The sequence below is a fragment of the Pelodiscus sinensis genome, chromosome 7 (genome assembly GCF_049634645.1).
Source record: "Pelodiscus sinensis isolate JC-2024 chromosome 7, ASM4963464v1, whole genome shotgun sequence".
NCBI classification, from domain to species: Eukaryota; Metazoa; Chordata; order Testudines; family Trionychidae; genus Pelodiscus; species Pelodiscus sinensis.
The window spans coordinates 863,825-1,001,511 of NC_134717.1; the positions used below are offsets into that span (position 1 = coordinate 863,825).

Genomic DNA, 137,687 nt, shown 5'->3' on the forward strand with positions numbered 1-137,687 from the left:
GCAGCGCCGGACAAGAGAGCATCAGCAGCGGAAGAAGACTCTGAGAGCACAGGCGATGAATCGCTAGAGGAGGAGAGCGCCTGTGAGGCAGAATCCAAAGGAGATGGGAACGCGGCGTCTAAGAAAGCAAAGGCGCCTCGGGCCCAGCCGTTCAAAGGTGGAGTCCCTCATTCCCTGCTCCGAGCGCTGGCACTCACACCGGGCGGTGGCCCCACGCACCGGAGCTGGGTGACACAGGCATGGCAGTTGGCCACGTGGGACTGTGGGGCAGAGGACGAGGGATCGTGGGCAGGCTTTCTGGGAGAGCAGAGAAGCCGGAGGAGATGTTTTGGGGATTGCCAAGGGCATGAACTGAGTGGCCCTTCCTTTTCTGCTGCCCGTGGTGGGTCCCAAGGTCCCGATGGCACTAGGAACAAGGCGTGTACAGGGAAATGTAGCGTAGCCCCATACCAGTCAGTGTGCCTCAAGCCAAGGGGACGCGAGGGTGGATCATTTTGTTAGCAACAGCACTTGGCTACGTGCGCTCAGATAGGTCCAGGCCGTCTTGGAGAAGCCCCGGAAGGGTTTTCCCTTGTCAACTGCATGAAGTCCTGCCAAGAGCACAATGTTGGGCTTCTCTTTGCCATGAAGTATTGGCCACTCGCTTCTGCAGTAGGTAAGAGCTTGGGTTGATGGGCTACGTAGGCCGCTCGAGGCTGCCAGCCCTGTGCCCAAAGAGAGGGGCTGTTCCAGGGGGAGAGCTGGGCTGAGCCAACAAAGAAATCCCAGCGCCAGGAAGTGTGCTGTCTGCAAGCAGGACCGCGACAGCCCCCAAGGCTGACCAGGGTTCTCTGCAGAGAAGGGAGCATGTTGGCTCCCCTGCTAACCATACCCGGGACTGGTCTGGCTCTGGAAGTGAAATCAGAGCCAGGCCTGGGTGGGGCCTGTTTGTGGAGCCCCTGGCGGCAGTGGTGGCCGGGCGCCGCCCCATGGGACGTTAGGCACAAATGGTTCCCGGCGAAGGCGCGTAGCCCCCAGAACAAACTCCCGGGGAGCGCTGGGTTCACCGGTTCCTGGTGGCCCTCGAGCTGCCTGGCTGCCTTTTTGGAAGCGGCTTTAGCTACACGTGTCACTGGGCTCTGCACGGGGTTCTGGGGGAAACGTAATGGCCCGTGATACGCAGGACTCAGACCAGACGAGCTAATGGCCTCTTCTGGGCTGAAATCCGCTGATCCTTACCTGGCAAAAAGACGCAGAGAGCAAGTGAAGCCTGGTACTAGCTCCCCGTTTTGGCTGTGCAGCCAGTAGCTGCGAGATGCAGGCCCCAGCCTGCTGGAGGCAGACACTAGCGACGGCCCAACACCAAAACATGCTAATGCTGCACCGCTGCTTCCCAGTTCACGGGTGGCAGGGGCCTGGCTGGCAGGTGGCTGCTCCATATGTGGCTCCTGGTGTCAGGTCAGCACAGGCAGCGTCAGAGAGTGTGAGAGAGGGAGGAGGGGAAGTTGCCTGGGCACTGAGATCCGTCCAGCCGGTAAGGCAGGGGTCCACAGGCAGCGGCTGGCTCTGAGCTCAGGGTTTGCAGTTGAGGTGCATGTGAGATGGTGGCTACCTCACCGGCTGTGATCAGCCATGGTTCTCGGCTCCATTTATTGTCCAGCCGAGAGCAGACTCGGGGAAGAAAGGCAACTCTTCCGACCGGGCTTCCTACCCAGCCCCGCTTGGCATCTCCCATCCTTGGGGACCTCTTCCTGTCTCTGCCTCTGACTGGGATGGTTTCCTTTGCAGGGCATGTCACGGAGGGCTCAGAGTACCTCTTCAAAACCCACATGTGCCCGGAGTGCAAGCGGTGCTTCAAGAAGCGGACGCACCTGGTGGAGCACCTGCACCTGCACTTCCCCGACCCCAGCCTGCAGTGCCCCAACTGCCAGAAGTACTTCACCAGCAAGAGCAAGCTGAAAATCCACCTGCTGCGCGAGACCGGGGAGAAAGCTCACCACTGCCCGCTCTGCCGCTACAGCTCCGTGGAGAAGAACGCCCTGAACCGCCACATGGCCAGCATGCACGAGGACATCTCCAACTTCTACTCCGACGTCTACTCCTGCCCCGTCTGCCAGGAGACCTTCCGGCTCAGCCAGGCGCTCAAGGAGCACCTGAAGACCCACAAGGCCGAGACCAAGGGGCTGAGCTGCTTCCAGGGAGACTGTGGCTACTGCACCGACGACCGCAAGGACTTCGTCCGCCACCTCAAGGAGGCCCACGGCATCAAGGCGGTGGAGTGCAAGTACCACGCCTGCTCCCTGCTCTTCGCCACGCCTGAGGCCATGGAAACCCACCGCAAAGCCCACTACGCCTTCCACTGCCAGCAGTGCGACTTCGTCTGCTCCAACAAGCACGTCTTCCGCAAGCACAAGAAGCAGGGGCACCCAGGCAGCGAGCAGCTCCAGTGCGGCTTCTGCCCCTACGCCACCTTCAACCCCGTGGAGTTCCACGACCACGTGGGCAAGATGCACGCCAACGAGAAGATCCACAAGTGCTCCGAGTGCAGCTTCGCCACGGCGCACAAGAGAGTGCTCATCCGCCACATGCTGCTGCACACGGGTGAGTCGCCCGCCTGCCGCTCGGCTTCCCCATCGCACCGCTCGTCGGTCACTGGTCATGGAGGGCTGGGAATCAGGACTTCTGGGTTTGATTCCGGGTTCTGGGAGGGGCTGGGATCCAGTGGTCATGGGGGGCTGGGAATCAGGACTCCTCGATTCGGTTCCCTGCTCTGTAGCCTTGGGTAAGTCCTGTAAGCGGCAGATGGCCCTGCCGGAGGGGCAGCAAGCCAAGGCAAAGCTGCCATGTTGTGCCTCTCCCTGACTTGTCAGACCAGTCAGCAGTGCGGCGTGGCACGGTGGGCCCTGTACCACGGGGGGAGCAGCCCTGCAGCAGAGGGCAGTGCCAGACCTGAGGAACCTGAGCTTGGAGGAGAGGTGATGGGATTTGGGCTGGTTCCTGCTGGAGCCAAGGCGACAGCAGATCACACAAAGGAGAGGACCTGGTGCCTTTCCACTCGTTCTTTGCTAGGATAACGAGTCTTGTGGCTAAGGGAGAAGCGGTGGACGTGGGATACCTAGACTTGAGTAAGGCATTTGACACGGTCTCGCATGATCTTCTTATCAATAAACTAGGCAAATACAACCTAGATGGGGCTACTATAAGGTGGGTGCAGAACTGGCTGGAGAACCGTTCTCAGAGAGTAGTTATTAATGGCTCCCAATCCTGCTGGAAAGGTATAACAAGTGGGGTTCCGCAGGGGTCTGTTTTGGGACCGGCTCTGTTCAATATCTTCATCAATGATTTAGATATTGGCATAGAGAGGACGCTTATTAAGTTCACAGGTGATCCCAAGCTGGGAGGGGTTGCAAGTGCTTTGGATGGTAGGGTCCTAATTCAAAATGATCTCGACAAACTAGAGAAATGCTCTGAGGTCGATAGGATGAAGTTTAATAAGGACGAATGCAAAGTGCTCCACTTAGGAAGGAACAATCAGTTTCACACACACAGAACGGGAAGCGACTGTCTGGGAAGGAGCATGGCAGAAAGGGATCTAGGGGCTATAGTGGACCAGAAGCTGAATATGAGTCAGCAGTGTGATGCTGTTGCAAAAAAGCAAACATGATTCTGGGATGTATTAACAGGTGTGTTGTGAGCAAGTCACATAAGTTATTCTTCTGCTCTGCTCTGCGCTGATTAGGCCTCAGTTGGAGTATTGTGTCCAGTGCTGGGCACCACATTTCAAGAAAGATGTGGAGAAATGGGAGAGGGTCCAGAAAGAGCAACAACAATGATGAAAGGTCTAGAGAACATGAGCTAGGAGGGAAGACTGAAGGAATTGGGCTTGTTTAGTCTGGAAAGGAGAAGACTGAGGGGGGACATGAGAGCAGTTTTCAGGTATCTAAAAGGGTGTCACAGGTAGGAGGGAAAAAAAATTGTTCTCCTTGGTCTCTGAGGACGGGACAAGCAGCAATGGGCTGAAACTGCAGCAAGGGAGGTTTAGGTTGGACATTGGGAAAAACTTCCTGCCTGTCCGGGGGTTAAACACTGGAATCAATTGTCCAGGGAGGTTGTGGAATCCCCATCCCTGGAGATATTTAGGAACAGGTTAGATAGATGTTGATCAGGGATGGTCTAGATCAGTGGTCCCCAACCTTTTGGGGCTGCCGGGTGCCTGGGGGTGGAGCCATGCATGTGCCACACGCCTGGGGGTGGGGGCTGTGCATGTACCGCACGCCTGGGGGTGGGGGCTGCGCATGCGCCGGGCACCCAGGGCTCAAGAATGGCTCGGGCTGGCCCTGGTCACTAGGCGGGTGCGCACAAATGCCCCGGTGGGCACCATGGCGCCCGTTGGCTCCGCATTGGGGAGCACTGGTCTAGAATGGTACTGGGTCCTGCCATGGGGGCGGGGGACTGGTCGCAATGAGCTCGCGAGGTCCCTGCCAGGTCTAGTGTCCCGTGATTCTATAACGCACATCTCCCGTGCGAGGGGCTGGCCAGTGGGAGCGGTGCTGGTGGGATACATCCGCCCTGTATCAGTCACAGGGTGCCTGGGAAGGGCTGCGTGGGCTTCAAGTGGTTCCTCTTGGTCTGCAAAGCTTTTCCCACATTGCCTCTATCTCGCTAGATCCACAGCCGCCTCCCTGCAGCACCCCCTGCCGCCTCCTCATTCCCCCCGCTGCCTGGCTGGCTGCAGGGCCTGCCCTGCCTCCCTCCGAGCTGCACCCTTGTGGGGCCGGCGGGGAAATGAGCGCCGCCCTCACCCTGGTGAAAGGTTCTCTCTCTCCTCTGGCTAGGGGAAAAGCCCCACAAGTGTGAGCTCTGCGACTTCACCTGCCGGGACGTGAGCTACCTGTCCAAGCACATGCTCACCCACTCCAACGACAAGAACTACATGTGCACCGAGTGCGGCTACGTCACCAAGTGGAAGCACTACCTGAACGTGCACATGAGGAAGCACACCGGAGACCTCAGGTACCTGCCTCCGGCTCACCCTTCCGGGGACGGCCAGGCTGCTCCCAGCCCTCGCCTCCCCCACCCCCCCGTGTACTGAACCTTCATTTTTGGCCCCACCCAGAGCCCCATAGAGTCTACTAGCCCCAGGCCCCATAGGCTCTGGGCTGGAGCTTGAACGTAGTGGGGTGAATATCTTTGTTTTTTCTTCTTCTCGGTTCTTTCCCCTCACTCGGGCCGGGTCAGCGAGAGAGGGTTTTTTTTTGGTTTTTCGGCTTCTCACTTGTGTATGGCCCCCGACTGATTTTCCTGTGGGCCATGGCCCCCAGCCCAAAAGGGTTCATCACCCCTGGCTTAGGGGCTAGTGTTCTGCATCCTCGCCCACTGCGCTGGGTGCGCTTCCCACTCTTGGCCAGCTGGGCACTTGGAGGCGCTGCCAGCATGGCACGTCCCGCTGTCGGAGGGGACCAACCCTTGGGCAGGCGGCTTGGAAGCAGGGCACACGCCCCATGTTGGCTGTGAGTCCGGGGCTGAGATGTCACCACCCAGGTATCAGTCCCTTGGGTTCCTGGTCTGTCTCGCCACAGGTGAGCGTGTCCTTGTGACACCACGAATCACAGCAATATGCAGGTTCCTCCCCATCCCAAAGGAGCGGGCGGTTCCTCTGGGTCAGTAGCACCTGAGCTTTTGCGCCAAACAGAACTCCTCGCAGCCGAGCCTGGTAGACGCTAGGTACAGCTTTATTCCATGCCACAAGGAGGCTAGGCCAAAGCAGGCGAATGCACACACGCAAACGAGTAACAATCTCGCGTTTCAAGAAGTAAGAAAAGCATCTGTCGTCAGCAAGCGCTATGTGATGTGTAGGGCACCCAGGATAAGCCGCTGGGGATCTCTTGGCTAGAGCTGGACCCCTTCCACCCCCAGTTCCAAGCAGCATAGAGATCCCTAGTTCCTTTTGCGTGAGGTTTTTACCCCCCTCCTCGCCTGATGGGAGGAGCCCACTTGTCTGACTCCCCTTCCCAGGCAGGAGAGCAGAACAGCAACTGGCTTCTGTCCTCGCTAATGTCCCAGACTCGCCAGGCGGGTGTCCAAGGGCCTTTCCGGCTAGGAAGGACACACACGCTTTCTCTTGGAGACCAGCCGTTCACGTTGCTTCTGCCTGGGGATGGACACAGACACGGGTTCACAGCACACCCGCTGTGGCCCAGCTGTTATAACTCACAGGCATTGGAGCAGGCAGAGGGAAACCGTGGGGCAGTGCCCAGGAGGGCAGGCCCCCGGCTAGGTTGAAGTGAAGGGCGGCCAAAGGGCCTGATCCTGGGAGGTGGTCGATGCCTGCACTGCCCAAGCCCTTCGCACTTTTTGGGGAGGGAGCTGGCCCTGCAGCAAGCCCCAGCTTTGCTCCGGCCGAGGGGTGGCCAGGCCCCTGACCGTCTCCGGTGTCTCCGGCAGGTACCAGTGCAACCAGTGCTCGTACCGCTGCCACCGGGCCGACCAGCTGAGCAGCCACAAACTACGGCACCAGGGCAAGAGCCTGATCTGCGAGGTGTGCGGCTTCGCCTGCAAGCGCAAGTACGAGCTGCAGAAGCACATGCAGGTGAAGCACTCGCAGAACTACCAGGTGCCCGTCTTCCAGTGCCAGTTCTGCACCTACCAGACCAAGTACAAGCAGGCCCTGCTCAACCACGAGAACTGCAAGCACACCAAGCAGAGGGAGTTCCGCTGCGCCCTCTGCTCCCACTGCACCTTCAGCAACACCAGCCTCTTCTTCCACAAGCGCAAGGTGCATGGCTACGTGCCAGGCGACAAGGGCTGGCTGGAGCACTACGCCAGCAAGGAACTGCAGAGCAGCTCGCCCGACATGTTGCTCAGCTACGAGCTCGGCGCCGCCCTGCGCTCCGACTCCCTGCCCGGGAAGGAGCTCTGGCCGAAAAGCAAGCCCCCGCAAGAGCCTCCTCAGCAGGCTTTCGGCGTGGCCCCCTCTGGCTGTGCCCCTGGGGCTGAGGACGAGGGGGGTCTTTCCGCCGAGGTGGGCCCCCGGGGAGATTCCGCGGTGGCGGGGGACTCGGGGATTGTGGATGCCACCGGCGACGCGGTTGAAGGCTGCACGTTGCACTTGGAGCCGCTGGACGTCACGGCAGCCTGTCCGCTGGGACACGTGGGCAGCGAGCCTCCCACAGCTCAGTCAGAGAGTGCAGACCCCCTGAGCTGCAGGGCCCCAGCCTACGAGGTGCTGAGCTCGCGGGATGCGCTGGTCCTGGAGGACAACGACAATGGGCTTGAAGACGTCCCTGACTTCGAGGAGGAGCCGGAGGGCCAAGAGCAGGAGAGGCTGGGGGGCAGCGCTGGCGACCTGGCCAGTGCCGTGCAGCTGGAAGAGAGCCCTGAAACGGACACGCAGCCGGGGCCTGAGGATGGAGGGGACGGGCATTGCTCTGACTTGCCCAGCGCGGCCGCCGACAGCGACGCAGCGCCAGACGCCAGAGAGCCCAGCATGCAAGAGGCCTGGTTTAGCGTCATAAAGCCAGCGGAGCAGAGCCATTTTCCTGCCCCGGCCTCCCCGTGTGCAGAGGCCAAGGCGGGGCCGCAGTCGGAGTCGGTGCTGAAAGCTCTTCGGAGGCAGGACAAGGAGCAAGCCGAAACCCTGGTCTTGGAGGGGAGGGTGCAGATGCTGGTGGTGCAGTCGGAGAGCCAGATCTTCAAGTGCGAGACGTGCGCGTACATCACGCGGAAGGAGAAGTCCATGGCCCTGCACGTCAAAGCCGGGTGCCAGAGCCGCAGGGCCCCGCTGCTGTGCCGGGAGTGCGGCGCCAGCTTTAAGCAGCAGCGGGGCCTCAACACCCACCGGCTGAAGAAGTGCCCCGTGCTCCTGCGAAAGAACAAGCCTTCCAAGGCGGCTGCTCCGGAGCAGCCTGGCGGGGCCGGCGTGGGGGAGGGCGAAGCGAGCAACGTTCCGGAGCCCCCGATGGAGATGGAGCTGGGGCCTGTGAACGCTTCCTCCACGAGCCAGCCCTTCCTTTCCGCGCCGGCCGCAGGCAGCCCAGCCCCCAGCCAGGAACGGGAGGGTGCTGCTGAGCCCAAGGTGGCTAAGCCGTCTGTGCCAGGAGCCCACGCCCAAGTGGGGGAAGCCAAGCGCCCCTCCCCGCCTGAGAAGTACCGGCTGGAGCAGGGAAAGCTGCACTGCAACTCCTGCTCTTTCGTCTGCTCCCGGGTCTCCACCATCAGCTCCCACGTGGAGGCCGGGTGCCGGAGCCTGGAGCGGTTCCGCTGCTCCCTGTGCCCGGAGGCCTTCCGCTCCAGGCGGGCCCTGAAAAGCCACCACTTGGCAAAGCACGTCGAGCCGGAGGCCCCCCGGCCTGCAGGAGAGCAGGGCTGCACGCGAGCCGGGCCCCCCGAGGAACGAGCGGCTCAGGGTGGCTGCCAGGAGGCCAGCCCTGCCGGCAGCGAGAAGGGCCAGCCCAGCAAGGCCGTGGGCGTGACGGCTGCCCCGAAAGCTGCCCGGGGCAAGAGGCGACGCTTCGCCTGCCCCACCTGCCCCTTCACCTGCCACCAGGAGCGGGCCATGAAGACCCACAAGAAGCGGGGCTGCGTCCCCCTGGCCGAGTTCCGCTGCCCTGCGTGCCCCTTCGCCTCCAAGGCGGCCAGCGCCCTGCGGCTGCACCGCAAGCTGCACCGCAAGTACAGCAAGCGGCCGCAGCTGCAGTGCCGGCAGTGCGAGTTCACCTGCAAGCAGGCCCGCTGCCTCCGCCAGCACGTCCGCATCAAGCACGAGGGCGTGAAGCCGCACAAGTGCCTCTACTGCGACTTCAGCACCACGCGGCGCTACCGGCTGGAGGCCCACGAGTCGCTGCACACGGGCGTGGGCCGCATCGCCTGCGGCGTCTGCAGCCAGACCTTCGGCACCAACTCCAAGCTGCGCATCCACCGCCTGCGCGTGCACGAGAAGAAGCCCACCCACTTCTGCCCCCTGTGCGACTACAGCGGCTACCTGCAGAACGACATCACCCGCCACGTCAACAGCTGCCACTGCGGGGAGCTGCGCAGCTGCTGCTCCCGCTGCGAGGCCCGCTTCAGCTCCGAGACGGCCCTCAAGCAGCACGTGCTGCGCCGGCACGAGGAGAAGGCCTCCCACCGCTGCCCGCACTGCGGCTTCGTGTGCCGCAGCGAGGCCACGCTCCGGTGCCACGCCCAGAAGCAGCACCCCCACCTGGAGTGCGGCACCTGCAAGGAGACCTTCGCCACCCGCGAGGCGCTGGAGGAGCACAAGCCGCTGCACTTCAGCCACCGCTGCCAGCACTGCAGTTTCGCCGCCAAGGAGCGGCAGCAGCTGGTGCGCCACTATGTGGAGAGCCACGAGCCCGCCGCCCCGCAGGACAGGCCGCTCCGGTGCCCCTTCTGCGACTTCGCCTGCCACCACCAGCTGGTCTTCGACCACCACGTGAAGGGCCACGGCGGCACCCGCGTCTACAAGTGCTCCGACTGCGACTACACCACCAAGAACAAGCAGAAAATCACCTGGCACATCAGGATCCACACCGGGGAGAAGCCCTACAAGTGTCACCTGTGCAAGTACGCCTGTGCGGACCCCTCGCGCCTCAAGGTGAGAGCCCGCCGGCCCCTGCTCCCAGGGGCCTTTCCTGGGCAGCGCCCGGCCCTGCCACCGCCCAGGGGACGAGGAGGAGGTAGAGTCCCTGAGGCCGCGCCCAGCCCCCTGCCACCGCCCTGGGGACGAGGAGGAGGGAGAGTCCCTGAGGCCGCGCCCGGCCCCCTGCCACCGCCCTGGGGACGAGGAGAAGGAAGAGTCCCTGAGGCCGCGCCCAGCCCCCTGCCACTGCCCCTTGGGACGAGGAGGAGGGAGAGTCCCTGAGGCCGCGCCCGGCCCCTGCCACCGCCCTGGGGACGAGGAGGAGGGAGAGTCCCTGAGGCCGTGCCCGGCCCCCTGCCACCGCCCTGGGGACGAGGAGGAGGGAGAGTCCCTGAGGCCGCGCCCAGCCCCCTGCCACCGCCCTGGGGACGAGGAGAAGGGAGAGTCCCTGAGGCCGCGCCCGGCCCCCTGCCACCGCCCTGGGGACGAGGAGGAGGGAGAGTCCCTGAGGCCGCGCCCGGCCCCCTGCCACCGCCCTGGGGACGAGGAGAAGGAAGAGTCCCTGAGGCCGCGCCCGGCCCCCTGCCACCGCCCTGGGGACGAGGAGAAGGAAGAGTCCCTGAGGCCGTGCCCGGCCCCCTGCCACTGCCCCTTGGGACGAGGAGGAGGGAGAGTCCCTGAGGCCGCGCCCAGCCCCCTGCCACCGCCCTGGGGACGAGGAGGAGGGAGAGTCCCTGAGGCCGTGCCCGGCCCCTGCCACCGCCCTGGGGACGAGGAGGAGGGAGAGTCCCTGAGGCCGTGCCCGGCCCCCTGCCACCGCCCTGGGGACGAGGAGGAGGGAGAGTCCCTGAGGCCGCGCCCGGCCCCTGCCACCGCCCTGGGGACGAGGAGGAGGGAGAGTCCCTGAGGCCGCGCCCGGCCCCTGCCACCGCCCTGGGGACGAGGAGGAGGGAGAGTCCCTGAGGCCGTGCCCGGCCCCCTGCCACCGCCCTGGGTACAGGGAGGGAGAGTCCCTGAGGCCGTGCCCGGCCCCCTGCCACCGCCCTGGGTACGGGGAGGGAGAGTCCCTGAGGCCGTGCCCGGCCCCCTGCCACCGCCCCTGGGGAAACCCAGCAGGGCTGGCGTGTCTGGGCCGTGGGAAGCGTCCTGTCCCTGCACAAGGGCCAGCACAGCCCTGTGCAGGCGGGACGGTCCCGGGGGAGGAGATGATGCTCCATGTGCTTAAGGAGGCAGCCCACCCTAGAGGGCTCAGCTGAGTGCTGGGTGTCGGGATGTCCCAAGTTCAAATCCGGATTCGGCCAGGGATTCCCCGTGCCCGTAGGCATTGGTGCCGATCGTCCCTAGCTCTGACCTCGGGACTGTGTCTGTAGCTCTGACAGCACCTTGCCAAAGAGGGGGATCGATGCCCCCATGGTACACCTGGGGAAACCGAGGCACGGAGCCATGACTTACCCATGGTCACCCAGTGGCAGAGATTGGAATAGAACCCAAGCTTCATTCCTCTCAGTCCAGTGCTCCAGCCAGTAGGCAATGCTGCCTCCGCCTTGCCACGCAAGGGAGGCTCAGCCCGGGGAGTAGGCCAGTGGGGCTGGCTGCAGTGACCTCTGTGTGCTCCCTCCCCAGTACCACATGCGGATCCATAAGGAGGAGCGGAAATACCTTTGCCCGGACTGCGGCTACAAGTGCAAGTGGGTGAATCAGCTGAAGTACCACATGACCAAACACACGGGTGAGTGCCGGGGGTGGGGAGGGAGGCCTAGCGGCCCCACAACTGGGCTGGCGCCAGGCGCTGAGCCCTGCGGGGGCAGGGCTGTTCCAAGGGGCTCGTCTCCCACTTGGCGCCTCTGCAGCCAGCAAGTAGCGCACGAGGTGCTGAATCCCCACGGGGAGAGGCCTCTGCATCCTCGCCCGCTGCTTTCCCAGGGCCCGTGCGCCTGTTGTGCCCGGGGCCTGACAGCCCGTCATGGCACGCTGCCCGCGGGCTCGGGACAGGCGGCGTGTCTCCATGGGGCTGCTCTCTGGGTGAGGGCTGCTCGTGGCTGGCCCAGGGCAGCGAGCTCCCTGGAGGAGGCAGAGACTTAGCTGGGGCTCCCAGGCAGGGGTGGCCTGAAAGTTTTCCAAATGCTACTTGCGGTGGTGAGCACATGCCAGCAGGGGGCCCCAGACCCCTAACTTCCTGGGCGACAGGGGGCCCAAGTCTGGGGGGGGGGGGGGGGGCGCAGGCCCCGGCCTCTAGGGGCCTGTTGCGGCTGTGGGGAGAGCAGGACCCAGCGCCCTCGCTGCCCCCATGTGTGGGGTGGGATGGCAATGGTGGGAGCGTGGCCCGTGTGCAGGGCCCCTTACTGGCTGGGCGCCCCCCTCCTTTGGACAGAGCTCCCTTCTCGGGGAGGGCGCCAGGGCCCTGCGAGTCTGGCCAGCCTGTGTCCAGCCCCTCTCCCCGGCCCGGGGAGCTGAGGCCCCCGCCTGAGCGGCTGTCTCCCGCCCGCAGGCCTCAAGCCCTACCAGTGCGACGAGTGTGAGTACTGCACTAACCGGGCCGACGCGCTGCGCATCCACAAGGAGACGCGGCACCGCGACGCCCGGGCCTTCATCTGCGAGCAGTGCGGCAAGGCCTTCAAGACCCGCTTCCTCCTCAAGACCCACCTGAAGAAGCACAGCGAGGAGAAGCCCTACGTCTGCAACGTGTGCTACCGCGGGTTCCGCTGGGCCGCCGGCCTGCGCCACCACTACCTCACCCACACCAACGAGCACCCCTTCTTCTGCCGCTACTGCAGCTACAAGGCCAAGCAGAAGTTCCAGGTCATCAAGCACATCCAGCGGCACCACCCCGACTGCGGCCCGGGCGACCTCAGCCAGGGGGTCGGCAAGGACGCCAGCACCCCCACGCTGCACCTGCACGACGTCCAGCTGGAGCCCCCCAAGCCGGAGGGCGAGGAGGGGGCCCTCCCGGTGGCACAGGCCTAGCCGGGCTGGAGAGAGCCAGGGCTGCTCTGGGTCCCTGGTGGCTGGCTGCGGGCACAGGCCCTGTCTAAACGTGTATAGGCAAATGTGAATATGGGATGTAAGATATGCAGCTGTATAAATGGACTCTCGTTTCCATTTCCGTGGGGCTCCGTTGCTTTGCGGGGCCTTCTTTGTGCTGCCCCGATGCTGGGCTGGGCTCAGTCCGCTGCCTGGGTACCTCGGGGCCACGCAGCCTCGGCAGCTGCTGCTGGATGCCCCAGTGCCCCGGAGAGCCGGGCTCCGCAGCCTTCAGTGTCCACCCAAGGGTGGTCGCCGCATGAGCGATTGCTCAGCCCCTCCCCCCGTGCGCAGCGGCGCTCGCTCCTTTGATCTGACCCTGGCGCGTGAGAGGAGCCGTTGCCTGCGACGGAGAATTTCAGCGCCCAGGGGACCTCCGAGATGGGCGGCCAAGTTCCTGAGCGGTCCAGCGGGCCTGCAGGCGATCCCGTGTCCAGCAGAGACCCAGGCAGGCTTTGAAGTTACTGGTTTGTCCCAGTGTTAACCGGGAGCGTCGGATTAAAGCGGCGAGAGGCTGAAAGTGAAAGGGCTTTTAGCTGAATACAGGGTTGGTATCTTTCAGCTCCACAGAGCCTGACTCCCCTTTCCAGCCAGCTCAAACTCTGGCCCAGCCCGGGAGAGATCTCTGTCACACCTCCCACTCTAGAGGGTATCACAGGTCACACGTGGCTCCTCACAGCGAGACAGCAAAGTGGGGAAACTGAGGCCCCAGGAGACTGTTACTTGGCCACACCCACACAGTGAGTTTGTAGCACAGCTGAGGCAGACACTGAGCGGAGGAGAGGGGGCATCTCCGATTTCATGCCACTGTGCCCAGATGCGCTTGCGCCCCTCTTCTAAAGAGACTGAGCGTTGACCCCCTGGCCAGCCTCCTGTTGGTGCCCCGCCCTCCCCGCAGTCTGACTTGGACCTCTGGGTTCCTCTCCCTGTCGAGCTGCTGGTGCCACACAAGGGGCAGCCGCAGGGGCAGGGCAGAAGGGTCCGGTGTGCACACCCTTGTCAGTCCCTCTGCAGTATGGCTTTGGGAGGCTGCGGGAAGGGGCTGGACCACGTTGCCCTTACTCGGACTGGGCGACGGGCTGGCCTGGCTGTCTGCATGGGGGGTTAGCCGCCCCTCCCGTCCTATTCACTTCGTACCCTTTCTGGCTCTGGGCGCAGGGGGCTTGAAAGCAGGGTGAGCTGCAGCGCTGACCTGCGGGCACCAGCTGGCTCCCCCGCTGGTAACTAGACTCCAGAAGATGTTTACCAAACCTTGCCCTGGAATCCCCCCAGCACCCCAAGGATGTTAAATTTAGTGACATGGTCGCTCGTGCCAGGCTGCTCAGCTACATTCACTTCTTGGACCACGGCCTGAGCACCGGCAGGACTCAATCAAGAATTGCCTCCCCCTCCCCCCGAGAGGCCCAGGACTAGCTGCTCCAAGGCACAGTGAGTGAGTGTCTAGACGTTCTCTCGTTTCCCATTGACGGGACAGGTGCCCAGTCACTGCGGGGAGAGCTGAGATCTCCCCTTACTGGGTTCTCTCCTTTTCTAGCCTCTAATTTCCCCGAGCCCTTCAGCCACCTTGGCCATCCTGGTCGAGGGGTCGTATCTCCCTGCTGCTCTGCTCTGACTGTTCACGCATGGAGTTTCTATCCCTAGCGATTCTGCAGGTCAGTTTGCGTCACTGCAGACTGGTAGGGTACGTCTCCACAGCACGCGTAGTTCAAAATAAGCTATTTTGGAATTTTTTCCCCAAAACAGCTTATTTTGAAAAAGCGCGTCTACACTACAGGGAAGCCTCAAAATTAGCGTGAGGCAGGCTTCCCTAAGGTGGATGCACTCCCTCCATTTGGAGGCACTGGGGAGTAATTGCTCTCAGTGGTCCCGGGGGGGCTACTACTACTGTCCACACTACTGCTATTCTGAAATAGTGATTTCGGAAGAAGCGTGACTCCTCGTGGAATGAGGGTTACCGATTTGGAAAGAAGCCGTCTGTTATTTCCAAATTATTTCAAACTAGCGGAATTGCTGTGTAGACGCTCGCGTTGTTGTTTTGAAATAACTGTGCTGGGTAGACGCATCCTTACTGTATTGACTCTGGGCTTTCTTTCTCAGCACCACCTGGTGGGAATGGATGGGATCAGTGAATGATTCTCTCTGGGGCACCTGGCATAGGACGCTGGGCTAGATGGACCTTTGGTCTGACCCAGCATGGCCAGTCGGTCATTCCTGTGTATTTTATACCCTGGTATTACTGTGTCCCACTGGCTATCATTATTTCACGATGCCTGTTGTGTCAAAATTCCCACATCAGCCCGGACACTCCAGTTCACCCATCTTAATACTTAGACTTCTAGCATTTGTGTAGAAGCACAAAAAGCCACCACCCCACCAGGCTTTGGCTTTGTAACCAATCTCTTCTTTTATTAAGCCTCCTTCATATAAAGGGATTGTACAAGGCATTAGATCAGCTACCCCCCCCCCCCCCGTCTGTACAGCCGCATGTTCTAAGCGCGGCATCTAAACCTACATTACATACAAAAGTACCTGAGCGAAGGGGGGGCTGGGGAAAGGCAGCACGGGGGCCTGGGACATGGTCACGAAGTCTGAGGGGTTTGCAGCTTCCACCATGGTGGCCCCCAGGTACTTTCTGGGTGTCTTCACTTTTGGCCTTTAGAACTCTGAGCTGGGGGCCTGTCTCAGCTAGTTCTGCGGGCATTGGGCTCTACCCATGCCTGCCCTCCTCTGCTTGTATCTCACAAGTTATCCTCTTACCCTCTGCTGCACCAGCTGCAGCCCATCTTGTGTGCTCAGGAGGGGGATGGACTTGCCTCACGGGGCACCCTGCTGTCCTGTCGCTAGGTACAGGCGCTCAGCAGTCCCAGCAAGGGGTGGGTACGTTACTAGATGGGAACCACCAGCCCACAGAATTGGCATGGGCTGCATAGAATTCCCCTCCAGGGACCCCTGCGAGGATCCATTCTGCACTGGTTCCCTGCTAGGTGCTCTTGCTTGGCTCTTTGCTTGTCAGGGCGTGAGAGCAGCAGCACCGTGGGAAGCGGTTTTGGTCAGAGCCTCGGCTGAGTCTGCCAGCAGTACTCTGGAGGGAGGGATGTGGACGAGCCTTTGTCCATGTGGCGAGAGCATTGGGCAGCGGGGAGCTCTCTGGGTGTCCCACACCGCAGGGATGGAACTGACCGGGCCAGATGCAAGAGGCTACGTCACTGGGGCAACACCAGGGTGCATGCAGCATGCCAGGCGCATGACTAGACACAGCAGGATAGTCTGTGGCTGCTGCTCCAGTCGGGCTGTGATAGGCTCTGTCAGGCTGGGTCAGAGCCCAAACCATCCAGCCTGCTACCCTACTTCAGCGGCCTGGGCAGTTCGGGGACACCCGGCCTTCAGGGCGGTCTCTGAGCCCCCGGATTAGCAGTCGGCTCGTGCCGAGCTGAGAGCGAGTTTTCCTGGTGCAATTGTTCAAGCTGCAGCTGTCGGGAAAGCTCCTTGGCCATTGATCGTCATGCAGAGGAGCAAGGGCGCCGCGGCAGAGTGCAGGGCTGGGGGAGAACACGCATCCTGCGCTATTGCTGACGTCCGCTCGGCCGCACAGTGAGGACTGCAGGGCCAAGGCGTCCTGCGCCCTGGCCTGAGGAGCACTGCAGCACCGGCCAGGCTGCTTGGGTGCCCATGTAGCGGGCTGGCCAGGAGGCTGTGCAGACGCAGACCCTCCCCACGGGGAGCTCCGTGAGCACGTGCGAGGGGCAGCTCCGTAGCCTGCCAGCTCTTGTGTCTGTGTTCCCCAGTGCACCACCCTCCAAGCAGCTACCCAGCGTGAACCTCACAGGGGAGACCTCTGTTCCTGCTGCCCCAGCGGGGGAAGAGATGAGAGGCATCCCAGCTCCTGTGAGGTGCCCCAGTAACTCCAGCTGCCATCCAGATCTGTGGGGCGGGGAGCCTAGTTGGGCACCAGGAGCTAGACCCAGCTGATGCAAGCCGTGGAGACATCGTCCCGGTGTGGGAGACCTCTCGCAGGCTGGAGGCTGCGTGAGGTGCGGTGCCTGAAGCGCCGGCTCCCTGCATGAGACGAAGCCTTCCCAGAACTAGCTAGACGGACGCAGCGGCGTTAGGAGGCAGCAGAGAACCCGCCCCTTGGCTAACCCCCCCTCGTTGGCCACCGGCCGCAGGGGCTGTGTTTGGAGGGGGGCCGGGGCTGGACGCCTTGCTAGGGAGCTGTGTGTGTTTGTAACGAGGCGGAACAATTAAAGCAATGCCAGGCTGGGACGGCCTGTAGGTCGGCCTGTGGGCGCCGGCGACCCTTGACCTCGGAATCCATGCTGGATCTCCTCAGGCACTGGCGGCTCGGACCGGTCGGAACCGGATCTTCCCGCCTCGCGCTCGCCAGGGTTCCGCTCTCCTCAGGCTTTATAAGGGCGGCGGCGCCTCTGACAAGGGACATCCCCAGCCGCGCCTGCAGGGGGCTCACCCCCCTCGCGCCCGCACACCCCGCTTGTACCCGCCTGCGACTGCGCCTCACCCCCCAGTCCGCCCCTAGCGCCCTACATCGGCCTGAGGGGGCAGGTCCTGGGGGCTCCCCCAGTGCCACGGCCCGGAGGGCTGGTACTTAGGGGCTATTCTTGCCCTCTAATCACTGAGCCAGAGGGGTTGGGTTAGTGGCTGTGGGCTGCAAGCCCCGGTTTGTGCTGCCGCTGGCACCACCTTTGTTCAATGCTGCATCTGCCTCCGATTCACTGGCCCGTTTCTCCCTTTTGTAATCCATCCCTGAAGAACCTGCTACCTTGTTTGCACCCGAACCCCACCTCCTCCCTCTTTAATGCACCCACCCCAGCACTTCATTCATTTGCAGGTGATGGGGGCTGACCCTGTACTTGTGACACGCAGCACTTTAACCACGTTTGCCCTTGGGGTAACAGAGTGGAGCCCGCAGCAGGGCCCCTCTGGAATTCATTTCTCAGGGTAGGTCCTGCTAGGATTGTTTGTGACTAGCGCCAGATTGGCCCAATGGCGTGAGGGGGGCCATCGAGGCGCAGCACCGCGCCCTTTCGAAGTAGCAGCTTCCCAGCCCAAAGGCCGAGAGGCAAGAGCTGTGAGCGTTTGCAGCGGTGCTCTGTGTGCTTTCCTTCCCGCCCTTCCGGTGAGGTGCCGGGAAAACCCTACCACCAGCAGACAGAAGTAGCTGGATTTCTCTAGCGAGCGTCTCGCTGGGAAGTAGCTGGCGGTGACGGAGCTGACTTGAGGGAGTTCAGCATGGAGTGGTTACCAAATTGGGCTCTGCCGGGTGCCGCGTTTTCCTGACCGTATAGTAATTTGGACAGTAGGAGGAGAGCTCTCCTATCATTCTGACGCTATTCCAGCAGCAAGACTGTACCCATTGACTCTGAGCCGAGGCAGGGACCGCATAAGAGCTGCGCGGTGTTCTGCGTTTGCAGCACTGTGTCCTTTTTGGAAGCAGCCACTTCTAAAGCAGCATCCTTTCCTAGGAAGACCCGTGGAAGCAGTCTTTGCCTGGACATAGTGTACCTTTCATAGAGAACGGAGGTAAGCTGTTCTTAGGAGAGCAGCGTGGACTGCGTGTTCAGTGGGAGAGGCAGAGAAATAAAAGCTCAGTTGACTCCGGTCTCGAATCTTGCGGGAAGGGGAAGAATCCCTGGAAGGGTGGACTCTGAAAAGCTTCAGGGCGTAGCCGAGTTAGTCTACAGGAAAAACTTAAAAAACAACCAATAGTCTGGTAGCCCTTTAAAGACTAACCAAACATGTGGATGGTATCAGGAGCTTTCGTGGGCACAGCCCACTTCTTCAGATGACCAGGTTTACTGAGTTATGGGAGCGGTATTCCATCGGTAAACCCCACCCAAAGAAAGCGGAGCAGTGAAGTTCCCTCCTGTATGGTTTAGCCACTGTACGCCAGGAACTAGATCACCAGGTAACCCTGCTGCAAAAGCAGGTGGCTCAGACCTCCGAGTCCAAAAAACAAAGGGCCCAATCGAGTCAGGAGCAAGCCGCTGACCTGACGGCCTAAAAGGTCAAAGTGCCATTGCTGACTTTGCAGGTCTCCCACCTGGAGGCTCAGTTAAGAGGGTTGATCCAGCGAGTGGCCGTAGCACAGCGAGCTGATGAAATAAAAGCTGCAGAGGTGTGGGAGTCTCAAGCCGCTGTGCGGCAGCTGTTAAAGGAGGCTTGTAATAAGATGGTGGGGCCTAGCAGCCATGCGGAGTGCAGGCAGCAGCAACCCATTGGCTGCATTCAATGGGGACTGTGAGGGGACAGATGCTGACTCTGAAAACGAGAGTCCTCTTCCAAAATACTCAGAGAAGCGTCCTTCAGGGGCGATACCATCTTCCCCTACTGAGGAGATGGGCCTGAAAGAACTGAGGGAGGGTTTTCTGTTGGCACCAGTAATCAACTCAATATCCACGTGTGATGGCAACAGACAGCCCCCCTGCACTAAGCAGGAAACCAAGGCCGACACACCAGAGCAAGCCTGAGCCAGAGGCAAACATCTGGGGCCTTGTAATAAGAGTATTGGCACGAGTAGCAATGAGCCCCAATTTAACACCTGAAGATTTCGTAACTCTGGTGAGGGAATGCAGGACATCTGAGGAAGTGACTGTCTTACCTTCTGAAGCCATGGTGAATGATAACGTAAATCACGTTAATGTAGGCGTGCGGTTAAGGGACATTTTCCCCACGATAATACTGTGGGAAGAGAATATGCAGAAAAGCAGGACCCTAAAACGAGCGAGTGCCCTGAAAGATATTTCTTACGGAATAAATTACTGTCCTGGTTAGTGGGTATGGAACATGATGGAGGGGGAATTGTAACCTGTGATGTCCCTGAATTGAGGACTTTGCATGTGCAGGGATTGAGTCCCCAGTATTAGACTGGCCTGAGGCCCTGTAAACACCAGGCATATGAGCTGAAGGGAACTTGAAATCTGTGCTCGAGAAAGTCATGATCTGCAACAACATACTTGTCCAGCCACCAGCCCTAGCATCGCAGGCCAAGCTCCTAATGCCAAGTCAGCAGCAAAGAAACGAGTAGCTGCTTTCAGTAAGAACAGAAATGCCAAGGAGAACCAGCCTCATCCAGAGCAGGCAGCCTCTGACCGGGAGCAAGAGCTAAGGTTCAGAGGCACAGGGGAGGAGTGAAAAGCAAGGAAAAGGTCGCTAAGAAGGAGGTGAACTAAATATGTGCCATGGAAACAGCCATCAAAACAGAAGCTGACGGCTGAGGACGTTTAGGAAGCTGGCAGCCTATGAAACTGGGCAACGACAGAATAGTTCTGCCGAGACAGCAGCATCTACTAGCCATGAGGCTGTCTCTGCGGGAAACAGACTTTGAAGGGGTCGATGTTCCCAAGACCCCCAAGTGCTGGCACCCATTGCAAATGATTGCAGGGATCGTCCCACTGGGAATCTAATTGTTAAAGGGAACGTTGGCACTATTAAGCAAAAAGCTTTGGTGGATACGGGTCCTCCACCAGCTTACTATGGACCAGAGACAATTCGATATTAAGGGACATTCCCATCAAAGAAATCAGACCCTTACCATCTTGCAGGGGGAAAGAGCTTAACATCATTTACCCAAGAACTCACGTGTGTACTGGGCCCTTGGTCCATCCGAGGGTCCAAGAGATTACAGGATCTTGAGGGATGCAGCATTCTGGGTATCAAAATGTGATGTTGTAATAGACTTGCCAAGTAGGGTAATAAGCAGGGCTGAAGATGGAGAAGCAGGGGGCGTAAGCAGGAGTTGCAGCCTTAAAGGCGCCAGAGAATCTTAACAATTCCTACATGGGAAAAAGATACAGAGCTAACTACCAATCAACACAGGGCTGCCTTTGCTACAGCTAAGTTAAGCTGTGGAAGGAGCAATGCTGCCATTAAAATCAAGGGGCCTGATCCTAAACCCATACAGCAGAACAGGTTCTCAGAGGGAGGGAAGGAAGGAACACGGCTGACCATTGAGGCTCTCGTTGAACAAGGAGTTCTAGTAGCATGTAATAGTATCTGCAATTCAAAGAAGGCAGATGGCAAGTCATGGAGACGAACAGTAAACTACCAAGCTTTACATCAGGTAACACCTAGATTAGCGCCGGTAGTAGCAAAACTCCCAGAAATGATGTCTCTTAAGTCTGGCGCATGCTGGTTCACAGTGCCTGATACAGCAAATGCCTTCTTCTCTATTCCACTGCATCCGTCATGCTACTACAAGTTTGCCTTCATACCCTTCACCCGAGTAGCACAAGGCCTGCATAACGCTCCAAGGATATGTCATATGGACGGGCCCGTCCCATGCATCACACATCATCAGCTACATTGATGATATTCTGATAACCACTAAGACCAGGGAAGAAAACCTAGAAGCCCTGGATGAAGTGCTGGAAAAGGTGAAACCAACTGGCTTTCTTGTGACTCCAAGTAAAGCTCAGACGGTCAAGCAGCAAGTATCCTACTTGGGGAACAGTGAGAGCCTCCTGGCAGAAGACCGGGTGCTAGCAGAATTGAGCTTATCTCCGAGGCACCAGTCCCAAGCTGCTCAAGAAGAACCAATCGTGGCAGTGGGGCTCGGACGACAGCACACACAGCGAATCGGCGAAGAGTAACGGCCGGGGACAGTGGGATCCCACAAAGAGCGGTTGGAGGCACAGTCTGCCCCTCTCAGCTGCCCCTTGGCTGCGCATGAAGCATGGCCAGGAACCTCTCTGCAGTGCTGGAAAAGCGCTGGGGAGAGACGCGAGCCAATTCTGTGGCTAACTGGCCATGCAGCGGGGGTCAGCGAGGAAACGGGCTCGCGGTTTGCTTACGTTCTTTGCGCTCGCAGTGCCAGGCAGAAAGACGAGACCCTGCCTGCACAGGGCCCTGTCTCCAGGCATGTCAGGCCAAGGGACCCTGCCCTTTCCTCTGTCACAGGGAGGTAGCCGTTGCTGTCTATCCACTCCTGCAGTGATGCTCTTCGGACAGGACAGGGAGCAGAGGCTGAAGAGCCGTGAGAAGGGCAGGGTGCTGGGATTGTCACCGCCAAAGGGGCTGGGAAACTCCACCATTGCAGAGCCCTGGAGAGCAGCCGGCCCGTCTCTAGGAGCTTGGTGCTGCATAGGACACACCCTTGGGAAGGGGGCTCGCCCAGAGCAGGGGAGCTTTCTGGCACCAGGCTTCCCTGTAATCCAAACGCTAGGAAATGAGGAGCAGAGCGCGCCCATGGGCAGAGGCAGCCTGCACGAGGAGCAGCAGCTGGGAGCCGTGCCAAAGGGAGATGAGGAAAGCAAAGCGGAGAGGAGCAGCAGAACCAGGCGAGGTTTCTGGAGCAGAACTTGGAGCGAGGGGAAGAGAACAGAAGGGTGGGGCAGAGGGGGTGCTGGAAGGGCTGCAGTGTACAGCCATCGGGGCCTACAGCTCTCCTGCTGACCGGTGCAACAGCTCCAGACGGGGGATTTTGGCCCGAGCTTTCTCCTCTAGAATATAGCCTCCAGCTCTGGTGCTATCCCAGCCATTCTACTTCCCTGGGAGCTCCTCGGCTGCTGCTTTGGGGCCAGGACATCACTGTGTGTCCAGAACACAAGACCAGCCAGACCTGCTCAGACCAATGGTCCATCCTGCTCAGCTGACCGTGGCCAGGACCGGGTGCTTCAGCGGGAATGAACAGAACAAGGCAACTATTGAGTAACCCAGCCCGTCAGCCAGTCTCAGCTTCTGGCAGAGCGAGGCTAGAGCCACCTAGCGCAGGGGGCTGTGTCCCTGCCCCTCCTGGCTAATAGCCACCGATGGACCTGTCCTCCAGGAACTTCCTTCACATCATCCCCTGGCAGGGAGTTCCACAGGTTGCCTGTGCACTGGATGAAGAAATACTTCCTTTGGTTTGTTTTAACCCTGCTGTCTGTGAATTTCCTCAGGGACCCCTGATTCTTGTGTGATGTGCAGGGTAAACACCACTTCTCTGTTCCTTTTCTCCACACCAGTCAGGGTTTAGAGACCCCCCTCAGATCCTATTCCAGGGTACACAGCCCCAGGCTTTGCAACCTCTCCTCAGCTGGCAGCCATTGCATCCCTGGGAGCATTTCTGTTGCCCTTCTCTGATCTTTCCCAATGATATCTGGGGGGGTTAATGATGGGGTGACCAGAACTACAGACCGTATTCCAGGTGTGGGCGTACCACGGATGTATGCAGGGGCAATAGGATATTTTCAGCATTCTTAGCAGTCTTTTTCCTAACAATTCTCACCACACTGTTCACTTTTTTGACAGCTGCTGCACACTGAGGCTACGTTGACACTGCAGGCTTTTGCCGGCAGAGAGTATGCTAATGAAGCGCTCATTAGCATTTGTCACACTGTCATTTGCATATCGCAAGAGGTTTTTGTGCAAAAACAAGCCGTGTCCATGGGTCCGTTTGGCGCAAAAAAACCCTTTTGCACAAGATCCCTTATGCCTCAAAAAAGGAGGGCTACAGGATTTTGCACAAAAGGGGTTTTTGCGCAAAATGGACCCGTCTACGCTGCTTGTTTTTGCGCAAAATGGCAGCGTGTCAAACGCTAACGAGCGCTGCACTAGCGTCCTCTCTGCAGCCAAAAGCCTGCAGTGTCAACGCAGCCTGAGGGGACACTTTCGGGGAACTCTCCTCTGGCTCCCAGCCCTTTCCTGAACAGGAGCGGATAGCGTAGACCTGCCCCTCCCCTTCGTTTTCTGTCTTTTAACGAGCTGCTAACGCGGAAACCCTCCCTCCGATCCCATGGCAGCTTGCTTCACCTCAGAGCCCGTCAAAGGCTTTCTGAAGGGCTGAGTACGCGCTATCCCCTGGATCGCCCTTGTCCACATGCTGGTGGACTTCTTGTCACCCCCACATCCTGCCGGGGCTGGTTCTTGCAGGCATGGTGGGGAGGAACAAGACTGGAGCTGCAGGCCTGGCAGAGGGCTCCCTGGATACATATTGCTGGTGGTGTGCAGGGCTTAATGTGTGTCATGAGTGAGCCCCGGGCACGTGCCTCTGGGCAGGGCAGGTTGGTGCCCCCAGCAACACTGGGCCTGGCACCTCAGGGCCTCTGCACGTTATGAATTTCAAAAATGCCCTGAGCCCTGCCGCTGTTCCCTTCCACACGCAGCCCGGGATGTGTGCGGAGATGGGGGGAGGGTGGCTGTGGCCGTAGGGCTCTGCATGCGGCGGGAGGCACGTTGCGTCTCCCTGGGGCACCGGGCAGCAGCAAGGGAAGAGAACAGGACAAGCGCCAAAAGGGACAGAAAAGAGCCCCCCCCAGCCGGCTCAGCGCCAGCCCTGCAGGCGGGGGCCGTTCGTAGAGCGGTGGGGCGGGTGCAGCCCCGTCCCCAACCCCAGCTTCAAGCATGAGGGAGAATTGGACCACAGGGGACCTCAGGACGTCCCCAGCTGATGGACACGGAGGCTATTCCCTGCTGGCCAGGCCCTGCTCTGCCGCTTCCCCAGAGAAGGCTACACACACCTGGTGCACTGAGTACCCCCCCCAAAAACTGAGATCAGCTGCCCATGCCCCGGGGGGGTGGCTGCCAGCTCCGCCCTTGCTCTACCGGGGACAATCAATGGCTGGCATCTGGGGCCCTGACCCCACCCATCCGGCCAAGCACCTGCTTTCCTTGAGCTCTTCCCCCCCACCCATCTGCCCCAGGTGGCTCGTGTCCTTTCCTCCCATTGGACGCTCTCTGGGGCAGGGGCCTTTTCGGGTCTAGGCAGCGCCTGGCAGAGAGGCCCCGATCCCTGTGTGAGGATATTGCAAGCCAAGGAACACGGACAGGGCCGCTGGAGGTGGGAGGGGGAGGTGCTGGAAACCAGAGCTGGCCTGATCCTAGCTGCGGAGCTGGGGCTGGGCTTCTTCTAGTGCCGGGTGCTACTGCGTGGGACGTGCAAACTCCCCTGAGCCTCCCTCCCGGTGGCCAGGCCCCACGGCCACCCGCAGCCTCGCGCAGAGCGGGGCAGAGGTCAGGTGGGAGCCGCTTGACAAGGAACAGGCTCCTGCCTCCCAGCCGGCTCAAGTCAGGGCCGAAATAGCGGCAGCCCCAAGGCTACAGACGGGGCAAAAAGAAAAGAAGCGTCGTGCGAAGCAGCTGCTTCTCCAGCCGCCTCCTGGCAGGGGGCGGGCAGGGCCGGGCGGCTTCTCTCCAGCAGCTGTCGGGACAGGGCCCGTCCCAGGCGGGGCAGAGGGCAGGAGGCTAGCGCGACCCACTCGGCTGCTACTCGGGCTCGGGAAGCTCCGTGATCTTGATGTGAACAAAGAGCGAGGAGGGCGGCATGGCCGTGCCGTCCCTGGAGAGGAGGTGGATGTGCCGGTACCCTGCCGAGGAGACACCGGCGAGATGGGGTTGAGCTGCAGGGCTGCGGTGGAGACAAGGTGAGGGGGTCCTGGCCTGGCCATGCGATGCTCCCCGCGGATCTACTCTGCCGGGCTTCCCCAGCCTGATTTCAACTGCCCCCAGCACCGGGTTTCCTGCTCCTCCCCAGCATTCAGGCCGTGCCCTTCTCTAGCGCAGCATCAGCAGCGCCCGACGTCCCCCTGTGGGTCCCCGTCAGCCCCTCCACAGTCCCATCTCCCTCCCTGCATCCCAGACTGGCTGGAGGTCTCCTTCCCTCTGCCCTTCACAATCCCTCCGTGATCCGCCTGCTCCCCCACGCTGCCTGCTCCACCTCCCTCTCTCCGTGGGGGTGATCAGAGGCATATACCTCTTGCTCCAGCTTGCTCCTCTGATGAGCTACTGCCCAGCTTTGGCAGCTGGCACCCCCTGGCAATGCCACGGCGAGGCTGAGCTCTGCCCCCTGCCCCCGCCGAGCCCCCGGCGCTGGGCAGAGTGAGCCGTGAGCCGTGGGTCTGGCGCTCACCTGCTCTGATGCTCGTGAACGGCAGGGTGAACTGGCCCATGAAGTCGTTCCTGGACATCCTGTCATAATCCTCCACCACGAAGCGCACGAGGGCCAGTTCGGGGACGCGCACTGTGAACTGCAGCGTCTCCTCCCAGCTGGGGTTGAAGCCTGGAGGGGGAGGCAGTGATGGGCCGGGGCTGGGAGCCTGGGGGCTGGCGGCGGGAGGGCTGCCCTGAAGGAAGACAGGCTCACGGGCCGAGGCCGGTGCCTTGCCCCAGCCGGCTGGGCCAGACTCACCGTTGTTACTGACGTACTTGGTCTCCTCCTTGGCCTGGTCGGCAGGGACGCCATGGATCTCCACGCGCACCAGCGGGTCCATGATGGACCTGGCCGTGCTGTTGGCCGCTTTGGGGAGCTGCTGCCCGCTGATAACCTGTGGGACACCGCGCAGTGGAGCGAGGGCCCGGGAGCTCTGGGAGGGCCCGGCTGCTCGCCACATGCTGCCTGGGACGCTGCACCCAGGCCCGGCAGCTGGGCCCAGACCCATGTCTCCGGGCGTCTCTCCCGCAGGCCACGGCTGCCCCAAGAGGGTGATGAGACACCTGCCTCCCTCCCCCACTCCCTCCCACCAGGCACCACCTGCCCCATTTCCCCTCCTCGTGCTGGCGAAAGGCCCTTGGGCAGCACGGTTCTGCCCTCCGGAGGCTGGGGTACCTGAATCTCCAGGCTCCAGGGGCCGCCCCCGGCCCAGCTCCGGGAATCGGCAGGGTCGAAGGTGGTTCCTTCATCCCTCAGGAACGCCGGCTTCAGCACGTAGCCGCAGCGGCCGTTCTGCCGGAAGAGCCCGTCGCTCAGATCCATCTCCGCCCCGGCCGTCTGCACGTTCAAGGCCACTGCGGGGGAAGGCGGAAGGCGCCGGTGGGGGTCGGACGCCGCTTCCTGCCAGGGCTCCCCACGAGCTCTAGGAACATCCTGACCTGCCTTGAGCCTCAAGCTCCCTCCGCCCCCAGCCGGAGCCCCCGGCTCAACCAGCACCCAGCAGCTTAGGACAGGAAGGGAAGAGGGCGGCTGCGGCCAGGGCGGGGGCGGTAGCAGCACTTGCCCAGCCCGGGGGGCCCCGTCCACGTGCCCAGCAGCCACCCAAGCGTTGCTGGCGGATCCCGGGGGGTCCTGGGCCCCAGCCCGGCCACGGCTGGGTCGGATTGGCCAGCACCTGGTTCTCGCGCTGGGCCCCGGGGCCCCAGACCTGGTCTCTTGCACTCGGGACCAGGCTCCTGCCCTTCGCCACCGGCCCTACCGAGCTGGCAGCCCACGTTCCACATCTCCTGCGGGTCGTAGTTGGAGGAGTCCGCCCGCAGCCCTCGGGGGTAGATGCGCGTCAGCTGCCGGGCGTTGTGGCAGACAAACTCGTTCCCTAGGGGCAGAGAGAGACGGTCACTCCTAGGCTCACCGACCCCTCCCACACAGGCATCCTTCCCCCCTCCCCCCCACGGCCTCACTGACTCCCCCCCCAGGGCCCCCTCCCGGGTACCCCGCACCTACCCCTCTGACTAACTCCAAGGCCTCCCCACCCCAGCCTGCAGAGCCCACCCCCGCATCCGCCTGGGCACGGAGCTGACTGGCCAGGGCTGCCCCGTGGGCGAGGGGCTTCACGCTGGGCATGCAGGTCAGAGCCCCAGCCACTGGCTGGACCCCCCTACTGGCTGCACCAGGGCTGGCCAGACCCCACTGAGCCGGAGCTGCCCCGGGCAGAGGGGCTGAGCAGAGCTGGGACGCTGTATGCCAGGCCCAGTGAGCCCAAGAGGGGATGAGGATCCAGCTGCAAGGGGGTGGATCTGGCCAGGCTGCAAGGGACTGACGGCCTCGGAGCTGCCCCCCGCAGCAGGGCACTTTCCAGCCCGGACTGTGACCCAGACACCTGGGGTCTGGCACAGGCCAGGCACCCTCCCCACAGGGCCTTGGTTAACGCAGCTTCCCCTCGGGCCCCAGGATGCTCCCCTGCCGGGATCTCAGCATTATCAGCCTCATTGGTTGGCAGGGGACACTGAGGCACGGGGTGGGGGAGGCCTGGCCGCAGCTCCCAGAGGGGCACTGGCAGAACCTGCGACAGAATGCAGAAGTTCCAGCACCCACTGCTCTAACCACTACACCCCACTCCCCTCCCAGAGCTGGGCTAGAACCCAGGGACCCTGCCCCTGTTGCCAATGGATTTCAGGCCATCGGTGCCTCAGGAACAGGGCCTGACAGCCCATCACTCGGCCGGGGGGCTGCTGCAGGCCAGGAGGCTAGCTCTGCCCTGCCCCCCAGCCAGAGCTCTGGGGTTCCAGCAGGGGAGCCCTGGCCTGGCCCCTGAGTGTTTGGGCTTGCCTCTGAGCACCACCCTGCCAGGGACACTCCCCCCTTACCAGCCTCCTTGATCAGTTTCCTGGCTCTGGGCTCGGACAGAGAGGCCATCTCGTAGGGCTGGCGGCAGGCGCGGGCCTGCCGGAAGCTGCGGAAGGGGACGCTGCGGCAGTACACGACCCAGTCGGACAGCGCGTTGACCTGGGACATGTGCCAAGTGGGTCAGAGCCCGGGGCAAGGCCCGTGGCGCCGGCACCTGCAGCACCGGCTGAGCCAGCGGGGCCCTGGGCAGAGCCAGCGCCCCGGGAAAGCCATGGCTGCTGTGTGCGTGCACACCGACCTGTGGGCTCTGCTGGCTGCTCGCGCCACCGTGGGCCAAGCCCCTGGGCTGCCAATCTCAGGGTCACCAGGATAAGTCCTGGCAAAAGCCCAACCCCCTGGGTGGCTTATGGAGGCTTGGAGCCGGGCTGGGACAGCTCCTGGCCTGGCGTTCCCCAGTGTCTGGGGGCGTTCTGGGGCCCGGGTGGCACACCATGGGCCCCACAGAAGCCCAGGGCAGGGTGCAAGAAGATGTTAGCGCTCTATGGGACGATGCCACCAGCTGGCCAGTGCCCACGGAGAGCAGCCTTCCATTGAGAGCCCACGCCCCGGGGAGGTGCTCCCAGCTGGGGGGGGGGCGCGTCTGTACCTTGGCCTCGTGACTCTGTCTCTCTCCCTCCGCCTCCAGCCCTTCCTCCTCCTCCTCCTCCAACACGTCCCCCTCCGTGGCCTCGTCCGGCTGCCCACTGAGCGAGTGTGCGGGGCTCTCTGCCCGCTTCCCCTTCAGCAGGATCTTTCCTCTCAGCGCCTGCCGGACACGGGGAGACGGAGGCAGGGTCCAGGCCATGTGACATGCCTGCAGCACACGGTGCACCACGCGGGCCGAGCGAGATGCGTGTGCAAAGCGCCTGGCTTGCGGGTCTGGGGGCGTGATTGCGGGCGGGTATCAGCGTGGGGTCACCGGCTGGGTCTGCCTTTCAGATCCCACCGCGCCCCAGCCAGCGTGTCGGGCAGGGCTAGTCCGGCTGCTTGGCCCAGCAAGGGGCAATGAACAGGAAGCACAGGCGGCACCAGCAGCACGGAATGGACTTTCCTGCAAACCTCCACGTGGAACGTGGGCCCTGGCGTCTGCCTAGAACGGCCTGAGCCAGGGGCCCGTGACAAACTCCATCTTGGAGCTGTGTGTTCCCGCAGGGAGCAATGGGAGACCCGCCATGGCCCAGCACGTAGAAAGGGCCCTGGGGGCTCCTCCAGCGTCGTCAGCCCAAAACTTCTCAGGGTCTTTGCCATGAACCAAGGCTTGGAACAAAGGACGGAGGGATGGCCCCTCCCAGCAGCGCCTGTGCTCCAGAGACGGGGCTTAACCCAGCACTTTCTCCCACCTTGTCCACAAGCCGGCACCAAGCGCTAACTCGCTCCCTCCCTCCCTCCCTCCCTCTCTCCCTCCCTCCCTCCCTCCCTTCCTCTCTCCCTCCCTCCCTTCCTCCCTCCCTCCCGACTGTGGATTCTAACGGACGGGCCCAGCGAGCTCTTTGGGGTAAGATCCGAGCTGTAACTTGCCCCGGGACTGTGGCGGGTCCTTTGGGACTGGGAGAACCTGTTGGGAGTTGGGAGATGGGTTTTCAGGACCCCTCCCCGGTGTCAGGAGCGGTGCTGGTCGTGGTGCAGGAGAACTGGGCTGTTGCGGGCTGACTCCTTGCTGGCCCACGTGGCAAACAGAAGTTCTCGGGGTGGCTGGTTTGGAGGACGCCCTGTCCTGGGCTGTGAGCAGCCCTGGCTCTAAGCAATCTGCCCTGAGCTGACCCCTCAGCAGTGCCCCCAGACGCCCCTGGATTACACCCCTCAATCGGTGGTGGATGCCTGCTGCTGTGTCTCTCCCAGGCTGAAGGGAAGAATACAAGCACAGAGCCCCTGCTCGTAACGTCACACTCCAAAACCCATACGAGTAGCACAAACAGAACCAGCACGGCCTCAGCTTTCATCAGACGCCTCACCTGGCCACTCTGCACCGAATGCGGGGCAGACACACACCAGTGGGTGCAACAGTGATCTGCCTGCCCCCATGGGAATCCAGTAACGGACAGGGGAGGCCACAGCGGGAGGGATGGAGGGGGAGAGATGGAGAGGAGGGATGGAGGGGGAGCGGATGCAGGGGAGGGATGGAGGGGGAGCGGATGCAGGGGAGTGGATAGAGGGGGAGCGGATGCAGGGGAGGAATGGAGGGGGAGCGGATAGAGGGAGAGGGATGCAGGGGAGGGATGGAGGGGAGCGGATGCAGGGGAGGGATGGAGGGGAGCGGATACAGGGGGAGTGGATAGAGGGAGAGGGATGCAGGGGAGGGATGGAGGGGAGCGGATGCAGGGGGAGTGGATAGAGGGGGAAGGATGCAGAGGGAGTGGATGGGGGGAGGGATGGAGGGGAGGGATGGAGGGGGAGGGATGCAGGGGAGTGGATAGAGGGGGAGGGATGCAGGGGAGTGGATAGAGGGGGAGGGATGCAGGGGGAGAGATGGAGGGGGAGCGGATGCAGGGGAAGAATGGAGGGGAGGGATGCAGGGGGAGTGGTTAGGGGGGAGGGATGCAGGGGGAGAGATGGAGGGGAGGGATGCAGGGGGAGTGGATAGAGGGGGAGGGATGCAGGGGGAGTGGATAGAGGGGGAGGGATGCAGGGGGAGAGATGGAGGGGAGGGATGCAGGGGGAGTGGATAGAGGGGGAGGGATGCAGGGGGAGAGATGGAGGGGAGGGATGCAGGGGGAGTGGATAGAGGGGGAGGGATGCAGGGGGAGTGGATAGAGGGGGAGGGATGCAGGGGGAGAGATGGAGGGGAGGGATGCAGGGGGAGTGGATGTGGGGAGGGATGCAGGGGGAGTGGATAGAGGGGGAGGGATGCAGGGGGAGTGGATAGGGGGGAGGGATGCAGGGGGAGAGATGGAGGGGAGGGATGCAGGGGGAGTGGATAGAGGGGGAGGGATGCAGGGGGAGAGATGGAGGGGAGGGATGCAGGGGGAGTGGATAGAGGGGGAGGGATGCAGGGGGAGAGATGGAGGGGAGGGATGCAGGGGGAGAGATGGAGGGGAGGGATGCAGGGGGAGTGGATAGAGGGGGAGGGATGCAGGGGGAGAGATGGAGGGGAGGGATGCAGGGGGAGTGGATAGAGGGGGAGGGATGCAGGGGGAGTGGATAGAGGGGGAGGGATGCAGGGGGAGAGATGGAGGGGAGGGATGCAGGGGGAGTGGATAGAGGGGGAGGGATGCAGGGGGAGAGATGGAGGGAAGGGATGCAGGGGAGAGATGGAGGGGAGGGATGCAGGGGAGAGATGGAGGGGAGGGATGCAGGGGGAGTGGATAGAGGGGGAGGGATGCAGGACATGGCATAGGGGATGGACCCTGCATGGGCAGGGATGGCAGATGGATTCAGGAGAGCGCCCCCATTGGAGAAGGGAGGAAATGCAACTCCACCTCCCCCAGCGTGCCCCACAGCCTGCCCCCCCCCCCAAAGAAGAGCTCCCCCAGGGCCCTGCTGGCAATGGCTGGCTGCGCTCTCGGTGCGCTCAGGGCAGACTTGCTGGTGTGGGGGGCGGGGGCAGCTGTCACCAGCGGGGTGGAGGGGCTGAGACGAGGGGCCAGGCGAGCTCAGCGCCCTGGGGAAGCCACCCAGCCACAGCCCCTCAGGCTCTGCCCTACCTCTGGCGAAGGCAGCCGGGCGGGGTCCCAGCCCTCGAGGGGGGCCGTGAGCAGCCGCTCTCCCAGGATGCCCGTGAGGTGCTGCGCCAGGGCGTGCTGCTGCTCCGGGCCACAGTGGTTCTCCAGGGACAGGATGACGGGGTAGTCGGACGCCTGCAAAGCAAAACACCCGCAGCTCCTGGTCCCTGGGGCGGGGCAGGGCCTCTGGTTCCCCTCCGCCTGCTGCCACGGCCTCCCGCAGGAACCAGCCAGGGCTGCCATGTGCCAGGGAAGAAACCACCTGGCTTCCTAGGGAAGGCAAGGCCTAAAAATGTCCCTCCCGGCCCAGGAGGGCAGCAGAGCCCCGCCCTGCTCCCTGCAGCCCAGAGCCCCCCTGCTGAGCCCCCACCCTGCTCCCTGCAGCCAAGAGCCCCCCTGCTGAGCCCCCACCCAGCTCCCTGCAGCCAGAGCCCCCCTGCTGAGCCCCCACCCTGCTCCCTGCAGCCAGAGCCCCCCTGCTGAGCCCCCGCCCTGCTCCCTGCAGCCAGAGCCCCCCTGCCGAGCCCCCGCCCAGCTCCCTGCAGCCAGAGCCCCCCTGCCGAGCCCCCGCCCTGCTCCCTGCAGCCCAGAGCCCCCCTGCTGAGCCCCCACCCTGCTCCCTGCAGCCAGAGCCCCCCTGCCGAGCCCCCACCCTGCTCCCTGCAGCCCGGAGCCCCCCTGCTGAGCCCCCACCCTGCTCCCTGCAGCCCAGAGCCCCCCTGCTGAGCCCCCACCCTGCTCCCTGCAGCCCAGAGCCCCCCTGCCGAGCCCCCACCCTGCTCCCTGCAGCCAGAGCCCCCCTGCCGAGCCCCCGCCCTGCTCCCTGCAGCCAGAGCCCCCCTGCCGAGCCCCCGCCCTGCTCCCTGCAGCCCAGAGCCCCCCTGCCGAGCCCCCGCCCTGCTCCCTGCAGCCCAGAGCCCCCCTGCCGAGCCCCCGCCCAGCTCCCTGCAGCCAGAGCCCCCCTGCCGAGCCCCCGCCCTGCTCCCTGCAGCCAGAGCCCCCCTGCCGAGCCCCCACCCTGCTCCCTGCAGCCAGAGCCCCCCTGCCGAGCCCCCGCCCAGCTCCCTGCAGCCAGAGCCCCCCTGCCGAGCCCCCACCCTGCTCCCTGCAGCCAGAGCCCCCCTGCCGAGCCCCCGCCCAGCTCCCTGCAGCCAGAGCCCCCCTGCCGAGCCCCCACCCTGCTCCCTGCAGCCAGAGCCCCCCTGCCGAGCCCCCGCCCTGCTCCCTGCAGCCAGAGCCCCCCTGCCGAGCCCCCGCCCTGCTCCCTGCAGCCAGAGCCCCCCTGCCGAGCCCCCGCCCTGCTCCCTGCAGCCAGAGCCCCCCTGCCGAGCCCCCGCCCTGCTCCCTGCAGCCAGAGCCCCCCTGCCGAGCCCCCGCCCTGCTCCCTGCAGCCAGAGCCCCCCTGCCGAGCCCCCACCCTGCTCCCTGCAGCCCGGAGCCCCCCTGCCGAGCCCCCACCCTGCTCCCTGCAGCCCAGAGCCCCCCTGCCGAGCCCCCGCCCTGCTCCCTGCAGCCAGAGCCCCCCTGCCGAGCCCCCGCCCTGCTCCCTGCAGCCCAGAGCCCCCCTGCCGAGCCCCCACTCTGCTCTCTGCAGCCAGAGCCCCCCTGCCGAGCCCCCACCCAGCTCCCTGCAGCCAGAGCCCCCCTGCCGAGCCCCCGCCCAGCTCCCTGCAGCCAGAGCCCCCCTGCCGAGCCCCCACCCAGCTCCCTGCAGCCAGAGCCCCCCTGCGGAGCCCGCGCCCAGCTCCCTGCAGCCAGAGCCCCCCTGCCGAGCCCCCGCCCAGCTCCCTGCAGCCCAGAGCCCCCCTGCCGAGCCCCCACCCAGCTCCCTGCAGCCCAGAGCCCCCCTGCCGAGCCCCCACCCAGCTCCCTGCAGCCAGAGCCCCCCTGCCGAGCCCCCACCCAGCTCCCTGCAGCCAAGAGCCCCCCTGCTGAGCCCCCACCCAGCTCCCTGCAGCCAGAGCCCCCCTGCTGAGCCCCCACCCTGCTCCCTGCAGCCAGAGCCCCCCTGCTGAGCCCCCGCCCTGCTCCCTGCAGCCAGAGCCCCCCTGCCGAGCCCCCGCCCAGCTCCCTGCAGCCAGAGCCCCCCTGCCGAGCCCCCGCCCTGCTCCCTGCAGCCCAGAGCCCCCCTGCTGAGCCCCCACCCTGCTCCCTGCAGCCAGAGCCCCCCTGCCGAGCCCCCACCCTGCTCCCTGCAGCCCGGAGCCCCCCTGCTGAGCCCCCACCCTGCTCCCTGCAGCCCAGAGCCCCCCTGCTGAGCCCCCACCCTGCTCCCTGCAGCCCAGAGCCCCCCTGCCGAGCCCCCACCCTGCTCCCTGCAGCCAGAGCCCCCCTGCCGAGCCCCCGCCCTGCTCCCTGCAGCCAGAGCCCCCCTGCCGAGCCCCCGCCCTGCTCCCTGCAGCCCAGAGCCCCCCTGCCGAGCCCCCGCCCTGCTCCCTGCAGCCCAGAGCCCCCCTGCCGAGCCCCCGCCCAGCTCCCTGCAGCCAGAGCCCCCCTGCCGAGCCCCCGCCCTGCTCCCTGCAGCCAGAGCCCCCCTGCCGAGCCCCCACCCTGCTCCCTGCAGCCAGAGCCCCCCTGCCGAGCCCCCGCCCAGCTCCCTGCAGCCAGAGCCCCCCTGCCGAGCCCCCACCCTGCTCCCTGCAGCCAGAGCCCCCCTGCCGAGCCCCCGCCCAGCTCCCTGCAGCCAGAGCCCCCCTGCCGAGCCCCCACCCTGCTCCCTGCAGCCAGAGCCCCCCTGCCGAGCCCCCGCCCTGCTCCCTGCAGCCAGAGCCCCCCTGCCGAGCCCCCGCCCTGCTCCCTGCAGCCAGAGCCCCCCTGCCGAGCCCCCGCCCTGCTCCCTGCAGCCAGAGCCCCCCTGCCGAGCCCCCGCCCTGCTCCCTGCAGCCAGAGCCCCCCTGCCGAGCCCCCGCCCTGCTCCCTGCAGCCAGAGCCCCCCTGCCGAGCCCCCACCCTGCTCCCTGCAGCCCGGAGCCCCCCTGCCGAGCCCCCACCCTGCTCCCTGCAGCCCAGAGCCCCCCTGCCGAGCCCCCGCCCTGCTCCCTGCAGCCAGAGCCCCCCTGCCGAGCCCCCGCCCTGCTCCCTGCAGCCCAGAGCCCCCCTGCCGAGCCCCCACTCTGCTCTCTGCAGCCAGAGCCCCCCTGCCGAGCCCCCACCCAGCTCCCTGCAGCCAGAGCCCCCCTGCCGAGCCCCCGCCCAGCTCCCTGCAGCCAGAGCCCCCCTGCGGAGCCCGCGCCCAGCTCCCTGCAGCCAGAGCCCCCCTGCCGAGCCCCCGCCCAGCTCCCTGCAGCCCAGAGCCCCCCTGCCGAGCCCCCACCCAGCTCCCTGCAGCCCAGAGCCCCCCTGCCGAGCCCCCACCCAGCTCCCTGCAGCCAGAGCCCCCCTGCCGAGCCCCCGCCCAGCTCCCTGCAGCCAGAGCCCCCCTGCCGAGCCCCCGCCCTGCTCCCTGCAGCCAGAGCCCCCCTGCCGAGCCCCCACCCTGCTCCCTGCAGCCAGAGCCCCCCTGCCGAGCCCCCGCCCAGCTCCCTGCAGCCAGAGCCCCCCTGCCGAGCCCCCACCCTGCTCCCTGCAGCCAGAGCCCCCCTGCCGAGCCCCCGCCCAGCTCCCTGCAGCCAGAGCCCCCCTGCCGAGCCCCCACCCTGCTCCCTGCAGCCAGAGCCCCCCTGCCGAGCCCCCGCCCTGCTCCCTGCAGCCAGAGCCCCCCTGCCGAGCCCCCGCCCTGCTCCCTGCAGCCAGAGCCCCCCTGCCGAGCCCCCGCCCTGCTCCCTGCAGCCAGAGCCCCCCTGCCGAGCCCCCGCCCTGCTCCCTGCAGCCAGAGCCCCCCTGCCGAGCCCCCGCCCTGCTCCCTGCAGCCAGAGCCCCCCTGCCGAGCCCCCACCCTGCTCCCTGCAGCCCGGAGCCCCCCTGCCGAGCCCCCACCCTGCTCCCTGCAGCCCAGAGCCCCCCTGCCGAGCCCCCGCCCTGCTCCCTGCAGCCAGAGCCCCCCTGCCGAGCCCCCGCCCTGCTCCCTGCAGCCCAGAGCCCCCCTGCCGAGCCCCCACTCTGCTCTCTGCAGCCAGAGCCCCCCTGCCGAGCCCCCACCCAGCTCCCTGCAGCCAGAGCCCCCCTGCCGAGCCCCCGCCCAGCTCCCTGCAGCCAGAGCCCCCCTGCGGAGCCCGCGCCCAGCTCCCTGCAGCCAGAGCCCCCCTGCCGAGCCCCCGCCCAGCTCCCTGCAGCCCAGAGCCCCCCTGCCGAGCCCCCACCCAGCTCCCTGCAGCCCAGAGCCCCCCTGCCGAGCCCCCACCCAGCTCCCTGCAGCCAGAGCCCCCCTGCCGAGCCCCCACCCTGCTCCCTGCAGCCCGGAGCCCCCCTGCCGAGCCCCCACCCTGCTCCCTGCAGCCCAGAGCCCCCCTGCTGAGCCCCCACCCTGCTCCCTGCAGCCAGAGCCCCCCTGCCGAGCCCCCACCCTGCTCCCTGCAGCCAGAGCCCCCCTGCCGAGCCCCCGCCCTGCTCCCTGCAGCCCAGAGCCCCCCTGCCGAGCCCCCGCCCAGCTCCCTGCAGCCAGAGCCCCCCTGCCGAGCCCCCACCCTGCTCCCTGCAGCCAGAGCCCCCCTGCCGAGCCCCCGCCCAGCTCCCTGCAGCCAGAGCCCCCCTGCCGAGCCCCCACCCTGCTCCCTGCAGCCAGAGCCCCCCTGCCGAGCCCCCGCCCAGCTCCCTGCAGCCAGAGCCCCCCTGCCGAGCCCCCACCCTGCTCCCTGCAGCCAGAGCCCCCCTGCCGAGCCCCCGCCCAGCTCCCTGCAGCCAGAGCCCCCCTGCCGAGCCCCCACCCTGCTCCCTGCAGCCAGAGCCCCCCTGCCGAGCCCCCGCCCTGCTCCCTGCAGCCAGAGCCCCCCTGCCGAGCCCCCGCCCTGCTCCCTGCAGCCCAGAGCCCCCCTGCCGAGCCCCCACTCTGCTCTCTGCAGCCAGAGCCCCCCTGCTGAGCCCCCACCCAGCTCCCTGCAGCCAGAGCCCCCCTGCTGAGCCCCCGCCCAGCTCCCTGCAGCCAGAGCCCCCCTGCCGAGCCCCCGCCCAGCTCCCTGCAGCCAGAGCCCCCCTGCCGAGCCCCCACCCAGCTCCCTGCAGCCAGAGCCCCCCTGCTGAGCCCCCACCCAGCTCCCTGCAGCCAGAGCCCCCCTGCTGAGCCCGCGCCCAGCTCCCTGCAGCCAGAGCCCCCCTGCCGAGCCCCCACCCAGCTCCCTGCAGCCCAGAGCCCCCCTGCCGAGCCCCCACCCAGCTCCCTGCAGCCCAGAGCCCCCCTGCCGAGCCCCCACCCAGCTCCCTGCAGCCAGAGCCCCCCTGCCGAGCCCCCACCCTGCTCCCTGCAGCCCAGAGCCCCCCTGCCGAGCCCCCACCCAGCTCCCTGCAGCCAGAGCCCCCCTGCCGAGCCCCCACCCTGCTCCCTGCAGCCCAGAGCCCCCCTGCCGAGCCCCCACTCTGCTCCCTGCAGCCAGAGCCCCCCTGCCGAGCCCCCGCCCTGCTCCCTGCAGCCAGAGCCCCCTGCTGAGCCCCCGCCCTGCTCCCTGCAGCCCAGAGCCCCCCTGCTGAGCCCCCACCCAGCTCCCTGCAGCCAGAGCCCCCTGCTGAGCCCTCGCCCAGCTCCCTGCAGCCAGAGCCCCCCTGCTGAGCCCCCGCCCTGCTCCCTGCAGCCAGAGCCCCCCTGCTGAGCCCCCGCCCAGCTCCCTGCAGCCAGAGCCCCCTGCTGAGCCCCCTGCAGAACCTGGGGACACTGATCTGCAGCACCTGCAGCCACAACCCCCGTGTCCTCCCCAGTCCCAAGGAGGGAGCGGGAAGCTGAAGGAACCCTGGGGCCTGAGTCAATTGCAGCACTTCAGCTTTGGCCGGTGACGCTCCACCCTGGCACCCGCTAATACGGCTCTAGGGCCTTTCCTCGGCACGACGGCCTCGCCCGCCACAGTGATGCAGCCACCTCTGAGCGGAACGTGGCAGCTGCTTCACAGTCAGCTCCCCTGGGGCGAGTGGCTGCCCCCACCAGGGGCCCTGCAAACACCCCTGTAGGCAGGGCTAGCCTGGGCTTTCCCTATATCCCCGACCCATGTAGCAAGAGGCGAAAAGGATGCTCAGGGCCTCCGGAGCCCTGTTGCGACCCACCCCCGGGCCATAGCAGGGCTGGCGGGGGCAGTCCTACCTGGAAGGCGTATTGCCCCAGGGCGGCCACCACGTCCTGGAAGGAGATCTGGGAGGTGAGCGTGTGGCCGTGGCACACAACGGGCTCCCCGCCGCGCCCGTCCCAGCAGTCCACCTCCACGCAGCGGCAGCCCCGCTTCAGAGCCCTGCCGAAGGGAGATGCCCGTGAGCCACCGCCTTGTCCTCTGCAGCAGCTCTCCACGAGGCGGGACACGGCGGGACTATCCATCCAGGCGGGGCATGGGGGAGAACCAAGTTTCCCACGTGAGCTGGGCCGGGGCCGATGGGCTCTGCAGAAAGGGGCTGGGGGAGCTGATGCTCAGGGCAATGGGTTCCCAGCTCGCTGGAAAGGCACCACAATCATGTGAACTTAGAGACCCTCCGCAGTCCTGCATACCCAGCGCTGGGCCCCCCGGAGACCATGCGACGCCCCAGGGCCCTTCTCCCCCCCACCTGATGTAGCCCTCGATGCTGCTTTGACCCTGGAGCTGGTCCGCCAGGAGGTAGGTGTTGTGCGAGGAGGAGATGAAGTAGTGGCAGAGGGGCTGGGTCATGTCCTGGCAAAGCGACTCGTGAGCAGGGTCGAAGATGTCGCCGTCTGGCGAGAGCAGGTAGAGGAGGAAGCCGTCGATGGTCAGCATGTGGCGCACCTTGGCTGGGGACGAAGGAGGCGTCAAGGAACCGGGAAGCTCAGTCCGGCCACCCCGCCTGCCCAGGGACCCGTCTCCAGCAGGGCCGTGAGCCCAGGCAAAGAGAGTGCTCCTAGCTGCTTGGAGGCAAGCGTGGGGCCAGCCTTCCCCAAAGGGGAGAGGAGAGATCCTGGCGATGACTAGAGCTCACGAAACACCAGGCTGAGAGGCAGAGAGAAAAACTCCCTAAGCTGTCCCGTGGGTCAGGGGAACGGGCAACGGCCAACTGGAATAAACCCAGCTGGAATCCCAGCCCCTGGCAGCAGGTCGGCCCGACAGCGCCACATGCAAACCCGTCCTCGCCGCCCATTCACATTCCCTGCCTTTGGCTCTGCCCTGGAGCCTGGGCCAGCTGCCGTCAGGAGGCTCCGCTGGTGCCCAGGGGTCTAATTTCCTAGCAGCACCGGTTTGGAGCAGCGTTTCCTGGGCAGCAAGAGACAATCGGGGGGAGCCTGAGATGCAGTTTTATTACAATCTAATACCAAGACAATCCCCCACTCCCCATGTGCCCGGACCCTGCAGGGTCTCCGTCCGCCCCCAGAGACACCCGCAGAGCAGGCTCACTGATGGCCGTACACTTCCCACTCTGACAGCAGCTGCAAGGGGATCACGAAAAGGCTGGCACTGCAAAGAAGGGGGTGCCGCTCTGGAAGGGGTGAGCCTCATTGCGCCCAGGCCCTGAGAGCAATTCAGCCGGAGGGTTCCCGGGGAGGCCGACAGCCCGTTTCTGCCCATGAAACAGACCAGGCCCTGTAGGCACTGGCCCCTGCCCTCTCTCTGACCCTCACCGGTCTCCGATGGCTCATATCTGTCTATCAGCTGCATGGCCAGCTCCTTGGAGTTCTCCGGCTCCTGCTGCTCCTGCTGCAGGAAATCCGCAAACTCCAGCAGGGTCAACTTCTTCCCCGCCTCCGAGAACTCCTGGAAGATGCGCAGCACCTCGCCTCGCTGCGTCAGCGCCGTGTAGAACAGCACGAACTCCTCGTCCTCCAGCGTCTCCGACTCCGACCGGTCGGCCTCCTGCAGCGAGAGCAGGGCCCGGCCAGGCCTCAGGACTGACCCTGCAAGCCCCTGGCACTGACCAGCCCCCGGCACTAACCACCCCCCGCCCCCCTCACCGACCATCCTGTCAGTCGGGCGTGAGGCCCCTACCAAAATTGTCTCTGCCAGCCAGTGAGATCTGGCCTCCACTCACCACCCTTCACTATGCCATGATGGGCGTTATAGGCAGCCAGGCAGTACAACATGGCAGCAGGGGTGGGTGCAGGATGCTGGATGGATGGTGGGTACAGATGGATGGCTGGATGCTGGACAGACGCATGTTGGGTATGGATGGACCGGTGCAGGACAGATGGATGGATGTATAATGGGTACAGATGGATGGACAGGCAGATGGGCGGACAGGTGCAGGACAGACAGATGGATGGTGGCTATACATGGACGAATGTATTATGGGTACAGTTGGATGAATGGATGGACGGATGGGTACAGGACAGACACAGATGGTGGGGGTGGGTGGATGGATGTATAAAGGGTACAGATGGATGGATGTATAATGGGTACAGATGGATGGACAGGCAGATGGGTGGATAGGTGCAGGACAGACAGATGGATGGTGGCTATACATGGACAAATGTATTATAGGTACAGTTGGATGAATGGATGGACGGATGGGTACAGATGGTGGGGGTGGGTGGATGGATGTATAAAGGGTACAGATGGGTGGATGGAGAGATGGGCAGGAGGCTGGATGCTGAGAACTGATGAATGGGTGGACGGGCAGATGGGTGGATGATGAGTCCGGGGGGACGGATAGGGAACAGACAGGGTTGGGAAAATGTCTTTTCCTCTATTTTTCTAAACCTCAACTTGGGCTCCCAAACTCATAGGCTGTGTCCCCCTTAAACGTCCCTGGGGCTGTGTCTAGACTGCACCCCCGTGTCGGCAGAGGGACGCAGAGCAGGCCTGTCGACATTGCTAATGAAGTGGGGATTGAAATACCCCGCGCGTTGTGGGAGAAAAATCCAATAACTCCAATTGTGTCTAAAGGGGGGACTGTGCAGGAAATCAAAACTCTCTAAAGAAAACTGCTGGAAGGGTTAAAAGTTTTCCAGGCCTCTCTCCCTGTAACAGAGAGAAATCAAATTAACTCTAATCAAAGACCCTTACAACGCCTCCTATCTCAAGTTCATGGATACTCCTAGTCTGTCACAATTTGTCATGTAAACCCTTATCTTTGTCACAGTTTGCCTTGTAGACTCCTCCACTCCACATTCTCATATGGCTTTGTTCTGTAAAACTTACTTCTAGCACTCCTGGGGTGAACAGAAGTCTCAGAGTGCTCCTGCTGAGACTTTGATATGTTAAAGAAAAACAATCCACAACTGAGCTGTCTGAACTTACTGTATAAAGATTCCCTGAATCTGTCTGTCAGGGCTGCTGCTTTCACTCTTGGTGTGACAGCCTGCATGCATGCATCATAAAGTTTTCTCTTCTAGGTTTCTCTCCTGCCTCTGATTTGACCTCCAGCCTCGAACCCTTCTGGGGGCTCTGTACCCCAGGGGAGCGAGAGACTGCACCCCCGTGTCGGCAGAGGGACGCAGAGCAGGCCTGTCGACATTGCTAATGAAGCGGGGATTGAAATACCCCGCGCGTCCTTAGCATAAACACGGCCGCCGCATTTTTTCGAAACGGAGCTTTTTCGAAAAAAAGCAGCAGTCTAGCCACGGAGCTTTCGAAAAATAAACCCTTTTCCGAAAGACCCTTTAAACCTCATGTTTTGAGGCATCCAGGATCTTTCAGAAAAGGGTTTATTTTTCGAAAGATCCACGGCTAGACTGCCGCTTTTTTTTTTTTTCGAAAAAGCTCCGTTTCGCAAAAAAAGCGGCGGCCGTGTTTATGCTAAGGACGCGCGGGGTATTTCAATCCCCGCTTCATTAGCAGTGTCGACGGGCCTGCTCTGCGTCCCTCTGCCGACACGGGGGTGCAGTCTAGACGCAGCCAAGGGGGAGGCTGCTAGCTCCCAGGAGGCAGGCAGAGGGGCCAACGGCATGCCCAGTCTGCATCCGACTCTTAGCCACTAGGCTGGGTCCGAGAGCAGCAGGGCTTGGAGAGAGGGGAGTGTACGTGCGAGACACTCGCACGAGTGATTCTCCTGGACTTGAGAGACACGCCAGGGCTCAGGGAATCTCTGGAGCCGATTTCAATCCAGAGGCTCTTGAGTGCACCTCGGCAGCTGGCCCCTGTGGGCTCCAGCCGAGACACAAAGGCCCCCACAGCGGCAGCCCTTCCGCCAGCCCCTTGTGGCCCTCTGCCCTGTCTTTGGGGGCAAGGCAGGCGGTGGTGCCCTTCCTGCCCCAGCTCTGCCCTCCAGGCCCGGCGCTCACCTGGAAGATCCGGCGCGCGTGGTCCTCATTCATGTCTATGTTCATCAGCCTGAGGAGCTGCCGTGCCTCCGGGAAGCTCATGCGCCCGTCCCTGTTCTTATCGGCCTTCTGGAACCAGTCCCGGATCCACCTGCTGAGGGCTAAGGAAAGCGACCGGGAGGGGCACCCTGCACTGAGGGGGGAAGGGAACAGGCAGGCGGGTGCTGTCCATAGCTAGTGGTGGTAGCCCCCCCGCCACTGACCTGCCCACGCACAGCCAGGCCGGGTGCAGAGCCACACACCCATCGGGGCCCAGTGCCCCCCGTACGTGAGCCCTGCCCTAGGGGCCCTTCCCCACTGGCGGGGAAAGAGACACCCCGGGGACACTGAGGCAGCCAGCGCCTCCCCCCAAGGCAGCTGGGTCCCCTGGCCCGCGAGGGCAGGGGGCAGGGCGTGGCCAGGCCGGCAGAAGGATATTGATCCGTTTTCTCCTGCTGGTCCATGCTGGTGACGAAGTCGAGCAGGCGCCGGAGGCCCCGGACCCAGCACTGCGCCTCCTGCGGGGAGCCGGCGACCAGGTCCAGGTGCCCGCGGCGCCCGTGGAAGACGACAGTGAAGCAGCACTCGGGCGGGAACTCCTCTGCCAGGCCCTGCAGCACCTCCGACTGGTGCCCCTCCCGCACCGCCTCCACCTCGCTCAGAGAGACTGGAGGGGGGGGGGGCGAGTCAGGCGCCCACGGGGGCGGGGCCTGTGCCAGATGCCCCCCCATCCCTCCGTCCGTCTGGCTCTGGGCTCTGTCCCGGGGTATCTAAGCGCTGGGAGGCCTTATGCGATGGGGAGGCCGTGCTGGAGACCCGTTCAGCGCCCTCGGGCCCGGGCTGGAGAAGGGAGGGTCTGACAGTCTGGGGCACACGCCCTGGGGGCACGTTTGCTGTGTGACCAGACTCGCCCTTTCGCTCTGTAGTCCCAGATTTGCCTGCAAGCCCTTGGGCGGGGAGCGCGCCGTTAGCAGCAGGCTGCTGCGTGGCCCGGCTCGTCAGGCGGCGGGTTGATCATTTCGGTGAGCGTCCGACCGGAGGGACCACACGCTGCAGGGACCCGGGCTCTCAGTGACTCCTCCATACCAGGACTTTGCTGCGGGCGGGCTCGCTCCCAACGGGCAAGGGGCACCCCAAGCAGCACACAACGAAGCAGGGGAAATCTCAAGGCTCCAGCCAGAGGGGACATGGGCGATACCTTCCTGCACGGACATGTATGCGCACACACCTGCACAGACACATACACACGTGTGCATCCAACCACACAATCACACGCGTACTCATGGTCATGTTTGTACGCTTAACACGCACACACCTTGGTGTGCATACACTGATGGGGTTTGGGGTGCAGCCACACCGTTCACTCTGAACCCTACTGAGGGCTGGCTCCCAGCCGCGGCTGTACTCACAGGTATACTTGGCCTCACAAGTGCAAGAAGACTGGTGCCAGACAGTCATGCAGTCGTCCTGCAGCTTGAAGTACCGCGGCTTCTTCCAGCTCTTGGACTTCACCTTCCGCATCGTCGTCCCCTGCTGCATCTGCCTCAGGGTCTCGTCCAGCTGGAGGCCTGCGAGGGGCCAGGGGAGCGGGGCTCAGGCTGCGCTGCTGGGAGTGGCCTGCCATGGGAGCGCATGGCTACCACCCCCTGAGCCAGCGACGTGGGGTGTCCTAAGGCTCCCTTGGGCCATTGCTTTCCTCTGCAGGGGCCAGAGCAGCCTGCACCGGCCTGTCCTAAAGAGGCTGCTCCTTGCGGGGCCTCAGCTGGGGACAGGGACGTGTGGGGCAGCCCCAGCCCCGCCTCCTCCTGCTGGGCTGTGGGGCGTCTTCTCTGGAGCCCGCTGACCCCCGCGGGAACGTCTGTCCCCTGGGAAACTCCAGCCTGGAGACAGAGTCCCAAATATCCCAACTTCCCACGTGCCGGAACGTCCCCAGGAGCCGTCCGGGGTCGACCTGCGTCTGCTGGGCTGCGTGAGGCGCCGCTTTGCCTCCTGGGCGTTCTCTGCTCCAGCCCCGTTCCGGCTTGCTGGTCCTCCAGGGATCAGGACGAGGCAGGGCCACCCGACGGGCTCCTGGCTGGACTCCCCCCTCCGTGGCCCTTCCCTCCCCCCAGCCAGGCCATGCCCTCGCCCCTGCCCACTCGCCATTCGGCTCCGGGGACACTCACGGGGGATGGGCGACGCCATGGTGCTGTCAGCAGGAATCTAGCGAGAGAAAACACCAGAGTCATTGAACCACGTCACGTCTGCCTGTCTCAGCCCACCAGCGCCTGTTCTGCGGGACCATGGTGTGACGGTTCCCCCGACTCCTGCACCCCCGGAGTGGCACAGACAGACTCCACCAGCCAGTAGAACAGAGGGAGTTTATGGCTTCTCCAGGATACAGCCCAGCACAGGTGTCATCTGGTTACAGGAACTGGGGCCAGGAGGCCTTGGCCCCCCCCCTTGAGATGGGGGTGGCTGGACCCTGCAATCCCAGCCCCCTCCCTAGCCCCTTCTCCCCAGACGGAAACTGCCTCTCCTGGAGCCCTGCCCCCCAGACCGGGGTTGGTCTCCACCTGCCTCCCTTTGTCTCCCTTCCTGGGAGGCGACCCGTCGGACAGGTTGGGAGCCCCTTGCCTAGTGACTCACCCGCTGTCCTGTTGGGCCGTGCTACAAACAGCCGCCAGTGGAGTCACCCACGGCCCAAGCCCAGCAACCAGCAAGGCCCCCCCATAGCACACTGGGTTACAGAGCAGACAGCCCCCCCTGCGTCACACACGGCACTCAGCAGCCCTGGGGGCGGGGGGCTGAAATGGCAGGTGTCCCATGCTGTGGACACAGAAACCCCCTTGGGACTGTCTCCAGGGGTGTGTCAAGCCAGCCACAGACAGAGACTGGGGGCTTTGCAGCTTCCTTTTGGGTGGGAACCCTTCGTTCTCTTCATGGAAGAGCGCTGGTTCCACTGGCAGGCCGGTACAAGCTGGGTCGCTCACGTGTCTTTCCAGGCGAAGCCCTGCTCAGAGACATTCAGGTGTCAGCGTTGGAAACACCTGCCAAGGGAAGGTGCCCTCACAGTTCGCTGAAACCCCCCTGCCCAGGCCCCCTCTGGGACAGGGACTCCCCCTCCTCTGCCCCAGGACCAATCCCCCCTCCCCCTGCAGCCTGGTATCCCGCCTGCCCCTGGCTGGGTGCGCCAGCCTGCTCCCCCCACAGTACCATGGCCAGCCTGGGTCAGACCAGTGGCCCATACAGGTCAGGGTCCTGCCTGCCACCAGCAGCTGGTGCCAAGCACCCAAGGGGCTGAGCAGGGCAGGCAGCACCCCACGACGCAGCCCGTGGGACAGTGCCCAGGCCCGGGCGTGTCGCCGACGCTGCCGAGAGACTGGGCCGGGCACGTGGGTCCCTGGCGTGGGGCAATCTCACCAGTGCTGGAGGCATCTGCCTGGCGTTCAGCGCTCACAGGCCCATGCGAGACTGGAGGCAGCCCCCCAGGGCGTGGGCACCTTCCTGATGGGGTCCCCCGGCCCGGCCGCCTCTGCGGACGCTGCTTTAGCCAGACCCCAGTGAGTCAGCTCAGCCCGGCGCAACGGGCGAACGGCCCCGACTTCTCTGCGCCCTGCTTTGCTCCCCGCCCTTCTGGCATTAGCCTCGCAGACTCCACTGCGGTGGGGGGGTCCCGGCTGGACTCTATGGGGGGAAAGCCAGCGGGAAGAGAGAAGCCCCCTCTTGCCCCCCACCTGGCTGCACGGTGGCCTCCTCAGCAGAGCGCCCAAAGCTGGAAGCAACCCGGGCCCCAGTCGTCCAGCCAGACTCCAGGTGCAGCCTTTGCCCTCCCCCAGGTGTCCCAGGCTGGAGCCAGCAGCTGCGCTTTGGGGCAGGCCTCCTCCTGGCATGGCTCAGCCCCAGGCAAGAGCAGCTGCCCCAGCTGCTCATGGAAAGGGCACAGCTGGGGGTGGGAGAACACAGGGGAAGCGTCCAACAGGCCAGCTGGGAGGGGATGGAGCCCTCAGCTGGTGGGAACCAGCACAGCCCCATGGACTCAGTGCACAGGCAGAGCCAGGCGATTTCCTGCCCCCGCGGGGTCTGGAGGAGGAGGATGGGGCAGAGCGTAGGGTCCCCAGAGCGCTTCACTGGTGGCAGGCAGGCGGTGCCAGGGTGCAGGGACGTGCTGGGTGTTGGCAGGGAGGGGGCCGGATCTCTTCCCCCAGGGCACCAAGCGATGGAGACACTGTCCAGCAGCCATCCCTGGGAGCAGGGCGAGGCATCTGTGGGGCATGAGGGCTGCCACAGATTCATACTGGGACCTCGCCAAGCCTTGGCCTCCCCGTGCCTCAGTTTCCCCCCATTTGCAGCAGGCTGCGTGATGCTGAGCGCATCAGTGTGCTTTGGGACCCTCAGGTGGAAGGGGGCAACCATCTGGCCCCAGGGATTTGGAGCAAGCCCTGCCTCCCCCATCCCTGCCACGCTGGGGAACATGCCAGGCAGTGGTAAAAGGCCCATCACCATGGCGTCTAGGCAGCAGCTGAACATTAGGAAGCCCAGGCTCTCGGCTGGCAGCGAAGGCTCCGCGAAGCAGCAGCTCCTGCCCAAGAAGCTGCCAAGGGGGACAGGGAAGCAGGGCCGGATCGCTCGGGGTGCAGGCGGGCGCTCCTGGAGCCGGAAGGCGATGGGAACTGGGACAGCCCTGGGAGCTGCCAAGGGGCTGCAGCACTGAGCGGCCTGGGCTACCTAAGGCTGCGGGAGGCCAGCTGGGAAACCGTCCAAACCCACCACTGCCGCCCTGCGAGAGCCGTAAACGCGGCGGGAGCTCCGCACGGGCACGTACCCTGCATGCCCCTGCCCTGCAGACACCTCCCAGCTCTGCCAGGGCTGTGCCCCGTGAACCCCAGCACCCCCGCTCCCCCAGAAATGGTGCTGCCAGGGCTGTGCCCCGTGAACCCCAGCAGCCCCGCTCCCCCAGAAATGGTGCTGCCAGGGCTGTGCCCCGTGAACCCCAACACCCCCGCTCCCCCAGAAGTGGTGCTGCCAGGGCTGTGCCCCGTGAACCCCAACACCCCCGCTCCCCAGAAGTGGTGCTGCCAGGGCTGTGCCCCGTGAACCCCAACACCCCCGCTCCCCAGAAGTGGTGCTGCCAGGGCTGTGCCCCATGAACCCCAACACCCCCGCTCCCCCAGAAATGGTGCTGCCAGGGCTGTGCCCCGTGAACCCCAACACCCCCGCTCCCCCAGAAATGGTGCTGCCAGGGCTGTGCCCCATGAACCCCAACACCCCCGCTCCCCAGAAGTGGTGCTGCCAGGGCTGTGCCCCGTGAACCCCAACACCCCCGCTCCCCAGAAGTGGTGCTGCCAGGGCTGTGCCCCATGAACCCCAACACCCCCGCTCCCCCAGAAATGGTGCTGCCAGGGCTGTGCCCCGTGAACCCCAACACCCCCGCTCCCCCAGAAATGGTGCTGCCAGGGCTGTGCCCCATGAACCCCAACACCCCCGCTCCCCCAGAAATGGTGCTGCCAGGGCTGTGCCCCGTGAACCCCAACACCCCCGTTCCCCCAGAAATGGTGCTGCCAGGGCCGTGCCCCGTGAACCCCAACACCCCCGCTCCCCCAGAAGTGGTGCTGCCAGGGCCGTGCCCCGTGAACCCCAGCACCCCCGCTCCCCCAGAAGTGGTGCTGCCAGGGCTGTGCCCAGTGAACCCCAACACCCCCGCTCCCCCAGAAGTGGTGCTGCCAGGGCCGTGCCCCGTGAACCCCAACACCCCCGCTCCCCCAGAAGTGGTGCTGCCAGGGCTGTGCCCCGTGAACCCCAGCACCCCCGCTCCCCCAGAAGTGGTGCTGCCAGGGCTGTGCCCCGTGAACCCCAACACCCCCGCTCCCCCAGAAGTGGTGCTGCCAGGGCCGTGCCCCGTGAACCCCAGCACCCCCGCTCCCCCAGAAGTGGTGCTGCCAGGGCTGTGCCCCGTGAACCCCAGCACCCCCGCTCCCCCAGAAGTGGTGCTGCCAGGGCTGTGCCCCGTGAACCCCAGCACCCCCGCTCCCCCAGAAGTGGTGCTGCCAGGGCCGTGCCCCGTGAACCCCAGCACCCCCGCTCCCCCAGAAGTGGTGCTGCGGCCGCTGGGGCGCCCTTACCAGTGGCTGGTGCCTCTTGCTGTTGCCTGGCCAGGGCTGGCTCCCGTCTGGGCTCCCTCGCTCCGGGGGGCCTGTGCCATGCTGCAGGCGCTCCGGGCAGCTACTGAGCCAGCAGCTGAGCTTGCAAGGAGAAATAATCTCCCAGCAGCTCAGCCCAGCCCGGCGGCTCCTTCTCCCCTTAAAGGCACAGAGCCAGGGCCTCCTTGTCACCTTGCCACTTGGCAGCCTGCCTGGAGTGACGGTGCAGGCAGCTGCTCGCTGGCTGCGTGTGGCGAGAAGCCCCCGGCTCACAGGAGCCCCCAGTCTGGGACTCTGGGACTCACTTTCCTCCCCCCAGGGCTCGCCAGGGCCTGGATTGTTTGCAAGACTCACCTGGCCCCAGCTGCTGTTGGCCTGTTGCGCTTGGCGCTCTGCACTACCGGCCGGGACCCTCCTCCCTGGGCTCCGATCCCGTCGGCCGCTGCACGGGGACACTGGCACAGAGCACCCCTGCGTGGGGGCACCAAGACCAGCCTGAGAGACGAGCCTTCTTCCCCTAAAAGCAAGGGTGGAAGGGGGGCTCCGAGCTCGCCGGGGCCAACGGCAGACCCGGGCCACGCAGGGGCTCAGCCGCTGTCCCACCTCCCAGGCTGCCCCACACCGACCGGCCCGGCCTTCCAGCCTGTTCCCAGGGCAAGTGCGAAGCTGGGTCCCGCCCCCGTTCTAGCTGGACCAGGAACAGCCTGGGATGAGCTGTGGAGCCATCTGCCCCTGCAGCCTCAGCTGGGAATGGGGTCACAGCTGCAGCCCACGTGAGCCTCAGCTCAGCCAGCGACGAGCCAGGGTTTCATTTCCAAATGGAGTCGCTGGCGTCTCCCCAGCCCGGGCACCGCAGGGTCCCACCCTTCCCTGCAGGAGGGGCCTGGGCACAGGTTAGGCAGAAGGACGGTTGTTGGGAGGGGAGGGGGGGTTAAGGAAATGAAGAGAAATAAAATGAGCAATAAAGGAAGGAAGGAGACGTAAGGGAACTCGGTGACCCGAACCAGAATGGAGCTACTGGAAATTTACGACCTGGGTTTCACACACGACCCCGGGTGGGGGGCCGGGTATCTGTGGTGCCCTCCCGAGCCCCTAGCTGTGCCCCCTGGCAGCGACAGCCACAGCGTACCCCAGGGGGTCTGCTTCCTTGCCAGGAGCTGGAAACGCAGCCATGCCCAGAATTCCCACCCCACAGAGACGGGACTGGGGGGATGCAGGGTGGGCAGCAGGATATGTAACACAATGGAGACTTGTTCACAGCCCTGCGTTGCTATGGTCCTAGAAAACATCTGGCTCAGGGGAGTTTTGAGCAGGGCAAGGAACCAGGCCCCGCCTGGAGGGAAGCCCTCTCCTGCCAGCAGCGTAGGCTAGTGGTGAGAGCGCACTGCCTCGGCCCTAGATTGGAGAGGCGGTACCTCCCAGCAAGTGGGAGGAAGGTGCCCCAGGCCAGTGGCCCCGTGAGGGAGATGCACTGGCCCCATCTCCTGCACCCCCCAGTTGGGAGCAACTGAAGGAGGGACGGAGACAGGTTAAAACAGACCCGGAACCTTAGCAAGGCCCTGCTGGCGCCAGCCCAGGCCTGGAGAGCAGGAGCCGGGAAAGGGAACAAAGAGCAGCGAGGCGGGTGCTGGAGGGGGATGATCAGGCTGGAGGAGATGGCACCATTTGTAGGACCCTCAGGGTCTGCAGCCCCAGGCCAGCCCATGGCACAAGCCAGGCCAAGCAGAACCTGGCCCCTGGTTAATCTCACCCCCACAGGAGGAAGAGAAATGTCATTTCCCCCTTGCAGGCAGCACCTGACGACAGCTTTTCAGGACCTGAAAGGGTGTCACGAGTGTTCTCCCAGGCCAGGCCAGGCCAGGCCAAGCAGCAACGGGCTGAAACTGCAGCAGGGGAGGTTGAGGTTGGACATTAGGAAAAACGTCCTGCCTGTCAGGGGGTGAAGCCCTGGAATCCATTGCCGGGGGGGCTGTGGAATCCCCATCGCTGGAGACATTGAGGAGCAGCTTGGGCAGGGATGCGGATGTGCTTGGCCCCGGCGGGAGGGCAGGGGACGGGACTTGATGGCCTCGTGAGGTCCTGTCCAGTTTTCTCTGATTTTATCACCCCACGGGACCCCAGGGGAGGCCAACGCCTGCCACAAATCACCCAACTCTCCCCAGGACCCCCGCGCTGGAAGGGGAAAAGCCCCATCCAAGGGGCTGAGACAGGAGCTGAACTGGGTTCAGGAGGCTTAGTTCACAGCTGGGTCCCAGCTCAATTCCCAGGCCCAAGACCTGGCCCCAGGCTCCCTCCCTGCCGCTTTGCAGTTCGCTAATTAACCCTTGAAACAGATCAGCAGCCCCGAGCGAAGTGCAGATCCTCCAGCGGGGCTGAGCCCTTGGGCTGGCCTGGCAGCGCCAGGGAGGGGCGGGTGTCTGCCAGGGGAGTCAGCCAGCAGGAACCCCACTTAGTGACGAGCACAAACCGTCTTAGCTGCTCTGCCGGAGAGCGGGCCCCCGAGTGCAGCCCCGGGAGGGGGCAGGAAGGAACCAAGCTCCCCCTCTCCCGCCACAGACACTCAAAGCAGGGCAGCGTCTCCCTGGAGGGGTTTCGGAGCCAGAGATTTTCTCCCAAGCCCAGCGATACGTTCTAGCGGCAGGTGGCTTCGGCCCACTTCTCTGAGCGGCGGCAACACACAAGCAGCTCCTGCAGCCAGATGCTGCCAAGACCCTGAGAGGGGCCGAGGCAACAGACCGGCAGAGGAGGCGGCCAAGGCAGCTCCAAGCTGTGGTCCCCCACTTAAACCTGCCAGGACCCCCCCGAGCAGTTTCACCCCCCCCCCGTACCGACTCCAGGAGCTCGGGCTTGTCCGGCTTTCGCACCCCCTGCCTGCAGGCGCCTCTGCTCCCACGCTCAGAGATCAGACGGGAGCGGAGGTGCTTTGGGTTTTTTTTATTAAGTTTAAGTTACAAAACAGAAGCATTTTTAAGTTGTGTCAAGGTGGGGATGGAAAAATGAGCCTAGCGGTATAAAACCAGAGCCCGGGGCGAGGGAGGAGAGGCCTGGAGGGGGTTAAGACACTATTGGCACAATGACATGGCCGATGATCAGCAAAAGGGGAAAAGCTTCTTCCCGAGGAAGCGCGAGCTTTGGCTGCCGTCTGCTGGGTGCCAGGGCCGAGCAGCGTCACTGCAGGGCAAGGCCAGCGCTGGCACTGGGGGCCCCCGGCCTCTAGCCCTGTAGGACAAGCGCTGGCCAATCCGCCTCCCCCCTTTGGTTTGAAGAGCGACGCGGGCAGGTGTCTCTCCAGACGGCCTTGCTGCGGCCGCCTTTGGGCCAGGGACGAGGAGTGGACGAAGGGGGAGGAGCAAGAGCCCTTGTGGATCAAGGCAGCCTCGACGCCTGGCACCCCAGCAAAGCCGACGTCCCTGCTGCCCTTGGCACCTCCCTGACAGCACCGCCCCTGCCCAACTTGCTCCTCCCCGGGCCCTCTGCTGCCAGGATCTCCTCATGCGGTGAGCGCCTGACAGCCAACCGGCCGCGCTGACGCACCTGGCCAGCGAAGCGGGCTCAGGGGGCAAAGCCCAGCCTCCTGCCGGCCAGGCGGTGCTGGGAGAAGCGCTGTACTACAGCCCAGGAGATGCCGGACAAGCAGCTCGGGTAGGTGGAGTACAGCCGCCACCCAGCCGCCAGAGCGCCCGAAATGCAGGATTTACATCCCAGAAACACGACGGCCCTAAGGAAGGGCCCACAAGCCAGGAGGCCCTCTGCCTTCCCTCGCCCCCTGCTAGCAGAGCTCCGGCCAGCGAAGCCGGGGAGGCAGCGCCAGAAAGGAGCTTTCTGCGTCAGGAGGGCCGCCCGGGGCGAGACGCAGCCGGTTTGTGCTCCGAGGAGGGGAGAAAGCGACTGGGTCAACTTTTATTGAGCTCGCTCGTTGAACAGACCTGGAACCGGTGAGGGGACAAGGAACGCGAAGGAGGCAGCCCGTGCCCCACACGCCGCGGGGGAGAGTTCACGTCCGCAGGGGTACGGCCTGGCCCGGCACCGGGCAGATGCCAGCCGAGCTGGGGAGAGGCGGTGCTTGGCTGGCAAGCTGCAGTAACAGTATGTGCTGGTGTCAACGCCCAGAGCCCCATGCTGGGGGAGCGGCCCTGCTGGCTGGGAGGTGGGCAGTCCGGAGCCCGGCCTGCGCCCCCAGGCAGTCCTGGAAGAGGTCATGGGTTCCTGGTTCTTTGTAAACCTGAGCTGTTTCCTCCCTGGTCCCCCGCCTCCGCGGGCGTCACTGCGGGGGCAGGGGGATGCCCCTGGGGTCGGTGACTTGACCCTCCTGCAGGTTCTTGATCAGCTGCGCCAGCCAGCGCTTGGTGGTGGTGTCGTCCTTCAGCACCTGGGCGAAGGTGGTGTCCTTCAGCTGGTCAGGAAGGCACTGTCTGAGAGCCTCCCGGGCCCTACAGCGGGGACAGAAACGGGCACCAACACAGACACTCACACTGACAGGAGCGAGCCGGCCTCCTGCTCGAACAGCCCAGTCACTGCAGCCCGGGGCTCCTGCCCACTTGGCCTCCCCAGACCTCGGCTCTGGTCTCACCCCTTCCCCAAACCCACGAGCTCCGGGCAGATCCCAGCCTCCCCTTGAGCCAAGGGCCCCGCGTCCCAACACCTGCCCAGCCACAACCCCCTTCCGCATGCGGAGGCGGAGGAGTCGGGCTCCAGAGCCAGCTGGGATGGGCACAGAGCCAACGTGAACATAGCTAGCCGGGGCCGTGGCCCCTCGTTACTCCACCGCTCTGCCCCTACGAGCCCCTGGCAGCACGTCTCAGCTCCAGGCGAGCGAGGTGGAGAGCACAGGGCTCTGGTCCCTACGTTCTGACCCGGGGCAGGCGTGCTGGGACAGCTGCAATTACGGCCCTTCACCCTGCCAAACCTGCATTACAGGCTACAATGCACAAGCTGGGCAGAGCGGAGGGAGCTCGCGGCTGGTCTGGAGACAAGCCCCACTTCCCAGGCGGAGCGCGAGGCAGGCACACGGAGCGGGAACGGAACGGCCCGTCCAGCAAGAAGGGGAAAGCAGCTCGGCTCTCGCCCCCCGCGGCCCTGGCACACTCCTGAAATGTTTACCTGGGGTTATCGGAAAGGCGAAGGTAGCAGCGGACCATGTGTTTCAGCAGCCTTGCTGACGGCTCCTTGGAGAGCTGCAGGACCATCTTGCCCTGTGCGACAGGAGCAGAGTCAGAGAAACAGCGCTTGGTAAAAGGACCGGGAAGTGCTGAATGCCTCCCGGGACTGGGGTCCGGCAGCCACCAAGGCAGAGATGACTGTGCCCACTGACAGGCAGAGAGTCACTGTTCCAGCCCCGCTTGTAACACTACCAGGAGACAGCACCAACTCAAAGATCCTGCTCAAACCGGAGCCGCTACTGCAGAGCTCTGGCCCTCCCTCGTCCCTGGACGGAGCAAGGTGTCCCCACCGATCACAGCCCCAGGCCAGTCCCTTCCCAGCGGAATTCTCATTCAACCAAGGACCGCAGGAGTTCCATCTCCCTGAGCGCTGTCCAAGATTCAGCATGGAAAGCATTGCCCAGGACCGCGGTTAGCATTCGCTCGCTGGGTTTGCCTGTAGGTAACAGCCCTCCCCTCCCTTCCCCATGCGCTGTAAGAGACAGGCACAAATGTTTAATAGGAAGTTGGCAGAAATCTACATAATCCAACCGCAGGCCCCGGCTGCTAAAAAAGCTACTTTTCGTATTGTTTGTGTCCCACTTCCCGAGGGATCTTCCTGGGAGAGTCTCACTGTGCAGGTCTAGTCACGAATACCAGTGGCAGGCTTTCCACCCGTGGCGGCCTGAGCTCCATGACATGCTGCGGGTGGATTTACAAGCCGCGGGAAGCTGGCATAGGACAGACCCTCAGCAGCAAGTGTACGCTCACGATCACAAGCCGCCTGTCCCAGCCTGACCCTTTAGGAAGAGAAGGGAGCAACCGCCCCTACCAGTATCATGGCGACATGAGAAAACCGCTCGTACGTCTGGCAGATATACGCCAATCCTGTGTCATCCAGCAGGATCTTCTGTAGAATAAATGTCGCAACCTGGAAGAGAGAGGAGGAATTGCTTGGCCCACCGCACCCGTAACGGGCAGACAAGGGACCATGTCCCGTTTGCCCTTCTGACAGCAACCCCAAACGTCTACAAACGGACACGTACCAGGGGATCGGGTATCGTAACAGGAGTGGGAACTAGGGATGTTTAATTAACCAATCGGATGTTAAATTTAAATTATGTTAAATGTAGATTAATGGAATAGACGATGGGATTCCATCGACTATTCGATTAGTCTACAAGGGCGCCTTCCAGAACCCTGCCGGGCTCCCTGCGGCGCTGCAGCCGTTACCATGTACAAGTGGGACTACTGTACATTTCAAAAGTGGAATCGCAGCAGAAGCGGCGCGAGTAGAGACTGCTTCAGTCCCACTGTGCCTCTACCACCCCTGCTCCCCCGCGGAGACCGTGCTGGGGGAACCGGCTTTTAAGCTGGCTCCTCCCAGCACCGGCTCCTGCTCCCTGATAGAGGCAGCAAGGGGGGCAAGCGACTAATCGCATCACTAGTCGACTATCCGATAAGCTTAGTCGACTAGTGGCTTACATCCCCAGTGGGAATCCCTCTGATTCAAACGGGAAGGAACAGCTGAAATTCACTAGGAAAGGGAGAAAGGAAGATGCTCTCCACAGACCAGGACCCTCCAACATCAAAGCAGCACTAGAGTCCACCCTGAACAGAAGATGCCAAACCTGCAGACACATCTCCACTGCTACCGTGAGAAACACACCCCAGAAGGCACCTTCCGAGCTCCACGGTCACTAGACGTGGCTATGGTGAGGCGTGGTGTGCCTCAGCCAACGCCCCAGTCACAACGACGGGGATGAAATCAATAGGAGCCTGAACGGACTCGCACAGAAAAGCGATAAGACAACACCCCACTCTGCATCTGCTGCGGGTGAACCCGTCAAAGCGATCGCGCTCTAGCCGAGTCTGCCACCTCAAGGAAACCTGCCCAACACGTTCAAAGAGCGGCCGAGAGCTGCAGCTCATAACTCTGCCAGACACTAAATATGCAATCCTAATAAAGACCCTGGACGTATGGCTTATCACGCCCAACTGGACACCACCAACTCCTCCTTTCGTCCTGTGGCTGCAGGGTTGTGCATGGCCCACTTTGCCGGGAAAGGCCCTGCAGGATACGTATGAACTAGCTAAGGCGTTTCACCTTGCATTTAGCTGTAACGCTTTTCCCCGACTGGACGAAGAGCTCTCAGAAGTCCGCCCCTCTCACCAACAGAAGCTGGGCCAATGACAAATCTGACCTCACCTGTCTTGTCCCTCAAATATCCTGGGGCTTACGTGGCTACAATGACACTCCGGAGGGAAGAGAGGCAGATACAAGAGCTGGATATTAACGAAGGGCTGTACGGAGCCATTCGATCACTAAGGCTGTCTGCACTGGCGAGCTCACAGCGGCACAGCTGTAACTGACGCACCCGTGCAAGTGCTCTCAGGCAGCTCTTCTGCTGGGGCGCAAAAGCTCCTCTGTTGGGGCAAGTAAACCACCCGCAGCGAACGGCAGTAGCTCCCCCACTGACAGCGCTGTGCACAGCCATGCTCATGCCGGTGTCACTTACCTTGCTCGACGGGATGGAACATTCACACCCCGAGGGACGTAAGCAGCAGTGCAGCCATGGGCTAGTCGTGCAGCTATGGGATACTCCTGCCACGCTACCACGGGCAATGGGCAATTGTGACCTCTTCATGCAGGCTGATCAGGCTCTTGGAAGGGCAAACAGGAAGGAGCAGCCCACCCCACAGCCCTGCCTAGCTCTATACAGCCTGGCCCAGTTAGCTTGGAGTTTTCATCTCTAATGTTACACTGCCTGGCTGCTTCAATCAACCACCAAAGGCCTGGGCTATGGAGGAGGTGGACTACACTCATAGTACCCTCCCACCTTAATATCCACCAATCCAAGCTAGCGGCGAGGGGATGGCAGGACTAGTGAGCGAGGTGCTGCTCTCACGCTTCAGCACTGCACAGTCACTACAGTCCCCAATCCAGGGCCAACAGACCCCAGACAGGCCAACGGAAGGCCGTTCCGCAGCAAGGGGGGCGTCGCAGGCAGTACTCCCCCCTCCCCCCTCCCGCGCAACTCGAGAGCACAGCGGGTAACGTCCAGCTCAGGCTGCCAGCGCGATTGCCACCTTAGTGTCATGTTACACCAGGGGGAGGTCGACTAACTGGTGAGCGACGCTGATCTGCCGCGGGCAGGGGCATGATGAACAGAACACAGAGGCCCCAGAGGAAAGCGGCCAGGAGGCCCACAAACCCAAATCACTGACTTCGACAACAGGCAAATACCGTTTTGGAAAGTTCGCTGCCAGACTCCATGATGCGCAAGCAGAGGGGGATGATTTCTGTCGTCAACAAAAAGTTGATCACTTCTTGCTCATCTGTCTTCACCAGGGCCCCTTAGAAACAGACAAGAGAGCGTCAGAGAGCAGGCACTGGGAAAGAGCAGCCCGAGCCAGGAGGCAAAGATCTGTATGGCCCCACCGTGGCTGGGGTGCAGGTGCTGCTCGGGATGGCACGGACTGCGGGCACTGCCAGCGCACAAAGAAAGAATATTTCAGTGACCCGGGCTCTAGCAGCAGCCATACCCCAAATTCAGCTTCTCAAACTGTTACCGTCCAGTGGGGACCATCCTAGTGCTGCTTTGCTGAAAGCGGCCCACCGCTCGCTGTTAAAGGGGGTCACTGCTGGCAGAGGTCTATCCAGGCCCCGCTTGCCGGGGTGGACCTAGCTGAGTCGCAGAGAGAAGTAGAAGGGGTCACAGATCCCTTTCGAAGAGACTGAAGTGCTGCTGTTACCCACACCAGGGCAAACTGCCCCTCCTGCTCTCTGTCTGATTGGGCCTTTTGGCCACAGACACCGACTAGCACATCGTGACCGCATGGGGAAAAAGGAGGGAGAGAAGATGGCTTCATGCAACAATAGGGCCTTGTAACTGTTCTCCAAGCCTCACACCTTCGCCACGCTGTGCATGGAGCACAGACCGCTGCTCTGGGGCGATAAGTCTGAGTGAAGATCAGTGTGACCAGCATAGGAGGAAGCTACGCGAACTGGGGCATGTAGTCACCCAGGGATTTTAAAGGGGGCACTGGGCAGCCAGTGCAGTCCTCATGCTGAATCTGCTGAGGTGTCTGGTGAGGGAACCTCAGCAGAATAAAAAAGGCAGGTCAAGTCTAAGCTTTGTCCCCTGCCAGCAATGGAACAAACCCGAGCGGAATCGAACCCTCAGCTGACCACTGGCTGCCCGGATGAAACATGAATGTGTCTCAGAGACAGCATCTTCCCGCCCGCCCCACCGTGCAGGGAAACGGCGAGAAAATGGAGACAGTCCCTGGAAGTGTGGTGCCCCCTTAACCATTTCCCTTCACGTAGCTGAAGAACCAGCCGCCTGACCATCCCTGACAAGCAAACTCCCCGCCTGCTTTCAGGCCAGAACGTCCCAATGGAACCGGAGCTTCCGGTGCCAGAGCAAGAGGCAGTGACAGAGATGTAGCCGTGTTAGCCTGATCCTGCTCAACCAAAAGAAAGGACTATTGGTCCATGCTATGGAAACATCAGATGCTCTTGCACTGTGCGTGACAAACCCCACCAGCAGCACAGCCCAGGTCCCAAGCCTCCAGGGCCACGTAGCACTTAGACACACGCTTCCCACTCCTATTAACGGGAGTCAGGCAGGCAAGGCACGCCAGTGGGAAGTCAGATGTTCTCACATAGGGAAGAACAGTAACGGCGATGTAAGGTCCTGGTACGCTAGGAGGCACGGAGTGAACCGGCCATAGGAAAGGAGGAGCCAAGGCTCACAGCCTTTGCAGGAGTGCTTACCGATCACGCCGAGGCTGGTAAGCCGCAGGTATTCAAATGGCCGAGTCTTGCTAACTGTGTGCAAGAAGGGATACAAGAAGAGAGGGATGTGAGCTGCAAGGAAGGCTGACCTGGAAGAAAAGGCAGAAGACACATTGAACACACACCACAAGAAGCCAAGAGGGCTACACAGAACACACAACACTAACGCAGCGGGGTACCTCTAACCGCCTGATCAGACATTAGCACCCGTTGCTCAGCCGGGCAGGCCAAGCATCCTCCTTTACAAACAGACAGAGGGGACAGGATGTGCTCTGAGCTGCACTACTGGTGCAAGATGAGCAGGCAGGCGATGGGGCCCAGGTACCGCTCCCAACAGGCTATGGAGTACACATCCCCACATTTCTGTATTGCCTCATCTCCCCCCATCCTGATCTGCTGCTTGTCTCACCACACTACAACTGATCTTTCAGGCTGCAGGTGCTTTGGTGCAGCGTCTGATTTACCAGGTGCATGCCCAGGTCCTGGCATGACAGGACTGCAATTTGCCTGGCCTCCAGGCACCACTCCACTATAACAAATATTACATAAACCAGCGGCCCCCACAGCACTCAGTCATGCCTGGCTCCTAGCCCCAGAACCCATTCGGAGGATGGGCTGGAGAGAACTCAGACTGCGGGAAGTCCCAGAGGAAGGGGTTCCCCTGTTAACATTTCGTTTCCAAAGCCCGGCCTAGGGGGATCGCTCTCTGCCGAAGACCCGGGATTGTGCTCGGAGTAAAGAGAATCCAGCCTGCAGATACTGATCTTGCGCATTCATGTTGTTATGAAGTTAAAGGAACCCAAGCCTGGCTCAAACAGCGGTGCCGTTAAACCACGTCTGGTACAGGCTGAACGATGTTCTGCTTCCTAACTGTTCCCACAGCTTGTTTCACGACAGGGCCTTATTCACAGGTGGAGCGGAACATGCAGGAACGTGGCCACGAGGCTGGGTTTCAGCCACCTGGATCACTTTTTGCCAGGAAGTCAAGCAACGGGCACAGTCCCTGGAGAGGCCGTGCTCTCCAGCAAATGAGGCACTGGCTGGGACTCCAGAGGGCCTGGGAGCGAGCTGGGGACATGTTCCCTTGTTTTCTCCAATTACACTGCAAGCTCCCCAGGTGGAAGCTGTCTCTCATTAGGCATTGGCACAATTTTGGCTGGGGTGTCTTGGGGAGATCAGATTGTAGAGCCCGGGGCATTTCAAGAAGTCTCAAAAGGCCATGTGCTATGTGTGGGGCTCTGCACAGCTATCTACACTGATCCCCAAAGGAACCAGTGACAACACAACACTGCTCTCTGCCATCCAGTGTCCAATGCCACCCTGCCCTTAACGTGGGGGCAATATGAACGAACTCGCCACTTGCCCAGTGTAGCACCAAGCCAGCCATTTACACAGCACAACACACAATTCCCAGGCGCTACCCAATGCTCTGTCCGACAGTTACCTGGTTTCCGGATGCGATGCAACACACTGCAGGAGTGCCAGAGCATTGCAGACTCTGTTAGACTGATGGGCCGTCAGGGTTGGGGGGTTGATCGATGGATAAATATTTACAATTTCCTAATGAGGTTAAAGAAAGAACAAAATCAAAGGAGAAAACTGGATCACGCTGCAAAAACGTGTTTGTCTGCTACGTGGCTGTAGGTGCCAGAGAAACGGCTGCCTTCTATTTGCCACCACATCACTGCTTCAAGCCTAATTGTAAAAGGAAGTTATACAACATGGGAGGCCACACTTTACCCAACTGAGGGCTGCACCATGAAAATTGCCAGGTGCCAAGGTGATACATCTATTTTGCATGTAATGAAGCATAGGACAGCTGCCTTTAATGGTTAGACAGACACTATGGGGATTGATGCCCTGGAAGCTCACTGTGCCAGAAGTCCCAGCATACAAAGCTCTGCTCTCATCAGTCATATGCCGGGACCTCTGGTCCCCTTAGCTGAAGATGCCAAGAAGGGTGAAGTGTATGAGCACGGGGGAAGTGTGCATGGGGAAGAAGTCTGACCCATGCCTGTCAATTTCTAACCTAAGCCCTGTCTGACTTCCTTCCCTTGTTCCATGTGTATGCTGAAGAGGAGGCTCACAGTGCCTCAAGGAATCCCCAGGTCTCGTGCTGAGAGTCCAGCAGCAGCCATGAAACAAGCTGGACTGATGAAGAGGTGAACGAAGGGACTGAGGCGGGGGGAGGGGGAAAAGGGAAGGAGGAGGTGTGTGATTTCTAAGACTCCCCTGCAACAGGAAGGGTTGAGAGACCCAAGAAAAGCCACATCAACGAGTGCGCTCACCCTGAGCAGTTCTTTCTGGCAGAAAGGGAAAGCACCCACCTGGAGAAGAGCCGCAATTGTGCCAAACGAGTGCCATAGCATCGGGGCGAGGTCAGGGACTGATTCACGCTTCTTACTCAGCTCCAGCAAAGCATTCTCCCGGGTCTCAGGGCTGGACAGCTCATTAATCCACTGATAGATCTTCTCTCTGTCCACCTGAGCCAGTGCTGTGGGCACAGGCTGGAGAGCAGACAATACAATATGTGAGTCACAACCATTTTATCAGATTCAGACCAGCCCCTTTTCACTTGGAGAGCGGCAGATGAACCCACTCAATGCTGAGTTCCAGTTGCAAAGGTGGAATCAGTTACCTGTATCCAGAACACATCTCAGGTCAATGCTTAGCATTTCACCCACTACAAAACATGGACAGGTGCTTTGCTTCATGGAATAAACCTATTGCTACTGCAGTTTCTCTGTATCTCGTGGCAAAATGTTCCCTAGTAACTTCCTTCAGTAGCACTCAGTGAATCACAAAACTTCCCATCTCTACAAGCCAAGCCCTAGGGCAGGTTATTTTTAATTCTCTCCAGTGGAAATCTGTGCTAGATCACGGCACCAGCCTTGTCTACCTTAAGTATCCACAGACTCAAGTGCAAGCATAATAAAAACAGATTTAAAGGATTACTTAAAAGTACAGAAAAATACTTTTATTTAGATTCCACTGCTTTTATAACCTCCGAAATACTTAAAGCAGCAGCTTTTCAACACCAGCAATGCTCACTCAAATCTACATTAAAATAAGGGTCCCACATAAAAGAAAAAAAATTCTCATGTTTTATACAATGAAGAATTTAAAAAAGTATTGCTAGAGAGACATTGTGCTACAAATAGGTGTTGCACAAATCCACCCTGTTCATCTTGCTTGTGTTCCCAAGAACCTCAGCCACTTCCCTAAGTATCTCTCTCAAAGGGAACTCCCTGATACTTTGCTTTGTGAGAAAAATTCTTCCCAGACTACAACCGAGAAGGGTAAATCTGTACCTACACTCAAAAAATCTTTTTAAGATTAAGCAGGACAGTTTTAAAAGTTATTTCCATCCCCCTTCTCCACAAAATCAGTGAAAGGGTAACACAGACAGTGAAGTCTCAGAAATAAAAGAATCACACTGGGGAACCCAGGATTTTAAGATCTCTGGGATTTCCTTTTCAGAGAAGTTAAACTTTCATTAAAAACAAAGTTTCATGATCTTTCAAATGCTCTTTAAAACAGCGATATAAACTAAATTCTCTTGCACTAAGTAAAGTAGCAGCTTGGTAGTTTAAGCTCAAAATTTAGGTTTAACTAGATCTCAATAGGACTATTTTCTTGAACGTTAAGCCAACTAGTTGCAGTGTATTTGGGTTTAAGTATTCCCTTGCAATCTCCTCTACAATTCGTCATGCTCAAGAACTATGAAGTGAAACCAGCTAGTACTAGAAGTGAAACTATACAACTGGGATCAATCTTTACCGAACTGTAGAGGTTAGAGATGCATATTAGGGACTAAGTCTTTGGGATACCATTCTACAGACTCGCTTCTCAATATCAGCAAGTGTTTCTTGACATTTCGAAAATTTTTCCCTCTGTTTCATCCATTCAATCCCATTATATACCATGCACATTCTAACTAACTCTCTCACCTTTGGTATTTATAGGATCAAGAACCTGTAGACTTATTAACTGTTTGCTCTTATTAACTTAGGAAAGTATTTATTTAGTGCCATCAGATGATCTATAGATGTATTATCCACACTTGATCCCTGCCCTGCAAAGCTCGCCATACATTTTAACTCTTCAACTTTCCTCAAATCAATCCTTCTCTGACTCTCTTGTCTGTTTTCCAGATTCTTTTTCAGATCCTGAAGCCAGGATATTTCGTGAGCATGGTGAACTGTGACAAGTGTAATCCTATTAGCACTCCCTATAAGGGGGCTTAGAAATACAGGGAAAATGGGAAAGTCTACTTTGTGTTTGTTTATGATGGCAGGCTCTTGGAGAGCTATACGTTCAGGCCTAATTCACTAGACATATTGAAAGCTTCAGTTCACGTTAACAGTTCAAATACACTCACTCCTTAGCAACGCAGGCATACATCCACAGTGTTCAGTGCCTTCCTCAGTAAGAATCAAATTTCTCCCCACAGATCATACAGATTCCCATCTGATGTTATTTTTCTCTGTACATCCCACCTATATTTCATGCGGTTGTTGATAAAATCATCTAATTTTTAAACTGCTGTTCTCAAGGCTGAAGGTATCATTCTCCTTCCCTAGGATCTTGGGTAATGCCAAATATCACAAACATTGCAGATACATATTGATCTTACTAATGCACTCTGCTGTGCTTCATGCATGCAAGAGTGAGGTCATAGCTGTTTTAAAACACCATACACACTGACCATTTGTGGATCACTGAAGAGCTCAGGACACAGTGTCTGCCAAACTGCAACTCTGACTATTACATAATAAGGATGTAAATTGCACTTAATCAACTAGTCGATTAGTTGATGGGGGGGGCGGGACTGCAGAGCTGCAATGGGGTTAGCTCCCGGCCCCGGGCAGCTAATCCCACTGCGGCTCTGCCTTTTAAATGTATTAAGAGCTGCCAGGCTAGTCGCTTACATCCCTATTACATAGCAGATTTGATTTTACATAATTTAAGAAACAGTCTCCAACTGGCAACTGCCTTGAAGCATTCTAGGTAAAAACATCAATACATACATACAATTGTCTATTTTCTGCCTATATTGTTAGATTTTCAACACGGTAACACCAATATGAAGCCTTTATTTAACAACAATATTGCAAGGCACTGACTGATTTGTAAGTTCACGCTCATGCTTCTATATCAAGTTGTCTGTTTTTATTGTGTTTGCTCCATTCTCTGGACCTCCCCTTTGTTACGTTATGTTCTTTTCAGATTAGCACTCTAAATACAGACTGTACTGGTGGTCTCGTCGTAAAAGGCCAGTGCTCCACCTTGCTCAACCAAGGATAGCGTTGTGTAGTGCAGCCCCCCCCTGCAGACAGCTGCATTTACCAAATGTAAATAGCAGGAGAATGAACCTGAAGTATATTCGATCACAGCGCACAAAGCTATGGGATAGTGATAGAAATGTAGCCGTGTTAGTCCTGTTCTTTGTTTCAGCTACACCAGGCTATGCAGCAGTATAAAGACTCACAAGATGGTTTATTAGGTGATGAGCTTTGGTGGGCCAGACCCACTTCCTCAGATCAAATAGTGGAAGAAAATTGTCACAACCCTTTGGTATCTATGGTTCTGACAATTTTCTTCCACTCTTTGATCTGAGGAAGTGGGTCTGGCCCACGAAAGCTCATCATCTAATAAACCATCCTGTGAGTCTGTAAAGTGCTGCCTAGTCCTGGTTTGTCAAAGCTCTGGGAGACTTGTTCAAAGGCGCCCTCAGCCCCCTCGCACGGTTTGAAAGGACCCATGAAAACCGCGACCCCGCCGCCGTTTCACCATTTCGCGCGCTCCTGACTCACTGCGCGGCGGCGCGATGTGGAGTCCGGGCTAGGGGAGACCGAGCTGGGCAGGGCACCAGCTGTCCAGAGCGGCTAGGGGAGGGGGAGGGGCCCTGGGCCAGGCCGGAGGCTCGGGGCTTCCCTGGCCGCAGGGGAGGCTGCGGGGGGCGCGGGGCCGCCACGAGGGCCGGGCCGGGCGGATCTCCAGGCCCCTCCGGCCCGCAGCGACTCCGCCCGTGCGGGAAGCGCCGCCTCGTGCTGCCGCCGTTTTGAAGCCCGCCGGGGGGGCGGGGTCTGTGCCCGGGCCCGCCCGCGGGGAGCCCCCCCGGCCCCGCGTCGCTGCCCGCAGGGGCCCGGCCGGAGGGGGGGGGCGGGGGGACTCACCGCGGCCGTGGCCAGGCTGTGCATGTTCGGAGCCGCCGCCGCCCGGGCCCGGGATCAGGAGGCCGCTGCCGTCGCCATGGGGCCCAGGCCGCCTGCGCGCCGCCCTGACCCCTGCCCTCCGCCCTCTCACCCCGTCACGTGCTCCGCGCCGGGGGGGGGGAGGGTGAGGCGCCTGCGCGCGGCGGCTTGTGGGCGAGCAGGGCGCGCTCTGCGGGGCGGCGGAGGGCCCGCGGCGAGCCTGCGCGCAGCGCCGTGACGCCACCGCGCGCGCGTGCCGTACGTGCCGCGTCTCGCGCGGGGCGTCTCGCGCGGCTGCCCGCTTCCCGCCATCTGCCTCCCTGAGGAGCGAGCGCAGCGCCCGGCGGGGCCTCGCGGGACCCGAGCGGCAGGTAGCGAGCCGCGGCCCCCGCCCCCACGGGCCCCCTCAGCTGCCCCCTCCCCCTCCGGCCGCCTGCAGCCGCGAGAGCCCCCGGTCAGCCCGGCCGAGCCCTTCCCCCGCCCGGGCGGGGCGCTGTCCGGGCACGGCAGGTGGGGGGGCGGGGCGAGTGGGTCACTCTCCCCCCCCCCCCGGCGCGCGGGGCAGAGCCCCGGGGGGGGGGCAGAGCCCGGCCGCGCGCTGCTCAGTCCCTGGGGCCCGCTGCCCTCCGCGCGCGCCACAGGTGCCCCTCGCGCTGGGCTGCCCCCACGTGACCGCTGCCCCGTCTCCCCCCCGCCCCCCCCGGTGGGTTTTGCCGGTGAGCGCGCGGGGCGCGGCACGTGCGCGGTGTGGCGCTCTGAGCGCGCGGGGACCCAGCTGGCCCCTGTGCCTGTCGGGCTCGCCCCGCAGAGCCGCCCTGCCCTGGGCACGGGCCTGTGATGCCGCTTCTCGGCCTGTGCAGGAACGGCCTCCCCTTCCCCGGACTCTGCCGTGCACCCGCTCACTGCCCCGAAAGAAACGCCCTTCGCACTTGAACCATTGCGAGCCCTGCTGCCTGGTGATTGTCGCTTGCGTGTCCCTAGCTTGTATTGAACTGCATCCCCCTCAAAAGTTAAATAGAAAAGGGCTGTGTGTGTGATCCTATGCAAAGCTTCCTTCCTTCGTTGGTTTTAATCAGACAGTTCCTATCAAAATGTGGATTATTTAAAGAGTAATTTGTCACATTGTTTTAGTAATTTGTATTAACGTTGCTTAGCAGCCTCAGTCAAGTTGGAGTCTCGTTGTACAAAGTGCTGTACCAATATCAAAACACAATCTATAACCAAAAGATGATAATCTAGATCAATGACAAGATGCAACAGGTGGCTGAGAGAGAGAAACAGGTGACGTTGAGGTGACAATAAGTAAAACTTGCAAATACAAAGAATAAATTTTATTATAAAAAGTCAGTTTCTCATTAGAGGTTTTATTGTCCAATTTTGGAAACCAAATGGTTTCTTGGAAAATTTGTTGTCTTTTCCCCCTCATCTTTCCCTGCTTGCTCTTAGCTCAAGATCAATTTGTTTTGGTAACTCTGTAAATGTCATTCTTAGACTTGCAAGATCTTTCACTGTTTGTACTGAGTCATCTCACTCAGTGTTAAATATTTAGGGATTAAAACAGAGTTCCCCAAGGTGCGAGGCATTCCCCACATCAAGGCCTCAGCTCTACTCATGCCCCTGAGTCTGGCCTCCAACTGTGACCACAGCCTCAGGTTCCTTACTTTTGTCTACATTTCCTCCCCTTAGCCACAGTTTTGCCCCCAGTCTGGGTAAGGAGCATGAACCCTGAAGAGTCTGGAGACCACTGGCTTAAAGTAATGCTGGCCAAATTATGGAAGATTTCCTAATACATATTTCATTTACTGTATTCTATTTTTTCTAGACTCCTGCAAAAAATGCTGTTCCTGATTTTTACACTTTATGCAGATACTTTTATTTGCTAGTTGCCAATTTTAATTTTTCTTATTTTTAACAGGATTCAAAGTGAAGTAAATTTAGTTCAACTGTTTTAAGTTATTTATCTGCAAGAAAAATGGCTCCACTGAAGGTGCATGGGCCTGTACGGATGCGCAGCATGCAAACTGGGATTACAAAATGGAAAGAAGGAAGCTTTGAAATTGTGGAGAAGGACAACAAAGTGAGTTTAGTCGTTCACTACAATGTTGGAGGAATTCCAAAGACATTTCAGGTACTTCAGATATCAAGGTGTTTTATATGAGCAATGCATGGATTGTTCCCTTTTGTGAACAGCTTTCATCTCAAAGACTACTAAGTATCTCACAGACTTCCCTCTGTTACTGTTTCTTGGTTTTCATTTCTAGAACATTAATCCTTTTGTATAAACATACTTTACAGTATTCAGGTGTATCATTGGGTAGAATGCCAAGGCAGGAGTGGACAAACCAATTATTGGGAAGAAATGAAAATGCTTAAGACATGAAAGTAAAATGAACCAAACACTATATAGTATCTTGTTATTTTGTATTCGCTTTTTTAAACTCTTTTTGCTTATTTGACAAACTTTCAGACCATCTGTGTGGCGATTTATTAGGTCACGTATGCCTTTTCTACTACACTAGTACTTTTTCCAGTGGAAGTGCTGAACATTTCCAGTGTAAATATACCCTTAGTCCAGGTGCAAAACTCTTCACTGTTGTACATCAACTACACTTCTGTCCAGTCTAGGTTATTAGTGTGCCAAGAAACTTGATTTTCACCACTTCCTTTTGGAGCTTTGATAGCTCTTGCTGTCAGAAAAATAAGGTTCATACCAACTATAAGGCGATAAGTAAAATGTGTGCACTTGATGATATTCATATTTTGGGACAGGAAACATTAGGAGGAGTTTTAGGCCTTTTTTCTGTCTTCCGGTTCAGATTAATCAGAAACCTCTTCATCTGCAGATTTGGGAGATCCTACTGTCATGTTATAGAGGCAAATTGAACTAAATCTTTCTCTCGCTTCAGTAACTGGCAGCTCTTCATACTTGTCAAAATTACTTTTTTATTTGTTAGTGGTGTCTAGAAGCCACAGTCAGGTTGGGGCCCCATAGTGCTAGATGCAGATATAAAGTAAAAGATTATCTTTGTCCCAAAGAGACTTTATAATATAGTTTAAACGAGTCACAACTGGTGGCTGGAGAATATGGATGATGATGAATGCTGTTAAGTCATAAGAGTTTTTTGTGTGTTGTAATAGGTTTGACCTTGAATGGTCATGTGGTTGAAATTCTTCTCTGCTGTACTTATTTTAGGGGAGAGTGGAAGATTTGAAGGCCATCCTTAAATTCTTCCTGTACTGAAAATATTTAGTTAACCAAAAAAGCAAGTATTGGGTATAAAATAAGTCTGATGTCAGTACCAGGCAACTTAGTTTAACCAATAGTAAAGAATAGAATTGTCAGACACATAGATGAACATAGTTTGTTGGGAAAAGTCAACATGGTTTCTGTAAAGGGAAATCATGCCTTACTAATCTACTAGAGTTCTTTGTGGGCATCAACAAGCATGTGGACAAGTATCAGAAGGGTAGCAATGTTAATCTGAATCTGCATAAACAACAACACGTCCTGTGGCACCTTATAGACTTGGGCTACGTCTACACTGGCCCCTTTTCCGGAAGGGGCATGTAAATTTCACCAGTCGTAGTAGGGAAATGCGCGGGGGATTTAAATATCCCCCGCGGCATTTAAATAAAAATGTCCGCCGCTTTTTTCCGGCTTTTAAAAAAGCCGGAAAAGAGCGTCTACACTGGCCCCGATCCTCCGGAAAAAGCGCCCTTTTCCGGAGGCTCTTATTCCTACTTTGAAGTAGGAATAAGAGCCTCCGGAAAAGGGCGCTTTTTCCGGAGGATCGGGGCCAGTGTAGACGCTCTTTTCCGGCTTTTTTAAAAGCCGGAAAAAAGCGGCGGACATTTTTATTTAAATGCCGCGGGGGATATTTAAATCCCCCGCGCATTTCCCTACTACGACTGGTGAAATTTACATGCCCCTTCCGGAAAAGGGGCCAGTGTAGACGTAGCCTAACAGATTTATTGGATCATAAGCTTTCATGGGCAAAGACTCACTTTGTCAGATGCATGTACTGATGCATGTGGACAAGGGGGATCCAGTGAGCACAGTGTACTTAGAGTTCCAGGAAGCCTTTGACAAGGTCCCTCACCAAAGGTTCTTAAGTAACTTGTCATGGGATAAGAGGGGAGGTTCTCTCAGGGCTTGATAACTGGTTAAAAGATAGGAAAAAAAGGATAGGAATAATGGACAGTTTTCAGAATGGAGTGAGGTAACTAGTGGGGTCCCACAGGGGTCTGTACTGGGGCCAGTCCTATTCAACATATTCATAAATGATCTGGAAAAAGGGGCAAACAGTGAGGGGGCAACATTTGTAGATGATACTAAACTGCTCAAAATAGTTAAGACCAAAGCAGACTGTGAAGAGCTTCAAAAGGATTTCACAAAACTAGGAGATTGGGCAGCAAAAGGCAAATTAATTTTAATGTTGATAAATGCAAAGTAATGCATATTGGAAAACATAATCCCAACTACACATACAAAATGATGGGGACTAAATTAGCTGTTACGACTCCAGAGAGATTGTAGAGTCATTGTGGATAGTTCTCTGAAAATATCCACTCAACGTGCAGCAGTAGTCAAAAAAGCAAACAGAATGTTGGGAATAATTAAAAAAAAAATAGAGAATAAGACAGAGAACATCTTATTGCCTCTGTATAAATCCATGGTATGCCCACATCTTGAATGCTGCGTACAAATGTGGTTGCCTCATCTAAAAAAAATATATTGGCATTGGAAAAAGTTCAGAAAAGGGCAACAAAAATGGTTGAGGTTTGGAGCAGCTGCCATATGAAGAGAGATGAAAAAGACAGAGATTTTTCATCTTAGAAAAGAGGAGATTAAGAGGGGAGTATGATGGAGGTCTATAAAATCATGACTGGTGTGGAGAAAGTGAATAAGGAAAAGTTACTGACTTGTTCCCGTAACACAAGAACTAGGGGTCACCAAATGAAACTAATAGGTAGCAGGTTTAAAACAAACCAAAAGAAGTATTTCTTCACACCGCGCACAGCGAACCTGCGGAACTCCTTGCCAGAGGATGTTGTGAAGACCAGGACTTTAACAGAGTTTAAAAAAGAGCTAGATAAATTCATGGAGGTTAGATCCATCAATGGCTATTAGCCAGGATGGGTAGGAATGGTGTCCCTAGCCTCGATTTGTCAGAAGCTGGGAATGGGTGACAGGGGAGGGATCGCTTGATGATTCCCTGTTCTGTTCATTCTCTCTGGGGGCACTTGGTATTAGCCACTGTTGGCGGACAGGGCACTGGGCTGATGGACCTTTGGTCTGACCCAGTATGACAGTTCTAAATATGGTGACATCAGTTTCTCCAAATGAAAAACTCAAATCATGGACTGAAGTGCATTATGTCTACACTAGAAACATTATAATGATGCTGCTGTAAAACTTGGTTTCTTAGGATACCAAGAACTGTGATTCATCTGTTTAAAAACATTTTTCTCTATGTACAGGTATTGGTCAGGTGATTTCTTGTAGCTAACTTAGCAGAAAGTGAGAAGGGATATGTGGATGTGAGTGAGTAGTTGACTACCCAGTAAACCTAAGCTTATCGGATAGTGGAGTCGACTACTTGCATTTACCCCCACCCTTACTGCTTTTGTATCAGAGGCAGCAAGGGGGGTGGGAAGCAAGAACCAGTGCTGGGGAAGCTGGCTTAAAAGCCAGAGTACCATCTCTGCCATGCTGCCTGCCCCCTCCTCCCCTGCACTGCAGCCTCTATCAGAGACAGCAGTGCAGAGGTGGGGCAGGGGAGGCGGCTGCAAAGCAGCCCCTGTCTGTGACAGGCCCAGGCTCACTGCGAGCAGAGGCTGCTCTGTAGGCAGGGGCTGCTGCCGGAGCAGTCTGTTTGCAGCAAGCCCGGGGCTGGCTGTGGACAGAGGCTGGCTACGAACAGAGGCTGCTTCACCAGTAGCCCCTGTCTACAGTGGCCGAGCTCTTACTACATTTAAACTGCAGCGCCGCAGCAGAGATAGCTCCCAGACCCAGCTCAAGCCAGGACTGAGCGCCTTCCCCTATCGAGTAATTGTGTAGTCGATACAAATTCTGTCGACAACATGTTTAGCCAGTTACCTGCCTCTTAACATCCTTAATGTGGATTAATTAGGGAGAGGTACTTTTTTTTTTTTTAATGTTACCATTGTATTTGACTTTTGCTGCACTAGTACTTTTAAAATTTATTTAAAACTAGCAGGTTTACCCGGTGGTGCTCAGGTGTGTAACTCCAGGAATGGTTTATTGGGTTTTGTTGGGAACTAAAAGGAGGTGCAGGGAGAGGCCACATCCTGATCCTGTGAGGAGCCATGTGGGAAGGAGAGAGGAGGGTACCCCTAGGCCCAGAGAGGAGCCCTGCGCTGCGTGAGGAGGAGGAGGGAATCTCCACTCTCTAGGTGAAGTGGCCAGGGGTGGGGAATCACTAGACCCCATAGGACCCTCAGATGGGGGGGAGGGGAAATCACATGGGCATGAGGAGGAGGGGAGGGGGGAGTGTGCAGACCCCTGAAGGTGAGGAGGAAACTCCAGGCCCTGTAGCGGGGGGAAAGGGAGAAAGAACAGGCCCTATAGGTGCGGGGAGGGAACCTTACCTGTAGAAAGTGACCTGGACTGCAACACCAAAGCCCCATCTCCAGCCCATCAGTCCTGTGCTGCTGTGGCTGCCCCCAGTACTCACTCTGCAGTATCCCATCCCTACTTGCTGCCCCCAGTAGTCAGTGTGAGGATCGTGTCTCTCTCTGCTCCTCCCTTTCCACTGGCGGGGGGGGGGGGGAACATTCCCGCCACTTATGTTCCCAGCACAACCAAACGCTGACCTTGTCGTAAGGTAGGCTAAGAGTAAGCTGCCTAGCTAATTTGGTGGCCCTAGCTGTTACCATTTAGGAGGAGTTCTTGCATAAACAGATGGATATATAATGAAACAAAGTCAAATTTATATGGAATATACAGCAATCTTTTGGTACTCACTGGTTACCAAGCACTTTTTTTACAACTTGTCAAGAATTTTGTACTTCGAGGGCTAACTATATGAAAATTTGTAAGTCTTGAATTATTAAAAAACTGAGGAAAAGCTGAAAAAATATTCTTAATTGATTAAAAGTTTCTTTAATTTTTATATTTGTAGCAGCTAAATGAAATTTTACTGAGCACTGAGAGAAACAAGAAATATGAATCCAGCGAAGGAAGTTTCAGAATACTGTAAACACTTGAAAATAGGGGTTTGTCAGTGATAGTGTTAGTGCTGTCTTTTCTGAGCAGCATTTTTAAAATTCATTAACCAGATTAACATGAGTTTTAGTTATGACTCGAGGAGAAGGAGGGTTTGTATTTGTATTAAATATTTGTATTTAAATATGTTTTTTTCTTTGTAACTCTTGGACAACATAGTTGGTTTTTGAGTTTTTTGTGGAAGTACTTAATAATTTCTTACAATGATCTCTGTTATAGTCACCTTTACTTTCTTTCCAGCTAAGCCATAACATTAAAACTGTGGTCCTTCGACCAAATGGTGGAAAATTATGTTGCTTGATGCTAACTCTAAAAGATGCCAGCTTCCTGACTATTGATAAAGTACCCTCTAAGGATGCAAACGAAATGAGGATGTATCTGGATGCAGTCCTCCAGGACAGAGTTCATACGAGTAAGTGCAAAGAATGAATTTTGGTAACAGCAGGTTGGATAAAGATAAGATTCTGAATTAGTTTGTGTGTGTTCGGTCACCTTTATTTTGTCTTCTGTTTATTAAAAGTTGTTTATGCCTCGCACTGATTTTGTTTTAATTTTCTTTGGGCCATTGAATTCAGCTTCATTTTAATGTTTATGTAACTTTCTTGCAATGTTGGCATTCGTGGTATTTAATTTTAAAAGTATGCTAGTATTTGAAAAATGATTACCAAATGTTTACCATTTTCAAAGACATGCACAGTTTCCTCTCCTTTCTTTGAACGCTTGGGTTTGGTGCACATTAAGTATACAAACAGTATGAGGAAAATCTATAAACCTTTGCTTTTTAAACCCATGTACGCCTGATATTGTATTACCTGCCATGTATTGATTCTGCTTTTTACATGTACATCTGGTGAGTGTTTTGAAAATCTAATCTTAAATGATTTGTGACAAAGCGAGGGTAAATACAATAACAAGTAGATTAAATGACATGTGCATTTGTTATCAGCTGTGAAACCATCTCAGGGATCTGGCAGCTTTGGAGGTGTTCTGGGCAGCAGGACAACTCAGAAGGAAGCTAACACCAGGCAGTTTCAGTATATAGAAAATCAGGTTTGTTAAACAGTTCGTTTACACTTCAGATCTTTGCTTTTCCCTTCAAATTCCTTTTAATCACTTCCTCTCTTCCCTCTGCCCTCATTTTGCGTGTGACACACATTGTTGTAGCACAATAGTTGATTCCAGTGTCTCAAGCCTTCTGAATCAGGACAGGTTTGGACAGACAGACATGCCATTAGTTGAGACCTTAGTGGGGTAATGGGAGAAAAGTGCATTCCATTCTTAAGCAAAATCTTCTGCATGATCAAGGAATGTCATTGACTGGCTCTTGAAAAGTGCATTATCCCATTATTAGATAGGCAAGTCACGTTGCTGGAGCAGTGTAATAAAGGAGTAAAACACATACTTACGGATCTGCATCCAGCTTAGTTCCAAATGTTTCTGTACGTTTTTCTGCTGAAATACCAAACAGAAGTTGGATACGATAGATACAATGAAAACGCAAAGCTGATGTGTTTGGTAATTGGCAGATTTGACTGCAAGTGACATTTTATATATAAAAATCTTGTCAAACTTTTTTAAAAGCTGGCTCCTCCCAAGCACTGGCTTCGTGGAGCTGCCTCCCCCTAATGCGGCTGCCTCTATCAGAGACAGCAACACGGTAGGGATGGGGGCAGGCAAGACAGAGGCTATGCTGTGGGATGCTGGTGCAGGCTCTATCTGCAGGAAGCTTGGGCGCCAACCCCCGTGGACAGGGGCTGCTGCCACCATGCGCTGCTGCCTCTGACACAGAAGCAGCAGCAGGTGGGAGCCGGTCTGTGCGGGGAGCTGGTTTTTAAATGGTATAAAGGTAGCAGCGTTGGGTGGCAGGGGGCTGCCTGGGAGTGCATTGGCTGCTGGTGCCGACCTTTCCCCCCTCCCCCCCCCCCCCGCCTCCTTCCGGGGACTAATGAATAATTGGGTAAACGCTAAGATTTGGTGTGGTTACATAATTATTAAACAACATCTAACATCCCTACACAGTGATTGCTCACAGAAATTCCAGATCGCCTGCACTGAAAGGTACAGTGTACTCCAGTTTTACCTTAAACTCCCACTCCTATAAACCAAAATTACTTGTGAGCACTTGCAATAAAACAAAAGTAGGTTTATTTAAGAAAAAAATGAAAATGTAATAGAAATAGTGTGGTATACCCTTTTTATTTCCAATACAGAACAAAATCCATAAAACACAACCCTGGGTTTGCATTTATCAATGGTCATCTTTCCTGTCTAATGAGCTAGAGTCTCTTCCTCCCCCTGCTACCAAAATACAGCCTGTTGCGGAGTTGCCTGGTTTCTCAAGAATCAGGGTCCCAATGGTCCTGAAAACACCCCTGTTCCACAAGGGGTTTCCTCAGAGAATGGATACAGAGTGCTTCTCCTTCTCCTGTTATAGTACAAATAGCCACTTGTTTCTAGTCACAGATGCCCCTCCCCCCCCCATCTTATTGTGTGGTGCTCTCTAGAAGTGGGTTTGATTGTTGCCTTAGATGGTTTTCTCTTCTAAGTTTTAGTATTGTGCAGGTCTAAAGAATGTGAGCGTTGCATTGCTCAAACAGGACAGGGTGACATTTCCCCCCTATCCAAGTGGGCCATAGCTTGGAGGAGAAATTAGTCAGTAGAAAATAACGCCCAAGCCTATATAAAGCATACTTTTAGTGTAAATACACTATTCCTTAAATACTACCAATACACTTTCTCATAATCTCTCAATGATTATGAATTTTGACATGTTCTGAGCTTTCTGTATCTTACATGTAACTCTTTATGGATGAATATCCTGTAAGATGTGTTTGGTATAGTGGGATTGTCAGGTCTGAGATAAGAGTTGTTTGCAAAGAACAGAGGATCCTTTGCCAAGGGACCTTGGTCAGTCATTGTAAGTTTCGCTCTGTAGTCAAAGGTTATATAACAACTCTGTGAATGAACCAAGTCAGTCCTTTTAATCCAACCCCAAACTGAAGTTGTTTTAAAATTATTTCCATCAAATTTTCAGTGCTGCTTAAAAAGTTGTAAAATAAAAACTGTGTGGTATGTGGTAACCACTGATGTGGTTTAACCCTGCTGGTTAGTCCCCAAGCCTGAAACCTACCCATATTCCTTAGAATTACCCAGCTATTGATCTTTCCATGATCTTAAATTATTTTTGTTTTTGTTTGGTCAAAAACTACAGGATACTGCTCTTAAAACATGTCTTACTATTATAGCACCTTATTTTATGGCACTCAGAGATGTGCAGTGCTCATCTCTGAAAACCTAAGTCATGGTCTGTATCTGAAAGAATTTAGTGTGCTGTAGACAGCATAAATGGCACTGATAGTGTGGGAACGGAAGAAGGATAAAGTTTGCATGGATACTCTGTTCATGCATGTCCACAATTTAGTGGTTTTATAATGGCTTTTCACATATGCAAACTTTACTCCACCTGAGTAGCATTAAAATATTGTCCTCTTTGCATTTCCCTGTTTTCAGATATTGCATTTGTGGGAGGGACGTGCCAATGCCGCTTTAGAATAACTGTAAAGTAATTTTAATTTTTGATTATTGAGGATTTCCCCTGTTGCATTTTGCAGGTTCCTTCAAAACGAGTGACTGTGGAGGGAAAGGAAGACAATCCATTTCGAAAGGTGCTGGGCAGCCCAAGTAGAGCATCTGTTAAGACTTCCCCAGGAAATGGAACATCTAGCAACAGGGTTAACATTTCAGTGTCTCCCACTTCATCAACTCCTCACAGAACAGGCTTACTGGAAAACCGGTATGAAATAAAGTTCCTTTAATATGCTATCATTAAAATTTAGCGCTACAAATATGTAATCTTAATAGCAATTTACTTTACCTACAAATTCATACAACCCCTTTTGGTTCGTTTTTATAATTTTTTTAATATTGCTTTGAAAACAGTGTTAACTGCATTTCCAACTCATGACTGGTCTAAGGGCTCTGGGAACAACCTAATAAAATTGCTATGTATGCAACATTCTTTGCTGTATTTTATATTATAAACTTGAAAATTGTGAATGGTGAGAAATACAGAGAGCATATATAATGTCTATGGTGAAGGAAGAGGTTTATATATGTCCTTTTGAATTAATGATTCCAGAATTATTTATTCTTGTGCTTTTTTTTAGTGAAAAGAGGAAAAGAACACAGCCCTCCAGTTCAGAGATGAATGAAGATTATCCCAAAGAGAATGATTCTTCAACGTAAGTTACTGCTGATTCTTTCTAGTTTCTTATGTAAATTCCTCCTGCATTTGTCTAACTACTTTTAAAATATGAAAGTCTGATTGAAAAGAATAGTCTGATCTTTTTCTGTCAAAATAATACCATAATATATGTTTGGAAAGGATTTGGGACTAGGTAGTGAAATATAGTCCTGTGCCCTGTAGTGGTGTGCTAATTCTGTGATTGTATATTATCTTCTGACAAAGTGTTTGCCTTGTGAGTTAGCACTAACTGAACACATCTGTAATGGTATTGGATGCTAAATACATATCTGGGATCTTTGGTTATTGGTGGCAGTTTGCCCTTGTTTTGCAAGAAGTGTAGTCTTACTGGATTTGAACTTTGACTAGTAAGAGGTCAAAGCACAAATGGGATTGGTATTTAATTCAGCAGAGATATGTCAGCTATGTGTTGACATGATAATGAGAGGGTTTATTTAATGAATCAGTTACCTAAACTTTTTTGCTGATGAGATTTACATATTTCAAGCTTTATTATAACAAAGGACAATGTGAATTAAATATCTAAGGACATTTAAAAGTGTAACATTAACCAGAAAAAAACCCTGTGCTTCATATAACTGCTCTGACTTCAGCTTTTGTTTCTCTGTAGCAATAACAAAGCTGTGACTGATCCAGCATGGAAGTTTTTAAATAGTAGCAGAGAGAAACAGCTGAATCTGAAACAGTCAGAGGAGATCAGGACATCAGGTAAACACGCATTTTATACAATTTTCTCTGGCCTTGAAAAATGCTGTCTTGCTCCCCTCGTGTCAATTAAGAAAGCTGCTGCAAAAGTAGCTTTCCTATTCTATCGCTTTGACTGTGTCAGCCGTCTTTTTGAAGTCCTCCACTGGCTTCCCCCTCTATTACCACAAACATAAGCTACTTGTATTCACTTTCAAGGCCCTTCCCAGCTTATCCCACCTAGGGATGTTAAAAATTGTGTAAGAGGGTAACCATGTAGCCACTGAAAACCTTAGCAGTTACACGTGCAGTGAGCTCGGCGGTATCAAGCTTAACTTTTATACTTCAGAGCCCACAGCAAAGTCTCCTCAGCAGCGGGGCTGCCAGCCTCTGCCGGCCCGACTCCTGGGAAGGAGGATTACTGCCCTGACGCAACAAAGTCACCTCTCCGAGATTGTAACCGATACCATTGACCGATAAACATCAGCTTATTGGTTAGATGGTTAATCGGTTATACTCAAACATCCCTAATCCCAACCTAACCTATCGTCTCTCATTCACTATTGAATTCTCAACTTCAATTGGCCCTTAATGCCAGTCACATCATGCACTTGTTTGAAAATTCAAGCACCTTTGTGTTTTCTCTCACACTGTCCCTCCCTCCTTCTAGGGAGGAGCTTCCCATAAACATCTGCCACGCTTATTCTTTGTCCTGCAAATCACTCCTTATCTTCCCTTTGCCACCATACCTACCCAAAACTTGGCAATATTTAGAGCATTGGTATGTTGGCACCACTGTCTGTTTTGTTGACGAATGTTGTCACAGGAGAGGTCTTCACTACTGCGCAGAGTTGGTGCTGCTGCGCTCAATGCAGCAGCATTGATTTAGCTGGTCTGGTGAAGAGGTGCTATATTGGCAGGAGAGCATCTCCCTTTGACACAGAGCCGTGTAAGCACTGCGATAATGGGTATAGTTACGTTGACTTCAGTTACGTAGTTATGCTGTTCTAGTTATATACATGGCTTTGATTGATTTACCGTGGTAATGTAGACCAGCCCTCGTTTATTTCTTGTGCTAGCCTCCTGTTGTTTCTTGTGTTATACTTGGACTGGAAGATCTTTGAGGGCAAGAACTATCTTTTTGGTGTGTCTGTACTGAGGATGTAAAAGAGTAGTCCAATGGTCAGCTACCCGATAAGCCTATCGCATTTTCCCTCCCCCATCCCCCTGATAGGACTACTCGCATCCTGCCCTTGCTGCCTCTATATTAGAGGCAGCAAGGTAGGGGAAGGAAATAAGGAGCTGGCTTAAAAGCCGGTTTCTCCAGCAGTGTCTTCGCGGTGGGGTGGGGGCAGGGAAGGCAGAGGCACAGTGGCGCTGTTGCCCTGTCTTTTAAATGTAGTAAGAGCTGGCTGGCTCTTACTACATTTAAAAGGCAGAGCCACAGCAGTCGGGTATCTGGCGCGAGTGGGGACTGCTTCAGACAGTGCTGAAGGGAACTGGCTTTTAACCTGGCAGCTCTTACTACATTTAAACTGCAGAGGTGCAGTGGAGTTAGTTCCTGGGGCTGGCTCACACCACCTCCCAGAGCTAACCCTGCTGTGGCTCTGCAGTTTAAATGTAGTTGGAGCCAGGCACATTTAAACTGCAGAGCTGCAGCAGGGGTAGCAAGCGCCCCATTAGTTGATGGAAATTCCATCGACTGCTCAATTAGCTGATTAATTGCAACTTAACATCCCTAGACTGTACAACAGCTAACACAATGGGTTCTTGGGGCTTGATGATAATACAGAATATTATTACAGGCAGTCCCCGGGTTACGTACAAGATAGGGACTGTAGGTTTGTTCTTAAGTTGAATCTGTATGTAAGTCGGAATTGGTGTCCAGATTCAGCCGCTGCTGAAACTGACCGCCAGTTCCGACTTACATACAGAATCAACTTAAAAACCCCAAGCATCCCCAAGTCAGCTGCTGCTGAAACTGATCAGCAGCTGATTCCAGGAAGCCCGGGGCAGAGCAACTCTGCCTCGGGCTTCCTGTAGTCAGCGCTGGTCAGTTTCAGCAGCAGCTGACTTGGGGACGCCTGGGGCAGAGCAGCTGAGGTGCTGCCGGGTTGGTCCAGTAGCACCCAGAGCGGCGCTGCGGGACCAACCGGCAGCGCCTCAGCTGCTCTGCCACAGGCATCCAGAGAAAAGCCTAGTCTGCTGGGGGGGGGGGGGGGGGGGGGGGGGGGTACTGGCTGCGCCCCCCCCCCCCCCCCCCCCCCAGCAGACCAGGAAGACGCGGGCAGCGGACCGAGACGCACCGCGGTCCCGCCGCCCGGGTCCTCCGCGGCTTTGCTCCCAGTCTCCCTGGTCTGCTGGAGACCAGCAGACCAGGGAGACGGGGAGCAAAGCCTCTGAGGACGCCGGCAGAGGGACAGCCGCGGCGCGTCTGGGCTGCCCCGCTGCCAGCTTCCCCCAAGGCTTTGCAAAGCCGCGGAGGGGCTCGGGCAGCGGAGCAGGCTAGGCGCGCCTGGGCTGCCCCGCTGCCCGAGCCCCTCCGTGGCTTTGCTCCACGTCTTCCTGGTCTGCAGACCAGGGAGACGCGGAGCAGCTTTTCTCGCCCCGGAGTACACGGGCGGCGGGACCACGAGGTCCCGCAGTCCGTGTCCTCCCGGGCGAGAAAAGCCCCGTTCGTAACTGCGGATCCGACATAAGTCGGGGACTGCCTGTATTCTTGAAATGGAAATGTAGGACTAAAGGGGACCTAGACAGGTCATAATAAATAGTCCTGACAAGTCAAGGTACATAAGTGTCAGTCATAGATTCACCCCCCCTTTTAGAACAGGGTGGAGAACCTGCCAGGGGACGCTGACCTGCAGAAAAAAATCAGTCATAGGCCACACTCAGCTCCAGGGGCTGGGGGAAGAGGCGTGTGGGTGAGCGCTTGGGGCTTCCCTTAGGCTTTTAGGGCTACTAACTTTCCTGGCTGGAGAAATGGAATCCTGTCTGTCCGCTTGGGAAAGTTGGCAACCCTTTATTGGGGTGTGGCCAAAAACAAGGGGTTTGGGCTGTAGGAGGGGGCTTTAGGCTGGGGCAGAGGGTTGGAGTGTGCAGGTGGGCTCAAGGCTGGGGCAGGGGGTTGCAGCTCCCAGATTCTGAAGTGGCTGGCACGTGTCCCTGCAGCTCCTGGTGGGGGAGCAGGGGCAGAGGGGGGGAAAGCAGCTTCACACACTCCTCTCATCTGCAGACACTGCCCCCACAATTCCTGGCCAGTGAGAACTGTGGGGGCAGTGTTTGCAGGTGAGGGTAGCATATGGAGCTTCCCGACTGCTGTGAACTGGTGCTCGCAGCTTCAGTCCCACGTGTGTGTGTTGGACGGGGGGGCGGGGGGGGGGGAGGGAAGAGCGTTGCTGAGGCTGAGTTGCATTGTGGACACTTGGCACAACCTGGATGAAATTAAGTAGTGGACTTGAGGTTTCCTCACCCCTGTCTGAGCATCTTAGAAGTGTAAGCATTTGTTCAGTGCCTAACTACCTTGACAGTTGGGAAGTTTTTCTAATGTCCAACTTAAACCTCCCTTGCTAGCATCTTAAGTCCATTGATTCTTGTCCTATCACCAAAAGTCAATGAGAACAATTTTTCAGTCTTCCTTGTAACAGTCTTTTATGTTCTTGAAAATTGTTTCCCCTAAGTCTTCCCTTGTGCAGACTGAAAATGTTTTTTCTAATCTTCCCTTATGGGTCATGTTTTCTAGACCTTTAATACGTTTTATTGGTGTCCTCTGGCCTTTCTTCAATTTGTCCACATCTTTCCTGAAATGTGATGCCCAGAATTGGACACAATATAGTACTCCAGTTGCAGCTTACCAGTGTAGAATGGAAGAATTACTTATCTTGCTTTATGGCACTCATATTGATACATTTCAGAATGCTTTTTACTTTTTTTGCAACAGTGTGACACTGTTGACTCATGTTTAGATTGTGGGTCCACTGTAACTCCCAGGTTCATTTCCTTCCTACGCAGTCATTTTCCATTTTATAGGTGTACAATTGATAGTTCCTCCCTACTTAAAGCACTTTGCATTTGACCTTATTGAATTCATCCTATTTACTTCAGCCCATTTCTCCAGTTTGTCCAAATCATTTTGAATTTTAATCCTATTCTCCAAAGTACTTACAATCTCTCCCAGCTTTGTATCATCCTCAAGCTTTAAAAATGTACTCTCCATACCATTATCTAAATCATTGATGAAGATGTTAAACAGAACAGGACCTGGTACCAATCCCTGTGGGACCCCACTTGTTATGCCCTTCCAGCTTCACTGTGAAGCATTGATAACTACTCTGTGGGAATGGTTTTCCAACCAATTATGCAACCACATTCTGGTAGCTCCATATAAACTATATTTCCCTAATATATGTATGAAGAGGCCAGGTGGCACAATCTCAGAAACCTTGCCAAAGTTAAGATCTACCACATCCACCGCTTCCCCCATCCATAAGGCTTGTTGCCTGGTCAGAAAAAGCTATTAGATTGCTTTGACATGGTGTGTTCTTGACAAATCCATGCTGACTGTTGCTTATCACTTTATTATTGTCTAGGTGTTTGTAAATTGATTATTTGCTCCATTATCTTTCCAGATACTGAAGTTAAGATGATTGGTCTGTAATTCCCCTCATTGTCCTCATTGCTCGTTTTTATATATTGGGTCTATATTTTTCCATTTTTCACGCGTTTTGGAAGATAATCATTAATGGCTCTGATATCTCCTCGGTCAGCTTTTTGAGTATGCTAAGATGTAATTTATTGCAATTCTTAACACTGAGAGCCTTTATTCACAAAAGGGAATTAATTTATTTTCTTTTTTTATGAGAAACATTGGTGCAGAATTAAAAATGTGAACATGCTTTATTTTGATATTGCTCGGACTGTATAATTATTTTGCTAGTTGAATACGTAAGGTTGATGCTGAAGTAATGAGTGAAGTCTTTTTTAAAAAAAAGAGAGGTTTTAAAATGACTTCATAATTAGAGAACCAAGTTCTCTGTTTATCTGCATGTACAGGTAGTCACAGTAAATTTCCCTGCATATCCAGGTGGCCTTGACCTTTGCATCTTCCTTCCCAAAGGCATGATGAAAGTGAACAATAATTTTCTGTACAAGCTAGTTTATATTTAATAGACATACTTCTGTCTTGCAAGGTTATGATTTTATGTAGCAACATTTTATAATTTGAATCACTGGGGTGTTAAGAGTACATCTCATTTAAATAATTTTGTTTTGCTTCCAAATGAACATTAATTTACAACAAAATGGAGAGTGGGAACATAAACTTTTAATTTTTCAGTACAAGGTATTCACTTTGGATGTTGCATCCGCTGTGTTGAAAATCATAGCTAAGAAGGGGTGTGTGCGTATGCCTTTTCATGTATTTATCAGCTGTTCAAACATATTACATTGTTTCACTACTTACTTCTACATTTTTAACAGCCTTTTTGAAATGAGAAAATCAGAATGTCCAGGTGGAGGGAACAAGCCCATTTAGTTTAGAACTTTAGCTTATAAGAAAAAAAACTACATGGTCTCAAGCTGCAGTGGGAGAGGTCCAGGTTGGATATTAGAAAAAAACTATTTCACTAGGAGGGTGGTGAAGCACTGGAATGGGTTACCTAGAGAAGTAGTGGAGTCTCCATCCCTAGAGATGTTTAAGTCTCGGCTTGACAAAGCCCTGGCTGGGTTGATTTAGTTGGGATTGGTCCTGCCTTGATGGCCTTCTTAGGTTTCTTCCAACTTTATGGTTCTGTGATTCTGTGCACATAGTATTTCGAGCTAGTGCTTTCTTCATTACACAATTCTGAAAAAATGGCTTGGTGAAAAGATTTTTAACCCTTTATCATATTAAGTATAGTCATTTACCTTCCTCAAATAGAGTTCATAGTTAGGATGTTAAATACCAACTAATTGACTAATCAAATAGTCAATTAATTTTGCATTGACTATTCGATTAATCAATAGGGCGCCTCCGCCTTTGAAATGTAGCAACAGTTGTTGCTACACTTCAAAGGCAAAAGCGCCGCGTGCAGCCTGATGATCAGCTCCCCGCGGCATTTCAAAGCAGCAACACAGCACGGAGCACAGGGTCAGCAGGGGAGTCCCCTGCTGATTCCAGGCTCCATGCAACACTGACACTTTGAAATACCGCATGCAGCCTGGGGACACCCCAGCTGGCCCTGGGCTGCATGCTGCATTTCAAAGCGGTAGTGCCACACGGAGCCCGGGGTCTGGCCCCAGGCTTCAAGTGGTGCTGTTGCTTTGAAGTTCTCCTCTCCTCCCCTCCTCCCCCCCCCCCCCCGCTGCCTCTTTCTGATAGAGGTAGCAAGTGGGGTGGGAAGCAATTAGTCAACTAGCCTATTGACTAGTCCTTCACATCCCTAGTTCATAGCTGAGCTTCTTGGAAAAATAACGAACTTTTTTTCTGTTGCTTTTCAAGGGGTTTTGCCTCTACAATCATCCTCCTTTTATGGTAGCAGGTCTACATCAAAGGACTACTCCACTGGCAATTCCAACCTGGACAGGTAGGCACGACTCTATAATGTTTATCCCTGCAGGACAAAACTGTTTTTCAGGAATTTAGGCATTTGAATTTTCATGTTTACCAAATGATATACATATTTTATTCATGAAAACAAATACATCTCATTTTTGTAAAACAGATAATGCAGGATTGCTGAAATGTGCTATATTTTTGTACAAAGACTTCGGTTGTTGTGTGGTCTGTATGCCCATTGGGCTAGATGAACTTCCTAAAAGCTCCTAAGCAAATCTGCATGTTGTAAGCTTTCCCCAAGAAAAGCATTGGTTGCATCAGAGCCATACACAGCAGACTTCTCTGTTGAGAAGCTTTGCTGGTGCTGAGTAAAGAAGTCACCGAGTCAGTGAAGATCAGAGACCCAGATTCAGTTCTGTTGGCCTGATTGTTTAACACCATGTTACTTGAAGGATTTGGAAGAATCTGGGATCAGAAACAAGCTCTGCAGGAAGAGTGGATGTTTTTAACTGTCACGTTTAGATATTTTAAACTCTAGAATTCCAGATTGAAATCCCATCAAGACTGAATCAGCCTTCGGCCTTTCCAAATAAACTTGGATTATTTTTATAAGCACTAGTTACATTCCAGTAGTGCAAGATTGAGGCTACTTTGTGCTAAGTACCAAACATATTTCCTGCCCCCAAATATTAGGCCAAAAGATAAGGAGGGAGGAAATATTCATACTTTAGAGATGAGTAACTGAGGTATAGCGATCAAGTGACTTGCCCGGGGTTTCCATTGGAAGTTAGCGGCAGAGCCATGAATTCAAATTAGATCTCCTGGGTTGTGGTCTAGTCTGGTTTAATTTCAAAACCATCCTTCCCAGAGCTTACTGTGTAGGGATTTGCCAATGGTATTTTAAAAGCCAAAGGCTTGTCTGTTGTTGGGTGTTCAGTGTTTTCCCTTCCCATATGTAGGCTGCTATTTTGCAATGTAGCATGCGTCAGTTGTCTGCCTGGCTGCTGCCCTTCATTACAAAGGCGACACCATTTTATTAGTGAATTGATTCCTGTATGAGAGTCCTGTTTTGAGATTCTTCAAGTCATAATCTAATAAAGGTAGAGTAGGGCAGCCTTCTCTCCTGCAACTCAATCCCATTTAAATTGCCATGAGTAAGTAGGCAGCTCCTTGTCAAGAGCTATGGGTAAGACTGATTCGGTTGTCATTTTTATCATTGGTTATAATTGTTGTCTTTGCCATTTCTTGAAAGAATAATGCGGTCAAAAGCTTACATTGTATGTTTTTTTTACACTATGGGTCTAGCTAGGGGTGTAAAAATGCATTTAAAAATGTAACTGTGTACATGTGAAAAATCACAGCGGATACACGCGCTGCAGGCCCTGAAGTATAAAGCTTAAATAAATAAATATAAATAAGTATATGTAAGCTTTATACTGCAGAGCCCACAGCACTATGAGTTTTAGCAGCTACGTGATCACATTTTTAAATGCATTTTTACATACTTAGCTAGACCTAAAGAATATGGGCGTCTGTCTGGGCCCACTCCAGACGGGCTGTTCTGATGGTCCCCGTGGGGCTGGAGCAACTTCCTGCCTGGGGCAGGCAGCGAGCTGCTCCAGCCCCTACCGGTTAACTCACCATTAAGGGTGAGACTTACAAGCTAACCTTTTACATCCCTAGGTCTAGCATATCAAGTCAGACACCCTCAGCCAAAAGAAGCTTGGGGTTTCTCTCTCAGCCTGCCCCACTCTCTGTTAAAAAAATGAGATCTAATCAAGACTACACAGGATGGAACAAACCTCGAGTGCCGCTTTCCAGCCACCCACAGCAACTGCAAGGGTAAGTTTCAGCTACTTCGATATCAGCCTTTTTTGCCCCCCCAGTTATGTGAGCAGACTCAAGTATACTAATTGGATAGAAACAAATTCAAGGCCTGATTCTGAAATCAGGGAGAATTGTGCCTGAGTAAGGAGCCCTTTCCCAGTTTGGGAAAAGGAACATTGTTAGCCAAAATGCTAACCTGAGAACTTAGTAAGTAGTTGATACAGTGAATCCAACAAACTTGTGGAAGGAATAAGCTTATTTGAAAATTATTCTCTGTATGAAATGAGTGATCACAGTATTTTCATGTTTAGATTGTATAAATACCCGTAGAGTCTAGGCAGCTTAGCCTGACAGACAAAATTGAACAAATAAGAAATGGAACTAATGGTCTGAGGGGAGGAGCTATGTTGGAGCACAGCACATGCCTTGATAGGTCAGTGTTCAATCGTATCTTTTGTTTCTTTTCAGGTTTTCAAACTTGGGAAATACCTGCTACATGAATGCCATTTTGCAGTCCTTGTTTTCAATTCAGTCATTCGCTAATGATTTGCTTAAGCAGGGTATCCCTTGGAAAAAAATTCCACTCAATGCACTTATCAGGTAAATGTTAATTTGCTTGGGTGGGAATTTTTTTTATGATAACTTTGTTTCTAGAGCTTGGGGTGAATTTGTAGGGCATGATGCTTGAGTACGGCATGTAGGAGTTCATTGTGCCTTAAACCCTGGCTGTAATGTAAAATTAGGAAATCAGCACACAATTCTAGCTCTCTTTGAAAATCCATCATAATTTGGGAATTTATAAATTACTGCAGGACAGATTTTAGACACATAAAGTAGCTTGCATAGGAATTGATACACCAGTGCCACACCAGTGGTCTGTCTAATTCAGACATTGGCAGAAATAGTTGCCCCAGAAAAAAACAGAAGTAAATCCATAAGACAGATATGAAACCTGTTCCCAATAGAGGAAGCTGCTTCTTAGTCCCAGGCAGTTGATAGTTGATGTATGCTCTAGCACATGAGGGCTTATATGTTTTATACTTTTTTGTTCTTAATGTAACTGTAGAGGTTTATTGTTCATAAAGACTTCTAATCTTTTTTTAATACTGCCAAGCTTTTGGTTGGTCTCAGTTATACCTTGTGGCAGTGAGTTCGATGCTGGGTTTTAAACAGCACATGAGTTGTGCTGTGTAAAACAGTTTAGTCTCTTACCAGTTTTGATTATGTTGCCTTTCAAATTTCACTGACTATCCCTTGGTTCTTGTATTATCAGAAAGGGCAAATGGTGTTTGATCTACCCTCCTTTGACCATTCAGTATTTTAAATACTGCTATCCTTATTTGTCCCATTTCCTAGTTAAATGGTTCTAGTCTTAATTTCTCCTCCTATGGAAGGCATTTTATATATCTGTAATTGCTTTTGTTGTCTGTCTTCAGACCTTTTCTATTTCTGTTAAATCTTTCTTCAGCTCCTTGAACTCTTCCTGCACTGTTTTGGACTAACTTGGCAGTTCTATATGCCATTTGAAATGTTCTTTTGCCAGGATTTGCAGTAAGACCTCTCTTTGGCCTTAGGATGACAGGTTTCAGAGGTAGCAGTGTTAATCTGTTTCAGCAAAAACATATCCAGCGTCACTTTGAAAACTAGATGTTCTTATGATGTACTCTTTCATGAGTTGCAACTCACTTCATCAGTTGCATTACGTGAAATTAAACAGTAGGGACACGGAGATGGGAGTGTTACACCAGGGCTAATTCAGTTGGGGTGGGTGTGAATAAGAAGGTGAGAATACATCAAGTGGAAAATTAACTTCTTGTACTGAGGGCTGTTCCCAGCTCCTATTCAGACCAATTCTGATGGTGTATCAAATTTGCATATGAATTCCAGCTCAGCAGTTTTATGTTGCAGCTCATTTTTGAAGGTTTTTTTGCTTGAGGATGGCAACTTTCAAGTCTGTAACTGTGTGTCCAGGGAGGTTAAAATATTTTCCCACTGGTTTTTGGATGTTCCTATCTTAATGTCTGATTTGTATCCACGTAGTCTGTTGCATAGAGACAGCCTGGTTTGCCCAGTGTACATGGCAGAGGGGCATTGCTGGCACATGTCACATTAGCAGATGTGCAGGTGAATGAGCCTGCGGTGTGGTGGTTGTGGTTAGATCCCATGATGGTGTCACTAAGGTAGAAAATTGTGTGGACGTTCCTCCTTTGTTTAGTTTGGAAAAAAGAAGATTAAGGGGGGACATGATAGCGGTTTTCAAATATCTAAAAGGGTGTCACAAGGAGGAAGGAGAAAATTTGTTCCTCTTGGTTTCTGAGGACAGGACAAGGAGTAATGGGCTTAAAGTGCAGCAGGGGAGGTTTAGATTGGACATTAGGAAAAAATTCCTAACTGTCAGGGTGGTCAAATATTGGAATAAATTGCCAAGGGAGGTGGTGGAATCTCCCTCTCTGGAGATATTTAAGAACAGGTTAGATATCCATCTGTCAGGGATGGTGTAGACGGAGCTTGATCCTGCCTTGAGGGTGGGGGGCTGGACTCGATGACCTCTCGAGGTCCCTTCCAGTCCTATTATTCTATGATTCTAAGTGTGGACAATGTGGACAGAGTTGGCAACTGGGTCTTTTTCAGGGATTGACTTCTGGATTAATGTTTCTGTTACGTGGTTGGTGGCATATGATTCAGGTTGTGGGCAGGAGAGTGGTCTGCAAGCATGCACTGGCCTGCCTCCCAGGCTTTGTCTACACTGCAGGTTTTTTGCACAAGCAGCTTTTTGCGGAAGAGATCTTCTTGAGCAAAAGCGCGTCCACACCTCAAAGGAAGAGAGCATCCACGCTGCATGGACGCTCTTGCGCAAGAAAGCTCTGATGTCCGTTAACAGAATGGCCATCAAAGCACCTGTGCTTTTTCTGATAGGCTCTTTTTGTGCAAGAAACCTCTGCAGAACGTCTACACGTGCCTTTTTGTGCAAGAGCTGTAGCACAAAAAGGAGTTATTTTTTCATGGGGAGAGGAATAACTCTACCAGAAAAAGCCCTCTGTACTGTGTTTTTGTGCAAAAAAAAAAAAAAAAAAACGCACTTGAGGTGTGGACGCTCTCCCAGTTTTTGCACAAAAACCTTGTCATGTAGACATAGCCTCAAAGTCTGGAAGCAAGGAATCAACTAGACTAGGTTACGTACGTCTAGACTACAGGCTTGCACAAGAAGCTTTTTTCGGAAGAGATCTTCCGTAAAAACTTATTGCAAAAGAGCGCGTCCACACTGCAGAAGCGCATCGAAAAAGCGCATTGATGTGCTGTTTCGAAAGATAGCGTCTAGACCTGTGGTCACCAACCAGTAGATCGTGATCTACCGGTAGATGTCAGTGGCTCTAAGAGTAGCTCTTGAGCCCTCTCTGAACTGCACGCCTGCACAGTACATTTACATTTGAGTTCCTCATTTGAGGAGCAGCTACTCACCGAGCAACAACACAGGTGAGTAGCTGTGTGGAATGGTGGGAGCTGTGAGGTCGGGAGGGCTGAAACATCCCAGCCAGCTGACTGTGGCTTTCAGCTGAAAGAGGCTGCCCTGCGCTCCAGCTGATCAGCAGCTTCTCCTCTGCGCCTGCCCACGTGGAGCTTGGCGCACCCTGGCTGAGCGCCATGGCTAGCTGGCCGGGCAGCCACTTCCCTTCGCTCCCGCCCGGCTGCCCTGCGCTCAGCCCAGGGAGGCTGCGTCTAGCTCCAGCTGTGCTGGAGCAAGCTTCCCAGGCTGAGCGCAGGGCAGCCGGTCGGGAGCGAAGAGAAGCGGCTTCCTGGCCAGCTGGCCATGGCGCTCAGCCAGCGTGCACCAAGCTCCACGTGGGCAGGCACAGAGAGGAAGCTGCTTGATCAGCTGGAGTGCGGTTCAGCCTCCTCTGGGCTGAAGGCCACAGCTAGCTGGCCAGGCAGCTTCTTCTCTGCACCAGCCCACGTGGAGCGTGGTGCACCCTGGCTGAGCACCACTTCCAAATGTTGAAAAACCTCTTCCAAATGTTGGAAAAACCTTTTTAAAAAAGCAGCAGTATAAGGATTGGGGATAGCAAGTGATGGAGAGGAGGAGAATAGAGAGGGCGGGGCTTCAAGGAAGGGGCGGGGCTTCAAGGAAGGGGCGGGGCGGTAGATCTTGGCTTGGTCTGTCATTTAAAAAGTGATCTTGGATGTAAAAAGGTTTGAGACCACTGGTCTAGACTGCCTGGACGCTGTCTCACATGTAAGCAATGACTGCTATGGACTGAATGGCCACCAGGGCACCTGTGCTTTTTCCTCTTCCCTCTTCCCCATCCATGCTCACCTTTTTCTGAAAGAGCTCTTTCGCAAAAAGGTATTCTTCCTCGTAGAATGAGGATTACCAGTGTCAGAAAACCCCCTCTGTTCTTTCGATTTACTTGCGAAAGAATGCAGTTGCAGTGTGGACGTTCCTCAAGTTTTGTGGGAAAAACAGCCGTTTTTCCGACAAAACTCTGTAGTGTAGACATTCCCTAGGTTGTAAGGTTTTAAGCCTTCATGGTGTATTGGAGAGGTTTTAGCTGGGGCTGTAGGAAATAGCCATTGGCATTCTGTTGCTTTCTTCATGGAATCTGTCCTATAGTAGGTAACTTCTGAGAGGCAGGCCAGTCATAGTCCTTGTTGTTTTGGCCTTAGGATATCAGTCATAGAATAACCATGTTGTGGAGACTTTGTCTACTATTACTTCCAAGCCCAGATAAAGTAAAAAAAAGATTTTCGGAAGACCAACTTGGGGCTCTCAACTAAATCCTGTTCTGTCCGAGGGGATATTGTGCATATATTTCCTCTTGTAATTGTATGAATACACCATAAAGCTGCACTAAAGGTGGTGCTCTATAGCTTGGCAGGCAAACTATGTAGATACATTATAATGTGACACATTATAAGAAGATCTTCTGGTGGAGGGCCATGTGTGATTGTAGTTGTACAAGACTGATTTGAATGCTTTATAGTGTCTGCCTTCTGTGGCTTTCTTTCAGGCAAATTATTTTAACAAATTTAGTTTTCTTTCCTTTTTCATATATCGCTTGAATGCATGCATACTGCTGCCTTCTACAATATGAAGAGTTCATGTATCTGCTTATATAAAATCTGATTGTGTAGATTGTTCTGCTTTGAATGTATTGTTCTAAGGGTATCTAATCTATCCATTGAAGATCCCTATGAAATTAACTAAATCACAGTAACTGAAGGGTAGGGAAGATCACACTTTAGTATTAATAAAATTACCAACAGCAATGGTTTATCTAAGTGAAAACAAACTTTCATCTTGCCAGATTTCTTCAGCCTCTGTTACATAAATGAATGAAGCTGTATGTTGCAACTTCTTGGATTGCAAAAAGAAATAAGACTTTCATCTGGGGGAGTGGAATTTACAAAAGTGTTTGTTGCCATGAGAATTAGGGATAATTATCTGTTTATTTTAATAGGAAGTTATTTCATGAGATATTTTACATACATTTCTAATAGTGGTCTTTAAATTTGATGAATTTTTAAACACAGAGTGCCACTGAAATGATTGTATCAGCAGTAATGTTTTAAAATTCTTGTAGTCTTAGGGGGTAGGGACTAGGTATTTTAAAATGCAGATGGGGGGTGGTGGTAAACGTATAACCGCTGAAAATTTCCACTGTATCAGAGGCAGCAGCATGGGGGGGACAGGTGGGAGCTAGGGATGAAATAGTGTAGTTGATTAACCAATAAGCAAAAGCTTATAGGTTAATGTTATAGACTACATGCATTTCTTCCCCCCAACCTCCCACCTTGCTACTACATTTTATTATCAGGCTGGCCAGCAGCCCAGCTCAGTTCTGGCTTGTGCTGGGTCCAAGACCTACCTCTGCTGAGGCTTTACATTTAAAGTGTATTAGGAGCCAGGCGGGCAGGCAGCCTGGCTCAGTTCCGACTTGCGCTGGATAGGGACTGCTGCCTCTAATACAGAGGCAGCAGCGCAGAGCAACAGGCAGCCAGTCTATGAGGGGAGCTGAATTTTAAACTAGCTCTCCTCACAGTCCAGCTGCTGCCTGCCATCTGATACAGAGGCAGCAGTGCAGAGCGGCAGGGGGCTTCTCAGAGAGGGGCCAGAGTCCACCGGCTACCAGCCTCATCCCCGGGGACTACAGAATTCATGAGGTTAATCGACTATTTAATTAACCGATATTTGACATCCCCAGTGGAGAGCCGACTTTTAAGCCTCCCCCACTGCTTCCTCTGGTGCAGCAGGGAGAGTGGGGAGAGGAAAGGAGGAGACAGCTCCCTTGGCTTTTAAACTGACTCCCTGTGTGTACTGGCTCCTGGCTGCCCCCCTGTACTGCTGCCTCTGTTTCAGAGGCAGCTGTGGGGGAGAAGGGTAGGCAGTTCCCTAGGAGCTGGTGTTCACAGGGAGCCTGCTTAAAAGCCTGCTCCCCAGGAGCACCGGCTCCTGCCTGCTCCTCCCCCACTTCCCTTGCTGCCTCTGATAGAGGCAGCAGTGCACAGGTTGGGGAGGGGGTTTGTGTGTAACCAAGTTCACTGGTTAACCGTTTAAACGTATATACTGTCACATCCCTAGTAGGGACAGATTGTGGGATGTTATACAAGTTGAATCTTGTCTGCTTCATCCCTTAATGGAAAACAGACTTGGCAAATGTTTTTTAGAGAGGAATCTTCAGGTTTTACACCACCTACCATAAGATTTGGAAAGTCAACCAATCAACTTCTCACTGCATTAATTTCTTCAGACGCTTTGCCCATCTGCTTGCTAAAAAGGATGTTTGCAGCCCTGAAGTAAAGAAAGAGCTGCTCAAGAAAGTGAAAAGTGCCATTTCAGCTACTGCAGAGAGATTCTCAGGTTACATGCAAAATGTAAGTGCTCTCTCTTTAAAAGCTGTAAGTTGAATGGATAGTTATTATCCCAGTTTGTGGTTATAACATAACTTTCATGTGATCCTATCTAAGACAATTGTATTGAGAGGCTGTATGTTTGTATCTGTGTTTTTACTTACACTCGTATAGTAGAGAGATTGAAAGCAGGACACGCAGAGAGTCATTTTAATCTAAAGAATTTACATCATTTCTAGGATGCACATGAATTTTTGAGCCAGTGTTTAGATCAGCTGAAGGAGGACATGGAAAAGTTAAACAAAACTTGGAAGAGTGAGCCAGTGTCTGGTGAAGATAACTCTCCAGGACGGGCCTCTGATGACATCTCAGCCACCAAAATTTATACTTGTCCAGTTATCTCTAACTTAGAGTTTGAGGTTCAACATTCTATCATATGTAAAATGTAAGTATTTTTGAGAGAGAATACTTTTGAAGTCCAAGAAGTAAAAGTTTTTCAGGTGGAGGGAAGTATTGCCATATTCTCTGAGCTCATTCATCCACAAACCATCTGACCATGTGTAGTACTAAGCAGTTTCCTTCTTTTCCTACATATGATATAAGCAGAAATGAAAACGTTTCAAATGCTTGAAACTGCACAGGAAGATTGTTCTTAAATGTCGTCATAGGGCAAACCCTCACACCACACGGCTCTTTAACACTTTTGCCCAGCGGCCTACTAGCTTTTAAACCTCTTTTTTGCAAGAAAGAGAACGTAGTTTCTCAGTGTAGGTGCTTTCTTGTTTGCTTTCCTATCTATGCCAACTAGACAAGGTCAGGGCTTTACAGCAGCAAGGGGCTTGTTCCCAGAAGTGGGCAGGCTGCATTTCCTCCATCTTTCTTCCATGGTTTTCCTGTGGCTCCATAAGGAGCTGTGCCTGTGGCGGCTACAGGGTGTGTTGAATTGGCACATCTACCTGGTCATTCACCCTATATGGCCAGTACCAGTTACGTTTGGTAGTGTGCTAGTGTTAATGCCATTCTAGACAACTGGAGTTGATTTGTGTGTCTCATGTTGGGCTGTTAAAAGTTGTATGATACCAACTTGAGTCCAGTTTTTAGATCCTGAAATGAAATTAAGGTTTTTAAAGGTGCACTAATATTAGTATTTCATTTAAAAAAAATCAGATTTCCTTTTGCTGTCTCAAGGGCTGTGTCTACACTGCACCCCTTTTCCGGAAAAGGGATGCAGATTAGACACTTTGGAATAGCAAAATCCGCGGGGGATTTAAATATCCCCCGCGATATTTGCATTAACATGGCTGCCGCTTTTTTCCGGCTTGGGGATAAGCCGGAGAAAAGCGACAGTCTAGACGTGATTCTCCGGAAAATAAACCCTTTTCCGGAGGATCTTTTAGGAATAAAGAGAATTATTTTCCGGAGAATCACGTCTAGACTGCCGCTTTTCTCCGGCTTATCCCCAAGCCGGAAAAAAGCGGCAGCCATGTTAATGCAAATACCGCGGGGGATATTTAAATCCCCCGCGGATTTTGCTATTCCAAAGTGTCTAATCTGCATCCCTTTTCCGGAAAAGGGGTGCAGTGTAGACACAGCCAAGGTGTTTGGCTGACTTCTTTCCTCCCAAGAGAGTTGATGCAGATAGGAAGGCTTTCAGATGAGCATGATGATTTTCCTATAGGATAGATCCCTTGATGACTCCAAAGTACTTGTTAGAGTTTGGGCTCATGCTTGCTCTCAACTGTTATTCACAGGAAATCTTTCTTTAAAACAGGGGTGGGGAACTTCAGGCCTGGGGGCAGGATGTGGCCCACAGCTTGCCTGGATCTGACCACCAAGACTCAGCACTGGGGAATCCATGCTGGTGCTCCAGCCCCTCTGCCACCCACCCACAGGACTGGAGCACACAATCTGCTAGCCTAGGCCCTCTTAGGCTCTTGTGTGCAAGGGGAATGGGGGGAGTGTCTTTCTCCCTCTGTCAGGGGCTTCTCACTGTGCTTTTCACTTGTGTGCAGCCCCCTCCTGATTTTTCTGTGGGTCAGTGGCCCCGACCCAAAATAGTTCCCCACCCCTGCTTTAAAACATGAAAATATCAAATCCAGGTTCCAAAACTGAAGTTGTAAGTTCAGTCCAGTGAGAGACTTTATCATCTTGATGAGTTAAAATGGGCACAATATGTCTATGTGGGTAAAATTACTGTGAAATAAACCATGTAAGCTGTGAGATATTTCCAGCTTATGCATAAGTAAAATGTGTGCTTTTTTAATTATAGGTGTGGTGAAACGGTCACTAAACGAGAACAGTTCAATGATCTTTCCATTGATCTTCCCCGAAGAAAGAAATTACTTCCATCTCGGTCCATCCAGGATTCCCTTGATCTCTTTTTCAGGGTACATAATGCTTATTTATTACTATTCACATCTATCTAACACTCACATATTATATCAATATATATTTAGAGTATAGCAGTATTCCGTTCTGTGTGTTTCCATGCAATGGGAGGGGTATTCTTACAAATCATTTTATTGGGTCTTTAACAGGGGTTGTAGGCATACAGACTATCCAACCTTGGAGTCCTTTGTATGGATTGTGTGAAAGCAACACACTAACGCTTTTCATTTTAAAATACTGTGTAGACACAAACTGATACTCACAGTTCCCCTATGATGCACGTTATACTTAAAAAAAAAATAGGGAGATTAAAGTACAGACAAATTATGTAAATCTAGAGAAGAGTCTACCTCAGGATTAGAACTCAGAAGTTATTGGCTATCAGTCCTGTGCTAGGGTGGTTGGACAGCTAGTCTGTCTTTTTAAAAATCAGTACAGAGAAAAGAGGCCATATATATCTGTTTATTTAAAAGTAGTTATAGTATTTGAAATATCTAGATGCATACATAGCAAATAGAGGTTGTTCAAAACAGGAGATAAATATTTCCTGTGAAATTCACAATACTGCATTTTGTTAAGAGTCCCCTGTGAAATCAAAACTGATCAGTAGTAAGATATTTTAATCTGTGAAATCTGCTCTGCTCCCTTTTATATACGCTAGTCTTCATTTTATTATGAAACACTGCTTGGAAATTCAGACTTAGAAAGGATAAGGCTGAATAACAAACCCATTGATTATACTTGAGATACAGACCATCCTTAATAAAAGAGTAGTGGTGTGGTCCTGACCTCTGACTACAGAAATTAATTATATAAATAACAGCCAGTGTCTAAATATTGCTCTTGTCTGCATATTCCTTGCACAATACTTTTCATCTCCTCTAGCTATCTGTGCTTCAAAATCCCATTTAACTGCAATACATCAGTAATGATCTTAGAGGAAGAAGGCCTTTCAGGAGAGAAAATTAGGAGCCTTGGACTAGGAATATGAAGAATTAAATATTGTCCAGCAAGGGCTATGAAAAGCCACATGGTAAATGTTTCTGAGAGGAGAATCTGCAGGGCTTGCAAAATTGTTGCCCCCTCATTTTGAATATTAATATTTCTTTGCCCTTTCAGTTTTCTAGTTCTATGTATCAGATTTGCAGAAAGTGATTTCTCCCTAACTAATTCTACCTGTCTTAACTGACAGATCTTCAGTTGCAAGCTAATTTCTTGCTCTCTTATCAGATGCATTTTTGGGGGGATGTAATGTTGAAATTAGAAGTAACTTAAGAAATAGACTACTCCTTTCAGAGGAACCACTGGACTGAAAAAGGCCATCTGCTTTCAATGGCCATCTGGTTGAAACCTCCTTATATTTTGCTTTGTCTTTAATAGGCAGAGGAGATTGAGTATTCTTGTGAGAAGTGTAATGGAAAGTCTGCAGTTGTTACACACAAATTCAATAGGCTTCCCAGGTAAGGGTAAAATCCTACTCTGGAACTTTCCCCAAAAAGCATGTCACAAAAGTGGACACAAGGGTTGGTATGTAGGACAGCTTGGCTAGAGTAATGGAAAGAATGAAGATATCATTAGAAAATTGCCTGTATCATTGCTTCTATCTACAGAGCTCACTGCATACAGCAAGGAAGGCTTACATTCCTTTATTCCATTCCCCATCCTGTCCCCCCAACTTCCTGTGTGCCACCATTCCAGCTTCCTCTATTTCAGGACTCCCTGTAAACCCCTCTCCTTCAGCTCATGCTGGGGATTTATCCTTCATTTCCCCCAGCATCCAATGCCAGGAGCTCTATATGCCCCTATTCACTCCTTCTGCCACATGCCTGGGTGGGTATTTGTGTGCCCCCATATCCATGTCCCCCAATCTTCTCCCCAGAGCCAATGGCTCTGAATTCTCCCTCATCATTCCTCCCCTCTTCCACATGCCTGTGGTGCTGTGCTCTGATGTCTCCCTCCCCCTTCTCCTCCCCATGCATGCAGCTCTTTACCTTCCTCCCTCCCCCCATTATGTATTTTCTTTCTGTCTGGTGTACGCTGGAGAGTATATTGGCATAGCTGCAGTGCCTTAACCATGCTGGCATGACCCCATTGTGTTAGACAGAGCTACACCAATAATAGTTGCAGAACCACGTTCCATTGACCTACCTTTATCTTACCCAAGGGGAGCTAAGTTACATAGCTGCATCGCTTAGGGTTGTGGATTTTTCTCCTTTTTGAGCAACTGTAGCTGTGTTGGCCTAAATTTGAAGGGTAGACCAGGCCTGGGGGAGAGATCATGCATGTTATCAATATTGTAAACTCATCTGAGAGAAAGCACAGGGCTGAGATGGGCGTCAGAGTGAGAGTGACATGGAAATTGTTAATGGCTGCAATCAGGTGACTCTTTGATCTTTAAATTATGGTGGACCTGGTTGAAGCTGATGTGTATGATATATACCTGGTGCTCCATGCATTCCTCACTTCCCCTTCCAGTTTTCACTAAAATGAATAGGAGTCTGTCCACTGATGCCTAGAACGTTCCCTGAAGTAGCTCCATTTGGAATAGATTAGGTATATCTCCATATATATATCTGTGTCTCATAGAGCTGGAAGGGACCTTGAGAGGTCATCGAGTCCAGTCCCCTGCCCTCACGGCAGGACCAATTACCATCCCTGACAGATTTGCCCTAGATCCCTAAATGGCCCCCTCAAGGATTGAACTCACAACCCTGGGTTTAACAGGCTAATGCTCAAACCATTGAGCTAGCCCTCCCCCCTTAAATGTGGTATTCAAAAGTTAGCACATTGCATCCAGACTGACAGAGAAATCCATCAAGTTGAATGTAGGACTTCACTTTTCTTGGCCAATAGTCCCTTTCACCTTGGTTCTTGCTGTCTTTCTATATCACAAGAAGCATAGTAGGGCTGCAAGGAGGAGTATGTCTATATGGCTTTCCCGCTGGAAAATCGGATCTTTTCCATTTGTGAAGAGAGGTTTACAGCTGCCTGTTTTGTCCTAAAGAAAGAGCAGAGTATCTGGGTGGTAGCTGAGAGACTAGGCATGCTGATATCAGTAGAAATACACAGTACTCTTGAACCAGTACTGATAGTGTACTGGTGCTTTTCCTCACACAGATGGGACCTTTGTAAACTCTTTGTGACAGGGATCATCTTGTCATGGTGTATGTTTTACAGTACCCAGCATATGGAGTGAAGGGTCCCTAATTTAGACCATTTGATGATACCATAATTCAAGTAATACCACATGGCCCCTGCTTAGTCTAAATAAACACCAAATGCAATGCATGAGGGAAGGCTCACAGCACAGTGAATATTTGTAAGGTTGGTGGTAATTTCATAAACAAACCCATGTGCACAGTTTGTGTGTGTTAGGGATGCCCTTCCTCCTCTAGGATGCTTGATTTTCAGGGCCCATCAGTCTAAGGCTGTGTCTAGGCTTAGCAGTAAATTGGCACCGCTGTGATCGATGCAGCAGGGGTCGATGTTATGGGTCTAGTGAAGACCCACTAAGTAGATGGTAACGCACTCTCCTGTTGATCCTGGTATGCCAGCTCCTCAAGAAGAATCAGGTTAGTTAGCAGGAGAGCATCTCCAGTTGACACAGCCCAGTGTAAACACAGGAGTAAGTGGATCTCAGCTATGTCAGCTTCGGTTACTTTATTCACGTAACTGGAGTAATGTAACTTAGGTTGACTTATCACGGTAGCATAGACCAGATCTTGGGCATTCCTGTTGTTAAACGTGCATTAAGTCAGTCGGGCATACCTTGAGGCAATGGGAATATGCTGGTGACTCTAGTCTGTGATCATAGTGCTTGGCTCTGTTTGGAAGCACTCAGTTATTTCCTAGCGCTCTCTTTAACTGGCGGGAAATAAGGACTTGTATAAATGCCAGTTGGCGTAAGCTCGTCCTGGGCATGAACGAAATAATGCTGATTGAAGCAGGAAGTCTTATGAGTTGGCAGAGTCTTGACTGCTCCATCACAGCAGGATACCAGTGGTAAAATGGTTTGCAACTTTGGGGTCTTGCTAGATAGCAGCGGTCACAGAACTGTCTCCTCGGAGGTTCAGTCTGAGAGCACGTTGTACCAGTGCTCTTCATTCTGAACTAGCAGCCAGGAAATACCCCAATTATGTTCAGGAGGCTGTTTATTATCTACAGAGCCCTAAGTGGCCTAATTCCCAGAACTATAATAAAATGTTAGAAACTGAGGTGACTATTTTGTAGGTAGGGCAAGTGGGGTTTTGGATGTGTTCGTTTACTGGCTACTGACTTTGGTTTTGAACTTAATGCTATTTCTGCCCTGCCTCCTGTCTTTCAGGGTTCTGATTCTTCATCTGAAACGATATAGCTTCAATGTGGCACTCTCTCTCAATCACAAAGTTGGACAGCAGGTGGTTATACCAAGATATTTAACTCTGCTATCTCACTGTACAGAAAGCACTAGGCCCCCGCTTACTCTGGGATGGAGTGCACATTCTGCAGTGTAAGTATGGAGTGCAGAATTTACCACATTTACCTATTCTCGGGCATTAAGTTCATGTGTTGCACACAGGAGGGGATGATATCAAGAGGTTATTAAGACCTACTAAAGAGAGAGTCAAATTAATAAAAGAAATTAAAAAATTGCTCCTACCCTCTGAAAGGTCATTGTGATTCCCCTTATGAAATTAAAAACCAACTATGGCTGCAAATTTGGTAGGGCCCTACATATTTGGTGCACCAAGATAGACCTTACCATAAGATGTAACTTCATATCCTTTCACTGCTGATTTTCCCCTGCACCTTTTGCTGTGTTGTCCTATCCATTAATTTATTTATAGGATTTTTTTTGTCTTGCTGGTCACTACGGTATCTATTACCTCAAACAATGTGAAGGAAGGGAGTATTACATGAGAGTGGCTATACTTGATCAAACCCAAGGGTCTGTGTAACCCAGTAGCCTATTCCTGGCCAGGGCCAGCTGCTTCAGGAGGAATGAATAGAATAAGGCAGTCTTTAATTATCCATACCCTATCATCCAGTCCTATTTTATGGCAGCTAGGGGTTAGCGCAGGGGTGGGCAATCATTTTTCAATAAGGGCCACTTCAAAAATGTTTGAAGTGGTCATAGGCTGCCCCGGAGGGGATGGAGCCTCGGGCGGAAGGGGTGGGTCTTTAAACAGCAGGAGCTGAAAGGGCTCGCGCCTCCCCTGCAGCTCCCAGGAGGGGGATGGGAGCTGCGAGCCCTTTCAGTTCTTGCTATTTAAAGGGCTCGCTGCTCTTGTAGGCAGTGCGTTACTTGACAAGTGCAAGGAAGGTGCGAGCCCTTTTAATAGATGCAGTTACAGGGGCTCGCACGTCTCCGGCTCCCAGGCAACACGCTAGCGGGCGAGGCCTGGAACTGCCGCGCACGCTGGATCAAGGCCCGCTGAACGGCTTTTGCCCACCCCTGGGCTAGAGACACGTGGAACACGGGGTTGTGTCCCTGACAGTCTGTGCTAATAGCCACGGATGGATTTCTCCTCATTCAGTTTTCAACCCAGTACACTTCTGGCCTTCACAACATCCCATAGCAATGAGTTCCACAGGCTGACAGTACATTTGATGAAGTCTTTCCTTTGCACCTGCTATCCATTAATTTCTTTTGGTGTCCTCCAGTTGTGTTATTTAAAGGAGTAAATTACACTTCCCCATTCACTTTCTCCATATGCCATTCATGATTTTATAGACCGTTATCATATCCCTCTTGGTTGTCTCTTTTCCAAGATGAACCGTTCCAGTCTTTTTAATCTCTCCTTATCCTTTTTAATCTGTTCCATATCCGTATAGTTTTCATTTCCTTCTCTGCACCTTTTCCATTGCTAATATCTCTCTTGAGATGGGATGACCAGAACTGCAGGCAGCATTCCAAGTGTGGGTGTACCACAGCTTCTCATTTTGACGGATGGCAGAGTGAGGCACAGCATCCAGATCTCTTGTGTTCCAGTCCAGTGCTATAACCATAATAGCATAGTGAGTTGGGATGTATCTGGCATGTTGAGCAATATCACCCACATGTTCTAGTTTTGAATACAGTTTTTCAACACCATATTTTTATAATTGAAAACTTTTTTTTCAAGAAAGAAAGAAAAACACTAGATAAGGGAGCCAGTAAAGCCACTAGGGCAGATTGTGGGAGAGCAGGGTCCTAGTTGGCAGTAGGAGCAGGGAAGGTGGTAGAAAAAGGAATGAGTTGCTCTCCTGACAGGAGTACTGCAAGCTTTAACTCCGAGAGCTGTCCTAGGGTGTGCCAGCAAGAGGTGAGTCAAGTTGAAAGGGTTAATTATTTTTATGAACACCTTTTCTACATTCATAACATAGCATTCTAACTCTAACTATCTGTGATAAACAAATACAAATGGGTATTTCCCTTATGGCTTTTTTGGTCATGTGCTAACATGCAGATGAGTAAAAAACACATTTTTCTCAGCATGTAACTGAGGCAATAATTACTTTGCTCTTTTTATAGTTCTCGACCCTTGAAAGCCTCCCAAATGGTGAATTCCTGTACTGTAAGCACTTCCACACCTTGTAGGTGAGTTGAAATTATGACATTTCCATGAGTTAGGGGTTCTCTTTTGCACATGTAAATAACAATATTGCCTTTCTCTCCCACTTGTGTTTTCCTTTACCATTTTTACTCCCTGTTGATTTTTCTATTGAATTATTCTGACTATACGCTCTTTTCCATGCTCCAAAGTTGTGCTTAAATTGCATATTCAAGGGCTCAAATATTAAGGGCACCGTGGGTTGTCACACATCCCACATTTTATCTTTCCACATAATTCTTATAAACCTGTATTCTGAGGTTTATAATTATAACATAGACTAGATTTTTCCAGTAGTTAGGACAACTGAACTTAGTTTGTCTGTACTCTTATCATTCCACTCTTAAGAACCAGTTATAACCAGAACAGTAAGCAAGTTGGTTTAGAAGTTGTTTTCCAGAGAAGCAAAATAGTCTCTTATTTGAAAAGCTAGCTCTTTTCTCTGTCCTTACATTTGACACACCAAAGTTGTTCTGGAAGAGTCATTTAATCCTAGGCTTTATATGTTGGGTTGGACATTGTTTTTATACTTCATTCTGAGAAACTGTGTTACTTGTAGTGTAGGGTAATGTTACATTGTATAAAAGTGAAGGCACTTGAAGATGCATGTGGAGAGCACAGGTTTTCTTAACCCACTGGTTCTCAACCAGGAATATGTGTACTCGTGGTGGTATGCAGAGGTCATCTAGGGAATACATCAATTCATCTAGATAACTGCCTACTTGTACAACAGACTACATAAGAAGCACTAGTGAAGTCAATATAAAGTCCAATTTTATACAATGACTTGTTTATATCACTCTGTATGCAATACACTATAATGCAAATACAATGTTCATACTCCAAATGATTTATTTTTATAATTATATGGTAAGTCAGCAATTTATCAGTAATAGTGTGCTAATACACTTTTGTATTCTTATGTCTTATTTTGTAAACAAACTATTTTTTTAGTGAGGTGAAACTTAGGGAATGCAATACAAATCAGACTCCAGAAAGCGGTACAGTAGTCTGGAAAGGTAGAGAGCCTCTCTGTCAACCTATATAAAGTGCTTTTATTTGACACCTTCTGGTGCCATCCTTGCTTTTGGTTTTAATAAAACCAAAAGCTAACACCCAAAAGGCCAAATGGAAAATTTGAAAAATATTACGTGTTTGAAATTTTGTCCTGCCAAGACTATTTAGCATCCCTATGATCTATACAGCTTGGTTTCAGAGAATAATTGTAGTGTTTATATAATTTTCCCAAATTAAGCAGTATATTAGTAATGTGTTCTGTATACTACAGTGGAGTCCACTTAATGTTTACAGAACGTTGTTCATGCACTGTAAATACCTAAACATAGAAGTGCGGGGAAGTTCTCTTTATGAATACCTTATAAAGGAATATAGTAACATGTACCAGAAGATAAGCTAGGATAGAACACTGATCTGCTAAGTAAATAGATTTTAAAATACAGCAAGCTGGAGTCTGATCTAAGTCTGCATAACTGTCCTATCTGCACCCAAATTTCCTTTTTTAAAACAATTTAACAGGTTTCTACGGTGTTAGAAAATTATAGCTGCATTTTTAATTTGCAGAAAATATACATTCAAATCTAAGAGCTCCGTGGCACTCTATGTGGATTCAGATAGTGAGGATGAGCCATTGAAACGTTCTGTTGCTCACAGTCAAAGATTGTGTGATGTACAAAGCAGAGAGCAGCAGCAACAACAAGAAGAGCCTGAAAAGGTAAAAGATGCCTCTCTGTAGGACTTACAATACACATGCTTTTTCCGTTATCGAGAGGGGAAAACAGACCCCTTCAAACCTAAACAAATCCTTTGCATATTTGTGTCTGGACTGTCAGTCTAGTAGACTGTGAATAAAACAGATGAAAATACAAGATTGGTTCATAATTAGCACAATGCTGCTGAAGGGGAATCTAATTGACCTCGCTGTATGTGTTGGTTTGGAATCCCATTGGCAGTAGAGTTATTTGTATTAGAACTGCACTGAAGTCTTTAGCTCAGGTGTGCCAACTGCACAACAGTTTCACTATTCAGTGTTTAGAGGGTGTTTGAATGATCTTCCGTTGAAGCTGCTCACTGGCTGATGCAGGATGAAAACACGTCACTGGTAATAATTATCCAGTAAAATTCTTTATTTAAATCCGGTGCCAAGATATGCATTGAGGATGGGGAAGAAAAAATAATAATGTACAGTTATTGAGTTTGTGATCTCTCAAGTTAAGTGTTTTGGACCCTGAAGAGTGAAGCTGTCAGGCTCAGGTGATGAGTACTAGACATGTTTAGAGGCCTAGTTTCTGATGGGGCATAGTTCAATACGTTTTGCCTTTGAGGTCTGTGTTGTGACAGATGTTTCTTGCCTGTACGATGGCATTATAAGTGCAGTAGGAAGGAGTTGCCTCGGGGTTGTATTGGAGGGGAATGGCAAGTAAAACAAACTTTGAGGGTTCTGCTTTGCACTCTCCTCAAGGGATAGGTGAGAGATTGCAGTGTTGTTGGGACAAGAGATGTTATTGCAAAAATGGAGTAATGAAGCCAATTTATGTGAATAGCAAATCGGTCATTTCTAGTCCACCAGTTATTGCTAACTGGGCTAACTCTCTCTAAAATTTCACCCTCCTGCCTGTCTTCCTTTCCTGTCCATGGTCTGCCTGTGGTAGTACTGATTAGGGATGTTGTTAATTGTGTATTTGCTTAAATGTTTAGTGGTTACACTTTTACACACACGGGGGTCAGGTGGTAGCTGGTGATGGCGTGGCATTCCCCGCAAGCACCACCTTCTGTCCCCTCCCCTGCCTCTGATATTGAGGCAGCAAAAGGGGGGTACATGTCACCATTAGGATTGTGGAAGCAGGACTAAGGGAGAGGGGAATCTTGTGGAAGATTAACTGGTAAAATTGGGCTTATCAGGTAATTGTGTAAAAAATTATAGGTTAACACCCCTAGTACTGATCTTACAGAATCAGAGCTGTAAGAGATGTCTGATCTGAGTGCATGGTTATGTTAACCGGTGCATTAGCCAGTTTGTATGTTCAGCTGCTTGATAAGTACAGAAGGCTACTGCATCAGTCCATGGGCTGGTTAACATACCAGCAGCATAAAGATATAGCATTAGCCAGAGTTGACAGTCCTGTCTATTTGTGAGAGAACCATTTCTTTTTCTTTTATCCCTTGCTATTTGTTGCCCTGATCGTCATATTTTGTTCTTTCCTGGTTACATGTGCTCAGACCGTCTATGTTTAATTTGAGAAACTGAGTTCTTTCCCCTTCCCTTCTCATCCTGGTCCAGGTTCAGTGGCTCTCTTTCTGTCTCTTGGTTCAAGTTGCGTTATCTCTTGTCTGTTCTGCCTAGCTTCATTAAACACCTATTGGTGATGACTTTGCAAGTGGTACATGGAGGTCATCAGCAGTGTTCCCTGTCAGCTCTTTGCTTGGGTAGCCACCCAGGAGAGATTCAGGTGCTACCCAGCTGATTAGCAGAGTGCCAAGAGCTGGCAGCATGTGTTTTTACTGGTGGTGCACATCCACACATGCTTTGGTGCACAGAACAAAATGTATTCTGCACATGCAGGGCACATTGGTCACCAGAGGTTGAGGGCTCACCACTACCTGGAAAGAGTGTCACGAGAGGAAGGAGGAGTGATCACAGATGGAGAGAACTATATCCTTGCACATGTTCCAAATCCTAATAGTTGTAGATCAGTGATTTTCAGCTTGTGATCTGTAGAACCCTAGAGAGTCAAAGACTGTCTCACTTTTCCAAAGGCATCAGCACATTGATTTGAAATTTTTTAGGGGTCTGCAAATGGAAAAAAGGTTGAAAACCACTGTATTTGGTCTATTAGTCATAGTTAACCTTAGTCCCTGAAAGTCGTATTCTGTATATCTGAACTGTATCTAATATGATTATGACCAAAAGTGCCACCTCCTGCTGGCTAATCCAGAAGAAATGTGCACAGTAAATGCAAACTGGATGTGACACCTCTGTGATGTCTTTAAAGCCTTTTAAGCCTATATCCATTCTTTTGTAGGGTTCAAAAAGAGGTAAACCAGAGTGTGATAAATCGTCTGACCTGGGAAATGCCGGTTTCGATGGAATGAGCGAGGATGAGTTGCTAGCAGCCGTGTTAGAGATTAGCAAGAGGGAATCCTCATTCTCTGTGAGCCATGATGAAGATAAACCCACGAGCAGCCCAGACACTGGTTTTGGAGAGGACGAGATGCAGGAATTGCCAGAAAATCTGCAATCTACGGAGATGGAGAAATCCAAACCAACTACAGAATCAGGTATGATGAGAAGTAACTTTATCTTAACTGAACAGATGCGGTGGTGATTCTGAAGTAGGTATTTACAACAGGAGGTCAGCGATATACAGTGCATGAACTGCATGTGAGTTGTATGCAGTGTCTTATATACATGGAGAACTATAAACACCTTACAATTTTTCCGTCTTTAAAGCTTTTTGTTTGTTGAATTTTGAAAATCTTCTCATATCAAACATTTGTAGTTTGTCTCCGCAAAACTTGAGGTCATCACCAATGTTTTGTTTGGTGATTATTTTTTTTCCATCTCCTGTTTGACAGTCACCTCTGTTGATTTTCTGACTATAGAGTTCAAATTGTTGAAATTAACAGGATTCAGAATTTACTCTTCCATATTCTGAGTGCACTTTTTTCTGTAACTGTAGATAGTTGCAGTCCTGAGTAGCATAGAAATAGCATCTGAAGACAGTTGTTTTGTGCAAGATTAATATATTCAGAGGATAAAGGCTCAAATCTCTCTGGTGGGTAATGAAAAATAAATAGAATTGTAATTAATTTGGTCTCATCTGTATACAGTTTAAAAAAGGGGTTTTACTAAAATGCTGCTTTACAATTATGAAAATCCTTCAGAATAAGCAATCCCAAATAAGCCCCAAATCCTGCTAAAAATGTTAGGTATTATCAAATGAAACTTCATCTCAGAAGTCAATATATGAAAAAATAATTAGGCTGAGCAGAGTTACAATTCTGATTCTGGACGTCCTGCATTTTCAGAATGTCGTAGATGCTGGCATTTTGCTTTCTGTAATCCTCTAATAACTAATGAACCAATGTGGAAATTTGCTTTTCCAGTTCAAAGTGGTGTGTGTGGGGGGGGGGGATAGATTGCTTTGCAAGTTCTTGTAGGGAGATGCGGACCATTTACCTGTAGCCAAATGGGCGCTGAAAGTATGCTGCAGAGAGGAGAAGTGGCAACAGATATTCCCTACAGAAGCTTTGTAAAACAGCTTCTTTCTTCTTACAGGTGAACTATAAAGTTTTTAAGTACTTGTGCTTTTGCACTATTTAAAAATCTGTAAATCATCTAGGATGGCAGTCTGTGTTCCTGCTACGATTTTCCACTTATGAGCAGAGTGAGTTTTGTCTTGTGCGCCTATATTGAGGTCATGTGCACTTGCTTGGATGTATATAACATTTACAATGTTATGGAAAAAACGTATTAAAACAAGGGATTGTTAACAAGGTGCATGACTTTAAATATTTTATATGAAGTCAACTAAAAGAGAATTAATCCTGCAAAATTTTCAGTAGCCTGTTTATAGCCCTCTCCCGGACTCTCCCCCAGCTGGACGAGATGATCTCTTGGGCCTCTCTTCCACTCCTATGATTACTGTCGGAATTCAAAACACGAACAGGATGTTGGCAGGTTTGCTAGCAATATCAAGAGTATGAGATCCAGCATTAAAGTTTGAATTACAGCATCTCAACTTTTATAAGGCTACCAAGGCATGGCCACAGTGCATCGGTGCAGGAATGCTGGAAGGTCAAAAGGTGTATCTAAGCCCCCTTTGTGCCTTCTATATTTTCCATCTTGCCAGAAGCAAGATGGAATACGTTGCTTTCACCATCAGAGCATCAACAGGTGATGGATTTGTGATTCCTCTGCCACTTAAGTGTTTCAGTTTTCAATTCAGGAAAAATCAAGGTGAGGTTTGGAAAAAGGAATGGAAAGAAGGCAGAATACAGATTACGTTTCTTTTCTAGTAATGGGTACGGTCTGTGCTGTGCATTTCTAGGAGTTGTGTCATCTGAAAGTCACTCAGGGTCTTATGGGCTGGCATTAGACCCTGATGGCCTGATTTCTAGAAGTGCTTGGCATTTGTGCCAAAGCTATGTTTTCATAGGAAGTACTCCTTCTTTGTTAGCATTATGCAGCCACCTAAAACACCGGCCCCAGTCTGCGGGAGCATAGCAGCTGCTCCCCACACAGCCCCAGCCCGCCACAACAGAACAGCCACTCTTCATGCGGCACTGGCCGCTGGAGCAGAGCTGCCACTCCCTACATGGTCCCAGCCTACCCATGCAGCCCTGGCAGCCGGCCATGGGTGGCCTCAGCCGGAGCAGCCACACCATTCACCTTCCATGTCCAATAGGAAGGTGAGTGCTGCTACATGACACTGGGCAGGAGGTGGGCGGGCTTCGAATTTCTTGTGCACGGCCGCGCAGGCGCACACCTTAGGGGGAATCCTGACAGCAGTATGTAAGCACTGATTAAGTCTACACATTGTAACTGGCAAGTCATTTAGCTGCATTTGGGCCACAGTTGTGAGAACCTAGAAGAATGGGGCACATTTGTTTAGGCAAAGGCTGCTGGCTTTAAATGAAAGTATAGAATCTGGGGAGAGGAGGTTTTGATAAAACCTTGCTCAGTCCCAAACATGGAACACTTGTTCTAGCATTCTCCCCTCCCATCAAATCCTTAGACATTCACAAGAACTTATGAGCTGAGCCTCTACCAGTAGATGCCGCTGTGCTCCAAGGAAATCAGTGGCATAAAGAACTTAGCTGGTAACAAACAAGGGGCCATAAATGTCCTCTGTTTCTTCAGGTCCTGCCAATTTCACTGAGATAACTAAAGATTTTGATGAGAATAAGGAAAACAAAACGCCGGAAGGCTCGCAGGGGGAGGTTGACTGGCTGCAGCAGTACGATATGGAGCGCGAGCGGGAGGAGCAAGAACTTCAGCAGGCACTGGCTCAGAGCCTCCAAGAACAAGTAAGAGCGAAGAGTCCCTTCCCTAAGTAGTCTGTCCTAGCCTCAGAAACCCGATGGCCAAATAAAAACTCACCCTAGGCTTGGACAATCATTGCAAATTGTCTCTCCTGCTAATACTTATCTCCTAGGAGAGACCAGCATGAAAAGCAGATTCTAATGCACTACCCAGTGCGATCACTGAGGTCAGCTATATTAATCCTGACAGCAGTATGTAAATGTTGATGTTGACAGTCACATCTGGATATTTAAAAGATTCACCTATACTTAAAAAAAAAAAAAAAAAAAAAAAAAAGCTTTCTCTCACGTGGTTATGTATTGAAAATTAACAAGCCTCACTCTAATTTCCTTTCACCTCCCAAATTCATCCCCCACTTGAAGGCCTTGCAGCCTGTCAAGAGACAGGAAGAAGCAAGTTGTGATGCAGATGACCACCCCCTCAAGTAACTATGCCAGCAGCTCTCTTGTTTCAATCAGAACAGGCTTAGCTCAAACTATTCTTCTGAGCTCAACAGCTGAGGTATCACATGAGGGAAAAGGGCAGGTTTCTCAGATAATTCGATCCCAAACCACTTAAGTTAATATTAGGAACTCGAATTACATGCCAAGATAAATTGGGAGCTGGTGCAGATATTACAGTACTTCTGACGCGTGCTAAGCAAGCAGCAGCACCCTATGGCCAGGATAGCAGCCACCCCCACATCTTGTGCCCTGTTGTCTTGGGCACCTCAGCTGTTCAGAGAAGCCCTTGCAGCCCTGCTTGTCAGTGCTGCTCTAACTGTAACCCTAACCCCCCCCTTAATTTCCAACATCTATATGGGTGCAGGAACTTGGAGAGCTGCCACATTCCCTGGCTTGAGTGATTTCCATTATATACAGGGTTTAGTTTGGTTCAGTGGCTCTCTGCGCCCCATTGTACAGCTTGTTCCAGCACCACTGAGTCAAAAGTAAAATATTTTAAAATTAAAAAAATCTTCTGCATCTATTTTTATTGTTAACATTAGAAAAAAATCTAATTTTGCCAATCCTGCTTCTTTGCAAGTTTGAAATACTTAGACAGCTTGCAGTCAACTTCACTCTTCATCCTTCCCGCATGGACAAATCGAGTTCACTACAGTTTACTGTGCAGGGGAATGAGATAATTTGTTAGGAGTCCTCAAACTGAGGATCCTGTCTGCTTTGTGTTGACATTAGCTATCATGGTCTTCCTTGTAAGAGATGGAATTGACCTAGATATCAAGGGGGAAATTTTCCTCCTTCTAGTGTAATTTGTTTTGCAGCGCATTGATGGATTGCTTTGTTTCAGCTGTGATCTCAGATACAGATTCCTAGGTGCTTTAGGAACTGAAATGAAAAACCCCTATGACAATAATGGAAAATGGATTTACATGTTACCTTCTGGTATAGTTATAATGAGGACCTGCCATTCCACCTGTGATTCAGGCAGGTGAATTCAGACCCTAAATTAAGGAGCCTGTTCATAGATCTGAGGAAGTGGGTCTGGCCCACGAAAGCTCATCACCTAATAAACCATCTTGTTAGTCTTTAAAGTGCTACATAGTCCTGTTTTTTGTTCATAGAGTAGTGCTGGCTGGCTTTGGAGACAGCCACATACAATCTCTTCAGCTGGAATAAATGTTGCTACATCACCAACCTCTTTTCAGAGAGGTGGGAGGAGACAGGGCAGAGACCTTAAAAATATTTCACTTTTATTATCTATGTCCACCTCTTAAGGTTAATTGATGTAATGTCTTCAAAATCCTTTTCTGAAGTTGGGAAATACACTAAAAATTCCATGAATTATGTAATCTCAGAGGGGTAGCCATGTAACTTTTAAAAACAAGTAGTCCTGTAGCACTTTTAGAGACCGACTAATTATATATATTTTAGGTAGGGTGTAAGGTGCCACAGGATTACCCATTGTTCAGGAGTTTTATAGATATATATAATTTTTAAGGTGCATGCCAAGCCCCTCTCAGTAATTTTTAAGATAAAGTGTAGCAGATTTTTTTTCACTTTTGATTGAGGCCTGTGTTCTCTGTTAGCTTGGTTCAGAAAATAGTAAATACATTGTCGTAGTCTGGGGACCGTTGTGTGTAAGTGACAGTTTTACTTTGCAAACGGTTCACAAACTCATTATGATGCTTTTCAGAGCAATGATCCAGAGAGAGCTCATGGTGTTACTAGGACTTGCTCTGCTGCATACCAAGCTTCAGCAGCTTTGACAAGCTTTAATTAAGGTTTGTCCCAGGTTCTGTTGCACTGGAACATTGGTCTCTTGCTGGTTGTAAACATTCCTTCACATGGAACTTTTAATGTACAATGTCAGGTTTGTTATAGAAACCAAAGCATCACAGTTCAATAGAAAAAGCACACTACACGAATTTTAAAGAGTGAAGTGTCTCAGTGAACTAAGTTTTGTTTTCTTTCCATCAGGAGGCACGAGAACAAAAAGAAGACGATGACCTTAAACGAGCTACTGAATTAAGTCTACAAGGTAAAATTTATTTAACAGCTTCTAAAATGCTGCTTCTTAGGGGAAATATCTGTGTGTGTGAATGCAACTCTAAGCATCTGAAAGGCAGCTGGGATTTCATGCCCTTTTTTGTGTTTGGTTGTACTTGGCTCGGCTCTTTCAGTTTTATTTCTTTCAGTTATGGAAGTAAATGCCAGCAAAAATTCTTTGTGTGAAAATGGCAGTTGTTTTTCATTCCTAAGTTCAATTTTTTTATAAATATTTTATACACAGATATTTGGATCTTTAAATTCTGTGTTCCCGAAAAGTCAGCTCTCTATAGGTGCAGAATACCGTTTAGGGCGAATCAGTTCCCAAAGCCCTGGGTTGTCATATTTCTGTAGTTTTGGATTAACATTTTAATATACTTAAATGTAACACATTTTCCTAGGATAATGGAAAAATGCTTTATTTCTAATAAGAACACAGAGGTCAATAACCCACTGCAAGATGTAGCACTGAAGAGCACTCAGCGTGGGCGGGAACACTGCCTGTCCTTTCTAAACTGAGGTAGCACTGTAAGCCCCGTGGTTGCATCAGTTGTGAGGGTGAAATACAAGAGTGTTACTTAAAATTCGCTTTTAAGCTTGCCTAGGTTCCTTAAGAAGTCCTCCCTTGATTATTACTGAAGACAGTTATTATTGTCTGCTCTTTAACAGGAGTTATGCAACATAATACACATAATGCCACATTGTATAGATAAAGGTTCAGCCAGTCACTACTGTGTACTCTAACCAGTGTCCTCAGGCTCTCTTTGCAGCCCACTGTTCACTCTTTTATCAGATATTGCGGGTGGTGTTTTAGCAAAGAAAGTTCCTTCTCCAGCCAGGCTTAAGGTCACTCTCCCTCCAGCACTTCAAGTCTGTAGCAGGCTGGCAGGGTCCAGCAGCAGAAATTTAGAATCCTCTTGATTTACAGTCACTTAATTTTGTTTGACATCATGAATATTGTCAAATGCCTTTCATATGCCGTCATGTCATTCATAATTAGGACAGCATGTACCTGCTGAAAGGGAAGCTAATAAGTTTTCACTATGAAGCTGCTATTCCCTTCTCACATATAGCCAGCTTAACATGGTCCGTTGTTGGTTTAGTTATCAGTGCATTGAAACCAAGCATCCTCTGTCACTGTGCCTCCATGTGTGACACTTATCAGCCTGCGTTTCCCTGGGACAGTGTAGCCTACAAAGCTCTGAACAAAGAGCATCATGAGACCTGACAATTAAACATTCTCAGTTAAGAGGGTTCAACTGTGAAACACATATGAGAGGATTAGTCTAATCCAGTGTCTGATGACTTTACAGAGCAAGTTGCATGAACCTTCCTTTTGGCAAGTATTTCCATCATAACTGGCATCATGACTGTTTTAAAAGACCAGGGAGCGGAGAAGAGCAGAGAACTCCAATCAGGATTCAACATGCAAATTTAAATGATCTGGGAAAAGTTTAAGTGCTTCTGTAATAAGTGCTGGGTAAAAAGCTTTAGTTGCATAACTGCAGAATCCTAAAAAATTAAGAACGGTGTGTACGAGAGCCCTTCCGCCTTGCACAGAAAGCGGTGTGCATTTTGTTCAGCCAAGCATTTTGAAAGTTCCTGCAGGGAGCAGCCCTTCTCATCATGTATAAACAATGAAAAGATGGATGCTGCCAGCAGGAGGTTGAGATGCCAGTTTTAATTGATAAATGTACTTGTGAATAGAGTTTATAGTTGAATTATAGAGAAATGCTTGTCACCATGGAAACTTCCCAATCACTGAGCAAAATGGGTACAGTTCATTTAATGTGGATTTTGACCAGGGGCCATCAAAGCTTATGAAAAACACAGCTGTGGAGTCAAATGGACTTTGCAAAAAAGTTTGCCATGCAGCTTTACTGTTGCACTAACTGGTTTTGCACTTTCTAACATAGACTGACTTTAAAAAAAAAAAGGTGAAAGGTTGGTATGTTACTTTTTATTCTGCCATCTGTAGTTCAGAGTCTGTTACTGGACTCTCATACACAGCATAAGTCACTGCTTTTTTGAATAAATGGATGAATAGGTGGAGAGGGGAGGAGAGGTAGTTTTTTTTGTAAAGTTTCAATGTCTCTTGCTTCCCTCAGAAGGGAGAATCTTTAGTGTTAGCATTTCCTTTGTGTTTGCGTATGGAGATAAATATACCCCAACCTTCTGTATCTTCTTCGACATATACAGGAACATAGACCGCAGATTCTGATATGGCAACTTTGTGTCTTTATGCCATTTAGAATTTAACAGCTCACTTCTGGACAGTGTTGGCTCTGACGAGGACTCTGGGACTGAGGATGTTCTCGACATGGAGTACTCGGAAGCTGAAGCCGAAGAGCTGAAAAGGAATGCTGAGGTGATGGTCCGTTGTTTCAAGCACCATATGGGGAACTAATGCTTCTTCATATGGTCAGCACTAGATATTCTGGAGCAAATATGGACTTTGTTAGAGGACCTTGTTAAGTAGCAGTCTCCCACTATCATTGGGAAATGATGTATGGTTAGTCTCCCCCTCTTAAGATCATGTCTTACAGTGAGAAGAGCTGTCAAGACTACTCAGTTGCTGGGAGGAGGACAGAGAAAGAGAGTCATTTGACTCCTGGAAGCATTCTGCTGTGTGTCAAACAAGCACAAAAATGGGCTGCTTAATTAGCACACAGGAAGAAACAGCATTTCAGATGGTGGAGTGGTGTGTGATCGTAACTGCTGTGGGTTTCTGGCTTCTGGAACATTTAGGGTCAGATGAGTTGTAAATGAGACCTGCATGGAATATAACAGCAGCATCTGCTGTCTGCCTATGCTATCTGAGCCACTGAGTGTCACTTATCTTTTTTGTAAGGAGAATGCTATATGGCCATCTAGAAAGGAAAGAGTTAATGTTTTTTATAGGGAAGTCCTTTAAAGAAGTTTTACTTCCCTTCCAGTTGCTGTACCTTTATCAGAGAGCTGTATTGTCATACCCCATCAATCCCCACAGTAGGGATGTGAAAGGGTATCTGTGTGCACTGCTACCGGATGAGCCTGGCTCACTGGTTAACCTTCACAGTTACACACAGGCTCCCAGGACGCGCAGGAAGCTGCCTGTCCCCTCCTTCCCCCTGCGCTGCTGCCTCCATCAGAGGGCAGACGGGAGCCAGTGCATGTGGGGAGCCAATTGCCTTCCCTGTCCCCTCCTCTTCCCCCCCTCCCCCCCCGGAGTGTAACTGTTACACGCTTACTTAATTAAATGCATTTTAACATCCCTCCCCCGCACATCACTTGGTCTGTCAGGCCAAGGAGGACTAGGAAATCTCTCTAAAGCCAGCCAGCATTACCTGTTCTTAATTGTCGCTGCTGAGTTGATGAGAAGAACTTGCTTCCAAATAAGAGGAGAAGGCTATTTTCTCCTTTCTGCAGAGCAGGGGAAGAGAGCATCTCTAGGCCACCAATCCAGTCTCTCTCTACTCATTTACCTCATTAGACAAATGGGTTTTTAATACTGCAAAAATCAATGTAGTTCTCTGATTATTTTTTTTTTTAACTTTGTGGTCTTATTGATGCCAGTGGAAAATAATCACTCAAGAAATAGTTGGTCTACACAATTGGCAGTGCAAAGCAAAATGGAGGACTAGGTATGTTTCTGGTTTGGAATCAAAACAATGACTACATGAGCGGCGAGGAGTCCTGTGGCATCTTATAGACTGTGGCATCTTATAGACTAACTGAAGTGTAGGAGCATAAGCTTTCGTGGGCAAAGACCCACTTCGTCAGATGCAGCTTCAGACTAACACGGCTACCCCTCTGATAAATGACTACATGGTTGCTGTTCCATTAGCAGATTGGTTAATGGAGGAAAACAAAACAACAAAAACACCAATTTTAAAGAGCAGTTTTCCTTTGGGCCTGATCCCGTATGGGCTGAACTTTGTGTAGAGAGTACCCGAAGCCAGAGTCTCTCTTCTGTAAGGCCTGTTGTTCTGAGCAAGGGGGAATTAAGAGCATACTTAAAAGCAAATTAATGGATTGTATTTTCCAGGTAGGAGAGCTCCCGCATTCTTATCGTCTCATCAGCATTGTCAGCCATATTGGAAGCACATCCTCGTCAGGTGGGGAAATACGGTATTTTTCTCTCTGTGTTCTTGTGTAGGTTAAAGAAATGCAATTGAAAATGGTTGTAATAGTTTTTAAAGATGCAGAAAAGCAGCAATTTACTGTTTTGTTTTGAACTATAGCATGAAAATAAATATGGCTTCTCCCTCTCTTTTTAAAAGGCCATTATATTAGTGATGTCTATGATATCAAGAAACAGTCCTGGTTCACCTACAACGACCTTGAAGTGTCTAGAACTCTAGAGGCTTCCGTGCAGTGTGATAGAGACCGAAGTGGCTATATCTTCTTTTACATGCACAAGTAAGAGAATCTCAGCAGTCATGAAATTCTGTGCCTCCCTCCCTACCATCCTCTCCAGTGGAGCTGCCAAAGCTAATATTGTCAGTGCAGCTTAATTTTGATTGCTATTGCTGCATATGATTTTGACCAGCATTGGAGCTTCCTCTGAAAATTCAGTAGCACAGAATAATCCTTTGCTAATACAGAATAGTTCAGACACAACAAATCTTGTATGTTGGCAGGACATTAGAGTAAATGACCCTTGCGGCCCCTTCTAATCTTATGATTCTGTTTGTTTGTTGTAGTGTGATGAGAGCTGAGTTAAAGGCATGTTTAAAGAGGATTTTGAGTATCTCAGCTAAGCATTAGTCCTTAATATATGTTTTCCTCTGGTATATAGTCCAATATCTGTACATTCTCATATTCCCCCAAACCCTTTTATTAGCATTAATTTATTCTATGTTGGCTGTCCTCTTCCCTGCAAGACTTAACATGCTCTTAGATTTGCTATAATGTGTTGTTGGGTTGTACTGCAGCTTCCAGTTGGTTCTGAATGGTTTCAGAGTTCCAGGAGCCCTGCTTAGAGGTCTGTGCAGAGATGTAATTCTTTAGGTTTCACTAGGAGGGTCTATAGTTCTGAAATTTCCAAGGCTTAAGTGAAACCACTCATTCCCTGTATGTCATTCTCCCTTTCCTCAGGACTATCTTCCTCTTGTACAGCCGGTTTGTGTTCATTGATTTCATAATCATCCTTCCGGTATTTTCTAGGGAAATCTTCGATGAGTTACTAGAAACCGAGAAGAACACACAGCCACTTAGTATGGAAGTGGGGCGGTCTGTTCGTCAGCCTCTGTGAAGAGCAAATCCCTTGTTTCTTTTGAGCATGGAACATTCGGACCTTGTGCCACACATGCAGGAGTAGCAAACAAGAGACAAAAAAGTAAGGCATGTGGGATGTTTAATTTGCAGAACCACACCTGCAAACCTTGGGCCTGAACCACACTTGTGAACCTTTGGCACCCTCCTGCAGTGAGATTTGTATTGTTCCAGACACATTTTTGTCACCGTGGAACCTTAAAAGAGTTCCATCAAGCCACGAGATCACAGCTGATCACAAACTGATGAAACAATAGTGCAAAGAGAGACTAGACTTTAAAAGTCCATTAACTATGGTATGTGAATGGGGAAGATTTACATATCACATGGCATTCTATTTTTTTTTTCCACGAGCAATTAAAGCAATACAGCCTGCAACCTGGCATGTATCTTGTCAGTAATATTCACTGGAACCCTAGATCACAAGTACACTATTGCCAGTCTATCCCGCTAACAGGTATGTCAACATCACTCAAGTTGACACATTTTGACATTCATGATGTTGTAAATGCCCTGTCATTTACATGCATTTCCAGGAAACAAGCGATTGGTGCTGGGGAATGTATTTCATATCTTCTCTGTCATCCTACACGGTTCGTTGTCTTTGGTTAGTAATGAGATTATATTTTTTCATTTAAAATTTATTCTTTCTGGCTGCATTTTCCTCATAGTGTCCTTGCATACTGCAGTTGACATCTTTCTGTCAGTTTATCGTCTTCTCACTGACTTCACATCGCTTACAGCTGCCCTGTTTTGACTCTGACCGAAGCAGCTAGTGGGGTGGAAGGTAGGCTTTGGCCTACTGGCAGATTCTCTTCAAGGGAAGCGGAGCCAGCACTGAGCAGTAAAAGGAAATGAACTACAACTCTTTTCGCATCACACCTTGGTAAAAGAGCATTCTGGCCTTAACCCTTCAGGGTTCGCAGGCATCGGTGTTTGTCTCTGTCCTCCTCAAGTGGAAAGTCTGAAAAATGCATTTAGCACTTAGATTGCTATTATGTCATTCCATAATGTCACGTTTTTCCTGCACATCCCAGAACTCACACAGACAGATGTTTTTATATGATCTGTGGGTTTTTAGGCATGTTGGCTGCTCAGACGGAATAAACTGAATCAGTTGAGAAGCTTTTGAAAACCCATATAGAGTGTTAAAATAAGATATTACAGGGCAGAACTGTTACATTTTATTGTCCTAATTGTACTTGGTAACATGATGCTCATTTTATAGCTGACTCTGGCAAAAATATCCAGTGATTTAATTTTTATTAGAACCTTCAAACAATCTTTTATTTAATATGGGCAAATATTTCCTTAATTGGTATTTACTTTTATTGCAAAAAAATTGTTGCTAATCATTGGACCAGTTACTCTTCTTTTGTCCTTCTTTGGATTTTGCGATTTGAATAATTGGTTACAGATAGTGCAAATATATTTGTTTTTAAACTACCATTAGGAGTTCCTCAGGAATAAACCATCCAGAGCTTTTACAAACCATTGCTGTAGGCAAAATAATTCCTCCGCGGCCGATCTTCTGGTCTGTGTACTAGCGAGTCTAAATGAGTTTTGTTACAACTTGGAAAATATTGTATTGGTTGTGTTGGTCTCATCGTAAATAACCTAAGCATTAAACTTCTGTCACAAACAGGATAAAGTTTTTACCTCATAAGGTACAGCACCAGTAGTACATGACATGTTAATTTATTATAAATCAGTATGATTTTGTATTGTTAACAGTGAATATGTTAATGGAATGTGTGGGGGGGAATTTAATGTAGGAGTTTTCTTTTACAGAGTAAGGCACATACCTGTGAAAATGTGGCCAAGATCTCTTCCATCACTAAAACAAAGCTTCCTTCCTCATTTTAACCAGCATCTCCATTTTCCCTGCATGCTGAGAGCAGCACACGTGACGCTTTACTTACAAGCAAGTTAGCACTGCTGATTGCTTGGTTGGGAGCTAATTATCATTTGGAGGCACAGCACTCCAGATCGGTTTGTTTGTAATAAAATCTAAGGTTGCCTAGTTTTACTTGAGTATCCCAATTTCTGTTTAAACCCTGTTTTGGCATAGACCCAGAGTTGAGAGCTGATGCTTGAGACCAGATTTCATGGTCCCTCTAGTGAAAACCAGGTTCTTAGCATAGCTACTAGCAACTTGTGAACATGTGGCTTCCATTTTTTGGCATATGACTGCTTGAGTGGCCCTAGGAGCCTTTTCCCACACAGAGCAGGTTGTCAGCTCAACACTCTGCACCCCCATCTACAATGGATTCTCTCTCCACTCCAGGGTGGCAATTGGGAAGGAAGTATGCAACTTGTCAAGGGTTGTATGTATAAATATATACGTTAGGGGGTTGCACAACATGGCTACTTCATTCAGAATCTGGCAGGGGGGAGGGGGAAATATGGGTTCCCAGCATTCCGTTTCATACCTAATGAACTTTTACATTTCATACTACTTGCATTGTTGCAATAACTCTGAAATTCAGTAGAGCTTAGCCCTGAGGGACCTTTATAACCATCTGGGATTAAATGTAGGACAGACAAAAACCAAATAAAACCCAGCACATACAAGAGAGTTTAGCATCAGATAGTTTGGAGAGGAAATAATTTAAGTAGCCTACAAACCCTTGAAGCTTTTATTAGAGTGGCAGTGTTCATAATATTGGAGCCTGTTAAAGAGAATGGGGCTTTCTGGGAGAGGGTGGAAGGGGGTTGGTATGGATTATGTTTCTTACTAATTAAAGAGGGTTACATGGAGTGCATATGATAAAACTCTTCAGCATTTCCTGAAATATACAGAGTCATCCGTTTCAAAAGAACCCGAGAGCCAGTTTAGTTCGGTCTGAGCGTGCCTCAGAGTATAAGAAAAAAAACACCAATGCCATTCTTCCTTTGTCTCCCACTCCCCATCAGATGTCTGTTCTAACTTGTTCTTGGTTTAGTCCTTCACTGTATTTGACTACTTTTTATGGTAAATGTGTGTTTATGTAAATGAACTGGAATTTTTGTCCAAGATACTGCACTGTGTGTGTGTCCAAGTCCATAGAGAGGACTGTTGTGCTGGGATGTGCAAAAGAACTTACAAAAAAAACTCCAACAGGTACTAGCTTCCTAATTAAAGCTGCAGTCTGATGTGAGGACTTGATAATTGATTTCTCCAGCGTGGCTGATTGCCTTCCCAGACATGTGTCCATCATGGTGTAGATGGCATGATTGATGTGAACTCTACTTCCTTTTCTGTGTGTGCTGTCTCTCATGTCTTGGAAGGGTTAACAGATGCTGTCTGCACTGCAGCTGAAGGGAGAAGCAGTTGATTATCCAGTGTTAACATTTTTATTGAAACTCACAAAAGCTTTTAGATGCTCGTGAGGAATTCTTTTCTTGAGGAGCTTGAGGGGGAAGCTGTGTGTGGCTGGGAAGAACTATAACTGGGTCACTTTTTAACTGATCTAATCTAGATTGTAATCGACTGCCAAAGAGAGAGACTAAAAAGGGGAGTATGTACCCCTTGCACTCTGCTTTCAGTATTCCCCGTCCCCCCAGAGATCTTGTGTGCCTCCTGACTACATAATTATTCTTTAAAACCTAAGGGTGTGAGTGTGTGAGGGGGGTGGGGGAATTCCCAAGTGTGTGTGTGTGAGAGCAGTCAGGGTGGGTGCCATATGACTGGGTTAGTTTCTGCAGTGAGTGACTTGATTCTGCGCACAGCTGATGTGGAGCAGCACTTTCTGTGTTTTAGCAGATCTGTTCCTCTGTGTTCTTTACAGGGTTGCTCTTGTTTTTTTCCTTTTTAAAATGTGTAGATAGAATTTTGTGAAATTAAAAATTCTTTATTAACCCTCTGATGGGTGCGACTCTTCTTTCCACCAAGATGGCGTTTTCCATAGACTTCAGGAGATGTGTTTACTGGAGCATTTGACCCTGCTCTGCATACATCGGGGCCTGTACTGTACCATTAGTGAAGAAGAAAATCATTGGGACTGTAGAAGAGCACAGTTCTGATCCATTGCTCAGTCACTGGGTTGTGTGCTTTTTGTAGTGACCGTAAGTGCTAGTGACAAGCCACTGCTGGTGCTGGCTGCTGCACAGAGACTAGCGCGTGTAGGCTCTTCTAATGCCCCCAGGTGAGATGGGCCTTTATTTCAGTTGTAAGCTGCTTTGAACAAGAACATCTAGACTGTGCAGCTCCAAGCTCTTTCAGGGTACGTCCACACAGCGGCGCCATTTCAGAGTAACATCCATTATCCCGAAATAGCATCGGGCGTGTCTTAACAGCACACCCCTTATTTTGAAATACATTTAAATATTGGATGTCTTAGCCGGCTTCCTGTAAAAGGAAGACGTCAGAACAGCACTCTATGTCACAATTTGGCACTGTGTAGACAGCGCCAGATTTCAAAATAGACTCTGTTGAAATAAGCTCCGCAAATTGCATCGCTCAAATTCGTAGCTCATTTCGAGCTATGCACGACTGTGTAGACCTGCCTTCAGTGGTTAGCAAGGATCCCTGTTACTCCAGTACTTTACCCCCTTTACTGGCCCTTCTCCCATGGTTCTTTTGTAGAGCCACAGCTCTGCCCCTGCACCCAGATGTTTACCAAAAAGTGGGGCTTTCTAGTGAAGTTGTTTGCATTTTCCCTTGGAGCCCAAAGTGAAAACCCAAATTGAAGTCCCAGGGGAAATTTTGTTTTCACATCTCAATACGGAGTGAGTGGGAATCGTACTGAGAACACACACACAAATATTTGTCTGATCCAACTAGCAATGCCTGCTGTAGCAGACAGGCCCTGCGTCCCTAGTGCTCTCAGCCTTTCCAGACCACTGTATCCCTTTCAGGAATCTGATTTGTCTTGTGTTCTCCCAAATTTTACCTCACTTAAAAATGACTTGCTTGCACAATCAGACCTAAAATACCGTCGTCTCACATAGGATGTTAACTAGCGAGGATTTGTGTCAACCTGTAACCTCTTGAAATTGTAAAGGTTACACATTTACATGGGGGGGGGGGGGGGGGGGGGGGAGAAGCACTGGCTCCTGCTGCAACCCTCCCCCTCCCCCATGCTGCCTCTGATCAGAGGCGGCAGCACGGCGTGGAGGGGCAGCTCCACCGAAGCCGGTGCCTGAACATTGGCTCCTGCCTGCCTCCTGCTTCATCTGGGGGAAGCAGGCTGGAGGGAGGCGGCTCCAAGGAAGCCAGCATACACGGAGGGCTGTCTTAAAAGCCTGCCGGCTCCTGCCTGCCCCCCTGCACTGGTGCCTCTGTGGTAGGTAGGGTGTGTGTGGGGGAGCTGGCTTAAACACCAGCTCCCCATGTGTATTGGCTCCGGCTCCCCCCGCCCGATGCAGATTATTACTGAACAATTGCTGACTTGCTCATTTTGTCTGACATGTTAGTTTGCACTGACTTGTCCTGTGCTTTTTATATCAACAGCTTGTTGAGTTGCTACACCCTCTGCCCACCCCCCACCCCAGTGCACCCGCACCCCTGGTTGAGAGCCACTGCCCTAGAAGATATTACCTACCTCAGTTAGAGCTAATGTGTGGACTGACCCCTTGCTCCCACAAAGCCTGCCCTGCCTGTATAGCACCTAGCCCAAAGGGGCCCTGGAGGTGTGACTATACAGATAGGACAAACAGGGCCATGGTCACTGAAGGGCACGCTGTGCTTCAGTACTGTTGGCGTGTGGGTTTTTAAATGTCAGTCCCTGCTGTGGCTGAAACCTTTACTTCCAGCACCACAAATATTTGCATAAGTCTTTTCACGAAACCTGAACGGAGGCTGCAGCAGGCGGTTGAATACAAGTGAAAATGTAAACAGCTTGGCGAAGATCTGACCTCTCCGCAGATGGAAGATCACGCCAACGCCGCTTAGCCACCTCCAATCCAGCAGCCCTACTTTACAGCGGGGAAAACTAAGACCGTGACATGCCATGACCCCCCCTTGCCCCCACCAGTGCTGTGCAGCAGGTCTGGGTTACTGGGATTCTGACTCCTAGCTCTGCTCCCGTCCTGGCCGGAGGTTGGAGAATAGTCAAAAGAAGCCCGAGGTTGAAGGAGCTGAGCTCCTTGGAGCCTGGTGAACAGTCTCCAGGCCTTTGTGCTGCCAGGCTACTTGGCTTAAGGCAAAATCCCACGCACAAATTGCAGCTGTCAAACCAACCGGACCCAGCTGGGAGCTTGGCCAAAATAGGTACCTCCCTGCTCAGAAAGGCTCCAGCGGGAGCAACGGTTTTGGCTGCCTCGTTGCAGGGGTAGGCACACAGCCCTGGTCTCAGAATTAGCTTTAATTTTACTTTAATAAAAATACTCCACCGCCTACATCCCGGGTCGCTGCGGCTCCCCCTCAGAAGAGCCCCTTTTCCTTCTTGAGCGCCTGCTGCTTCCACGGGGGCAGTGCCGCAAAGGCGTTCTGGGTCATGCCAAAGACGCCGCTGAAGTCCTGACTGGACAGGTACTCCTGCGGGAGGCAAGGGGCGAGGCTGAGCGGGCGGCCCTGCAACGCGCCATCCTGCTGAGTCACAGCCCCCGGCCCTGGGCCGTTACCGGGCAGGGGGCTCGCCGAGCTGTTGGGCCGCACTGCCATGCTGGGAAGTGCACTGGGTTCTGCTAGCCGGTGGCAGATCTCCGGGAGCCGGGTAGGGGGCTGGCGTTCCTCCCCTTCCATTTCTAGGGACGCCCCTCGCCCCGGCCTCCATGTTGCTGTTGTAAAACTGAGCACAGCTCCGTGCTGCTGGCACACTGCTCCTGCCCCCCACCCCCCAAGCTGCATCCCTGCCTGCAGCAGCTGAGGCATCCACCCCTGCTCCCCTCCCGCCTTCCCCGGGCTCATTTCAGCAGTGGTTGGCACAGAGCTGGGCCCAGGGGAGGCCTGCAAGAGGCAGGCCTGGAGCCGGGGGCTGGAGGTTCAAGGGGGTCTTTCCTCCTGTTCAGACTGCGGTGGTGTAATTCTCTGGCCCAGCTAACGCTGCTGGGCCCAGCAGGGGGCAAAACGGCAAAGGAGTCGTCCTGGGTGGGGGGTGGGGGGTGGGGTCCCCCCCCTTGCTTCTCGAGCCTGCTCTCCATGCAGGGCTGGCTCCCTGGCTCGGCCTTGGCTCTGGGGGCCTGGGTAGCATTTAGTGCACCCAGCATTCAACCCACGCTGGACTGCGACTGGCCCCAAATGAGTAATCCTGGCCCTTGGCTAAGCCGCCTCTCTCCTCCATACCCCTTTAGGGGCAGGGAGGTGCCAGCCCCGCCCCCGAGCTCCTAGAATAACCCTCACCCCTAAACAGACGCCTGCGTACGTACGGCCCCTGGCCCCCGAGCTGGGGGTGCCACCCAGCGGAGACCTGTGCTTAGCAGGGCGCTGAGGAGCTGCGCTTGCCTCCCATGGGGCCACGGGAAATGCTGCTAATCTCACTGGGGCCGGGTCAGCCCCCACAAGCCCCCTGGCCCTGCAGGCCGGGCCTAGCTCCTGCTGTGAATGCCACCTGCTCTGCCCGTGTGGCAAACACCCCGCTACCTACCACGGGGGGGGGGGGGCGTCTGAGCAGACTGCAGAGAGAGAGACGTGGCTGCCATTGGGGCCATGTGCTCATTGACCACCCCAGGCCCTGCTGCTCACCTCCTTCCTGCTGGGGTCCACTCCCGCAGGCAGCTCCTCCAGGGTCTTGTTCAGCAGGGCCTCCGGGGGGTAGGTCTGGAAGCTCACCTGGCTCAGGCTGGTCTTGGCAGTGAACACTTCCTGGCTTGTGAACTCCTGGGCGGGGGAGAGTCGCTCAGCGCCATGGCTGGGAGCTCGGCAAAGCCCCCAGCCTCTTGCATTCACCCTGGGCCTTGGCCAACGTGCATCCCGTTGCCCTCTGCCCTCCCTGCGGCTGCTTGGACCTGCTATCGGGCTGCACCCCCAGGGCCTGGCACGGCCCCCGGAGGACGGGGGAAGGCTTCTGCGGGGGGCCATGCCTCAGTTGGACTGCAAGCCCCGTGGGGCGGGGTGGGGTGTGCCCCAGCTGGGATCAAACCATAAACCAGGTTGCGATTCCTGACCGAGCTGGGTCCCAGGTAGCATAGGAGGGGGAAGCCTGGGAGTGTTTGTCTCCTGCAATAGCCAGGAGCAGCAGGCACGTAGAGCATCCTGGCAGCCCAGCGGCGACGGGCCTGTCTCCCCCCGCTGCCCTCTCGCTCGCGCCTGGGCTGTCTTCCCCCAAACACTCACAGTCGCTAGCTGGTTGAACTTGCTGTCGTCTCCCAGCTCGGCTTTCAGCTCCTCGTAGGATTTCCTGTCCTGGGGAGAGACGCGAGGGCTCAGGGGCAGGCGGGCGGGGACGGCAGAGCTGGCTGGGTTTGGGGGGGGACACTGGGCCAGAACCGCTCCCTCACCGGGTCTGTAATGCCCTGGCTGCGCCGTGCTCCCCCTGGGCCTTCCCGTTCCCAGCACTTCTGCATGTAGCTCGCCGAGGGGGTGGCCAGGGATCAGGGAGCGATGCGGCCGCATGGCGCAAGCCCACCCCAGGGACCTGCTGGGGAGCAACGTTCGCCGCGGCCGGGGACGTGAGTGTCTCCGTGAGCAGCACCCAGGCAGGGCGGGGACGGGGCTGCCGGGTGCGTTAAGCGACGGCCACCGGGTGTAACTCTCGGGCAGTTGGCAAAGGAAGACGGGGCCGGCTCGCTGGTTCCTGGGCGTCTGCCACGTCCCTGCCCTCGCTGGCACCTCAGTGGAGCCAAGAACTGCACAGTCCCGGCCTGGTCTCCAAGCCCAAGCACTCCCCGGAGCCGCCTCCCCAGCTGGCCAGCCTGAGGGCTGCGTCTCTCCCGCTTGTCAGCGTGCAGCAAGTTCGCTCTGAAGGGGGACGTAGCGTTTGGGCCCCGCCTGCCCCCTTGGCTCCAGGGCCCCCCCGCACTCACGCTCCACTTCAGGGGGTCCCAGGCCAGGAACCAGCCGGTGAACGTGGGGGGCTCGTAGCCTTGTTTCACCACGATGATGGGGGTGTCGGGGTCGCGCCCGCTGGGGTGAGTTCTCAGGTACTCCTGCGCCATCTCCGCCGCCTCCTTCTTCTCCGTCGCGTTGGCCTGCTCCCCGATCCAGAAGAACACCTGGGCGAGAAACAGCCTGTTCCGGGCCGGGGCCAGCCAGCGTCCCCTCCTCGTCCGCTACCGGGGGAACCCCCAGCTCGCCCCGGGCTGGGCCTGCTGGGATCCTGCTTCCCCGTACCTGGTCTCTCCCAGGGGAGGATGCACAGAGGGAGCTGGGGCTGAAAGCAGGGAGCCGGGGGTCAGGAATTCTCGGCTGCGGGCTCCCCTGGGACCGTGGGCGGCCAATGAGGCCTGGTGGAGCACGCGAGGGGTAGGGAGATCCCCGGTTCTAACCCTGCCTGAGCCATTGTGGGGGAGTGGCCCCTTGGCTCTCTCGTCTGTGCGGGGGGGATGTTTCACACTCCCTCCCCCGGGGGGGGCAGTGGTGGTGAAGGCTCCCCGGGAGCATACAGCCCGGAAGACCGCTGCCCACCTCAGGAACAACAGGTGCCCCGCCACCCCCTTCCATCCCTCCCTCCCCCCCACACACACCTGGTCCCAGGTGTCCAGCAGGAAGACATCGTCGTCCTCCAGATCGTCCTGGTTAAAATTGGTGATCTCCGTGGCAACAAAGGTGCCCGTCTGATTGGAGCATTCGAAGAGGCGGGGCGTAATTGACAAGGTCTCCTCCTGCAGCCTGTGGACAAAGGGGGTGGGGGGGTCAGGTCCCAGGGAACCCGGCCCGGCCGTGGGGCGCCCGTGCGGCACCAGCTGGATTCAGGCTTCAGCTGCATCTGCCCTGGAAAACAGAGCCGGCCCACGGGACGCGGGGAACCGCCAGGGGCCAGCACCCAAGGGTGGCCCAGGGGTTTGCTCAGATGGAGGGATATTCGGCTCCGGCCATGATCCCATTTCCTCTGGCTCACGGTCTGCCCCCCAGGGGTTTCGGAGGGGCGACAGCCGCGCGCTGCCCCCAGCGATGACCTGCCCATGCCCCGTCCCACCCACGCCCAGCACACGTCAGGGCCACCCCCTGGGACCCGCAGACAGGATACTACCCTCAGTGGGTGGGCAGCGTGCCGGCCAGCCTGGAAACACGCTCACCGCTCTGGGGCAGGCACGGCCACCCCCGGGCCTGGCCACGGCTGCTCCAGTCACCCAGGCTGCCTGCACTGCGCCACGCAGGGGCTCGGTCGGGGGGTAGCCTTTGGGCGAGCTGTGTCACGGGCCTGTGCCTCAGTTTCCCCTGCCTGTGGCATGGGGTGGCAGCGCTGCCCTCCTTAGGGAAGCAGGCCGGGATCTGCTGATGGGAAGGGCTAGATCCAACCTCAGAGCTCCTCTCTGTTCTCCAAGCAGCCTGAAGGGTGCCCCCCCCCCCCCGAGAGCGCCCTCCCCCCTGAGCATCATGCATGTGTGGCTCCTGCCGCTAGGCCTGCCTGGGGCGTGGCTCCATGCGCCATGTGCCCTGCCCGACCGGGGCTTACCGCTTGCTGCTGGCGTACTGGGATTTCCCACCCAGTGCCAGCCAGAACTGGGCCGGCTCCTGGCCCTCGGCGATCACCAGCTTTTCCGTTTTGGAGATGAGGTCGGCCACGCTCTTGGCCATCTCCCGCTCATCCCCGCTGCAGCCCTGCGGGCAACCAGAGTGGGCTGGGTCAGGGCTCCCGGCAGGTCCCCCCGGCCTCCCGCCACCGGCTCAGCCCAGGACTCTCGCGGCAGGCTCCGGCGCCCGCTCGCCCCACGCCCAGCCCGCGCCGAGCGCCATACCCACCTTCCCGTACCAGAGGTAGCAGCAGGCCTGCGTCTTCAGCACGAAGACGTCGTTGGAGTTGAGGCAGGAGGCGCGCGGCTGCACCTCGAAGGCCTTGGTGTTGGAGGCGTCGGTGCCGTGCACGTGGAAGAGGCGGGTGGGCGGCGCTGGCTCCGTGCTGCCCGCCCGCGAGGTGCCTCCCTGGGGAGTGGCGGGGCGGGGGAGAAGACGTCAAACTGGCCTCCAGCCTCGGGGAACGGGGCCCTCAGCAGCACGGACACAAGGCCGGGAGCCCCTTCACCGGCTTTAGCAGCCTGGAGGAGCCCACCCCGGCTCCGGCCCCAGGCGGCCGCTTGCCGATGTCACCCCAGCCCTTGGTGGGAAGGTTTCTGAAGCAGAGCCCTGGACATCAGTAACCAGGCCGCCTGCCCCGCCAGCGCCCAAGGCTGGGAGTGTGACGCGCCTCCGCCCCAAGCGAGCAGCATCGCCCCGTGCCTCAGTTTCCCCTGTGGCCAAAAGTGGGTAACACCACCTGCGTCCCCTCGGGGTTCCATGGCTGACGGGGAGCTGAGCTGTCTCCCAGCAGCGCGGCTGTTGCAGGCAGGGGCATGGTGCCCAGTGCTGCACAGCACCCGCCGCAGAACCAGTCCCAGCTGCTACGGGCCCAAACTTGGCCTGCCCAGGGATGCCGGCGGGCCCAGGGCCTCCCTGCTCAAGGCTCTTTAACTCCCCACCAGCCGGCGGGGAGCAGGTGTAGTGGCTGGCCACACGCATGAGCATGTGTCGCGGCCAATGTTCCTTCCAATTGCTTCCATCCGTGTGCAGAATCAATAGTGTTCTGTGCACCGAGACAAGGGCAGGTGTGCACCACCAGGAGGAACACACGCTGCCGGCTGGGGGCGCTCTGCTAATCAACCGGCCGGCACCTCAGTCCCCCCTGGGTGGCCGCCCAAGCACTCAGCTCCCAGGGAACGCTGCTGACGGCCCTTGCCCGCGGGCCCTGGGCTGGCACTGGGGGAGTGGCAGACGGGGCGACGGGGGCAGAGACATCCCCCCCCGGCCGGGCACTCACCGCGTACACCACCATCTTCCCCTTGAAGATGGCCATGAGGTGCGCGGGCTCCTTGCCCATGGGCACCCGCACCTGCACGGCCGCGTCGTTGTACTTCTGGTCCAGGGCGACGGCCTGGTAGGCCGAGGCAGCGAGCTCATCCCGGCTGGCGTGCCGGCCCTAGGGAGCCGGAAGGAGGGGATCAGAGCGGAGTGGCAGGGCCCCAGCCCCCTCGGCCCCCCACCCCCCAGCACTGGGTGAGTCGCATCGAGCGCGGGCAGCCAGCCCTGCCAAGAGTCAGGCCAGCCCCTCGCCGGGCCTCAGTTTCCCCATCTGAGATAGACTAGTGAAGACAAGGCCCCGCCCCTCAGCGAGCGAGCGCACGAATTACTGAGCGAGTTAGCATATGAGTGGCACATGCAAACCCCCACCCAGTGTGGCCACTGGCTAGCACTAACTCTGAGGGCACAAAGCATTGTGGGTAGGGCAACCCCCACGCCCACCCCCAGCTCTGGGGTGCTGCACAGTGACTGGCGGGTGCCCCACGGGGAGCGGCTGGTCCCGTGCGTGTGGGCTCTGGCCTCATGGTTACAAACGTGGGAACCAGGAGACGTTAGACGAGTCTGAATTGGGGCAAATTCAGAGCTAAACCCAGCACGTGTGTGGCCTGTGGAACTCCCTGCCACATGATGCAGCTGCAGCCAAGGGACTGGGCATACTGTGGGGGACAAGAACACGCAGGGGGAGCCCGGTCAGGTATCCGGGGGGGGCAGAGATCATCCCATGCCTGCTGTCCCTGGCCCCCCTGGAGCCCGGGGCTTGGCTCACCCACCTGCCAGATGTAGATGATGTAGTGCAGCTTGTTGCTGACCAGGTACGTGTAGAGGACGAGGTAACAGTCGCCGCCATAGAAATGGCCCAGCCAGCGCTTCTCCACCGGCACCAGCTCCAAGTCCTCCACGCGCCAGACCTGCCGGGAGCAGGGGGTGAGCCGGGCGGGCCCTGGGCAGCGCTGGGCTGGGGGGTCGGGGGCTGCCGGGGCCTGGGATCCAGGGGGCCGACTTCTCCGTCTCTGTGTGGCGCCTGGAGGATGGGCCGGGGGCCGCTGTGTGGGGTCCTGCTTGGGGCCAGCCAGGCCTGAGGCGACGGGCGGCCCCGTCCCGGGCTGGGCCCACCAGCCCCCTGCCAACGGCACTGGCCCTGCTCAGCCGCGCGCCGGCGAGTCTGCCTTGTGCCCGGCCCGCCCCCCCACCCCCCATCTCAGCACCGGCGCCCGCCCGCCCCCCCCATCTCAGCACCACCGCCCGCCCGCCCCATCTCAGCACCGGCGCCCGCCCGCCCGCCCCCCCATCTCAGCACCACCGCCCGCCCGCCCCATCTCAGCACCACCGCCCGCCCGCCCGCCCCCCCCATCTCAGCACCGGCGCCCGCCCGCCTGCCCCCCCCATCTCAGCACCGGCGCCCGCCCGCCCCCCCCATCTCAGCACCACCGCCCGCCCGCCCGCCCCCCCCATCTCAGCACCACCGCCCGCCCGCCCGCCCCCCCCATCTCAGCACCACCGCCCGCCCGCCCGCCCCCCCCATCTCAGCACCGGCGCCCGCCCGCCCCCCCCATCTCAGCACCACCGCCCGCCCGCCGCCCCCCCCATCTCAGCACCACCGCCCGCCCGCCCGCCCCCCCCATCTCAGCACCACCGCCCGCCCGCCCCCCCCCATCTCAGCACCGGCGCCCGCCCGCCCCCCCCATCTCAGCACCACCGCCCGCCCGCCCCATCTCAGCACCGGCGCCCGCCCGCCTGCCCCCCCCATCTCAGCACCGGCGCCCGCCCGCCCCCCCATCTCAGCACCGGCGCCCGCCCGCCCCCCCTATCTCAGCACACCGCCCGCCCGCCCCCCCCATCTCAGCACCACCGCCCGCCCGCCCGCCCCCCCCATCTCAGCACCGGCGCCCGCCCGCCCACCCCCCCCATCTCAGCACCGGCGCCCGCCCGCCCACCCCCCCCATCTCAGCACCGGCGCCCGCCCCCCCGCCCCCCCATCTCAGCACCGGCGCCCGCCCGCCCGCCCCCCCATCTCAGCACCGGCGCCCGCCCGCCCGCCCCCCCATCTCAGCACCGGCGCCCGCCCACCCGACCCCCCATCTCAGCACCGGCGCTCGCCCGCCCGCCCCCCCATCTCAGCACCGGCGCCCGCCCGCCCGGCCCCCCATCTCAGCACCGGCGCCCGCCCGCCCGCCCCCCCATCTCAGCACCGGTGCCCGCCCGCCCGGCCCCCCATCTCAGCACCGGCGCCCGCCCGCCCACCCCCCCATCTCAGCACCGGCGCTCGCCCGCCCGACCCCCCATCTCAGCACCGGCGCCCGCCCGCCCGCCCCCCCCATCTCAGCACCGGTGCCCGCCCGCCCGCCCGACCCCCCATCTCAGCACCGGCGCCCGCCCGCCCGCCCGACCCCCCATCTCAGCACCGGCGCCCGCCCGCCCGCCCCCCCATCTCAGCACCGGCGCCCGCCCGCCCGCCCCCCCATATCAGCACCGGCGCCCGCCCACCCGCCCGCCCCCCCATCTCAGCACCGGCGCCCGCCCGCCCGCCCGACCCCCCATCTCAACACCGGCGCCCGCCGCCCGACCCCCCATCTCAGCACCGGCGCCCGCCCGCCCGACCCCCCATCTCAGCACCGGCGCTCGCCCGCCCGACCCCCCATCTCAGCACCGGCGCCCGCCCGCCCCCCTCATCCAAGGGTTCTAAAAGAACTTAAATGGGCCTCATCCAAGGGTTCTAAAAGAACTTAAATGGGAAATTGCTGAGCTATTATCTGTGGTTTGTAACCTATCCTTTAAATCGGCTTCCGTACCTAATGACTGGAAGGTAGCCAACGTGACACCAATATTTAAAAAGGCCTCTAGAGGCGATCCTGGCACTTACAGACCGGTGAGTCTAACCTCAGTACCGGGCAAATTAGTCGAAACAATAGTAAAGAATAAAATAGTGAATCATGTAGAAGAACATAATTTGTTGGACAAAAGTCAACATGGTTTCTGTAAAGGGAAATCCTGTCTTCCTAATCTATTAGAGTTCTTTGAAGAGGTTAACAAGCATGCGGATAAGGGGGATCCAGTAGATATAGTATACTTGGATTTTCAGAAAGCCTTTGACAAGGTCCCTCCCCAAAGGCTCTTGTGTAAATTCCATGGCCATGGGAGAAGAGGAAGGTCCTTTCTTGGATTGAGAACTGGCTAAAAGACAGGAAACAAAGGGTAGGAGTAAATGGTAAATTTTCAGATTGGAGAGGGGTAACTAGTGGTGTCCCCCAAGGGTCAGTCCTGGGACCAATCCTTTTCAACTTATTCATAAATGATCTGGAGAAAGGGGTATGTAGTGAGGTAGTAAAGTTTGCGGATGATACAAAACTGTTTAGGATAGTCAAGACAGAAGCAGACTGTGAGGGACTCCAAGAAGATCTCACCAAACTGAGTGATTGGGCAACAAAATGGCAAATGAAATTGAATGTGGATAAGTGTAAAGTAATGCACATCGGGAAAAATAACCCCAACTATACGGACAGTATGATGGGGGCTAATTTGGCTACGACAAATCAGGAAAGAGATCTTGGAGTTATCGTGGACAGTTCTCTGAAAAACTTCCCACACAGTGTGCAGCGGGCGGTCAAAAAGGCAAATAGGATGCTAGGAATTATTAAGAAAGGGATAGAAAATAAAACCCAGAATATCTTACTGCCCCTGGATAAAACTATGGTACGCCCACATCTTGAATACTGTGTACAGATGTGGTCTCCTCACCTCAAAAAAGATATTTTGGCCTTGGAAAGGGTTCAGAAAAGGGCAACTAAAATGATTAGGGGTTTGGAACGGGTCCCATATGAGGAGAAATTAAAGCGACTGGGACTTTTCAGTTTAGAAAAGAGGAGACTGAGGGGGGATATGATAGAGGTCTATAAAATCATGAGTGGTGTGGAGAGGGCCGATAAAGAAAAGTTATTTATTAGTTCCCATAATAGAAGAACTAGAGGACACCAAATGAAATTAATGGGGAGCAGGTTTAAAACTAATAAAAGAAAGTTCTTCTTCACACAGCATGTAGTCAACCTGTGGAACTCCTTGCCAGAGGAGGCTGTGAAGGCTAGGACTGTAACAGAGTTTAAAGAGAAGCTAGATAATTTCATGGAGGTTAGGTCCATAAAAGGCTGTTAGCCAGGGGATAAAATGGTGTCCTTGGCCTCTGTTTGTCAGAGGCTGGAGAGGGATGGCAGGAGACAAATCTCTTGATCATTGTCTTCGGTCCACCCCCTCTGGGGCACCTGGTGCTGGCCACTGTCGGCAGACAGGCTACTGGGCTAGATGGACCTTTGGTCTGACCCAGTACGGCCGTTCTTATGTTCTTATGTTCTTATCTCAGCACCGGCGCCCGCCCGCCCAGCCCCCCCCATCTCAGCACCGGCGCCCGCCCGCCCCTTACCTCCACCTCCCCGGAGCCGTCGTCCACCATCTTGTGCTGCGCGGCCAGCTCGGGCTTGGCGTGCATGGTGCTGGCGTCGAACTTGATCCGCTCCACTTTGGCTGGGGGCAAGGCGGGCACTCAGGCGGGGGCACCCGGCAGCCCTGCCCCCTCCGCACCGGGCTGCAGCCGGGCCCCTTCCTCAGCCCCCACCCAGCATGGCACCGAGGGCTGGGCCGTTGGGATTCTGCCTGGCCCCCGGCCCTTCCCCGCTCTGCCCGGCGCATGGCCCTTACCCGCTGTGCCCGGCGCATGCCCCTTACCCGCTGTGCCCAGCCCCAGCCCTTACCCGCTCTGCCCGCCCCCGGCCCTTACCCGCTGTGCCCGGCGCATGGCCCTTACCCACTGTGCCTCCCCCAGCCCTTACCTGCTCTGCCCGGCGCATGGCCCTTCCCCGCTGTGCCTCCCCCAGCCCTTACCCGCTCTGCCCGGCGCATGGCCCTTCCCCGCTGTGCCTCCCCCAGCCCTTACCCGCTCTGCCCGGCGCATGGCCCTTCCCCGCTGTGCCCGGCGCATGGCCCTTACCCGCTGTGCCCGGCGCATGGCCCTTACCCACTGTGCCTCCCCCAGCCCTTACCTGCTCTGCCCGGCGCATGGCCCTTACCCGCTGTGCCTCCCCCAGCCCTTACCCACTGTGCCCGGCGCATGGCCCTTACCCGCTGTGCCTCCCCCAGCCCTTACCCGCTGTGCCTCCCCCAGCCCTTCCCCGCTCTGCCCGGCGCATGGCCCTTCCCCGCTGTGCCCGGCCCCTCAGCACTTACCCACTTTGCCCACGGTGTGGGTCTTGCCCAGGCCGCTGGTCTGGTTGGTGACGGTCCATTTCTGGAAGAGCTGCTTGAACGTGGCCGACTCGGCGCCGTCGTTCTCGGTCTGCACGCGGGTGCTGGGCGGGTACTTCTTGGCTTTGATGAACCCCTGCAAGGGGCAGGGCCCGGCGGGCGAGGGGGAGTCAAGGACACTCTGGGGGGGCAGGGCGGGGCGCCAGGAAACCACCGCCAGGCCCGGGGTGCGCCAGGCGTTTCGGCAGCTGCATGGCTCCCAGCCGTCTCCTCGAGACCCCGGCACATACACAGCTGTGTGTGTGTGTGTGCGCGTGTGTGTGTGCGCGTGTGTGCGTGTGTGTGCGCGTGTGTGTGTGTGTGCGTGTGTGTGTGCGCGTGTGTGTGTGCGTGTGCGTGTGCATGTGCGCGTGTGCGTGTGTGTGCGTGTGCATGTGCGTGTGTGCGTGTGCGTGTGCGTGTGTAGGAGGTTGGGTACATGCCTGGTGTGTGTGTGTGTGTGTGTGTGTGTGTGTGTGTGTGTAAGAAAGGCTGTGCGTATGTGTAGGGCTCTGTGTGTGTGTAGGAGGCTGGGTACATGCCTGGGGTGTGTGTGTGTGTGTGTGTGTGTAAGAAAGGCTGTGCGTATGTGTAGGGCTCTGTGTGTGTGTGTGTGTAGGAGGCTGGGTACATGCCTGGGGTGTGTGTGTGTGTGTGTGTGTAAGAAAGGCTGTGGGTATGTGTAGGGCTCTGTGTGTGTGTGTGTGTAGGAGGCTGGGTACATGCCTGGGGTGTGTGTGTGTGTGTGTGTGTGTGTAAGAAAGGCTGTGCATATGTGTAGGGCTCTGTGTGTGTGTAGGAGGCTGTGCGTATGTGTAGGGCTCTGTGTGTGTGTGTAGGAGGCTGTGTGCATGCCTGGGGGATCCCCGTGTGCGTGTGTGCACCACCAGGCCCTGCCGGGGGGCTGAGCTGTGAATGGGGCAGAGCTTTGGGAGCCTGGCTCCGCCGTGGCAGCGGAGCGAGAAGAGCCAGAGCCCAGGGCCAGGGGTTCAGGGCCCCACCTGCTGCCGCGCCCCACTCAGCCAGGGCTGCCCCAGCCCGTGGGACCCCCTGGGGGCCTGCACCCCCCCTGAGGCTTCCCGGACAGCCCCCCGGCCGGAGCCGGCCCGACCCTCGGGGTTAATTCCCACGGGGCTGGCAGGGGGCGACAGCGGGGAGCAGATGGCCCCCACCCAGTGGGCCCCCTTGGGGACGGGGGGGAGGGGTGCAGGGGATCTCCCGCCCCCACCCCTACTCACCAGGGCTCTGTTCATGGCCTGCTGCTTCTCCTGCTTGCTGGAGCTCCTGCCCTTCCAGACGTAGATGGACAGGCCCCCTTGGTCGAGGATGTAGCAGTCCTGGGTGGGGGGGCAGAGGGGTCAGGCTGGTGCCCCCCAGCACCATCAGCCTAGGGCCCTGAGCGCGCGCTGCACCGCCCCCTGGTGGCTCATTGGGTCAGGGCCCCCCGCCCTGGGTCCCCGGCACCCGCTCAGCTGGGGCGTCTCCGCGGGTCGCCCGGGGCATGGGAGGTGGCTGCCGGAGACGAGAGGGGATGGAGATGCAGGGGCCACCGGGAGCAGGCTCGGAGTCAGCGAGGAGATGCCAGCGGGTGGGCGGGGGGTGGCGGGGGTGCGAGGGAGGGACCCACGCTGCTCCGCTCAGGAATCCGCTGCCGAGTGGCCCTCGTGTCCGTCTGGGCGCCCAGCCCCGGGGAGCTGGGGGAGTCAGCGGGAACCCGGGGGGCCACGTACCTCGTGCCGGAGCAGATCTTGGGTCAGCGGGCGGGTGGCCACCTCTTGGATCAACAGGTTCCCCTCCGCATCCGAGACACTGCAAGACACCAGCCCCAGCGCCCGCTCAGCCCTGGCGCAGCCCCTGGCACAGGGCCCACGTAACCCTCCCATCCAGCGTGGTTACTGAGCAGTGCAAGTGGTGCCTAGAACCAAGAGACCTCTACAGCGGGGGCTGGGAGCCGGATGGCTTTTAGCTCAGAGGGTGGAGGCTCCTGTACTCCACTTCAGAGATCCCAGGTTCGAATCTGCCCCGTGGCGGGTACACATGCGGGACGCTGCGTGTGAAACCCTTGTTACCTCTGAGCTCGGCCAGGGCCCAGCGGGCGTGAGGAGGCCACGGAAGCGCATGACATGGCGTCAGGAGTAAACCGGGCACGGGAGGGAACCCGGCTGCTGTGGGAAGGAGCAAGCCAGGACCTGCCCTGCGCCCCAGAGGCGACCCCGCACGGGGGACAGACGGGAGACGAGCCCACACGGCACAGAGAGCCGGGGGAGGGGCCGGCCTCTCCTCTGTGCTGCGGAGTTGGGCTCATGAGAGTGGGATTCAGTGGTAGGGGGACCCTGGGCAGTTTGGCTGGGAGGCCAGCAAGTGCCTGTACCTGCTGCGCTGACCTCTGGAGCCGCCTGCTGGCCGGGTGGGGGGTGGGGCAGGCAGAAGAGGGGGCCCTGATGTCGGGGTGTCCCCCTCCTGTTAGCCCTGCAGCCCCCCTCCACAGCATGGTGGGGAAAAGAGGGCGGTTCCCTGGCTGCTTTCAGGAGTGGCTCAGGGCCAGGGAACGGTGAGCCTGCCTTAGCCCAGCTGTGCCGCTGCCTGAGGTTAAATGGAGCCCAGATCCTGAACCCCTGTCCCCCTCCTGCCCCCACACCCCCAAGCCTGCCCTGAACCCCCTGAGATCAGAGCCCCCTCCCCCACCCATTGGGCCAAGAGCAGAGCCTGTGCCCCAACCTCCTGGTGCAGGTGTGGGAGGCTGGAGTGAGTGGGGCGGGGCCTCGGGAGGGGCGGGGCTTAGACGGGGTGCAGAAGGCGGCGGGGCGGGGTCTGGGTTTGCCGTGGCTCCTGGCTTGCGCTGAAATCCCAAGGGGGGTTTGTGCTTGAGCACGTCGGGGAGCCCTGCTGTAGCTGGGGGACGCGGCGGCTTGCAAAGGGGCCAGGGCCCGGGGAGCACGCCGGGCGTTTGACGGCAGCGCTGCGCTTGTGGGCAGGACACGGTGACTGCACTGGAGCTATTGACTTTAAAACAGACATGGGAACCGACATCGCCCGACCCGGCTCTCACTCTGCTCCAGACCTGTCCTGGCTGCCTCTGTAGGGGGAGTAGTTCATGATTCAAGCACCAGGGGGCACTAAAGAGCACAGGAAAGATACTAGGGAGACTGAGGCAAAGAAAGGGCGTTGCAATTAACTGTGGAACTCACTGCTGCAAGATGCTGCCACACAGCTTCGGGGGCTGGGTTCATGGCCCTGGAGGCTGAAGCCCTTGTTAGCCTCAGCTAAGATGCAGTGGGGGCAGGCCCAGGGGTGGGAGAGTCCAGGGAAGGACTCTGCGCAGAGGTCTCTTGCTGACTGCTTCCTCCTCCCCCTCCCCCCGAGTGCCGCATGTGGGGGACTCACTGGTAGAGCTTGAGCGAGGTTTTCAGCGTCTGGTCCACCACGGCGTCGGGGATGGCGGCCTTGATCGTCTTCCTTTCCCCCAGTACGTGGGTGAGGATCTTCATCAGCCCAGGGGAGGCGTCTTCGTCCTCGCCATCCACCACGCCCACCTGGGAGCGCCCGCCCCGCTCCCGGTCCCGGATGTCCTTGGCCAGGTTCATGCCCTGCACCAGAACAGGCCACGGGGCCCGCGCCACGTGAGAGAGCAACCCGGGCACAGCGTAGGGGCTGTGGGTGGGGAGTGAGGGGCATTGGCAGTGCTGGGGGGCAGGGGCTGGAGGGCAGGAGTGAGGGGCATTGGCAGGGCTGGGGGGCAGGGGCTGGGGGTCAGGAGTGAGGGGCATTGGCAGGGCTGGGGGGCAGGGGCTGTGGTTCAGGACTGAGGGGCATTGGCAGGGTTGGGGGGCAGGGGCTGGGGGTCAGGAGTGAGGGGCATTGGCAGGGCTGGGGGGCAGGGGCTGTGGTTCAGGACTGAGGGGCATTGTCAGGGCTGGGGGACAGGGGCTGTGGGTGGGGAGTGAGGGGCATTGGCAGTGCTGGGGGGCAGGGGCTGGGGGCAGGACTGAGGGGCATTGGCAGGGTTGGGGGGCAGGGGCTGTGGGTCAGGACTGAGGGGCATTGGCAGGGTTGGGGGGCAGGGGCTGTGGTTCAGGACTGAGGGGCATTGGCAGGGTTGGGGGGCAGGGGCTGGGGGTCAGGAGTGAGGGGCATTGGCAGGGCTGGGGGGCAGGGGCTGTGGGTCAGGAGTGAGGGGCATTGGCAGGGCTGGGGGGCAGGGGCTGTGGGTCAGGAGTGAGGAGCATTGGCAGTGTTGGGGGGCAGGGGCTGTGGGTCAGGAGTGAGGGGCATTGGCAGGGTTGGGGGCAGGGGCTGTGGGTCAGGATTGAGGGGCATTGGCAGGGTTGGGGAGCAGGGGCTGTGGGTCAGGATTGAGGGGCATTGGCAGGGTTGGGGAGCAGGGGCTGTGGGTCAGGACTGAGGGGCATTGGCAGGGCTGGGGGGCAGGGGCTGTGGGTCAGGACTGAGGGGCATTGGCAGGGTTGGGGGACGGGGCTGTGGGTCAGGAGTGAGGGGCATTGGCAGGGTTGGGGGGCAGGGGCTGGGGGTCAGGAGTGAGGGGCATTGGCAGGGCTGGGGGGCAGGGGCTGTGGGTCAGGAGTGAGGGGCATTGGCAGGGCTGGGGGGCAGGGGCTGTGGGTCAGGAGTGAGGGGCATTGGCAGGGTTGGGGGGCAGGGGCTGGGGGTCAGGAGTGAGGGGCATTGGCAGGGCTGGGGGGCAGGGGCTGTGGGTCAGGAGTGAGGGGCATTGGCAGGGCTGGGGGGCAGGGGCTGTGGGTCAGGAGTGAGGGGCATTGGCAGTGTTGGGGGGCAGGGGCTGTGGGTCAGGAGTGAGGGGCATTGGCAGGGTTGGGGGCAGGGGCTGTGGGTCAGGATTGAGGGGCATTGGCAGGGTTGGGGAGCAGGGGCTGTGGGTCAGGACTGAGGGGCATTGGCAGGGCTGGGGGGCAGGGGCTGTGGGTCAGGACTGAGGGGCATTGGCAGGGTTAGGGGGCAGGGCTGGGCTGGCATGGGCTGTAGGCCGGGACTGAGGAGCACTGGCAGCGCTGCCATGGGGGGACCCCCGCTTGGGCAGGGATGATATGGGGGACCCCCCCCCCCTTGGGCAGGGATGATATGGGGGACCCCCCCCTTGGGCAGGGATGATATGGGGGACCTCCCCTTGGGCAGGGATGATATGAGGACCACCTCCCATTCCACGCAAAGGGCATATGGGGGCAGCTTCCCCTTGCCCCATCCCAGCCTCTCCCATGCCACAGGGCTCTGTGGGTCTCCCTGCGGTGGCAGAGCTGAGCCCCGAGCGCTGCAGGGCCGGGGCGGGAGGGGGGTGGGGGCAGTGTGGCTCCCGGGAAGGTATTGGGGCCGAGCGGCCGCCCAGGCACCAGCAGCCAAGGCCCCTGGAGCTCCCGCTCGGGTCTCACGTC

General features: G+C 54.8%; 5 protein-coding genes across 13 annotated transcripts in view; 2 read left to right on the forward strand and 3 right to left on the reverse strand.

Moving 5' to 3' along the window:
* ZNF142 (zinc finger protein 142) overlaps window positions 1-12,659 on the forward strand; it is a 17,385-nt gene extending 4,726 nt beyond the window's left edge. For all 4 annotated transcript variants that reach the window (XM_075932961.1, XM_075932960.1, XM_075932962.1 and 1 more), the window contains 6 exons: window positions 1-157; window positions 1,768-2,580; window positions 4,815-4,992; window positions 6,424-9,571; window positions 11,180-11,285; window positions 12,045-12,659. The exon at window positions 1-157 is cut by the window's left edge and continues 101 nt beyond it. In XM_075932961.1, coding sequence (XP_075789076.1) covers window positions 1-157; window positions 1,768-2,580; window positions 4,815-4,992; window positions 6,424-9,571; window positions 11,180-11,285; window positions 12,045-12,520 — 4,878 coding nt within the window. In that variant the 3' untranslated portion in view covers window positions 12,521-12,659. The remainder of the gene's footprint in view (window positions 158-1,767; window positions 2,581-4,814; window positions 4,993-6,423; window positions 9,572-11,179; window positions 11,286-12,044) is intronic.
* Window positions 12,660-23,184: 10,525 nt separating this feature from the next.
* PLCD4 (phospholipase C delta 4) lies at window positions 23,185-48,537 on the reverse strand. 3 transcript variants are annotated; one of them, XM_075932974.1, is made up of 16 exons: window positions 48,209-48,537; window positions 43,901-43,937; window positions 43,145-43,303; window positions 42,174-42,402; window positions 41,718-41,847; window positions 39,120-39,351; window positions 38,096-38,297; window positions 37,644-37,788; window positions 31,466-31,618; window positions 28,432-28,590; window positions 27,806-27,944; window positions 26,647-26,814; window positions 26,115-26,293; window positions 25,698-25,833; window positions 25,419-25,568; window positions 23,185-24,876 (listed from the first exon to the last, which is right to left on the reverse strand). In XM_075932974.1, the coding sequence occupies exons 2-16, from the start codon at window positions 43,917-43,919 to the stop codon at window positions 24,776-24,778; spliced, it is 2,301 nt and encodes a 766-aa protein (XP_075789089.1). In that variant the 5' UTR covers window positions 43,920-43,937; window positions 48,209-48,537; the 3' UTR covers window positions 23,185-24,775. The 3 variants fall into 3 exon arrangements, with proteins under 3 accessions (XP_075789089.1, XP_075789087.1, XP_075789088.1); XM_075932972.1 differs by lacking the exon at window positions 48,209-48,537 and adding an exon at window positions 47,850-48,017 and having other exon boundaries at window positions 23,189-24,876; XM_075932973.1 differs by lacking the exon at window positions 48,209-48,537 and adding an exon at window positions 47,850-48,015 and having other exon boundaries at window positions 23,191-24,876; window positions 26,698-26,814.
* Window positions 48,538-51,740: 3,203 nt separating this feature from the next.
* On the reverse strand, window positions 51,741-64,133 carry CNOT9 (CCR4-NOT transcription complex subunit 9). 3 transcript variants are annotated; one of them, XM_075932979.1, is made up of 8 exons: window positions 63,973-64,133; window positions 60,121-60,300; window positions 59,238-59,353; window positions 57,773-57,882; window positions 56,240-56,349; window positions 53,825-53,923; window positions 52,955-53,046; window positions 51,741-52,284 (listed from the first exon to the last, which is right to left on the reverse strand). In XM_075932979.1, the coding sequence occupies exons 1-8, from the start codon at window positions 63,994-63,996 to the stop codon at window positions 52,116-52,118; spliced, it is 900 nt and encodes a 299-aa protein (XP_075789094.1). In that variant the 5' UTR covers window positions 63,997-64,133; the 3' UTR covers window positions 51,741-52,115. The 3 variants fall into 3 exon arrangements, with proteins under 3 accessions (XP_075789094.1, XP_075789093.1, XP_075789095.1); XM_075932978.1 differs by having other exon boundaries at window positions 51,741-52,287; window positions 63,973-64,124; XM_075932980.1 differs by lacking the exon at window positions 63,973-64,133 and adding an exon at window positions 63,610-63,765 and having other exon boundaries at window positions 51,741-52,287.
* A 79-nt stretch (window positions 64,134-64,212) lies between these two features.
* Window positions 64,213-119,002, forward strand: USP37 (ubiquitin specific peptidase 37). 2 transcript variants are annotated; one of them, XM_075932970.1, is made up of 24 exons: window positions 64,213-64,361; window positions 65,906-66,067; window positions 71,480-71,651; window positions 72,186-72,289; window positions 74,851-75,032; window positions 75,406-75,480; window positions 76,114-76,211; window positions 82,663-82,747; window positions 84,403-84,561; window positions 85,015-85,146; window positions 91,293-91,416; window positions 91,632-91,837; window positions 93,662-93,779; window positions 95,161-95,240; window positions 98,105-98,269; window positions 100,274-100,339; window positions 101,934-102,084; window positions 104,393-104,648; window positions 107,233-107,399; window positions 109,833-109,893; window positions 112,154-112,269; window positions 113,929-113,998; window positions 114,164-114,302; window positions 115,050-119,002. In XM_075932970.1, exons 2-24 carry the CDS (start codon window positions 65,963-65,965, stop codon window positions 115,135-115,137), a joined length of 2,919 nt encoding a protein of 972 aa, XP_075789085.1. In that variant the 5' UTR covers window positions 64,213-64,361; window positions 65,906-65,962; the 3' UTR covers window positions 115,138-119,002. The 2 variants fall into 2 exon arrangements, with proteins under 2 accessions (XP_075789085.1, XP_075789084.1); XM_075932969.1 differs by having other exon boundaries at window positions 64,214-64,361; window positions 65,906-66,118.
* Window positions 119,003-121,429: 2,427 nt separating this feature from the next.
* Window positions 121,430-137,687, reverse strand: part of VIL1 (villin 1) — a 22,102-nt gene continuing 5,844 nt past the window's right edge. The window contains exons 7-20 of the mRNA XM_075932971.1: window positions 135,667-135,869; window positions 134,013-134,091; window positions 133,521-133,619; window positions 132,226-132,379; window positions 131,426-131,526; window positions 127,785-127,922; window positions 126,974-127,132; window positions 125,923-126,102; window positions 125,636-125,781; window positions 124,704-124,848; window positions 124,044-124,232; window positions 123,355-123,423; window positions 122,764-122,898; window positions 121,430-121,617 (exon numbers count right to left, since the gene is read on the reverse strand). Coding sequence (XP_075789086.1) covers window positions 121,504-121,617; window positions 122,764-122,898; window positions 123,355-123,423; window positions 124,044-124,232; window positions 124,704-124,848; window positions 125,636-125,781; window positions 125,923-126,102; window positions 126,974-127,132; window positions 127,785-127,922; window positions 131,426-131,526; window positions 132,226-132,379; window positions 133,521-133,619; window positions 134,013-134,091; window positions 135,667-135,869 — 1,911 coding nt within the window. The 3' untranslated portion in view covers window positions 121,430-121,503. The remainder of the gene's footprint in view (window positions 121,618-122,763; window positions 122,899-123,354; window positions 123,424-124,043; window positions 124,233-124,703; window positions 124,849-125,635; window positions 125,782-125,922; window positions 126,103-126,973; window positions 127,133-127,784; window positions 127,923-131,425; window positions 131,527-132,225; window positions 132,380-133,520; window positions 133,620-134,012; window positions 134,092-135,666; window positions 135,870-137,687) is intronic.

Bases quoted from the DNA above. Each gene is read 5' to 3' on its own strand.
- PLCD4 (XM_075932974.1), bottom strand. The intron at 42,403-43,144 runs GTGAGTACAGCC...CCCCCCCTCCAG, and splicing joins TTGTGAGGCCAAGTATACCT to TCTCTCTGAGCGAGGTGGAG. The intron at 27,945-28,431 runs GTACAGACGCGC...CACATGTCCCAG, and splicing joins GACAGAGTCACGAGGCCAAG to GTCAACGCGCTGTCCGACTG.
- CNOT9 (XM_075932978.1), bottom strand. From the start codon at position 63,996: ATGCACAGCCTGGCCACGGCCGCG. The intron at 53,924-56,239 runs GTATTTGCCTGT...TCTCTCTTCCAG, and splicing joins GCAGCGAACTTTCCAAAACG to GTTGCGACATTTATTCTACA. The intron at 52,288-52,954 runs GTAAACATTTCA...CTGTCCCCGCTG, and splicing joins CGCCTTTCCGATAACCCCAG to TAGGGCCCGGGAGGCTCTCA.
- USP37 (XM_075932969.1), top strand. From the start codon at position 65,963: ATGGCTCCACTGAAGGTGCATGGGCCTGTACGGATGCGCAGCATGCAA. The intron at 66,119-71,479 runs GTACTTCAGATA...CTTTCTTTCCAG, and splicing joins GAATTCCAAAGACATTTCAG to CTAAGCCATAACATTAAAAC. The intron at 91,838-93,661 runs GTAAGTATTTTT...TTTTAATTATAG, and splicing joins CATTCTATCATATGTAAAAT to GTGTGGTGAAACGGTCACTA.